This window comes from Acomys russatus, chromosome 26, assembly GCF_903995435.1.
Source record: "Acomys russatus chromosome 26, mAcoRus1.1, whole genome shotgun sequence".
Classification (NCBI taxonomy): domain Eukaryota; kingdom Metazoa; phylum Chordata; class Mammalia; order Rodentia; family Muridae; genus Acomys; species Acomys russatus.
In genome coordinates, this window is record NC_067162.1 from 47,749,800 (window position 1) to 47,890,024 (window position 140,225).

Genomic DNA, 140,225 nt, shown 5'->3' on the forward strand with positions numbered 1-140,225 from the left:
ATTAGGGCCAGAGTGGAGCAAAGACTGACCAAAGTTTTCCAAGAGTCAGATTTATCGGTCTCCATGGCATGAACGTGGTATGGTTGTGCTGGTAGCCAAAGAGCCACTTTACATATCAAAGAGAACATTAAACTCTGAAGACTATAAAACTGAAGAGAACCAATTCAGAAAAACAAAAACAAAACATTTCTTTCTTTTACCCCTCTCCCCACTCTGTGTAGCCTTGGCTGTTCTGGACTCCAGGCTGGCCTCGAACTCTCAGGGATCCCATCCACCTGCCTCTGCCTCTTGAGTGCTGGGATTAAAGGCGTGCACCACCATGTCTGGCAACAACAAAAACATTTCAGCAATACCTCATCACAATGGATGGCCCAGCCTCCTTGTAGTTTAAGATCAAATGGGTTGACTGTCTGGGAGCTACTGCCTCTAGTATCACTAGTGCCCCCGGTTCTTCTAGAAAACCTCCTGACATCAAAAGATTTGGCTGTACTTCCAACATTGCCCACAAGGTGGACTCTGCCAACACAAATCCACCCTACAAGGTCCGCCCACATTCTGCTTGTGGCATCTTCACAGGAAAGTGCAGTCTTGTATTTCAGCACAAAAGAGCCATTTTCCTCCATTATGAAAAAAAATGATCTGCTTGACCAGTCTACAGGTACAAAAAAGTACAAAAGCCAGGTGTGGTGGCGCGCACTTTTAATCCCAGCACTTGGGAGGCAGAGGCAAGTGGATCACTGTGAGTTCGAGGCCAGCTTGGTCTACAAAGCGAGTCCCGGACAGCCAAGGCTACACAGAGAAACCATGTCTAAACAAACAAACAAACAAAAAAACCCAAAAGGACAAAAAAGTAATAGCTTCTGCAACAGACAAACACCACTAATATTTATTGTGTGTTTTCAACCTTTGTTGCAAATATTTTTCTTTTAATTGCTGCTTTATAATCAGCATTTTCAACAAGTACAGTGGCCGAAGCTAGGGATCCCAACTGCTCTGGAAACTAAGGCAAGAGCATCATTTTCACCGAGGAGCTTGAGGCAGCCTAAGCAACACTGGAAGACCCCCTGTCCCAAAAACTGAGCTAGAGAGCCGCTGAGGTGGAAACTGACTGAGGAAGACACCCAGTGTTGGTTGACCTCTGAACTCCACACACATGTGCACACACATGTTCACACATACATAAACAAGAAATAAGTAACACACGTGTTTTATCCACAGGCATAAATGTTTTCTAAGTTATGAATGTAGCACCCCCCACATCCATCTCTTGCACCTCTACGATGATTCCCACAGGATTTAGCAGCCCTGTTGCTGAGTCCGTAGCTCCTCTTTTATTTTCTCTGAGATTTTTGTGTTGTCTTAGAAGACTCCTTTCTATTTGTGTGGCTGTGTTTGTGTGGATGTGTGCGACATATGTGGGTGCCTGCAGAGACCAGAACAGGGCACTGGATCCTTTGAAACTGGAGTTACAGGGAGGTAGGTGCCAGCCACCAGACCCGAGGAACCGCTGAGTCATCGCTCCAGCCCTGTGGTTTGTTTAGTTTTTTGAGGAGAGACCCTCTCTCTATCTGAAGATGAGCTTGAACTTCTGCTCCCCCTGCCTCACAAGAATCTTGGGTTTGGGGTGGCTTTTTGTTTGTTTGGTTTGGTTTTTCAAGACAGGGTCTCTCTGTGTAGCCTTGGCTGTCCTGGATTCGCTTTGTAGACCAGGCTGGCCTCGAACTCACAGGGATCCACCTGCTTCTGCCTCCCAAGGGACTAAAGGCGTGCGCCACCACTGCCTGGTGTACTTCACAAGAATCTTGGAAACAGTCATTGCCAATGGAAATCGGGCGCATCCTGGGAGGTTCAAGTGTCAGGAGATAGAAGGTGACACAGAAGAGACAAAGACACAAACATGAAGATAGATTCAAGCCGAGATGTAGATCATACCTGTCATCTCAGCAATTGGGAAGCTGAGGCAGGAGGATTGCTGTGAGTTCCAGGCCAGCATGGATGACAATATGAGACCATCTACAAGAACAAAGAGAGAGTTGGAGAAAAGGAGCCGACATTGACACGAGGAGGTCTCCTGGTCCCTCCAGCCCACATACACTTTGGCTTCTGGCCACCCGGAACTCTAAGAATGGGTTTCTGGCTAAGGGATGATGGTGCACACCTCTAGTCCCAGAGGCAGAAGCTTCTGCTGGAGAATTGGATCTCTGCGAGTTTGCGATCAGCCTGTTATACACAGTGAGGTCCAGGCCAGCCAGGGCTACTACGAGTGAAACCCTATCTCAAAAAACAAAGACTAAAAAGGAATGAGCTTCTGTGGTCTGAGCCCCCAAATCCTTGGGTTTTGTTGTTGTTGGTGGTGGTGGTGGTGGTTTGGTTTGGTTTGGTTTTCTGAGACAGGGTTTCTCTGTGTTATCTTGGCTGTCCTGAACTGGCTTTGTAGACCAGGCTGGCCTCGAACTCACAGTGATTTGCTTGCCTCTGCCCCCCAGGTGCTGAGATTAAAGGCATGTGCCACCACACCCAACTGGATTGTTTGTTTTGACAGCTACAGGAAACTTCTACACCCACCACTGCTCCTGTGTCATCAGAATAGTGCAAAGTTGCCCGGTAGTGCCAGTATGGGGAGTTTACTTGCCTGTAGGACCCTGAAGGGTCCCAGAAACCTCTGAGTACAGGTCACAGAAGGAAGCCAGCTGCCCCAACAGAGAAAGAACTCCAGTGTAAAGGGCCAGAGAGCAAATATGTCGGCCTAGTGGGTCACATAGTGTTTATCACAGCTACCCAACTTGCTATCGTAGCCTAGAACAGCCACAAGTATGTCACAAATCGATGTAGTCGTGTGCTAACAAAACCTGACTTACAAAACAGGGAGTGGGCTAAAATGTGACAGAGTTTTCCAATCTCTGGTCTCTCCCTGTGCCAAGGATGAGGGAAACACTGGGTATGATGACTTGTACTTAGGATGCTGAGCGAAAAAGATTGTATGATCCAGGCCAGCCTCAACTACAGTGTAAAACCCTGTCTCAAGAAAGAAAAAAAGGCCGGGCGTGGTGGCGCACACCTTTAATCCCAGCACTCGGGAGGCAGAGGCAGGCGGATCACTGTGAGTTCGAGGCCAGCCTGGTCTACAAAGTGAGTCCAGGATGGCCAAGGCTACACAGAGAAACCCTGTCTCGAAAAACAAAAACAAAAACAAAACAAAACAAAACAAAAAAAAAAACAAAACAAAAGAAAAAAAAAGAAAAAAAAGAAAGAAAAAAAGAAAAAAGAGGAAATCTAGATTGTATTCTAGCCTTGACATATGGCATGGGAGCTCACAGACAGACAATAACACTGCGTTGTTTTTCTTTTCTGTTTTTTTTTTGGGGGGGGGGCGGGGTGAGTTCCAAGACAGGGTTTCTCTGTGTTGCCTTGCCTGTCCTGGACACACTCTGTAGACCAGGCTGGCCTCAAACTCACGGAGATCCGCCTGCCTCTGCCTCCCAAGTGCTGGGATTAAAGGCGTGTGCCACCACCACCCAGCTACATTTTGTTTTTTACTCTTTCAAATAAAGATCATATTATGTTGTGCCTGTCTTGCACGGATATGATAAGACTAAAATGAAATATTATTGGTGAAGTTAATTTGACTATTTTACCAGTGTTAGGAAAATGGTGAGAGCTGTGTGTAGACAGGTACCCCTTGGCATGTTTGGTTTGACTCCTTTTAAATACCACACACCATTCTAGGCTGCAGACAATGCTGTAAAAATCACCACAAACTAGGCAAAAATAAAAAACAAAAAAAAAACCCTGCTTTTGAGGGTTATATGGTCTAGAGAGCAGAGACAGATAATAACATATTGGATGTTATATGGTGCCATTAGAGATTTACTTATTTTATTTTATTTATTTTATTGTTTTTCTGAGACAGGGTCTCTCTGTGTTAGCCTTGGCTGTCCTGGACTTGCTTTGTAGACCGGGCTGGCCTCGAACTCACAGCGATCTGCTTGCTTCTTCCTCCCGAGTGCTGAGATTAAAGGTGTGCACCATCACGCCCGGTCGCCATGAGATATTTAAAGAACTGAAAATTAGGGGTGGTGTGTGGCTCAATGGAGCCTCTGCCTAGCAGGCAAGAAGGTTAGGTCCCAGCCACAGTACTACAAACAAGCAAGCAAAAGTTACTAATCCGTGCAGTGGGGAGGCAGGAAGAAGGGAAGCACAGGGGCCACCAAGGGCTTTGTAAGTTTTGTGAAAATCTTGGCTGTCGTTCTAGGGAACCTCGAAGGGGACACTGAGCTGGGCTGCTGAGGGTGCTGGGGACAGACGCAGAGCAAGTCGATGCTTCCAATTATCAGAATCAGTTCGTATTTGAAAGTTGATCTTCTAGGTAAGAATAACCATAGTTTTGGCCGTCAGCTATGGGGATGCCAGGAGGGAGAGGAGGGCTGGTAGATCTGAACAGGAAGAGCAGAAATGATGACAACCAATATTGGACGTTGTTCTCTTCTGGCCCCTAGGGGGTGCACTTTTCCTGTCAAAACACACACACACACACACACACACACACACACACACACACACACACACACACATTTTTTAAAAATTTTAAAAGCCAGGCTTAGTGATGCACATATTTGATCCTAGTACTCGGGAGGCAAGTAGATCTCCGTGAGTTCAAGGCGAGCCTGGTCTACAAAGTGAGTTCGAGGCCAGCTAGGGATACATAGAGAGACCCTATCACACACAAAAGAATAATAGTAACATATAAATTTGAAAAAGAAAAAAACTATTAAAACAATAATAAAACAAAAACACATTAAGCCATTTTATATTTATCAAAGATTCACGAGGATTTGAATTTTTATTTATTATTATTATTAGTGTGTGTGAGAGAGGAAGGGAGAGAGAGAGAGAGAGACACTGGGTCTGGGAGTACTCAGTGCCACGGTGCATACACAGGGGATAGAGCACAACTTCCAGGAGTGGTTCTCTCCTTCAGTCCCTGGTTTTGTTATGGTTTTGTGTGCCTCCCGCCCCGAGTGCTGGGATTAAAGGCAGGTGCCACCACGCTTAGCCTGACCTAGAACTTTTTATGCAGGGTGGGCTGGCCTTGAATTCTCAGAGATCCACTTGCCTCCGTCGTCAGTGCTGAGATGAAAGGGGTGTACCGTCACAACCAGCCCGATTTGCTTGTGAGACAAGGTCTGTGAAGTTCGCATTAGCATAAAGCCTCCCTGTCCTCCCATTCTGTCCGCTGAGTGCTGGGTTACAGGCGTGAGCTACCATATCTGGCAGATCCAAAAGTCTAATCCTGCTCGCTTGTCGGGATACCTTCAACATTACAGATGTGTACATAAATGGAGGCAGCCTCCTTGGAAGGGGATTTGCTGACACTTGTTTTATGTTCCTACACTGAGGCAGAGAGGTGGTCAAAGGTAGATTACTGGCTAAACGAGCCACTGGGTTTATAGTTTCTAGCAATGCAAGAAAAATTTAAATTTATATGCCTTTTTATGCAAATTTTTAAAAATTAGATTTATTTATTTGTTTTTATTTTATGTGTATAAATATTTTGCCTGCTTGTATTATGTGCCCTATGTACAAACCTGAATGACAGAAGAAGGCACTGGATCTCCTGGACCCGGAGTTATGGATGGCTGGGAGCCACCATGTGGGTGTTAGAAACTGAATCCTGCTCCTCTGGAAGAACAACTGCTTCCACAAGTGTAGTGGCGCACGCCTTTAATCCCAGCATTCCCGAGGCAGAGGCAGGCGGATCGCTGTGAGATCGAGGCCAGCCTGGTCTACAAAGTGAATCCAGGACAGCCAAGGCTACACATAGAAACCCTGTCTCGAAAACCAAAAAACAGAAACAAACAAACAAAAAAAGAACAAATGCTCTTATGCGGAGCCATCTCTCCAGCCTGCAGGGATTAACACCCAATCCTTGTCCCTCAATGAAAACTGTTGAGAACTTCACACCAACGCACGCAGCAAGAAAGCCTTCCTTTGTAAATTTGGATCTTTGTAAACTTTGCACCTCTGGACAGCAACACGTCAGGACTCCAGAGCAGCTGAGGCGAAATCTCCACAGCGCTGGGACCTGTGAGCAGATGCCTGGAGAAACTGGGAAGCTGAAGCCTCAGAGAGGGCAGGGGCACCTGAAGCCTCAGTTCCTGCTGCTGGGGCTGCTGCTGCTGCTGGGGCTGCTGACAGAGAACCTTGGGAGGGAGGCGTGTCCAACTGGATGTAGTCTGTGAGCTCTGGAGCATCTCTGTGGCAACAATGTATAAATTGGCCATTCTCTGGAAGCACCGGGCTTACATGGTCTGGCAATGTTTTTGTTGTTTTGTTTGTTTGTTTGGTTTGATTTTTGGCTTTTCCAGACAGGGTTTCTCTGTGTAGCCTTGGCTGTCCTGGACTCACTTTGTAGACCAGGCTGGCCTCGAATTCACAAAGATCCACCTGCCTCTGCCTCCCAAGTGCTGGGATTAAAGGCGTGTGCCACCATGCCTGGCTCATGGTCTGGTAATGTTAACCAGGACCAGCAATCTGGCCCCTCAGTAAAACTTCACAGTTTAGTTGTCATACTTTTTCTTTTAAGATTTATTTATTTATTTTATATATAAGTGCTCTACCTGCATGTGCACCTGCAGGCCAGAAGAGGGCGCCATATCACATAGATGGCTGTGAGCCACCATGTGGTTGCAGGAAATTGAACTCAGGACCTCTGGAAGAGCAGATAGTGCTCTTAACTGCTGAGCCATCTCTCCGGCCCTGAAAGTTGTTTTAATTAGTTCAGAGTTCAAGTCTGTGTAAACACATTGCAGCATGAGCCAATAGGCCCCTCCCCCACACTGCTCTAACCATCAGAATGTCATTTCCAGCCTCTGCAACTGTCACAAAGGCCATCTCCAACCCCTGAGTAGGACCTTGCCCTGATTATACTGATCTAGGTGAAAAATCTGAACAAGAAGTGGAGCAGGGCTGAGGCTCCTGAACTCCCGTGCTCTGCTGGGGATGCCCTCTCCTGGGAGCTGCAAGGCCTTTGCTGAGGAGGCCTCCTCTCAGAGCTGTGTGGTTCCCGGGCTCCCAAGTCCCAGGATGCCTTCCCATCTGAGCCGGGAGGCCAACAAGAGCTGGAAAGCAGATCCAAGCTTACCCACGAAGAGATCTGCAGTTCTGTAGGATGCAGAAACACTTGCCCAGTGGTACAAAGCATCTCAGGTGCAGAGCAGGGTGGTGACATACCTCTCAGTATAAGTAGATGGGCCAATTTTGGGATATTTTGGGAAGGAAAACAAAAGCCCATTTGTCTTATTTAGGATTACTGTTGCCTTGATGAACCATCATGACCAAAAACAAAATGGGGGAGAAAGGGTTTATTTGGTTTACAAGTATTTATTTATTTATGGTTTTTCTTTTCTTTTTCTTTTTTTCTTTTTTGGTTTTTCGAGACAGGGTTTCTCTGTGTAGCCTTGGCTGTCCTAGACTCACTTTGTAGACCAGCGTGGCCTCAAACATTTATTTACTTATTTATGGTTTTTCCTTTTTTCTTTCTTTTTTTTCGAGACAGGGTTTCTCTGTGTAGCCTTGGCTGTCCTGGATTCACTTTGTAGACCAGCTTGGCCTCAAACTCACAGAGACACACCTGCCTCTGTCTCCTGGAGTGCTGGGATGAAAGGCATGCACCACCTCCACCCAGCTGGTTCATACTTTCATAGTCCATCACTGAAATAAGTCAGGACAGGACCTGAAGCAGGGCAGGGACCTGGAGGCAGGAGCTGGGGAAGAGGCATGGAGGGTGCTGCTCACTGGCTTGCTTTCTTAGAGATCCTAGTACCTCTAGCCCAGGGTGGCCCCACTCACAGTGGGCTCAGCCCTCATCCATTGACCACTAATGAAAAAAAAAAAAATGCCTCACTGCCAGGTCCTATGGAGGCATTTTCTCAATCGATGTCCCCTTCTCTTAGATGACTCTAAACTGTGTCAAGCTGACATAAAAGTAGCCAGCGCTCCGTTGTACTAATCAGCTCTGAGAAGAATGTGAGAGGCGGAGGCCAAGGTAGGATGTAAGTTTCCGGTGGGTACCATTTTTGCATATTTGAACATCACACTAGGTCAAACTCAATTTGAATGGTACATATCACAACCATGTCTTCAGTCTTAGGCCCCTGGGAAAGAAGCGGACACTCGTATCAACATCCAAGACTGGATGTCAGCACGGAGGAGCAGTCACAGCAACAGCAAGCTAAGTGACACACAGGGAAAGCGTTCCATTCAGTCGCGGTCACTGGATTTTTCTGAAACAGTTTCAAAATTTGCAGACGATTTCGACTCTTCTCAATGGGCAACAAACAGGACGCTCAGATACTTTTACCCGTGACCTTGAGATTAGGTGCCCTTCTTACATCTCCAGTCTCCCCGACCTTCTGTGTGTCCTGAAGCATCACATATCCCAAAGGATCCTCACTGCTCTCTGCAGTCTGGAGTTTAGGTTCCCTGTCTTCGTCTTCACTCCACTCTGGATTTCCCCCTTGTGCCCTGTGGGCAATATGTGGTCCTATTCTCAGGATCCTTTCTCACTGTCCCTTTATCTCTAATCACTAGCCCAGAAACCTTGTGACACCCATTCCCAGAGTCCCTCCCTCCTGTCCTGAGTTCTTTCATTGACGGAGCACAGCCTGCCTCTATCTGTTATCCCTGGGGATTCATAGCCTTTATCATTATCCCAAAAATAAACCCAAACACAAAACCGGACTCTCACATTTCAGCTTTTCCTCTTGGGCCCTTGACCATCTGGCTCTGCCTGGCTGCAGAGAGTGTGACAAAGAGCGCGTTGAGGAGCCTCTGGATTCAGGTAACACAAAGCCAGGCTGCTCGCTGCAAACAGTATGCATGGAGTCTCTGAGGAGAAGCCGACCTGAATCTGTAGCAGACTTGGGTTTGGATGGCAAAGGGCCCCAGCACTTTACTTTTGGCAGGTGGATCGGTTCTGCCTGTGTCAGGTGGGTGGATGAGACCTTTGCCCTGAAATTGGCTATGTGCCTGGCTCCCTTCAGTCTTGGTGCCAGGCACACTTCACCTGTACTGCCAAATCATCAGAGGCTCTAGAGTCCTGCACCTCTAAAATGCATACCATGGAATGGCCTCTCAATGGCAGCCGCAGACTAGCTGAGGACCCAGCTCTCCCTTACCCAGTCCATCCCTTACCCAGTCCATCTACAGAAAGCTAAAATTGAGACTTACTAGCATCTGTGCCTTTGTTTTTTGTTTATTTGTTTGGTTTTGTTTTTTTTTTTTTTTTTGAGACAGGGTTTCTCTGTGTTAGCCTTGGCTGTCCTGGACTCACTCTGTAGACCAGGCTGGCCTCGAACTCACAGTGATGCACCAGCCTCTGCCTCCCGAGTGCTGGGATTAAAGGCGTGCGCCACCATGCCTGACCCCAGTCTTTAATCCTGATGATTAGCTGCAAGTCGCTCTGGGCTCCAGGCTACAAGGCAGAACTCCTCGCTGCTGTGGCATCCATCAAGAGGTTTGGGGCTAATGTCTCGTCTGAGATCCATTTCTAAGTTCCTCTGGCTCTTTGGGAGATCTATAACTAAATGACCTGAGAGGGGAGAAAGCAACACTTTCTACAAGTGACTACAGACTGACTAAGGCTTCTGTTTCCTCCTGTTGGCCATCGCTAGGCAGAGTTAGCCTTCAGATAAGAGAAGATAGCAGAACCTACCTGTACACGTATAAGTAATAGGGCCGGGACCCAGTTCAGCTTTACAGTGGTTACCTCATATACACAAGGCCTTGGGTTCAATCCCCAGCATCATAAAAAGATATGTGTGTGTGTGTGTGTGTGTGTGTGTGTGTGTGTGTGTGTGTGTATTTGAGCATACTTGTGAGTGTGCATGTGTGAGACATTGCTCTATTTATTTTTTAAATTTATTTTATCTTATTTTTTTTTTTTTCTTCTGACCCATTGTTCTAAATTACAGTTGATATCTTAGAAGTACTTAGGGATTTTCCCAACAGTAATTTCAGGTGAAAAAACCAGCAGCTGTTAGGGGTTGACACTTACTATATATTAAGAACCTGAGCACTTGTAGCCGACAACAACAAACCTCAAAGCTTTAATAGAAAGAGGGCAGGCGCGGTAGATAGTTTGTTGCTGTGACACAATTAAAACAACAGTGAGCTGGGCATAGTGGCACACACCTTTAGTGCCTCCATTTGGGAGGCAGAGGCAGGTGGATCCCTGTGAGTTCAAGGCCAGCCTGGTCTACAAAGCGAGTCCAGGACAGCCAAAGGTACACAGAGAAACTCTGTCTCGAAAAACCAACCAACCAACCAACAACAACAACAACAAAACCAAGCTGGGCGTGGTGGCACATGCCTTTAATCCCAGCACTAAGGAGGCAGAGGCAGGTGGATCGCTGTGAGTTTGAGGACAGCCTGGTCTACAAAGTGAGCATAGGACATCCAAGGCTACACAGAGAAAGCTTGTCTCGAAAAGCCAAAAAACAAACAAATAAAAACAAAAACAAACAAACAAAAAACTCAACCAAACAACAACTAAATGAGAGAGAATTTATTTTGGCTTAGTTTCCAAGATTCCGGTCTATTATGCCCCCCCACCCCCCTTGTGCCTGCTTCCTGCTTGGTCTCTTGCTACCCTCTGGATCAGGGCCCCCCCAAACACTGGGACTCCCTGTCTTTGCTCCTCCTGTCCACCTGAGAGAGTCTCCCCCACTGTGGTATCCCCAGCTGTGGTCCATCGCTCCTGGGAAAACAAAGCATGTAGGTGGCTCGCTCCTTGCCTGAGTCACCACTCCAGTTTCTGATGAGCTGGTGCTTCCTAGTAGGTCAGATTCCCACCAAGCCGAAATGTAGAAACCACTCCATGAGCCGGCCAACAAGAACCAGCCTGGGCTCATCAGTGGGCCCTGTCACCGCACAACACACTTGGCATTGTGTGAGTCAGGCTTTCCTTAAACTACTTGCATACACACTTTCGTTCCTGACATAAACAAGAGTCTTCGTGGGAGGTTTCTACTGTTCCCTTCTGAGGTGGTTGCCGGTGGAGTTTCTCAGGGTCAGGGAAAAGGAGCCAGAGTTCCAGGCTGTCTGCATAACACGTCAGAGGAAAGGAAACTTTCTCTTTCATTTCCTCTTTCCCCATGTCCTTTGGCCCTGCTAAATCCAATGTGTCTCATAAGCTTATGAACTGGGAGAGGGGTGTGAAACTTGCTCAGCTATTGATTTAAGTAACTTTAGGAAAAATTATTTGTATCAAATTTCTTTCCAATTGAAGATTAAAAGTCCAGATGAGACCATCAGCCACCTCCTACCCAAGTCCCCCTGAAATGATGTCAACCTTTTTTTTTCCCCCGAGACAGGGTTTCTCTGTGTAGCCTTGGCTGTTCTGGACTCGTTTTGTAGACTAGGCTGGCCTTGAACTCACAGAGATCTGCTTGCCTCTGCCTCCCAAGTGCTGGAATGAAAGGTGTGCGCCACCATGCCCAGTGACGTGAAATTATTTTAAGACTGTGGTTCCATCCTTAGTGTCCAGAACTTCAGGGCATCCTACAGTACAGAGTTTCACTCCAGATCTGGTCAGACCCACCCAGGCTTGTGCTTCCTATGCGATTCTAGCCAGTAGTGGAGCCTGAGACCAATTGCTTTGTCTATTTCCCAGTTGCATTGCTCCGTTGTTCTCAAGAGTTATAAATATGGCCAAGACCACTCTGAACAAAGCTGTGTGTTGTGCTTAGCCGCTACCATTATCTGCTGTGCTCTGAAGTAGCTGGCCTGAAATGAAGGCGACACACCCTGGAAAGGAGGTGTTGCATTAGGACGGCCACATTGTTTGTCACTAAGACACTAAAGAGTTTAAAGCTGGTCCTTCCTAGCAGAAAAAAAGACCGCTTATAAAGTACTTCATCCCTAGAGGCTTGTGTCATCTTTGTTCCAATTACACTAGAGCAATCTTCTAAGTCGCTTTGCCATCCAGGCCTTCCAGAAAGACCACCATAGGCACTGTCTCACCGTCTGCTTTAAAGAGCCAGAACCAAGGGAGTGTACTTGTGCCTGCTGTGTGTGTGCTCAACAACACCGCCCCTTCAGCTTCCCTCCTCTTGCGCCCCCCCCCTCTGCCCTTGTGCACCCTCCCTCTCCAGCTGGCCCCCACCCACTCCCTGGCTCGCCCCTCCCTAGCCGGTCTTCCCTTCCCACCCCACCCGGCCCCGCCTCTTCGACCGGCGGCCTGCGCCCTCCTTCTCCAGCAGCCCCCGCCCTCACCTGCATCTGCTCGCGAGGGGCGGGGCCGGCATGACAAAGCACACACGGGCGGCGCGGGACCCGCCCCCTCGCTCGGCGGTGCGTCGCCCCGCTGTTATGGAGACCCGCCGCGCGCGCGGGCGGCGATGATGGGCGGCCATGGCCCGGGCGGGCGGCGGCGGCGCAGCAGCTCCCGAACGCGCGGGGGGCGCGACGCGGCCGGAGCCGTGGGAGCTGTCCCTAGAGGAAGTGCTGAAGGTGTACGAGCAGCCCATCAACGAGGAGCAGGCCTGGGCGGTGTGCTTCCAGGGCTGCCGCGGGCTGCGGGGCGAGCCGGGCGGCGTGCGGCGCATCCGGGACACGGCAGACATCCTCCTGCGTAGGGACGGCTCGGTTGGCGCGCGGCTGGAGCCCGGTGAGGCGCGGTGGGGAGGGAGAGGGTGGGGGTGTGGCCGGCGCGGCGGGCGGGAGGCCATTGAGGGTACCGGGGTGCCAGGAGCCGGGCCCTAGACCTTTCTCTCATCAGCGCGGAGATAGCGCTCTGCGGGACGCGGAAGGCCCCACCCTGCCCTTTGGATGTGGGGAGCTCCTTGTCTTTTCTTTCCACCTAAGAGAACCCCACTATCTCTCTCTCTCTCTCTCTCTCTCTCTCTCTCTCTCTCTCTCTCTCTCTCTCTCTCTCTCTCTCTCTCTCTCACACACACACACACACACACACACACACACACACACACACAGAGTCTGGGGTAACCCTACCACTAGCAGCCCATCCTCTCCTGATGTGCAAGGCCAGGGGCCGGCCGGTTGGCTGCCGGTTGGAACGCTTTTCCCGGGGGAGAAGGGCTTTGGCTAGAAGCCCGAGTGTCTTTAACCTTTAAGTCCCTGAACACGGCATCTCAGCATCCCGGGAACCTCTCCTGTAGCCAGTTCTCTCCTAGGTGGGTTGGGGGAGTCTGCAGCCCTCCGGCCTCGCCTCCCTGTAGGGCCTGTGGGTGAGTCCTTTCTGCTGGCACTCTACGCTGGCTGGCGCCACTGTAGACCTTAAGGTTACTTAGAGATGCCGGTCTTTTTCCGGGTGTGTGTGTATGGGGGGGGGGGTTGCCTCCCTCTGAGTCTGTACTGAGTTGATACTAATTTTCTAAGTTTAATTGTAAGTCCAAGAAGAGTGTATAATTTGTGATTAACAAAACAGACAACAGTTAAACATCAATAAGAACCAACGTTAAGCTTTGAGAGAGTCTTGAATTCTGTTTATTCGGAGTGGTGAGTTCATGCAGCTATGTACTGTTTCCCTTCATTTCACCCTCTGGAGAATTGTAGTTCTAGTGTAGCGCATACAGTGAGTGATTTTGCCCTAAAAGTTGATACCCTGTTGGGAGCACAAAGGCAGGCTGTGTGTTTGCTGAGTGAAGGCTGGCCTCTCTCCAACCCTGAGAGCTGTGGGCTTGCAGAAATTCTCCCCAGCAGGCATCTGCGTGGGACTCAGAATGACAAGCAAAGCCAAACAGAAGCAAGGGGCAGCGGCGGCCCGGCGGCCCGGCCGTGTCTCTAACAGGGAGGGCCCATTGTGCGCACACAGGCGCTACCACTGTTTTCCCAGGCCTTCTCAGCCTGGGCCCCTTTCTTCCTCCCTCCGCCCCCCTGCCCGACACTTGCATGTTGTTGCACTTTGCACAAAAGCACTGATACATTTCACAGGGAAATTATATGCACAGCACCCAGGTAAGGCTGCGGTTTAACCTTGGCCAATTTGCTCAGAAAGCGGCATGATTTGCTTCCACTGTATGGCTCCACCTTCCCAAGGCTGGCCTGAAGAGAAAGGTGCACAGCCATCAACTGCTCTCACCTGGTGACCCTGCAGCCTGCTGGTTCATGGAGCTTTACTTCTGAGGCTCTGGCCACCTCACAAGACTATTTCTTATTCCTGGGCCCACTCCATTGCTTACCATAGAGACTCTAACCTAGAATCTGGCTCCCAGCACTGCAGAGCAAGCCAGGACTGCAGGGAGCCTTTGAGGTCTGCCTAGGAAACTGAGGATTAGGGTTGTAAGTGGCTTGCCACTGTCAGGGTGGTGGGCTGCCCTGTGAACAAACCAAGCTGCGCTCCCTGTTGGGTTTCTCCTGACCATCAGAAGGTACCGTCATAGCCTGGCTTTCCATCCCCCAGGCTTACTGTTCTCAGACCAGTAGCACTTCCTGTGGGTCAAAACTCAGAGAAAGCACTCTGTGTTGACCTTTGGAGAGAGGAACTTGTCTGTGGCACCAATGGGGTCCAACTTCACTTTTTATTTTATTTTATTTTTTATTTATTTATTTTTGAGACAGGGTTTCTCTGTGTAGCCTTGACTATCCTGGACTCGCTTTGTAGAGCAGGCTGGCCTCGAACTCACAGCGATCCGCTTGCCTCTGTCTCCCAAGTGCTGGGATTAAAGGCGTGTGCTACCATGGCCTGGTCCAACTTCACTTTCTACCCAGCACATCTTTGGTGTCTGTGGTGTGTGTGTGTGTGTGTGTGTGTGTATGTGTGTGTGCGCGCGCGTGTGTGCTTGCATGTGTGTTTTAGCACAGGATCTTGCTATATTGCTCAGGCTGGTATTAAACCCTTGAGTCAAATGATCCTCTCATCCAGGCCCCTGATGCTGGCTCTTTTTTTTTTTTTTTTTTTTTTTTTTAATATATTTTATTTAACTTTAATCTATGTACATTGGTGTGAGGGTGTCAGATCTTGGAGTTACAAACAGTTGTGAGTTGCCATGTGGGTGCTGGGAATTGAACCCGGGTCCTTCGGAAGAGCAGGCAGTGCTCTTAACCACTGAGCCATCTCTCCAGGCCCCTGATGCTGGCTCTTTAAGGATTAAAAGTGTGTTTACCACAACAGTCTCTAAGCTTCATAAATCAGCTGAAATTGTAAGGTAGCCACCCCCTCCCCCGCACCCCCTTCTCCCCCACCTCCCACCGCCACCCCACCAAGTGTCTAGCCCAGCGTTTCTCTGGTGAGCAACTAGTGAATTCCCCAGAGGATCCCTTAAGTGGTGGTCAGAAACCATCGTCAGCACTTCAGCTGGAAGCCAGCAGACTTTCTTAATCTGCTCTACTGGATGTTGGGTCCATTGGATCTTGTCACCCAGTTAGGTCAGTCTCTGAGCCGTGGCAGGTCTTATTCTCCACCTTGCATTTGAGACAGAGCCTCTCACTAAACCCGGAGCTCACCCTTTGGACCAGCCTGGCTGCTGCCCGCCTGGTATAGTGAGCGCTATCTCCCACTCTCTCCCTGCACAGCCCCTGGCCCAGGGCTTCTCCGCCCTGCTGCCAAGCTCGACATTAACATGGGGTCTGCAGCCCCAAATTCAGTTCCTCACGCCTGTGCAGCAAGTGCCTTACCCACCAAGCCAGTTCCCCAGCCTCCTTATTGTGTTTCTTTGACACGGCTTCTCATGTAGCCCAGGCTGGCCTTGAATTTGCTATGTAGCTCAGGATGGCCTCAAACTCATGGAGGTCCTTCCACCTCAGTGTCCTCAATATTAAAATTTCAGATATGAGCTACCTTGCCTGGCAATCTCCTGTTAATCTTACATTAGAAGGCTTCTTCATAGTCACCCTAGGAGTGTGTGTGTGTGTGTGTGTGTGTGTCTGTGGTGGGGCTCTTGGAACTGAAGAACCTCCTGCCTCAGCCTCTCAAGTGCTAAAATTGAAACTATAACTTACCCTTTTACTTTTGTTAAATTAATACATTTTTATAAGTTTTAATTGTGTATATGTGTGTGTATGTATATATATATGTGTGTGTGTGTGTGTGTGTGTGTGTGTGTGTACATATATATATCAGCTGAGATGTGTGTGTTTTTCAAGACTGGGTTTCTCTATAGCCCTGGCTGTCCTGAAACTCACTCTGTAGACCAGACTGGTCTTGAACTCAGAGATCTGCCTGCCTCTGCCTCTCAAGTGCTGGGATTAAATGGGTGCACCGTCACCGCCTTGCTACATTTTCACTCTTATTGTCCAAGAATGCTGAAGAGTAGGCATTCTCACGTCCCGTGGCGTGGCCACCTCTCCCGGCCCCAGGAAGCACAAGCCAAGGTTCTTTCCCTCCCCCTCACTTGTGTGCCACTTGTTACTGCAGCTGCAGCTCTAAATTGGCCATATTTTTCAACTAAGGGCTTAATTTTTATTAATTTATTTTTTATTTTTTTACTCTTGTCTCTCTCAGCCCAGTGCCCCCTCTTTGAACTAAAGTAGATCTTTGGCTTCTAAGACATGTCCGTGAACCCCTGGAGTTAAGAACTCACAACGTGGCTCTTGGCTGTTGGCGCCCTTGAGCTGCACCAGTGGCCAGGGCTTCCTTCATTAGTGGTTCAGCTGCCTTCATTAGTGTTGTGCGTGGCCCTGACCAAGAACAGTGCTCTCCGTCACCCTGAGGGGACCCAAAAATGATAAGGAAGGGGACATTCCACCGCAGAGGAGGGAATTAGTCCCTTCCGAGTCTCCTGGATGCCAGAACATTTGTGATCGAACGTGCTTATTGAGCCAAGTCCTTCTCACGTGGCCCCTGCTCTTGCTTCCTCAGTCCCTGTCACAGTTGTGTCGCCCACCTCACTACCACCGGGCACCTGTGAAGTCCTGTGCCCTGTGAAGGTCACTTAGCTAAGTCATGGTGGGCTAACCGGGCTGCCATGCATGGGTGATTGGAGCACTGTTCAGAGGTGCTCATAGGGCGGGTATACAACAGTGCTGGGCTTCCTGTTCCTGCCAGAGCATCTTGTTGCGATCCCTGCTCTGTACCTGGAGAAACTCAAGGTCACAGAGGAGAAGCAGCTGACCCAGGTCAGTTGAGTGAGCGTGACATGGCTCCTGCCTCAGAGCTAGTGTCTGTGTTGCTGTGGCCTTGGAGCACACCACCAAAGGGAAGCTCTGGCCTGTGGCACAGCAGCAGGTGTCCGTGGGCCACACCCCTGTGTACCTTGGCCAGATTCGCCTTGGGATACAGTATCCAGGGTCCATGCAAATGAACCCTTGACACAAATGCCCGCTGTAGCTTGAGGAATGAAGTTCTGCAAAGGGCTCCCTGTGTACTTCCCCAGGGCCCTAACCCTGGGCCCTCCTATTCAGAAAAGCAGAAGTAAGGTCTTTTTTTTTTTTCTTTTTAGTTTGTTGGGACTAGGTTTCTCTGTGTAGCCTTTGCTGTCCTGGACTTGCTTTGTAGACCAGTCTGGCCTCGAACTCACAGTGATCCACCTGCCTCTGCCTCCCAAGTGCGACACCACACCTGGCTTAGACCTTGATTTTTTTTTTTTCTTCAAGCATATTTTTCCTCTGCAACACACCTGTACCCAAGGCGGGCAGTCTCGGAAGACCAAGATACCTGAAGTCAGGATTCTGGTCCCTAGCCCACCCATTTGCTCACATGCTTGGAAATGTACTTCTGCAAGGAAAAAGTCTTAGGCAGCCTGTTAGCATACTTTTAAACAACTATTTTTTATTTTGGGTTCCTTCAATCTCTTTCTCCATACTCCACCCCAGTCCGTTCCAACACCCCAAAGCCAGGTAGGGGAGAAAGAAGGCTAGTGGGGAGAAGGGGCGTAGTTTTCCTTAGCTGCTTCCTGCTGTTCAGGGTCGTCGGGTTCCTTGGGGCGAGTCCAACCCTCATTTCAGGATCTCTCAGACTCTTTCTCCGCTCACTGCATCAGCAGCACCAGGAGCCCCAGGGGGAAGCACCAGCAGCCTTCTTCCTTCTCAGAGCCCCCAGTCTCTCTTTGGGTCTGGCTTTTATCCCCACTGACAAAGACCACACTCTTGCACAAGGTAGTTCCCAGCTGACAAACACCACTCGCCCTCTCAGGAGGCAGTTATCAGCTGTGGACAAACTGGAGCAGCCTCCATATCCCATGCCTGAGAGTAAAACAAAAGCATGTTGACCTCTAAGCTGAGCCTTCCACAACAGCAGCCTCTGTCTGTGTCCCTCTGTAACTTGCATGGTGCAGCCCCAGCCTTGCCGCCTTGTTCAAGACCCTGGGCCTTCTCCACACCCATCTGTGGCCAACTCAGTGTCCACAAAGAATCGTTTCAGTGTGCAACATAGCACAGGTGTGGTAAAAGTGTGGGCACAGCTAAAGTCCTCTGTGCCTTCCATTGTGGGAATTCTGGACCAGAGTGTAGAGCCCTGAAGCAGCTCTGGTCACTAACTGATCCCTCAGAGGCGGTGGCCTGGTAAGACATGGGGATGGCCTTGCTCCCCGGAAATGGCACCCTGCTGGTTTGGCAGAGCAGCCTAAGGACCAGAGCACCTGGAGGGTGCGTTCAGCCACTGCTTTCTCTGTCCGGTGACTCCTGCTTTATTCCAGGACAGTGGCTTTGTGGTCCTTTCTCCAGGAAAGCAAGAGGAAAGGGTGGCAGAACTTAAGAGAACAAATGAGGTTCCTATGGCTTTGTAATACACTCTTTTTTTTTTCCCCCCCAAGACAGGGTTTCTCTGTGTAGCCTTGGCTGTCCTGGACTCACTCCAGGACTTTGTAGACCAGGCTGGCCTGGAACTCACAGTGATCCACCTGCCTCTGCCTCCCCAGTGCTGGGATTAAAGGCGTATGCCACTATGCCCAGCTTGTAATACACTCTTAAACTGCTGGCTTAAAGCAATGCAAGTATATTCTCTTCCAGTTTAAGATGCCATAAATCAAGAACAGTCTCTGCCTTCAGGCTAGCTATTCACCCACCACATAGCATAGCATATCCACAGGTCCTGAGGGTTAGAACATGGCGGCCTTGGGGTTACTGTTCTGCTGATCACAGAGAGGAAAGTAGGAGCACTTCTGCTTAACTCCCCTTTAAGAAGAAGTTTTTTGTTTTTTGCTTTTTTCTTTTCTTTTTATTTATTTATTCTTGTTACATCTCAATGGTTATGTTTTTTTCTATTGTGAGTTTCTCTGTGTAGCCTTGGCTGCCCAAGACTCACTTTGTAGACCAGGCTGGCCTTGAACTCACAGTGATCTGCCTGCCTCAGCCTCCCGAGTGCTGGGATTAAAGGTGTGTGCCACCACGCCCGGCTAAGAAGAAGTTTTAAATGATCACATATTTAGTCATACATACAATGGAATTCATTATGACATTTTAAATAATTTATCTTCATTTTATATGCATTGATTTACCTGCACATATGTCTGTGAGAGAGTGTCAGATCCTCGAACAAACTGGAGTTACATACAGTTGTGAGCCTTCATGTGGGTGCTGGGAACTGAACCCCAGTCTTCTAGAAGAGCAGCCAGTTAAGCCATCTCTCCAGCCCCTCACTGTACATAGTGTATTTCCATCAAGGTCTCTCAGTCTCTCATTTATTTTTAATGCATTTCAAGGAATTTGTTGACATTCTCCCTAAATAGTTCAGCATGGATGTTATTTGCGAGAATTTACTGTTTGCTTAGAGCTCACGTGCAAGCTTGGGATGGAACGCAAGGCCTTTCATATGCTGCGTAAGCACTCTACCAGTGAGCTGTAAGTGTAAAAATAAGATTGCATGCATCTGGGCATGGTGGTGCATGCTTGTAATTCAAGTTCTTAGGAGGGAAAGGCAGGAAAATCAGGAGTTTAAGGTCATTTTCCACTACGGACATGAATTTAAGTCTAGCCTTAGCTGTATCAGATCCTGTCTCAAAAAATAAAGCAAAATAGAAAAGAAACAAAGTTAAAGTTGCATCTAATGAAACATAAGTATTATGTGTCTTTTGGCAGCTCTGTGCCAAGTGTCTGCTGTGGAGGCTTTACCACACTGTGAAAGATCTCCCACCCTGACCCCTCTCTCAGTTTCCAGATCTGGTCATATTTGCATGGCCCAGAAATCTGTATTCCACACCTGCCCAGAGCTCAGTTCCAGAATTGTAGTTTTATCAACTGGCTTTGTGTTGGTCACTGGTGGGCATATTATACCAGGCTCTGCATTCCTACCACAGTGTGCTCACTAGTTTCATGTCAACTTGACATATGCCAACCTGGCACAAGCTAAAGTCACCTGAGAAGGAAACTACGGTTAAGAAAATGTCTCAAGGGGGCTAGAGAGATGGCTCAGTGGTTAAGAGCACTTACTGCTCTTCCAGAGGACCCGGGTTCAAGCCCCAGCACCCACATGGCGGCTCACAACCCTCTGCAGCTGTCTATAATTCCAGTTCTAAAGGATCCAGCATCCTTTCTGACCTCCTCAAGCAAGAAAAAGAAAAAATCCAGGCGTGGTAGAACCTTTAATCCCAGCACTTGGGAGGCAGAGGCAGGCAGATTTCAGTCCAGCCTGATCTACAGAGTGAATTCCAGGGCAGCCAAGGCTACACAGAGAAACCCTGTCTTGAAATAAACAAACAAACCAATTATGCACCAGGCATAGTGGTGCACACCTTTAATCTCAGCACTCAGGAGGTTGAGACAAGTAGGTCTCTGTGAGTTTGAGGCCAGCCTGGTCTACAGAGTGATTTCAGGACAGCCAAGGCTACCTAGAGATTCCTTATCTCAGGGGGGAAAAAAAAAAACACACAAACAAACAAAATTTTTAAAAAGGGAAGAAAGGAAAAATAAAGACAAGAAAAGGGAGCTGAGGCTGGAGAGATAGCTCATGAGCTGAAAGAACTTGCTGCTCTTGTAGAGGACTGAGGTTCTGTTCCCAGCACCACAGAACAGCTCACAGCTATAACCAGTTCCAGAGGGTCTGATGCCCTCTTCTGGCCTCTGTGGGCACTGCATGCATGGAGGAGCTTACATAGATGCAGGTAAAACACTCATAACATTTCAGGGCTGGGGAGATGGCTCAGTGGGAGATGGCTCAGTGGTTAGGAGCACTGTCTGCTCTTCCAAAGGACCTTCACATGGCAGCTCAAAACTGTAACTTGAGTTCCAGGGATTCTGGCATCGCCATACCAGTACATATAGAATAAAATTAAATAAGTTATTAAAAAATTTTTTTTTAATTTTAAAATTTATTTATGCGTGTGTGTCTCACACAAGGCGTGTTACACGCCTGTGAGTATGAGCAGGCACATGCGGTGACAATGAGGACACATTTCCACTGTGTTTTTGGGCTGGAACTCTAGTCTTTAAGCTTGTAGAACAAGCACTCTTACCTGCTGAGCCATCTTGCTGGATCTAATTTTGTCTGCTGTGTGCACTGTCTCCCTGCTGGGACTAGTCCTGGGGTCCCGATGATGTCTCCAGATGTGTTGCCAGAGGTTGGGTGTGGAAGCGCAGCAGGAGCACGGAAGCCAGGCCTGTCCGACGTTTTGTTTTGTTGTTTTAGTCCCATCCTGCCTCAGTCCCCAAGGTTTGCCTATTGTTAGAGCATCGTGAGTGCCCAAGGCTTGGGGTGCAAGGCTTCCTGCTGCTTCTTGGGACACTTCCTGGGAGCGGTGTGTGGGGTGTGTGTGTGTGTGTGTGTGTGTGTGCGCGCGCGCGCGCGTGCCTGCCGCTCTTACTCCTGCCAGGATCAGCCACCACCCAGCTGTGGACGAGGAAGAAGGACACACCTGTATCCCTTTGCCCCATAGAACTGTTAGTTAAACAAGCACGGGACTGACGCCATGCCTTCCTGTGGGTGGGTCTCTCTTAGTTTTCCCTCGTGATGCTAGACCTGGGTCGCAGCTCAGTTTTACAGTTCAGTTCCTGACAGTGGAAGCCACCCACCTGCATGTGTGGCTTACTTACTGCCAGTCACTGGGCGTGTTTTCATTCAATCCTGACATGCCCTTTGTGGTAAGTGATATCACTTTTGTGACAGGAAACTGCCACTGCTCAGTCACATGACCTTTGACTCCATAGTCTCTTAGCTAGGAGACACTACCCTGGACTCACTCTGTAGACCAGGCTGGCCTTGAACTCAAAGACCCACCTGCCTCTGTCTCCTGAGTGCTAGGATTAAAGGCATGTGCCACCAGGCCCGGCTTTTAAATTTTATTCTATATGTACTAGTGTTTTCCCTGAATGTATGTATGTATGTATGTATGTATACCGTGTGTGTGCTGGATGACCATGGAGGCAGAAGAGGCCATTGAATCCCCTGGAATCAGAGTTACAGATGGCTGTGAGCTGCTCTGTGGGTGCCGGGAATGGAATGGGAGTCCACGATAAGAGCGGCGAGCGGTCAAGCTGAGAAAGCTTGAGGGAAGACCCCGAAGGAGCCCTGGTGCCACTGTGCCTGGATGCCCATCCTCCCTTCGCACAGGCTGCCAAGAATGTGAGGCTTTCCTGCACACAGCAGCACTCAGGCATGTGTACTTCCTCCTAAATTCAGGTGTCGCCTTCTGGTTTTTTTCCCTGAGTCAGGGCCTTGGGTCAGCGCAGCATACAAAGGCATCTCATTGGCTTGCTCGTATAAAACAGGGTCTTTCTGTTGTACCCATGTTGGCCTGAACCTTGGAATGTTAGTACCAGATCTGGTTTCAAGTAAATTTTTTCCCTTTTTTTTTTTTTTTAAAGACAAGATTTCTCTGTGTAGTCTTGGCTGTCCTGGACCCCCTTTGTAGACCAGGCTAACCTCGAACTCACAGCAATCTGCCTGCCTCTGCCTCCCGAGCACTGGGATTAAAGGCATGTGCCACCACACCTGGCTTCAAGTAAATTTCTTTTTTTTTTTTTTTTTAATTATTTTTTAAAAGATTTATTTATTTATCTATTTATTATGTATACAGTGTTTTGCCTGCATGCACTCCTTCATGCCAGAAGAGGGCACCACACTCATTATAGATGGTTGTGAGCCACCATGTGGTTGCTGGGAATTGAACTCAGGAAGAATGTGAAGTCAATTGAACCTTTGGAAGAGCAGTCAGTGCTCTTAACCCCTGAGCCATCTCTCCAGCCCTCAAATAAATTTCTTAATCTGCCATGTTACCTGGCCCCCTTGTTCTTTTTAATGACATCCAATGTCCTGGCTGTAGATACCCTGTGTGTCTGTCTTTAGTGGGCACTATAGGTTTTTGGTGTGGCCTAGATGCAACACTGAGTGACACTGTAGGCATTGTGCTGTGGGGTGTACCTTCTAGAAGCTGACCTGCTCAGTCAGAAGGAGGTTTATATAACTTTGAGAGACTTGGCAGGTTGCCTTCTAAGGGTTGTGGCCAGTTCCCTTGCCCACCAGAAACTGTATGCCACATCTTCATGACACGCCCCTCAGCTGTGTGTTTTGGCCATACAGGTACTTTGGTGCCCTGTGCCCTGTGCCTGGGATGCAAGACTGGAAGTCTTTTGGGCTTGAAAAGGCCCTGCTCCTTCCAGCCGCCACTCACTGTCAGAATACTCCCAGGAGCCCAGGCTTGGGGTGGGGAATGTCCTGGGTAGCAAGAGGTCTTCCCAAGGTGTATAAAGTCCCCTTTAGCAGAGTATGTGTGGGGGTTGCATCATGTAGAGTGCATAGCTAACCCTGACCCTAAGCCCACAGAGGAGTCAAAGCCAGGAAGTCCTACCATCCCACTGCACCACTGCATCCGGCACTCCACATCCACCCACTGTCACACCTTAGGAAGCATCTCTGCAGCTGTTACCTCACTTCTTCCTTGAGGTGATACCGTGAGTTAGGCAGGAAGGTGCCATTTCCGTCTCCTGGGTGACGAAGTGATGTCAGACAGATACTCCATAACCGTGGACTGGTCAGAACCTGACTTCAGTCTCTTGGAGGACAGCCTGGCTCCCCGGAGGCAGATGTTGGCTCCAGCTGCCAAGCTCCTCCCCCGCTGCTGGGGCAGATGCACCTTCCCTGGAAGCTCCCTCTGCCTAGAGGAGCGGCTGGGGCTGCAGCTGGGGCTGCGGAAACCACAGACAGTTCTCCAAGTGCAGGCCTACCTCTTACTTCCATGACACAGGATCATTTCCAGGGAACCTCCCTAGCCTCTTGATTTCTCCCCACTTGCTGTTTTAACAAGAGAATCTGGAGAGCGGGTTGTGGTGGCGCACGCCTGTAATCCCAGCACTTGGGAGGCAGAGGCAAGCTGATCTCTCTGAGTTCGAAGCCAGCGTGGTCTACAAAGCAAGTCCAGGACAGCCAAAGCTACACAGAGAAAACCTACCTCCACAAACAAGCATAAAACCCCAAGAGAATGTGAACGGCTGTCCTCTCTTCAGGGTGAGGGTACCCTTCTTGGAGAAATGAGCGCTAAGCGGAGTCTGAATCCTCAGCAGAAATGACGCTGGTGGGAACTTAGCGTCCTGCTTCCAGCTCCCACCTTGACGGGGCATTTCAGACATAATGGGAACTTGTTGGCCCAGCTCCGTCATTTATCATCTGTATGGTTTTAAGTCTCTCAGTGTGCCCGAGCTCCAGTTTCCTCATGAGTAGAGAAGAAACCGTGGACGCCTGCTGTGATGCGCACACACACACACACACACACACACACACACACACACACACCTCACGCTCTGCCGAGGAGATGCTAACATTTGTGGGCCTGGCCTCTGGCTGTGTGTGTGGTCACTGTGACCCCTGAAACACACAAAGCCTGCTCATTAAAACCCAAGACTAACCTGGCCTAGTGGCATGTCCCTGGAATCCCAGCACTCAAGAAACCAAGGCAGGAGGATTGCAATGACTTTGAGCCAAACAATAGTAGTCTGTCCCAAAACACCAATAATCAAATTTCCCAGATATTTGCAACTTGAAGCATAATTAGATCCATGAACAAATTGGCACATCATTTGTTAACACACTATTGTTCTATGTCAACTTGACACAAGCTAGAGTCACCAGAGAGAAAGGTGCCTCAGTTGAGGAAACGCCTCCATGAGATCCAGCTGTGAGGCATTTTCTCAATTAGTCATCAGTGCCAGAGTGCCCAGCCCATTTCAAGTGGTGCCATTCTGGGCTGGTGGTCCTGGGTTCTATAAGGCATCAGGCTGAGCAAACTAGTGAGTAGCACCCTCCATGGCCTCTGCATCAGCTCCTGCCTCCAACATCCTGCCCTGTTTGAGTTCCTGCCCTGGTGTCCTTTGTGATGAACAGCACCGTGGAAGCATAAACTGAATAAACCTTCTCTCCCCAACTTGGTTTTTGGTCGTGGTGTTTCACCACAGCACCGGAAACCCTGACTAAGACAACTATGTAAGCAGTAGAGACATTCTGCTCGTGGGCTAGGATCAGAGCTCAGTCGGGAGAGTGCTTACGTAGCGTGCACAGGGAGGCCCTGGGGTCGGTGTCCTCCACAGGGAGGCCCTGGGGTCAGTCTCCTCCACATAACCTGGGTGTATCTGCACACAAAAGAAATCCAGTATGGGAGAGGTGGAAGCAAGGGGGTCAGAAACTCAAGGTTCTCCCAGCTAAGTGGTGAGTTTCAAGGCCAGCCTGGGGTACGTGAGACATTGTCTTTTTAACAATTCTGACCAGAAAGCTGGTCTGGGCTGAAGACCAGGATGGGCTATGTGCTCAGAACCAGCTACTGTCCACCAGCCTGCCCTGCCTTCTTGACCCCCAGAGGGACACAGCGCGTGACCTTTTCCCAGGAAGCACCTTTATTCTTGCCCAGTTTTCTTTCATCGTTCCAGTGTCTTAATCCAGTCCCAGCTACAGAGTTTGGTTGAACATCCAGCCTGGGCTGGGGACAGAGTCCCTGGAATTGCAGACCCTCCGACAGTTTCTTCTTTGAGCTCTTCCTATCTTGCCTCACTGATAGCGGAGAATGGTTGTTTTCCATTATTTTAGTGGATCTCGAAGTCTCTGTCTTTGGCAATCTTCCTGGCTCTTGATACAATTTGAATTTATTTGTGGAGTTAGCAGGTTTACTTAGCAGACAGTTTCATGTTATTTTTTTTAATGCTAACTTTATTGTAGAACTTAAGGAAGCTGTAGTTCATATCCTTTCATGGTTCTGCCATTATGTGCTATAAAGACAGATTAAGGACACCTGGGGACAGTTGGAAGCGGGGTAATTGGGGAGTTGCTGGTGGCCAGGTTCTAAGGTCTCCGGCCTGCCTCCTTGGCCACCACCAGCTGTGGTATCCAATAGCCGAGGCCTTCAGCTCCTCATCTGTGAAATGGGTGTTGGAGCCATCTGCCTCCTGCGCTGCGGCCTAGCCCCACGGGTAAGCCCTTGAACATCCCGAGTCAAGTCTTGGCGGCGTTCCCAGATGCGTTTAGTAAACACATTGCGGATCCAGCTCCCACCTGCCGTTCAACACAGGCCTCGTTCTTTGGAAGGCGTCATTTGAGAAACCTCAAACCAAGGGCCCGCCATCAGAAGTAGATTTATTTACCTAGGGTCAGGGTTTCTTATCTCCCTGTCGTGTCCTGGCTCACGGGACCTCTGTCCTAGGGAAGTGGGCTGTCCACTTCAGACCACTGGTCTTCCCTGCAGTGACAACCGAGCAGCCCCCCTTCTTCAGAAGCTGGACAAACTCACACACAGTCCCGCCGACTGTCCTTACCCTGACTGTCTCCCCTGAGCTGTTGCTACGGACCAGGGCGTGGACAGCTGTCTGAGAGCAGGTCCAGCTCACTTGCGCTCTGTTGCCTGAGTCCTGCCCACAGCTGGCCAAGTATCTCAGCCCGTTGTGAGCTTTCTGGCGTTCCTTTGGGGATGTGCTGTGCATCTTAGGGAAGATGGAGTGGAGGGAGAAGAGATGAGCAGCTTTGTGTGCCGGGGTCTTGGGGCTTCCAACATAATCTTGGCTGTTTTCTCTTGCAGAGCCTACAACCATGGTGGTGCGGCCAGCCAGCTCAGAAGCCCAGGTATTGGAAAGCAACTTTAGATTACTTCATAGGTGATAACATTTATCTGTCGTGCTGGTTAATTTTTTTTTTTTGTCAATCTGAGTCCTCTGAGAGGAGGGAACAGCAATTGAGAAACTGCCTCCATAAGGTCAGCCTGTAGGCAAGCTTATGGGATATTTTCGAGGTTCCTGATTGATGTGGGGTGGGGACGAGGCAGCCCGTTGTGGACAGTGCCACCCCTAGGTGTTGACCCTGGGTGGTGTAAGAAATCAGGCTGAGCAAGCCATGAGGAGCAAGCCACCCCGTAAACAGTCCCCTCCCTCCATGGCCTCTGCTTCTGTCCTTTCTTCCAGCTCCCTGCCTGGAGTTCCTTCCCTCAGCGACGAGAGTTACAACTTGAGGGCTGTAAGATGAAATAAATCTTTTCTTTAGTTGCTTTTGGTCATGGTGGTGTTTTTGTTTTACTTTGGTTTTTGCTTTCTTGAGACAAGGTTTCTCTGCGTAGCCTTGGCTGTCCTAGAATCGCTGTGTAGACCAGGCTGGCCTCGAACTCACAGTGATCTGCCTGCCTCTGCCTCTCGAGTGCTGGGATTACAGGTGTGTGCCACCATGCCTGGCTGGTCATGGTGTTTTATCACACTAGAAACCTAATTATACACCTGTGTTGTAGAGTGTAAATTATAAAGTATATACAAAGTTACACAGTCCTTTAGGCGAGACAAGACACAGATAAAACACATGAAGGCCTTAGCTGAGAGGTTGGTGAAGAAACCATTCACAGGGGACAGGCAGGCTGAGGAGCCTAGTGTGGTCAGAGCCCGAGGTATTGCTGACCCCACTCTCTGGGCCACCAGCGAGCGAGGTGGTCTACAGGGTAGGCTTCTCAGCGTGGCATTCAGGGCAGATGAGAAACTAGCTAGTGATCAATGACTGACCTCTGCTTGCATTTCCGTCCACCCTTTGTCTAGAGCTAATGCTTTGAATCTGGTGTTTATTTTTGTTGTTGTTTTTACATGGTTTTGAAGCAGTGTAACCAGCGCTGGCCTCAACTTACCCTGTAGCTGAGGCCAGGTGAAGCTTTGACCTCCCACTTCCCAGTGTCCCAAGTAACGCAGGGATTACAGGCCTGCACTGCCTCTCTTGGCTTGCTGCTGCCTTTTGCTTGCTTTCTTTCTTTTTTAAATTATTTATTATGTATACAGTGCTCTGCCTGTATGTGAGCCAGCAGGCCAGAAGAGGGCACCAGATCTCATTATAGATGGTTGTGAGCCACCATGCGGTTGCTGGGAATTGAACTCAGGACCTTCGGAAGAGCAGCCAGTGCTCTTAACCTCTGAGCCATCTCTCCAGCCCTGCTTTATTTCTTCCATGTTTTTTTTCCCCAATGAGTGGGATTTCATCTTATTTTTTCTACTTGTTTCTCGAAAGGCGATTAAGAGTGGAGACCACTTGTACCCTAGGACGAGAAGGAACCTTTGGGGACTAGAAAGGAGTGGCATCTGAGTGGCAGAGTTAGAAAGTGGGGTTACAGAACATGTTGCCTGCTCTGAAGTTTTCTTCCTTTGAATTATGGCTTTTCACTTGTCTTTCCAAAGCATAATTTTAATATAATAATAATTTACAAGGCTGTATGCAATGGTACAGACCTTTAATTCTGGCTACTTGGAAGACTGAGACTTTGAGAAAAGTAAAGAAGAGATATGAAGGGAGGGAAGGAGGGAGAGAGGGAGGGAGGGGAAAGAAACCTTTGCACTTACATGTTTACCGTGGTAACATTCCAAGGGCGAGGTGAGCACAGACCTAGGGGATCCCATATGTTACATAAAAACAACAATGAGAGTTGGAGAGATGGCTCAGAGTTTAAGAGCACTGGCTGCTCTTCCAAAGGGCTTGAGTTCAATTCCCAGCAACCACATGGTGGCTACAACTCTCTGTGATGAGATCTGGTGCCCTCTTCTGGCGGGCAGTTGTACATGTAGACATACACTGTATAAATAATAAATAAATCTTTAAAAAAACAAACAAACAAACTCAATAATGAGCCAGGTGTGGTGACACAGGCCTTTAATTCCAGCACTCGAGGCAGAAGTAGGAGAATCTTTGTGAGTTTGAGGCCAGCCTGGTCTACAAAGGGAGTCCAGGACAGCCAAGGCTACACAGAGAAACCTTGTCTCAAAAAACCAAAACCAACAACCAACCAACCAGTGAAGCCAGCTCAGAGTCTGTGTGCTGCTGCTGTACGGGCTTTTCCTTTTTTTCTTTTTTTGTACACAAAGGTAAAAATCTGTTTGGGCGTGGATTGAAATTATTTAAAATCAGCAGTCGTGATGCAGCAGTCAAGTGCGGCCTGGTTTGCATGCTGTGCTCCAGGCCACGCTATTCAAAACAGCTGTCCTGGCTTTTTGAGGCAAGGTCTCTCTACCTAACCTTGACTGTCCTGGAACTCACTGTGCAGACCAAGCTGGTCTCAGACTCACAGAGGTCCACCTGCTTCTGCCTCCCAAGTGCTGGGATTAAAAGGCGTGGGCCACCTCACCAGACTGGTGCTACTTCTTACTGCCACGCATAGTTCTTAATGCCAGTGACAAGATACTCCTGCTTCCTTGGAATGCTGTCACCTAAGCAGCACTCAAGCGCTGCTTATGAACTCTGTGAAAATGGTATTTTCTGTATATAGTTAGCTGGAAATTGGGCGGAAGAATCACTATATTTCTAAGGCATCTGCATTGCCATCTGGCTGCCAGTTATTGGCATTCACAGGTGCATTGCCACCCAGATAGCTCACTCCTCTAAGGCCTGGTCTGCTGGCCTGGGAGATCAGCCGGCCCTTGTCCGGAGTTCACAGAGGGGAAACTGCTACCAGACACCTAAAGGACGCCTGCGTTACACTCCTATGAACTTTGAACGAGAGAGTCCCATGCAGAGGTCCTCAAAGACCCCCATGTTAGCCTGAAAGCTCCATCCCCAGGAAATAGAGTGGGGGGGGGCGCTCAGCATTTAAGCTTCATGCTGGCCTCTTGGGTTTTGTGAACTGCCTGGACAGCCCCTTTCATTACAGTCAGATCCCAGGCAAGGCTGGAGTCCTGAGGCTGGCCAGCTGCCCAGGCTCGCCTGCCTAACGGAAAAGCATTCTTTGTGTTTCAGAGAAAGCTTCCAGTGAGTTGGGGCCCATAAAAGCTTTTAGCAAAGCAGCCATCAGATAAGAGGTTTGGCTGCTGTTAACCCTTCCCTTGGCTTGTTGCTAGTGTAAGCCAGCAACCAGGAAAAAGGGACCGGCCTGGGCTGGATTGGGTTACTTCTCTGCAGTGTACTCTGGGGTGGGTAGGAGGGCTTCTGGCTTGATTCTCAGTCTGTCTGACTGCATGGAGCAGTGGAGACCCTAACAGTACCACACAACTGAGCGCCACAGAGCTAGCTGTAAGGCACACCGCCTTGCTCTTACCTGGCATCTACCACTACAACAAATGAATTTACAGTGTGACCTCTCCATCTTTCTGTCCTTGCTAGCCTTTCCTTTCCATTGCCCTAAAATAGTCTCTGGAGTCCCCCAGGACACCCTACCCTGGCTGCTGGCTAACGCCCTGCTGTCGGCCACCTGGTGTGACCTGCCACTAAATGTTAGTGCCATGCCCTCTTAGTCTGCATTCAAGGGTGTGCCTTGGAACCAGTCTCTGACTCTAACCTGCTTAAGGTAGAGATAAAACTAGAGTGAGACAGCCGGGTGGTGGTGGCGCACGCCTTTAATCCCAACACTCGGGAGGCAGAGGCAGGTGGATCTCAGTGAGTTCGAGGCCAGCCTGGTCTGCAAAGCAAGTCCAGGACAGCTAGGGATACACAGAAGAAAAAAAAAAAAAAAAAAAAAGATGAAGAAAAAAGAAAAGAAAAACTAGACTGAGACTAAGAAGCCAAGCAAGGTAGCACACATATGTAGAGGAGGCAGAGTCAGGTGGTCCCTGAGTTCAAGACTAGACTGCTCTACAAAGTGAGTCCAGGACAGCCAGGGCTACACAGAGAAACCCTGTCTCGAAAAACAATAACATACAACAACAACAAAAACCAGAGTGAGCGCAGCCCCAAGGGCAGGCCAGGGTTTTGCTCCACTGTGGCTCAACCCTTGCACCAACCCTCTTGAGTCTCAGATTACCTTCCCCAGGCCCCTTAGGCTCCAGTGTATTCCGAGATGTCCCTATAGGATCCGGATAGCTTATTTATCTATCTCTATTTATTTATTTTGCTTGCATGTATGTCTGTGTACTATGTGTATGCCTGGTGATTGAGGAGGTCAGGAGAGAGGGTGCTGGATCCTCTGGAAATGGAGTTATAGATGGTTGTGAGCAGGTGCTGGGAATTGAACCCAGGTTCTCTGGAAGAGCATCCAGTGCTCTTAACCACCAAACCGTCTCTCCAGACCCAGACGGTCCATTTAAAGAAGGAAAATATGAAAGCCATTTACTCAGTAGTACTAGAAATTGATCCTCAGGTCTCGCTCACATGTGCTAGGCAAGATATCCAGCCTCAGTTTATCTTTTTGTTAAGAGATGGGATTTCATTCCATTGTCCAGACTGGCTGCCCTCAGACCAGCTCTGTAGTCCAGACAGGTCCTGAACTTGTAATCTTCCTGCCTCTGCCACCTGAGTAGCCGGGGGATTAACAAGCTGTGTCACCAAGGCCAGCCTGTAAGCCTAAATATAGTATTTATTTGTTTTGAGACATGTTTTCATTATAGAGCCCAGGCTGGCCTCAAGGCCAGGATTTTCTTGCCTTAGTCTCCCAAATGCTGGGATCACAAGTCTTTGCCACCTCACCCAGATTTATGAAAGCCTTTTGAAACATAAAAGCAAGTGCTATGCAAATTAGGGGTGCTGTTAGTTCCCCCTATGAATTCAGCTGTGCTGGCAGCCCATTGCAGTGTTCCCCTCTCTGATTAAACCTAACTGGTGGAGGAGGGACGGTCCCATGGGCACAGAGAATCAAGGTGCAGGCAGCATCTGGAGGGCGAACAGGAAACAGCATCCTCCAGCGCTCTCCACAGAGCCCCAGGTCACTGATGGCAGCTGTGAAGGTGGGTTTCCTTGCCAAGTGCAAGGGAGAAATGCTGAGGCAAGAGGACTCAACAGAAAGACCTCAAAGATGCTTACTGTGCTTTTGAGAAAAAGAATTACTGAGGCTGGAGAGATGGCTCATCAGTTAAGAGCACTAGCTGCTCTTCCAGGGATCTGGGTTCGATTCCCAGCAGCCATGTGGCAGCTCACACTGTCTGGAACTCCAGGCCCAAGGGACCGGGCACCGTGTGCATGTGGTGCACTGCACAGACACATGCAGGCAAAGCACCCATACAACATAAAATAAGAATAAAGAGAAAGCATTTGAAAAGAGATATTGTCAGGCATGGTGGCACATGCTGATAGTCTTTGGGGAAGCTAAGAAAAGGAGGCTTAAAACCTTGAGGCTAGCCAGGGCTACATAGCAAGATCTTGTCTCAAAGAAAGTATGGAGAATTTCAGGGAGCGCAGTCACGTAAAGCACCAAGAGCAGTGAGCTGCACAGTCCCCGGGTTCTGACCCTGTGCCCTCCGTGCCTTCTTGCTCCATCACATGCCCTCAGGTGTGGTTGTTGCTTATCGTGCTTTCTCCCCGCTTCCGTCAGTTACACGTATATACACAGAGCACTTACATTCCTTTAAAAAGACGTGAGGCTGGGTATGATGTAGAGTGTGCCTGCAACCCCAGCACTCAGGAGGCAGAAGCAGGGGATCATGAGTTTGGGCTCAGCTACAGCTATGCTGCGTAGATAGCCTGTCTCAGTTCCAAACAACTAGCTGGGCATAGGCCTGTAATCCCAGCACCAGGCAAGTGGAGGGAGGGGTGTCAGGAATTCTAGGCTATCCTGAGCTAACCACCTCTAATACAAACAGACAAAGAGTGGGCTGGAGAGAGGGCTTCTGAGCTAGGAGCATCCTCTGTTCTGTCTGTAACCCCAGTTCTAAGGGATCTCACGCCCTCTTCTGGACTCTGGGGCTCCTGCATGCTTGTGGTGCACAGAGATACATGAAGGCAAAGCACCAGTCAGTACATATTAAACAAAGTAAATTAATTGATTTAAAAAAAAAAAAAGGAATAAATGACAAATAGTGCTGGAGAGTTGTCTTAGTGCTTAAGAGCACTTGTCCTTTCATAGGACCTGGGTTCAATTCCTGGTGCACACATGACAGCTCACAGCTGTCTGTAACTCTCTCTTTACTTCAGGGGGCACTAGGGATACACATGGTGCATACATATACATACATTTGGGCAGAACACTCATACCTAAAACAATAAATAAATACATTTAGTCAGGCATGCTGCCACACAGAGGCAAGCAGATCTGTGAGTTCCAGGCAAACTTGGTCTGCATAGTGAGTTCCACCAGCCAGAGCTAGGTGGAAAGACTGTATCAAAAAAACCAAATAAACAAATAATAAAAATATAAGCAAGTATATAGTGTTCTTTTTGAGGCAAGGTCTAACTGCTCCTAAAAACTCCACCAATTCCTGTTGGAAGCAAGCTGGGGACTAAGGCTTTAACACATGGGGGCCATGCAAGAACTAAACTCTAGGGCTGGGCCATGAGATGGTGGTGGAGTCCTCTCATGTCACGTGTGAAGAGCTGGGCTTGATAGCTAGCACTGCAGAATAAAACAAAACCCCTAGCCCTTGAAACCACAGTGGTTAAGCGACCGCAGCAGCCCTCACTGGCTTGCGGGGCGTGGTGGCGCATGCCTTTAATCCCAGCACTCGGGAGGCAGAGGCAGGTGGATTGCTGTGAGTTCAAGGCCAGCCTGGTCTACTAAACGAGTCCAAGACAGCCAAGGCTACACAGAGAAATCCTGTCTCCAGAAACAAAACAACAACAACAACAACAAAAATTAGCTGGCCTTTCTCCTGGGATTTATGCCATACTGTTATGGTACACGAGAGGCTAATGCTTAGCTAGAATTTCTCTTTCCTAATTGTATTTTTTGGTATATATATGCTGTGCAGTCAGCTCCATAGCCAGGCCTTTCACATAAAAGGCCTGCTTTCCTTTCACATAAAAACATCGTGAGCCTTGCCATGTCCACTGGGGCCCTGGCTTAGGGAGCTGCTAATGTTTCTGTTGCTGTGGATGGGCTCAGCCTGCTTGGAGCACGCCGTGTAAAGGCTTTCCATCCGATCCGTGTGGTTTTCTGTGCTTCTGTTTGCTGCTCTATAGGGCCCCGCAATGGGCACATGCCACCTCTCTATGAAGGACACACGGGTAGTGTATGAGCAGATCTTGTGTGCTGTACCTTTCTATTCCTCTGGGTTTAATACCTGGGAGGGGAGGTGCTGAGTCATGTGTTTGATGCACATTGGTAAGAACTTTCCTGTTTTCTACAATGGCAGTGCTGTTTAGGGGAGCAACTTTTTAACCGTGGTCCACGTTTTGTTTGTTCCATGATGACTCCCCTCTGGCAGAGAGGTGGTCCATATAGCCTTGGCTGTCCCAGACTTGCTTTGTAGACCAGCCTGGCCTCGAACTCAGAGATCCTCCTGCCTCTGCCTCCCAAATGCTGGGATTAAAGGCGTTCGCCATCGCACCCGGCCCCGGCTGTATTTCTATATCATAGCACTGTTATAAGCCATGCTGAGATCTGAGATCTTCTCTTCTTCCTGTCTGCCATTCTGAATGGCATCTCTGTTTCTCTTGTGGTGGTGGTGGCTGCTGCTTCTTGTGGGCCCCAGTGCCCTTGTGGTACAGAATGTCGCCTCTGGTGACCATTTGACTCCTGTCCCCTAGATGGTGCAGTCCCTGGGCTTCGCCATCTACCGTGCTCTGGACTGGGGATTAGATGAGAGTGAAGAGCGAGAGCTCAGCCCGCAGCTAGAGAGGCTCATCGACCTCATGGCCAACAGCGACTGCGAGGACAGCAGCTGCGGGGCAGCGGATGAGGGCTACGGGGGTCCGGAAGAGGAGGAGGAGGCGGAGGGCGGCCCCCGAGCCGTGCGCACCTTTGCCCAGGCTATGAGGCTGTGTGCTTCCCGCCTGACTGATCCCCATGGCGCGCAGGCCCACTACCAGGCGGTGTGCCGGGCTCTCTTTGTGGAGACGCTGGAGCTTCGTGCTTTCCTGGCCCGGGTGAGGGAGGCCAAAGAGGTGAGCATGCAGTGAGGGAGATGGATGGGAGGTGGAAGTACAAATCCGGTGGGGATGGGGGTGGAGAGGCGATGGGGCCCGTCCTTGGTCGTCTGAAGGGGTTAAGATCCTTGCCGGGCATGGTGGCGCATGCCTTTAATCCCAGCACTTGGGAGGCAGAGGCAGGCGGATCGCTGTGAGTTCGAGGCCAGCCCGGTCTACAAAGTGAGTCCAGGATGGCCAAGGCTACACAGAGAAACCCTGTCTCGAAAAACCAAAAAAAAAAAAAAAGATCCTTGGTGTACCAGGTAGTGGTGGAACAGGCATCTGGGAGGCAGAGGCAGGTGGATCTCTGTGAGTTCCAGGCCAGCCTGGTCTACAAAGTGAATCCAGGACAACCAAGGCTACCCTGTCTCAAAAAAACCAAAAAACCAAAAACAAAACAACAACAACAAAAAGCAAACAAACAAACAAAAACTCCTTTGTGCCTAACTCCTTTGTACCATCCTAGAATACTCATAACTCCCCTGTGCTGAGCTCTGTCGTAAATCTTCCATACATTTTAAACTTCATGCCTTCTTTTCACGGGTTTTCAGAGAAGGGGATCAGTGAGTGGCTCCCAGCCTGTTTCTGCTGTTGCCTCTAAATTAGCCATTACCCTCCCTAGCCCTACTTTCACCTCCGTTTAGCAGTGGGCCTCGCCAAGCCCCAATTCCTTCAGAAAATGTGGTGCTAAAGACAGCTGCTTTTCCCTTGCAGACCCACACAGGCAGCCTGTGGGCTTGGAGATTTGGGGGCAAGTAGGCGAGAGACCCCCTTCAGTGCATGTACTGTGCTTGCCAAAGCCCTGCTTCATTCTTTGGTGGTCCCCAATCTAACCAGTGGCCAGGTGCCACCTCTGAGAGTTAGGGTCCCTCATCCTAGTGCCGGGGCCTGCCTAGGATATGACCCACGCCTGGGCTGGATGCCCTTTATGCTGTCCTGACTTCCCGACCAGAGTCAGAGCTTTAACGTCTTTTTACTGTATCCATTCTTCCTTGGAGAAGTTGCGACAGCCTTAAGAGGACCATTTTCCTTTTCCTGTGAAGTAGGTTGTCCAGGGCCCCCATCAGCATTTCACTGATGATGGAGGGGGCACTCGGCAGAGGTCATTCAATCCTGCTCAGGTAGCAGAAGCTGTTTTTACATTTGTTGGTGCTGGCCTGTGACTCCACCCTGCCCTTTTCTGCTCTGTATCTCTTTTCCTGTGGCCTAGAAGGGCCACAGCATCCCGGCCCGTGCTTGGGCTTTCAGGGGTGTTGGAGTAATGGAGTCTGGCACCCACCTTGAGCCCACTGGTCCTCACTTGTAACTACCACACACCGATGCTGGGAGGCTCTCCTTTTCCTCCCAGTGTTCAGCTCACCATCTCCTACCTTCCCTTTCAGCTCCTCCCTGGCATCTTAGAGACGCTCTTCTGGCCATGTTCCCTGTGCCTGGCAGGTGGTCCTTGGACTTTTGTCCTTCTGTGAACATGGTCTCTTCTCTTGCTCAAGTCTGTTCCTTGCCCAGACAAAGGAGCTACTGCCTTAGCAGGAGCACACACCTGTCTCCTGCATCCCACTGACCCCAGAGACACTCAGGGAGTGGGTGATGGAGATACAGGCTCCTGGACAGGCACACCTGGCCTAGGCTGCCATTTTGGACAGAAGCATGTGCTCAGGCTAAGGCATAGCTATGTAGGGCAGAGAGCTAGCCTCTATGCCTTTGCCCCAGGAGTCCCACACAATGGTGCGGCTCAAAGCAGTTTGGCAAGTAGCTCAGAGGGAAAGCAAGGGTAAATAACTGATTCTGTCCTCTCTGGGTGGGGCCCACTGAAGGGCAGATGCTTCTCTATACTGAGGAGTCGTGAGAGAGCCAGGCTGCCACCCAGGTCCAGGACCACATGGCAGTGAGTCACCATTTCCCCCCCAAATTCTCGGTCACCTCAGTCCCTGGCATCTTTCCTGGCCATCACCATGATGAGGTACTTTATATCTGGGGCTACCTCCTAGCACCTGCTGCTGGTAGCTCACCCTGTCATGTAGCTGCCACCGATTCCACCACTATCTGAAGACTAACACTTGCAGCACTGTGCTGGACTCGAGCCTTAGAACAGCAGCTGAGGGAGCATACACAACTTCTGAGAGGCTGCTCCTTGGTGACCTCTGGTGCCGGCCATGTATAAGGAAGCAGCCTCGAACACGCCAAGAGGACAGTGGGCTCCTGGCTTGGCTAGGGTGTCCTGAGGTGCTGGGTGAACCGAGGTCTGGAGGGAGGCAGGGAGTGCTTCCTTGTCTCCATCAAGTGCCTCTCTGTGGGTCAGACGGGAGCCAGGGCCAGTGGACACCAGGCTCTCACCAGGCCTGCTTAAGAGAAGCAACTGGAAAGTGCCCTGTGTCACCCAAAGCCATGGTATAGTTTCCCCAGCTCTTTCCCAGAGCGTGTTTTCAGCTGCCTGGGTGATAGATCACTGGTAGTGAGGTGCCTCCTGCCGGGTGGGATTTGTCCTGCTGTGTCCACTATTCGGCCACTCACGTGCTAACTACACATGTGGTCCCAGATGCTGCAGAAGCTGGGAGAGGATGAGCCGCGGGTAGAGAAGCCACTGGCCGAGCTTGACCACCTGGGACACACGGACTGGGTAAGATGCGGGTCCCTCCACCCGGCCGGGTTTCTGCTGGGAGGGCTGCGCGTGCTGGAGCTGATGCCGTTTGTTTGCTGGGTCAGGCCCGGCTGTGGGTGCAGCTCATGCGGGAGCTCCGTCATGGGGTGAAGCTGAAGAAGGTACAGGAGCAGGAGTTCAACCCGCTGCCCACCGAGTTCCAGCTCACCCCCTTCGAGATGCTGATGCAGGACATCCGTGCCAGGAACTATAAGCTGCGCAAGGTCATGGTAAGCCCTGCTCCCTGTCGCCTCCTACAGGTTCCTGCTGCCCCGCCCTCTGCTCCCTGCCGGCAGCCCCTGCCCTGGTCCTGGTGCTTGGTCAGCCTGCAGATGTGACTAACGCAGATGTGGCTGGTCTTCCACAGTGCTTGCTTGTATTGGGGCACAGTATGATTAGGGCAAGGAGGGGCTCTTGACATCAGGAGGGGCCCTAAGAGCCATCTACGCTTCTCCAGGGAACACACATTTGCATAGCCTCATCTGCACTGGTATTGCTCTTCAAATTTTATACAGAGAAGCTCACTTCATTCTCTGGGTCCCACAGCCCCATTTCCTGAAGAATCTTTAGCTCCGGTAGTTCTGGTAGCTGACTCTGGGGCTCATTAGGAGGCCTTGAATGGTGTAGTCGCTGCTGAGTGTGGCCCATGGATTTGCTGTGCACCTGCTAGAGAAGCAGCTGGGTCCCAGGGAACAGAAGCCATAGGATGAAAGTTGGCTGTGAAGACTAGGCAGCAGTCAGGGCTGTATGAGCCTCTCCTGGTCACTGTAACGTCAGCGGTGGCTCCTGTGAGCTCAGGGCATCTCTGCTCCTCCTGGCAGGTTGATGGGGACATCCCTCCCAGAGTGAAGAAAGATGCACATGAACTTATCCTGGACTTCATCCGCTCTCGGCCTCCACTGAAGCAGGTACCAGCTCTACACCTCCTCCTCCGGATATTCCGGGGCCTGCCGCAATCCTAGGACCAACCCAGGAGGTGTCTTCGGAGGGAGGCCGTTGAGGGCTTAAAAAAAAATACACACACGTTTTATTTATTATGTATACAGTATTCTGCCTGCATGCCAGAAGAGGGCACCAGATCTCATTATAGATGGTTGTGAGTCACCATGTGGTTGCTGAGAATTGAACTCAGGACCTTTAGAAGAACAGTCAATGCTCTTAACCTCTGAGCCATTCCTCTAGCCCCACAGAGGGCTCTTTTGCCTGTTGGCTGGAAGGCTGGGTTCGATCCCTAGGGTGGAGCTTGTAAGTTTGTGTCTTCTTCCTCTTGGAGAGAACTTTTGGCCACTTACACCTCACGCCCACGGTGCCCAAAGCCTCCTTAGGTAGTGCTTCCTTGGGGTTGCCGAGAGTGAGCACCCAGTGCTGTGTCTCCTGGACTACGGCAGCATTTCCCCAGCGTGGGCCCCTGTCACCACCCACCTCCCCTTCCTGCTTAGCGTGTCCTGTCGGCGGCAGGTCTCAGAGAGGCGGCTTCGCCCTGTACCACAGAAGCAAAGAACACTGCACGAGAAGATCCTGGAGGAAATCAAGCAGGAGCGGCGGCTTCGTCCGGTGGGGGTCCAGCACCTGGGTGCCCGCGGTGAGCAAGGGTGCATGATGGGACAGGAGACACCCCCAGTAGATCCAGCTGGGCTACAGATCAAAGCGTGGGACTATTACTAGTCCTGGGACATCTGTTGTTGTTGTTGTTGTTTTGAGACAGGGTTTCTCTGTGTAGCCCTGGCTGTCCTGAACTCACTTTGGAGACCAGGCTGGCCTCAAACTCACAGTGATCCTCCAGGGACCTGGGACATCTTAATTGAATTTAATTAATTTTAAACTTAGGGGAGTTATAGTGGCCTTGTGAAGTCTTAACCAGAGGTCTGTAAAGGTGAAGTGATCTTGAGCTCTAGACTTCGATCTGATTTTGCCTTTATGTGTTGTTATAACGGATGACAAATTTCAGTATTTGAGAGGAGAAAGAAATAAAAGCAAGTTTCTAAGTGATTGGAAGCCAGGCTTGTGTTCACGTATTTGAGGCCTGGTCGTCCTTGCAAAGTAAGGATGGTGACCTTCAAGCCTGCTTCTGCTAGGCCGTTGGGAAGCCAGGCGGTCCTCTTTAGCCTACAGTTACTCACTGTTAACTGGCTGACCAGCCTTCCATTTCCCTTCTCGGTGGAGCTTTAAACCAAGCCGTGTTCATGAAGTGCTTCACCCGTGTTGGCTTCTTCTCCTCCTACTCAGTGTCCACTCCTGCGCTGGCCTCCTCACCGCTCCTGCCCTGCCTAGTCAGCATCTATTCTTTTTTTCTTTTCTGTCTTGAGAGAGGGTCTCACTGTGTAGCCCTGGCCTGGAATGCTATGTACACCAGGCTGGCCTTGAACTCACAGAGCCACCTGGGATTAAAGGCATGTGCCCCATGACTCCCTGTTCAGCATCTCTTCCTGCCCTGGCCTCCTTGTCCTCCCCACTTGCTGTCCACTCCTGTACTGGCCTCCTCATCTTCCCTGTTTGCTGTCCACCCCTACACTGGCCTCCTTGTCCGTCCTGTTCACCGCCGTTCTCACACTGGCCTCATCTTTCCCGGCCACTGTGCACGTCTGCACTGGCCTGCTTGTCTTTCTTGCTCACTGACCTCTCCTTCACTGACCTCCGCATCTTCCTTGTTCATTGTCCATTCCTGCCCTGGCTTTCTTGTCCTCTCTGATCACTGTCCACTTCTTCCTGACCTCCTCATGCCTGTGTGTTGTCCATTCCTGCTCTGACTCCTTGCTTCTCTTGTGGACCATCCATTCTGCCTATGTGCTCCTGCCTCCCTGACCCACACCTAACCCTGCCCTGGTCTGCTTGCCTTCACTGCTCAGTGTTTACCCCATGCTGACTCCCTCTCCCCACCACTCACCTTCCACCATGTCTTGTTTTTTCCTGCCTTCAGGGTTTGGTTCTCTGCCCTGCATCCTCAACGCCTGCTCTGGGGACGTCAAATCCACTTCCTGCATCAACCTGTCTGTCACGGACACTGGGAGTGGAAGCCAGCGTCCTCGGCCCCGCGTCCTGCTTAAAGCCCCCACTTTAGCAGAGATGGAAGAAATGAACACATCTGAGGTCAGAGAATAGGAATTCATCAAAAGGTCATGCTGACAGTCTGGAAAAGGCCCAACAGGACAGGGGTTTGCCAGTTAGCGGAGTAGGTGTCCGCTGCAGCCAGCCACTGCGGGCATGTGGCCTCTTCCATCTTTTCAGCTCAGACGTAGCCTTGGAGCAGTGGGGCAGTGACCTCTGAACACAGCAGCAACAGCAAAAGCTGAAAGGGGAAGTGGTTTTCTTCTCGTGGGCAGACAAGTGGCCCAAGTAGCCTGTAGATGATGTGAAAAGATGGTCCCAGCGAGGATCCCTAGCCCACTAGAATGGTAGAGGACCTCAGTGCCAGCCGTCCCAGGGCTCAGCTTTCTGCAGAGCTAGCTCCAAGATTTTCTGGAAGGCCTCAGGGAATGGTTTGATTATTGAGACGCTTGCCATGAACTGTCCAAAAGACAGAAGGGCTAGCGATACGTAGAGGACAGTCCAGGACCTCGGTGGGCTCAGTTAGCAAGCACCCTGGATTCACTGCCTTGGTCTAAGGATGAACAAGAAGATTCAGAGAAAGTGGTCAGAACTGGAGGCAGTGGTCAGGAGGGGCCCTGGTCATGAAGGGGTGGTGGTCAGGAGGGGCGTGGTCGTCAGGGGTGGACATAGTCAGGGTGGAGCAGTGGTCAGCAGGGGGCATGGTCAGGAAGGGGCTGTGTTTGATATGCATTCAGGAAGAAGAGTCCCCATGTGGAGAGGTGACACTAAAGCGGGATCGCTCTTTTTCGGAACATGACCTGGCTCAGCTTCGGAGTGAGATGGTCTCTGGCCTGCAGTCAGTCTCTCAGCCCCCAGGAGGCTCGGAGCCACCTCGGGCCAGAGCAGGCAGCATGCACTCCTGGAGGCCCATCCCCCGAGAGCAGGGTACGTATTGCCTTTACCAGCATCTGCTCTGCCCACATCCATCCCATGGCCTTTGTGTAGCAGCTGTAGTCTCACGTGTTCCCTGAGCAGGCAAGTATCCCAGGTTGTAGCTTGAGGCATCCTGTGTTCCCGTTGAGAATTTTATCAACTACCCAGCCTGTGCTCATTGCCAAACATTTTCTAAAGAGCCTGAATCCCGGGGGCTGGAGAGATGGCTTTGTGGTTAAGAGCACTTGCTGCTCCTGCAGAGAAAGGGGGTTCGGTTCCCACAACCCACATGGTGACCTCCAATGAGTTTCCATTTCCAAAGGAAGGCTGTGTCTCTGAGTGGTCAGAGCTCAGCCTCATGTTCTTACATGACTGGCTAAAGCGACAGTTGATCAGCAGAACACAACTTCCGCATGGAGCAAAACCCTGAGCAGATATTTTGATATCAGGAAGTAAAAACTGTGGAGGAGCCTGGTGTGGTGGCGCACGCCTTTAATCCCAGCATTTGGGAGGCAGAGGCAGGCGGATCTCCGTGAGTTCAAGGCCAGCCTGGTTTACAAAGTAAGTCCAGGATGGCTAAGGCTACACAGACAAACCCTGTCTCGAAAAACAAAAACAAACAAACAAACAAAAAACTGTGGAGGAATGTGAGTTTCTGTCGTGCAGCTTTCCTTAAAAAAAATTTTTTTGAGACAAGGTCTCTCTGTGTAGCCTTGGCCATCCTGGACTCACTTTGTAAACCAGGCTGGCCTCGAACTCACAGCGATCCGCCTGCTTCTGCCTCTCGAGTGCTGGGATTAAAGGCGTGTGCCACCATCCCTGGCTTCCTTATAATTTTTTTAACATTTATTTTTAATTTAATTTTGCTTTTGTTTTTCAAGACGGGGTTTCTCAGCGGGGCAGTGATAACGCACGCCTTTAATCCCAGCATTTGGGAGGCAGAGGCAGGCGGATCTCCGTGAGTTCAAGGCCAGCCTGGTCTACAAAGACAGTCCAGGACAGTCAAGGCTACACAGAGAAACCCTGTCTCGAAAAAACAAAAAAAAAAACAAACAAAACAAAAAAAGACAGGGTTTCTCTGTCTAGCCCAGGAACTCATTCTGTAGACCAGGCTGGCCTCAAACTCAAGAAATCTGCCTGCCTCTGCCTCCCAGAGTGCTGGGATTAAAGACCTACATCACCACTGCCCAACTTAATTTACTTTTTATCTTATGTGTATGGGTGTTTTGCACATATGTATGCCCCATGTGCTTTATGTATGTGTATGTCTGGTGTACCTGCTGAGGTCAGAGGAGGGTGCTGGGTCCCCCAGAACTGGGGTTACAGATGGTTGTGATCCACCATGTGGGAATTGGGATTGAACCCAAGTCCTTTGCAAGAACTGCTGAGCCAACTCTGCAGCTCTCCATTGGACTTTTAGCTTGTTCCCCATGCCCACTGGCACACACAGTGTCCCCACTGTCCACTCGGCACAGCTCTCCTGCCAGGTAGTCTTTATGGCTTGTGTTCTCCCTCCAGTTCCCTGTCCTGTGAGTGGCCAGTCCCAGCCTTACCCCAGCTCCGCCTTGCCCAGCAGCTTGAGCTCAGTGGATAAAACAACGGAGGCTTCCGCACCAGATACCAGACACCTGTGGCTGGTGAGTGACAGGGCAGGCTGCCTGTATGGCCTCTCTGGCATCAACTTCATCCTTTCCCAGGACAAGACACTCTCCATACATGGGGTGGGGGTGGGGGGTGGGCCCCGCACTGTCCAGTGTCTGTGTCTGTTGAAGTTGTTCTTTGCTGCCACTTGCTGGGAGAAGTTGGTACTGCGAGTTTTGTGGTGTTTGTATGAAGAGCTGATAGTTCCTACTGCTTTGGAGCCTGGACTTGGGCAATGAATTGCACTGTGCAAATGTATCAAATGAGGTAACAGGTAAAAGCTGATGGTGGACTACAAAGCATCCTACAGGTGTGTGAGGGAAGGAAAACCGTGCTTGACACCGTCATCTCACTGAGGCTTGGATTAAGACAGCTGTTAAAATGCTTTGGAAATTATAAGTTGTATGTAAGTTTAAGGCAGCCTTATTAACTTTACAGGTTTACTTATTTATGTGTGTATATGAGTGTTTTACACATGAATGCCTGGTGCCTGCTGAGGTCAGAGGCATCAGGTCTCCTGGAACTCGGGTTGTAGATCTTAGTGAGTCAATCTGTGGGTGCTGGGAACTGAACCCCAGTCCCTCTAAGAGCAAGAAGTGCCGTCAACCACTGACCCATCGCGCCAGCCCATATGTGGAATGGAGAATGGCTTCCACGGGTATACACGCATACACATACACATAAGATAAATACATGTTAAACTGTTTTTAAAAAGTGACTTCTCACTTTTTCATCTTAAAATAATAAACATTACCTCACAGTTTCTGAGCCTTAAAAATCCAGAAGCAGGGGCTGGAGAGATGGCTCAGAAGTTAAGATCACTGTCTGTTCTTCCAAAGGTCCTGAGTTCAATTCCCAGCAACCACATGGTGGCTCACAACCATCTATAATATGATCTGGTGGCCTCTTCTGGGATACGGGCAGAATACTGTATAAATAATAAGTAAATAAATCTCTTTTTAAAAGGAGGCCAGCCTGGTCTACAAAGAGAGTTCCAGGATATCCAGGGATACACAGAAAAGCCCTGTCTCAAAAACAAAAGAAATCTTTTTAAAAAACAAGCCAAACCCAGAAGCAGAACCAGGTGTGATGGCGCACACCTGTAATCCCAGCACTAGGGAGGCAGAGGCAGGTGGATCTCTGTGAGCTCAAAGCAAGCCCAGGACAGCCAAAGCTACACAGAGAACTCCAGTCTCAAAAATTAAACAACCCAAAATTATTTGTTTGTTTGTTTGTTTACTTGTCTTATTTATGGGTGTTCTGTCTGCATGTAAGTCTGTGCACCACATGGATGCAGTGTCTATGAGGCCAGAAGAGGGGTTGGATTCTCTGGGACTGATGTTACAGGTGGTTTTGATGCTCTGTGTGGGTCCTGGGAATCAAACCTGGGTCCTCTGAAAGAGTAGCCACTGCTTTTATCTGTTGAGCTATCTCTCCAGCCCCTTTATTTTTATTTTTGAGACAAGAGTCTCATGTCGTACCCCAGGCTGGCCTACAGTAAATTGTGTGGCCCAGGTTGGCCTCAAACTTGCAATTTAACTAGGGGGCTTGGCTGCTGTCTCCCTGAGGTTCCAGGTAGACTGTAATAAACAGGGGCTGCAAGCTTCATGGAGGACACATGACCTGCAGAGTCCTTATGCCATGGCATCTGAAAAACACAGCATGTTTTGTGACCAAGTATCAGTAATGACACACGGTCACTACTAACTACAGTGTTATCAAGTCTTGCCATTTATAGTCCTAGTGCCATGGCAGCAGAAAGCCTGTAATGTAAGTCTGTGTACCACATATTTTATGACCGTCAACAATGATACACTCTCACTATGAAGTGTTACCATTTCTTTTTTGCTCGTTTGATTGGGGTTTTGCTTGTTTGTTTGTTTGTTTGTTGTTGTTGTGTTGTTGAGACAGCCTTGTCTGTCCTGGACTCGCTTTGTAGACCAGGCTGGCCTTGAACTCACAGAGATCCGCCTGCCTCTGCCTCCCAAGCTGAGATTGAAGGAATGTGCCACCATGCCTGGCCTGGGAGGGGCATGTTTTAACCAGAGTCCCACAGTGGCCTGTCAGTTTCTGAAAGTACTTTCTGAAAGGTAGGTTATCAAAATCAGAGAACCTGGTGGCCTTTGGTCCTGCCCGAGTCCCTGAGAGGTGGCTGCTAATCTCCCTGCATGTGACATGGGAACTGCTGAGCACACATAGCTAAGAATGGAAAGAGCTGAAAGCTCTGGTTCTTCAGGCCCTGGTGCTCCCTGCACTGCACTCCCCACTGCACACTTGAGAAGAAAAAATACCCAGTTTCCATCCTTGTGGCACCACGTTGCTGGCTCTTATCCTACCTCCACAAATAACAGCATCATTTTGAGTTCTGTGTGCCTGGCACCATGCTAAGAACTGTATGTCAAGCTGGGCGTGGTGGCACACGCCTGTAATCCCAGCGCTCGGGAGGCAGAGGCAGGCGGATCTCTGTGAGTTCTAGGCCAGCCTGGTCTACAAAGCGAGTCCAAGACAGTCAAGGCTACACAGAGAAACCCTGTCTTGAAACAAAACAAAACAAAAAACAAACAAACAAAAAATCTGTATGCCATATTGCCTCAAGGGAACTGAAACAACCCCATTTTACAGAGAAAAGTAGGCTTAGAAGGTCTAGTGTGGAGTTTTATGCCACGCACTGGTAAGGTCAAACCAGGACCGCTCATCATAATGCCAGTGAGGGTAGATGGCCTGCTGCGTCCAGAAGAGCAGAAGGCAGGCAGAGGATCCCCAGGGGCACAGCAGGGTGAGAAGATTCTGTGGTGACGCTTCTAGGGAGAAGGAAGGTTGGAGCCATGGTATGTATTTACAAGCAGGAGATGGAGTTTGCTGGCATAGAAGGCATCATTGTGGACAAAGATGAGGTCCTGGGGCCATGGGACTGGGGGACCTTGCTAGAACAGCAGGGCCTCCTTGAAGCAGGTCCAGCCCCCAGGAGTGACTGAGCTGGTACCCACACTTTACTAAGTTGTCTGGGTTGTTTAGACTGAGCCCGGGTAACTGTGGGGTCCCCAGGGTGTTGAGCAAGCAGGACCCTACCTCTCGCCCCCAGGAGTTCAGCCACCCTGTGGAGAGCCTGGCTCTGACTGTGGAGGAGGTGGTGGATGTGCGCCGAGTTCTGGTGAAGGCTGAGATGGAGAGGTTTCTGCAGGACAAGGAGCTCTTCAGCAGCCTTAAGAGGGGGAAAGTAAGGCTTGGGTGCCCTGGGGGGCAGGGGGGGGAGCTGTTGTGAGCAACAGAGTGCGGGACTCTGGGGTTGGGTGGAAGGCCTGAGGCAGGCACCTGTTGGGACTGGGCTTGGACTCTGGTGGCTGCACACAGCCATGTCTAACCTGGCCTCTCCCTGCAGATTTGCTGCTGCTGCCGAACTAAGTTTCCCTTATTTTCCTGGCCACCTACCTGTCTCTTCTGCAAGAGGTGAGCCTCTGTCAACAGACAGGCTGACAAGGGGTGTGTGTGTGTGTGTGTGTGTGTGTGTGTGTGTGTGTGTGTGTGTGTGTGTGTGTGTTCTCCTCTCTCCTCTCCTCTCCCCTCCCTCCCTCCCTCCCTCCCCCCCCCCCCCCCCGCCCTCTGTCTTACTTATATCCCAAACTGGCCTCAAACTCATGATCTGCCTGCCTCAGTTTCTTGAGGATCAGGGACTATAGGTTAGTGACACCATACCTTGTTTAGATTAAAAATATTTTTTTTTCAAGACAGGGTTTCTCTGTGTAGCCTTGGCTATCTTGGACTCACTTAGTAGAGCAGGCTGGCTTTGAACTCACAGAGATCTGCCTGCCTCTGCCTCCCCGAGTGCTGGGATTACAGGCGAGCGCCATCTTTGTTTTGTTTTGAGACAGCATCTCACTATGTAGCCTTGGCTGGCCTGGAACTATGTACAGGAGGGTAGAACACATACATCTTGGATTAAAGGCATGTGCCACCACACCTGGCTTAGGTTAAATTTAAGTAGTGAAGGGACACCCATGTTTAGCCAAGATAGGGCAACAGCCACTTCGTAGTGAAATAGCCCCAATCAAACAAAGGATATAAAACAAAGCCTTTAAGACACTGGGATTCAGGAAACTGTGGGAAGCAAATGAGGGAGCTTGTGCTGGCCTGAGGAAGTTTCTCTTCAGGTGGAGCTGGAGCAGGAGACTGGGGTAGGGGCAGATCTGAGAAGCGCCGTAGGAGAGGAGAGAGCAGCACAGACAGGCCTGGAGATCTGCCTCAGAGATGTTCTTGAGCATGGAACAGTCACCTGCAAGCAATCCCAGCACTCAGGAGGCAGAGGCAGGTGGATCTCTGTGAATTTGAGGGCCAGCCTGGTCTACAAAGTGGGTCCAGGACAGTCAAGGCTACACAGGATGTCTCTGGGGGCGGGGGAAGCAAGACCTGGAGCGAGGTATACAGGCTTATAACTGTAATTCTGGAACTCCGTAATTTGTGGCAGGAGGATTGGCATCAGTTTGAGACCAACGTCTGTCTCCAAAAAATAAAAGCAATGAATAAAGTAGATTTTAGACCCAAGACCAGCCATAGAAGCAGGTATCCATAAGAAAGAGAATCACAATCTTTTTTGGCTTTTGTTTATTTTTGGTTTTTGGTTTTTTGAGACAGGGTCTCTCTGTGGAGCCTTGACTGTCTTGGACTTGCTTTGTAGACCAGGCTGGCCTTGAACTCACAGTGATCCGCCTGCCTCTGCCTCCCAAGTGCTGGGATTAAAGGCACACGCCACCACTGCCCAGCCTTTTTTTTTTTATATGATTTATTTATTTATCATGTGCACAGTATTCTGCCCTCATGTGTGCCTGCACGCCAGAGGAGGGCACCAGATCTCACCATAGATGGTTATGAGCCACCATGTAGTTGCTGGGAATTGAACTCAGGACCTCTGGCTCTTAACCTTTGAGCCATCTCTCCAACCCCAAGAATCATCATCTTTATCATTAACAATAATGGCAGATTCCAAGTACAAGCAGCAAAAATGGTATGACTGCAAGAGGAACTGAGTGCACATTCATAATTAGTGACCTTAGCGCTTTTCATACAGTAATCAATAAAGCCATTAAGGGCACCTAAGGACATGGGAGATTGGCACAGCATGCGCTTGAAACATTCCACCCAGAAGCAGCTGAATGTGCATCTTTGGAGCTCTACATGGGACACTTACCAAGGTTCTTACCTTGGACCACAGAATGGGTCTCAATGTTTAGTTCAAGCTGAGCATGGCCACTCGTTACCTTAGCACTTGGATGGTAGAGGAAGGAGGATCAGGAACTCACGGTCATTCTTGGCTATACACTGAGTTTGAGGCCTCTAAGCACTGCTTGAGATGCTGTCTTTAAAAGGGTAATTGGGGAAGGGGCTGGAGAGATGGCTCAGTGGGTAAGAGCACTGGCTCTTCTCCCAGGGGACCCAGGTTCCGAACCCAGCACCCACATGGTGGCTCACAAGCATCTGTAACAACAGTTCCAGGGGATCTGTGAGGACACCAGCTTGCAAGTGGCATACAGACATACATCCATACACATTAAAATAAAGGAATAATTTTTTAAAATGGTAAATGGTAGGGGGGTGCTGGAGAGATGGCTGAGTGTTAGGAGTGCTCACTGCTCTTAGAGGACCCTGGTTTGGATTCCCACACCCACATGGTGGCTCACGACAGTTCATAACTCCAGTTCCAGGGGGTCTGGTGCCTTCTTCTGACCTCCACAGACCAAGGCATACATGTGGTACACAGATACACATGTGGGCAAAACACTCATACAGCTGAGCCCGGTGGCGCACTTCTTTAACCCCAGCACTTGGGAGGCAGAAGCAGCCTCCTGAGTTCAATCTCTGATCTCTTGAATTTGAGGCCAGCCTGATGTACAAAGTGAGTTCAGCCGGAGCTACAAAGAAAGTGTTGAAAAACATACATATACATACATAGATATGTACATATGTACGTACGTACAAATGAAAGAAAGAATGAATTATAGCTGGGCAATGGTAGCACATGCCTTAAATCCCAGCTCTCAGAAGGCAGAGGCAGTTGGATCTTGGAGTTCAAGGCCAGCCTGGTCTACAGAGTGAGTTCCAGGACAGCCAGGGCTACACAAAGAAACCTGCCTCAAAAAAAAAAAAAAAAAAAATCAAAAGATGGGCAGGAGAGATGGCTCAGAGATTAAGAGCGCTGTCTGCTCTTCCAGAGGTCCTGAGTTCAATTCCCAGCAACCACATGGTGGCTCACAACCATCTATAATGTGATCTGGTGCCCTCTTCTTGCCTGCAGACAGAACACTGTACACATAATAGGCTCAATTTTTTTTTTTTAAAGAAAGCTTTATTTCGTATACAGCGTTCTGCCTGCATGTACGCCTACACACCAGAAGAGGGCACCAGATTTTATTATAGATGGTTGTGAGCCACCTTGTGGTTGCTGGGAATTGAACTCAGGACCTTTGGAAGACCAGCCAATGCTCTTAACCTCTAAGCCATCTCTCCAGCCCCCTAGGCTCAATTTTTTTTAACAATTATATTTTATTATGAGCTCACTAACAGAGCATACCTCACTTACAACCCAACTAACCGAAACAATAGGAAAAGGAGATTATCAGTTCCAAGGAACGAGTCTCCTGGCGTAGTCAGCAGGATCTCAGCAAACCTGCAGTTTAACCAAAGCTGCTGCTGGAAGCTGGAACAGCAGCCAAGGCCCAGAGCCTCAGCCGGAGCCCAAAGCCTTGAAGCCTTCCCTAGAGTAGTTCTTTCTGGGAGTGTCTCTCGAAGTGTTGATGAACAGCCAAAACAATCCCAAGTCTTCTCTCTCAAGCCTCTTGTTTTGGGCTTTTTTATACACATACACACACACACACACACACACACACATATATATCCTCTCAGAGTCTCTCAGAGTCTCTACTAGGATATTTTCAGCTGGCAACATCCAAGCTCGCCCACCAAGTGGTTCCACTTCTAAATGGAAAAACATCCTGCTCTTTCACAAGTCTGTTCCCCATCCCATACTTGGGATCAACACAGAAACATGATTATCTCTCCTACACATAAGAAAATAAATAAATCTTTTTTTTCTTTTTTCTTTTTTCTTTTTTTTTTTTTTGAGACAGGCTGTCCTGGAACTCACTCTGTAGACTGCTGGCCTCAAACTCACAGAGATGCGCTTGCCTCTGCCTCCCAAGTGCTGGGATTAAAGGCTTGTGCCATGACCGCCTGGTTTAAATCTTTTTTTTTTTAACTGAAAAAAATTATTAAAAAAAAACCCAAAATACGGTAATATCCAATTAATACAAAATGTGTTCCCACCCGGGCGTGGTGGCGCATGCCTTTAATCCCAGCACTCGGGAGGCAGAGGCAGGCGGATCGCTGTGAGTTCGAGGCCAGCCTGGTCTACAAAGAGGTCCAGGACAGCCAAGGCTACACAGAGAAACACTGTCTCAAAAAACCAAAAAAAAAAAAAAAAAAAAAATGTGTTCCCTAACTATAATGAAATAAAATTAGGTTAACCAATGGTTTTCCCTCCCCCACCTTCACTCTGGATATTTAGTTTAGGGCTGGGCTTTGTGCATGGCAGACAACACTCTGCTACTGAGCGACTCCCATTCCCAACCCAGCGATTTATTGATGGGAAACTAATTATAGGATGGATATCCTGCCCAGGGAACACGGTCCACGGTCTTAGTAAAGGAATTTTGACAACCTTCATAATATGGAGAAGAGCCCCTGGTACATCTATGGAATAGTTTGCCAGGCATCTCATTGTAACGATCATGTATGTTTTATTAGTATGTGCCCAGGACAGTCTGAAAGCTGGATCTCTACAGAATGGCTATCTAAATTTAGGGCTAAAGTTTAACAAGGTTGTTGTTGTTGTTTTTAATGAGACAAGGCCTACTATATATAGCTCAGGCTAGCCTTACAAAATACCCCAGGCTAGCCCCAGTCTCATAATCCTCTGTCCTGAGTGCTGGAATCATAGGTCAGTGTCACCACACCTGGCAAGCATTTACTTCTGAAATTGGATATGGGAAATTTTTTTAGAACTAATTGCTGCATAAAATTGGAAGTCTTACTTGAAGCCTTCCTACCTAGATGGTGCCTCTATTGTGAAAGGCACCAGAAATACTCCAGGCCAGATATCCCCGAGAGAGACAAAGAGACTGAGTGACCAGGGATGAAGGCTGACTCACGTGGGGCAGACACAGAAGCCAGGAAGAGGATGTATTCCCTCCCTAGGCTTCCTTACCGCTGATGTTGTCTTCTTTCTGTCCCTTCCAGAGCTGTGTGCACCTCCTGCAGTGTGAAGGTGAGGATCTGGGGAGCCTTCCAGATCTTGGTGAGGTGGGCTAGGGGCACTGTTGTTACCAATCGGATGCGTTGGACAGTCGCCCCCTTATGAGGCACCTCATCCACTCCCTTCTAGGAAGAATCTGTCCCCACACGTCCCAAGATGCAATTAGTGTGTTTGCTTGTTTCGATTGTAAGACAGTGTATCATACAGTCTACGCTGATTTGAAACTCTGAGGATGACTTTGAACTCCACTTCCTCCTGTCTCTGCCTCCCAAGTCCTGGGATTACAGGCAGGAACCACTCACTGACCTAAGACTGTAGGGGTGTGTGTGTGTATGTTTTATTTCTTTTAGGCAGGGTGCCACTATGGATCCCTGTCTGAGCTGGAACTCACTATGCCTGGCCAAGACTACAATTTCTTAAAACTCTTATAGGTCGCATTTTATTTTATTGAGACAAGGTCTTGCTGTGTATAACACTGGCTGGCCTGGAACTGGCTACATAGACCAAGCTGGCTTTGAACTCATATATGTGCCTGCCTCTGCTTCTTGAGTACTGGGATTACAGGTGTACAACACCTTGCCCAGCTCTCATATGTAGTCTTAAAATTCATTTTTAAGGTGCTAGAGAGATGGCTCAGAGGTTAAAAAGCACTTGTTGCTGTTACAAAAGACCTGGGTTTTGTTCCCAGAACTTACATGACAGCTAACAAGTTTGTAACTCCAGTTCCAGAAGATCAAAACACCCTCTCCTGTCTTCCAGGGGCACTGCATGCACACAGTGCATGGACATAAATACAGGCAGAGCACCCATACACATCAAGTAAAATAAATAACATTTTAGCCATTCCATGTGAGGCGGCTGGAGGCACGCAGCTTTCCTCTCCCCTACTAGAAGCTGTCCTTCAGCTTGCATTTGGATAACAAGCTTCTGCTCAGAGGTAATGGACAGAAACCCTGGAGGTGTGCTAACCACCGTGTCTCAGCTCAGAAAGAGGAACCTGCTTTTCTCAATTTCTGTATTATCTGTCCCTGGACCACAGGAACACCTCATGCTTGTCAGTGTGAAACACTGGTCGTGTGCAAAACCTAAAATCACACCCTTTGTGGTATAAAAAGACACAGTTCCTGACCCCTAAGATACAGTTCAGAAGAGCAGGAAATGTAGTCGGGAGGCACTCATGCTGGGTCCTCAGACGAAGGTGTAGGGGCGCCCCTTTCAGTCTCTAGTCCCCAGAGGGGTGCAGAGGCTGGAGCGTGCCTGGACGGTTGCTGAGGAGCATTGTCCACCCCCTTCCTTGTGTGCAGATGAAGATGCCTTCCAAGAAGTGTGCACACATCCCTGTGTACACACTTGGTTTTGAGAGTCTTCAGAGGGTGCCAACTACCAAAGCCACACCAACACCGAGGAGAGAGGCCTTCCAGTAAGTGTTCTTTTGCCTTGTTACTGGTGTCCTGTGGTGGGAAACTGGGGTAGCAGGTTCCCATGGCACCGTGAAGGTTTCCCCAAGGAACATGCCAAGGGCTCAGGAAGGGCCTTTGCAGGGATGCATGTTGCCAGTGTGCTCAGGGAGACCCCTGTGGAGGAGGAAGGAGGCAGTTTGGAGGGTGACTGTGGACATGAAAAGCAAGATTTGGGATTCTGAAGTGGCAAGAAAAGGCCTCTGGGAGGGTCTGTCCTAACAGGGTTCTCCCTCTCACTGCTCTATCCTGGCCTCTCTCTCTAGATCCCTGCAGGGACCAAAGTGGGCGGAGTGTGGAGGAGGAGTTTCCCCACATCTACGCCCATGGCTGTGTCCTAAAGGATGTCTGCAGTGACTGCACAAGCTTCGTGGCTGATGTAGTGTGCTCCAGCCGCAAGAGTGTGGACGTCCTCAATGCCACGCCACAACGCAGCCGCAGCCGCCAGACCCAGTCCCTCTATATCCCCAACACCAGGACTCTCAGTTTCCAGTGACTTGTGATGGCCACCCTGCGCCCCATCCTGGAACACAGCTGCCGTCAGCCCCCCTGCGCATGTACATATATACATATATAGATACATTTATAATATATATATGGCCTATATATTTATATATACATACATTGTCTCTTTGCCCTACAGTTCATTCAGGGCCAAGCTTTCTCCAGAACCTTCCCTGTTCCTTTCCTCTCAGGAATCCTTGGAAAGGCTGGGAGGGACTGGGGAATGGAGGAAGGGCCGAGGACTTTGATCTTAGAACTCTGGCACAGCTTATACCATGGTTCTCTTTGGCGGCCTTTCTTCCCTGGGTGGACAGGGCAGCTTGGTTCGAGGGTGAACCTGAGTACCAGGTCTGCCTCTGCCGCACTTTTGGGGCCAAAACAGCAGAGGCACCTGGGACACCTCTAAAAGTGGACTGCGAATTTTCCTGAGGCGATCGATACAAACAAGCCTCTGTTCGCCCCAGATAACAGTGACAGACCAAGGAAAGGACTCCACTTCAGCTGGACGAACCAACTAGTTTACTGAGTAACGTACCAAGGGGTGGCTTACAGGACCGGAAGTGACCCTCAGATACTTGTGTCACCTCAAAGCCCCATCCCAGCATAGGTGACAACTCACTGTAATTCACACCCCAGCTAATTTCCTACTTCCCATGGTGCAGCTGAGGAGGAGGTGGGGTGGGGTGGGGTGGGGTGGCTGGTACCTGCTGTGAAGGCCTGATGACCTGTTTCCTACCCTATAACCATTACCACAGGCCTACTATCACACTGTGCTACTTATTTCACTGCCTTGGTTGCAGGCGGTGTTTTCTGTTTGCTACAGCCGCTCTGGCACATCAGAGCCACATGACAACGATGGTTCATTAAGCCCTGAGGCAACACCTACCTGGGACTCAGGGAGGGCCTATGCTAAGCACCCTACCTGCCACGTGCACCAGGAGGCGGGTTCTGTTGTCACCCCACCTTACAGAAACAAAGGCTCAGTAAGGTAAAGGATTTTACTGCTTATATGAGAATAGCTGGGGGGGGGGGGGCACCTCTCCTGAATCACCCTGCTGACTGAGGCCTCTTGGGAGACTCCAGGCTCTGACACCCTGCTCAGGACAAGAAGAGGCACCAAAGGCACAGGAATGCAACAAGTGGCTTTGTGGGAAAGAGCTGACCTTCAAATTAGAACAGCCAATAAAAGCAGCTAGCTCCCAGCTCTAGTTTGAGCACCTCAGACTGCCTCTGTATCTTATTTGTTTTTTAAATTTTTATTTTATTTTTTGGTTTTTCGAGACTGGGTTTCTCTGTGTAGTCTTAGCTGGCCTGGCGTCACTTCGTAGACCTGGCTGGCCTTGATACGCCTGCCTCTGCCTCCTGGCTGCTGGGATTAAAGGCGTTCAACACTATACCTGGCTGTCTTTTTATATTTTAAATGATATTCTTACGTTACACGCTGGCTTGCATTGGTTTATGTGCACTCCACAGCCCATGGGTGCTATTGAACTGGAGCTGCAGGAAGTTGTGAATCACATGTGGGTGCTGCGAACTGAACTCGGGTCCTTTGCTTGAGCAGCAGGCACTCTTGACCACTGATCCATCTCTCCGGCCCTTTGAAACAAAACAAGCGGGCGTGGTGGCGCACACCTTTAACCCCAGCACTCCGGAGGCAGAGGCGGGTGGATCGCTGTGAGTTCGAGGCCAGCCTGGTGTACAGTGAGTCCAGGACAGCTAAGGCTGCACAGAGAAACCCTATCTGGAAAAACAAACAAAAAACCCCAAGAGAATCTGAATGGCCTGGTCCTACTTTGAGATTCTTGCCCAGTATGGGCAGAGCAGCTCGGTCATTCAGGCTGAGCACCCAAACTAGAGAGGAACCAAGTTCCCTGAGGACAGCTGGAACTAAGGGCGCTGACTGGCCCGCCCTCTCTGTCCTTGCCAACTGCCTGCCTTGTTTGGAATTTGGGAGTCACATGAATCCAAAACTAGGTTCTCTCTGGGCTACTTACCCATTAAGTCAGTTTCTTCACATGTGAAAGGAGAGCTATCTCCTGTAATGAGGTAGGACTTCAGAACAGCGAAGGCGGCCCCGCCATTCTTCCCCTTACCTCTCCCCTGCTCTCAAGGTGGGGAGGGGTCCAACCCAATACCAGCTCGTTTTACACTCTTAATTTGGAGGTACTCAATTGTGGCTTATCTAGGAACGTTTTCCCAAAGTATAAAAAACTGGGCCTGGAGCTGGCCATGGTGGCACACGCCTTTAGTCCCAGCATTCAGGAGGCAGAGGCAGGTGGATCGCAGCGAGTTCCAGGCCAGCCTGGTCTACAAAACGAGTCCAAGACAACCAAGGCTACACAGAGAAACCTTGTCTCGAAAAACCAACCAACCAACCAACCAGACAAACAAAACTGGGCTTGGACATGGAGCAGCTTTGTAATTCCAGCAAGTTCAAGGTCAGCCAGAGCTACACAGCAAGATCTTGTTTTATTTGTTTTTAGAGACCTGATCATGGGGTTTTGGGTTTTGTTTAAAAAAAAAAAAAAAAAAGGCTGGGCATGGTGTCGCAGGTGGATGATGATCTCTGTGAGTTCGAGGCCAGCCTGATCTACAAAGTGAGTCCAGGACAGCCAAGGCTACACAGAGAAACCGTTTTTGAAAAATGAAAAAACAGTCCAGGGCAGTCAAGGCTACACAGACCCTGTTTCGGAAAAATAAAAATAAAAATGCAAAAACAAAAACCAGCCTGATCTGTCCAGAGACTCCCTAAACCTTTGTTGTGAAAACGTTCCTGGATTAGAATACACAAAGGGCTGGCCATCTCGACTTCAGATCATCGATCCACGCTAACACCCCCGTAACACGAGCATTCCCTATGGCGTTCGTGACAATAAAAAGGAACTTGTATCGCCTAACACGGCTCCGTGCATCTCACGGAGAGGAGATACCCAGTGCTTACGTTAGACTGTTTCTGTTAAGGCAGACACTGTCCCTTTGCAGTCTAGTGGCAATGCGGAGGCGAGGAACACCGGAGGTTCGGGAATCCGTCCTTGCATTCGCCGTTCTGTCTGTCGTATCAGAACAGTCTCGGCACGCGAGCACCGCAGCGTGCGTTCGTGCTCACCCCCTCCTCACCTGGCCCCACCTAGGAGTCCTCCCGCCCCGCCCGCCAACCCCGGGAATCACGTCGGTGGCGCGCTGCGTTCTGAGCCTGCGCGTCCATGTCCTTGTCCCAGCCGGTTTTCTGCAACCCATACAACCTCGAAAAAGCTGAAGAAATACCGCACTAGAGCCCGGGCGACGCCGCCGCTGGGACCCAACTCTCGCGAGATCTCTCTGGTCCACCCTCGCACCTTCTCGGGCTCCACGGGTTAATTGGGAGGAAGTTCCGGAGAGCCGCGGCGCGCAAACGCGACACGCCAGCCTTGCGCCAGCGCGCCGCCAGTGCGCAGGCGTCGCCACTCTGCTGCTCTTCCTCGTCCCTGTGCCTCCATCAGGCTGTCGGGTCCTATGTCGCGCCGGGCCCTCCGGAGGCTGAGGGGGGAACAGCGCGGCCAGGAACCCCTAGGGCCCGACGCCTTGCAGTTTGACCTCCTCGATGACGATGACGCAGAGGAAGAAGGACCAAAACAGGGGCTGGGTGGCCGGTGCCCCGGAGGCGCAGGGAAGGAAGGAGTCCGTGTCAACAACCGGTTCGAGCTGGTGAGGAGCTGGACAACCGGAGGAGACTGGGGTGGGGTGGGGGCATGACGTCATACGAAGGGGGAATTAAAAAGTTGGGTCTGGACTGCAGTCGAGTGGGCGGAGGGAAGGGGCTGCGCTGCATCGGGGAAGGCGGGCCTTCTGTAGGGGGGGTGGGGTGATGAGCCAGTGCCGAATTGCGAGTCCGGGTGGTGTTGATTTGGGGCGACGTTCCCCACCCTAGATAGATTGGAAGGTGGGATAAGATGCGGAGCGAGGGGGCTGCTAAAGGTCTAGCGCGGGGCTGTGGAGGGGCTGAGGGATGGGAATTCGCTGCAGTACAGGGCGTGTCCCAGGGCAGTGTCGAGAGGCGTGGTGTGACGTAGGGCAGCTCAGGACCGTGACGTCAGAGTGGGCGTGGCGCGACGGGTCGGGGACAGCTAAGGGGGAGGGCCAGCAGGCATGGAGTTCAGTTGGGTTGAGGCGTCGGTAAAGGGGTAAGGTTGTGCTGTAGTGGGGCGCGCATGGTTTCATATCTGCGCCTTGAGAGAGGTCTCTCAATCTCTTTACAAACATTCCTGTTTATTTGTCACGGCAGTTCTATCTGTCCCTGCAAAGTGTACCTAGCTCATGCCACGCAGCAGGTGTCTGACGCACACACACAAATGTGTAGTACTCTTGAGTCCCATGTTTTCCCTTATGACTGACTGATCTGTGTCTGCAGCTTCATATGTGAAACTCTGACTGCGTGTGTCGGCAGATAATATGTTTGTTTTACTCGTTTTGTATCTCCAGTGTGCACATATGGTAAGGCTTCAGTGGCCATTTTTGAGTGAGTGAAAATTTGTAATGAGTCTGAAAACCCTTTGTAATACAGTCTTGCAATCCCCAGCTTGGTGGTACATGCCTTTAATCCCAGCACTCGGGAGGCAGAGGCAGGCGGATCGCTGTGAGTTTGAGGCCAGCCTGCTCTACAGAGTTTGAGTCTAGGACAGGCAGAGATACACAGAGAAACCCTGTCTCAAAAAACAAAAGAAACAAAAGACAAACCGACCAAATATATTGAGGAGTGTGGGAAATGTCCTAGACATTTTGGAAGTTTTGCTCAGAGATTGGTAACAACCTCCCCAGTAGGAATGACAGGGCACATCCTGTAGTTTGTGGTGGTGGAACAGGCTTCTCCTTGGCACTGCCAGAAATCTGCTACCGCTTCTGATTTTCAACCTGAAAGTACCTCCCTTTCCTACTCTGTTTCTTATCCTTTTATTTTAACTTTTTAAACTTTATTAGGTTTAACTTATTGTTGTTGTTATTTTGGGTTTGTTTGTTTGTTTTTAAGACAGGGGTTCTCTGTGTAGCCTTCACTGTCCTGGACTCGCTTTGTAGACCAGGCTGGCCTCGAACTCACAGTGATCCGCCTGCCTCTGCCTCCCAAGTGCTGGGATTAAAGGCGTGTGCCACCAAGCCGGACTAGTTTGTATCACTTTTTACCATCGCAAGCCTTGGCTTTGATTTGTAGGTGATCCCCTGGAAAAGCAGCAAGGGCTCTTTTTGTTTTTGTTTTGTTTTTTGGTTTTTTGAGACAAGGTTTCTCTGTGTAGCCTTGGCTGTCCTGGACTCGCTTTGTAGACCAGGCTGGCCTCGAACTCACAGTGATCCACCTGCCTCTGCCTCCCAAGTGCTGGGATTAAAGGCGTGCGCCACCACTGCCCGGCGCAGCAAGGGCTCTTAACCAGAGTTGCTCCTCCGGCCCCTTTTTCTTGCCCATTCAGTAGTGTGAGCTAAGCTGGTCAACAACGCCCAGGCCCCGCCGGGCGTGGTGGCGCATGCCTTTAATCCCAGCACTCGGGAGGCAGAGGCAGGCGGATCACTGTGAGTTCGAGGCCAGCCTGGTCTACAAAGTGAGTCCAGGATGGCCAAGGCTACACAGAGAAACCCTGTCTCGAAAACCAAAAAAAAAAAAAAAAAAAAAAAAAAAACAACGCCCAGGCCCCAAAAGTGGCAAGACAGCCAGCTACTTGACCCCTTAAAAAAGAAGGCAGCTGAGCAGTTTGAGAGTTGCCGGGAAGGAAGAAAGGGCTGGCAGAAGCAGAGGACTGAGGGCTGAGGTAAAAGGCAGAAAGCTGTAAAGAGTCAGCCTTGATCTGTGCTCAGTGGAGGAAGGGCTCCCAAGAGCCGTACAATCTTTATGGTGGATGGTCCAGGTACCTAAGGTCTGAGAGCTAACAGCAGCTGCTGTCAAGGGAGGAATCCAATACCGAAGAAGCCTTACGCCCGGGTGAATGATGTGCTGCCTACCACCTGCTTTGAAATCCCTCTTGGAGAGAAGGGAGTGAAGTATTATTAAAGACACGTAGACTGACTGGATGCCAGTAACTGGGAGCTGGGCCATGGGCACGTATGGATTATCTGTATTTCCCTATTTTTCGTGTGTTTAAAATTAAATCTAGCTAGGAGGTGGTGGCTCATACCCTTGATGTCAGCATTCTGGAGGCAGAAGCAATTGAATTTTTGAGTTTGAAACTAGCCTGGTCTGCAGATTGAGTTCCAGGACAACTAGGATGACACACAGAAAGCCTGTCTTGGAAAAACAAAACAAGGCCCGGTGCGGTGGTGCATGCCTGTAATCCCAGCACTCAGGAGGCAGAGGCAGGTGGATCGCTGTGAGTTCGAGGCCAGCCTGGTCTACAAAGTGAGTCCAGGACAGCCAAGGCTACACAGAGGAAGCCTGTCTCAAAAAACCAAATAAAATAAAAGGTAGACTGGCTTACTATTGCCAGACAGCTATCTTCCTGAAAGCGGCCAGGGAATTGCCAGTTAGAGAATCAAAGTGCCTCACCTCCCCCCCAAAGTTTTTGCTTAGTTACAGGAAAATTAACATCAGAATTCGGAGAAGTCATTCACATTCAGAATGATTCCAGCTGACTTTAGCAGTGTCTAACATCTGTACAGTGCCTGGAGCGCAGTGCGACCCCTTTATCTGTACCAGCCCCCGGTGCACAGGGAGCCTTCGTCATTGTTTGCTCCTCTGCCTTCTGTCCTGGACACGTAGCTGATGGCGCTCCCCTCCCAGCAGTTGGCAGGAGCCTGCCAAGACAGTTCTCCCTGGCCTCAGCTTTCGCTAGTCTTTTGTTTTTGTTTTGCTTTTTGAGACAGGGTTTCTCTGTGTAGCCTTGGCTGTCCTGGACTCGCTTGGTAGACTCAGACTGGCCTCAAACTCACAGCGATCCACCTGCCTCTGCCTCCTGAGTGCTGGGATTAAAGCCATGTGCCACCATGGCCCGGGGCTTTCTCTAGTCTTGCTCCCTGTGTTTCAGCCGTGCTGACCTCCCCTAGCCACGCTTGGGTGCTGTCCTGCTACCCGCCCACTCTTACCATCTAACTAGAGTCACCACCATGTGCAGTCCTGTTTCCTTGCTGTGCCTGCTGTTGGTCCTGGAAACAGACTTTGTGGCTCACTGATGTGTCGTCACCACTCAGGACAGGGTCTGGCACTCAGAATGCATGTCTGTCAGTGCTGATTTTATTTATTTATTTATTTATTTATTATTATTTTTTTTCCAGTGCTGATTTTAATAAGACAAATTACTAGCCAGTCGATGGTGGCTCACCCCTTTAATCCCAGCACTAGGGAGGCAGAGACAGGTGGGTCTCTGAGTTCAGGGTCAGCCTGGTCTGCAGAGTGAGTTCCAAGACAGCCAAGGCTACACAGAGAAACCCTGTCTCGAAACCCAACAAACAAACTGAATTTCCTTAGGTATGCATGCAAAGCTGTGGAGTCAGAGGCACCTAAATCTGTATCCTACCTAGCTGTCCATCTGCGCAGCTGAGAGAACTTGTGCTGCACACTGAGTGCTCTTGCTAACCCCTCAGGTTGCCATGAAGACGTGAACTCATGGGTGCGGTTTGTAGCATATGCTGGGCATGTGATGAGCATCCAGCAAATGTAGGTGTGTGTTGTTGTCGATGGAGGGGACACATGACTGTGAATGCCGCTCTTGATATATTCTTAGGGGCAGAGGATGTCCTTCTAGGGGACTGAGGCAGGGTAAAGACTGCCTGGGGCCTCTCCTGACTAGAAGTCATTACTGCTCCATCAGAAGAGTGGTTACTGATCAGCTTGTTGCTGGGTGCTCAGTACAGACTTTGAATCCCTGCTCACTTGTGACTGGTCCCCGCTCAGAATATATGTGCAGGATTATTCAGTCTTGATATTTATCTCTTGTTCTTCCTTTCTGCTGAGTGGGAAATGGTGTGTCCTGGTTGTTCTGCAGGGATGGGGGTTGAACCCAGGGTCTTGTGCATGCTTTACATTCCTTTTTATTTATTTATTTTTTAAGTTTACATATTTATTTGTTTTTTTGGTTTTTCGAAACAGGGTTTCTCTGTGTAGCCCTGGCTGACCTAGATTCGCTTTGTAGACCAGACTGACATCAGACTCACAGAGATCTGCCTGCTTCTACCTCCCAAGTGCTGGGATTATAGGCTGAAGAGATGGCTCAGAGGTTAAGAGCACTATCTGCTCTTCCAAAGGTCCTGAGTTCAATTCCCAGCAACAACATGGTGGCTCACAATCATCTATAATGAGATCTGGTGCCTGAACACTATATAAATAGTAAATAAATATTTTTTTGTTGTTTTTTGTTTTTTCAAGACAGGGTTTCTCTGTTGTAGCCTTGGCTGTCTTGCACTCACTCTGTATACCACCAGGCTGTCCTTAAACTCACAGCAGTTGACCTGCCTCTGCCTCCCAAGTGCTGGGATTATAGGTGTGTGCCACCACTCCTGGCTTAATAAATAAATCTTTTTTTTTTTTTTTGGTTTTTCGAGGAGACAGGGTCTCTCTGTGTAGCCTTGGCTGCCCTGGACTCGCTTTGTAGTCCAGGCTGGCCTCGAACTCACAGTGATCCGCCTGCCTCTGCCTCCCGAGTGCTGGGATTAAAGGCGTGCGCCACCACGCCCGGCTATAAATAAATCTTTTAAAAAGTTGGATGGTCTGGAGAGATGACTCAGAGGTTAAGAGCACTGGCTGCTCTTCCAGAGGACCAATTTCAGTGCTCACAATAATTGCCTGTAACGTAGGTTCCAGAGGACCTAGCACCCTTGCACAGACATGCATGCAGAACACCTATTTTATTACTAAAAATAAATAAATCTTTTTAAAAAGAGGTCCAGGCTGGGTGTGGTAATGGCCGATAGTGCACACCTCTAATCCCAGCAGAGGCAGAAGCAGGTGGATCCCTGAGTTCGAGGCCAGCCTGGTCCACAGAGGGAGTTCTAGGACAGCCAGGGCTACACAGAGAAACCCTCTCTCAACAACAAAAACAAACAAACAAAAAAGTTAACTGCCATTTTGTGCACGTCACAGCGATTATTTTATTACATTAGAAAACTGTGTAAACAGTCACTAACCTCATATAGACGTTCCCACATGCGCCTGATTTCCCCACAGCTGCAGAGTAGGAGAGAAACAGTTCCCACGACTGCCCTCCTGACACCAGCTCCAACTGTAGGGTTCTCAGGGCCACCTCCCAAGGTCGGTAACTGTGAAACTACAGAACAGTGACAGATCTGCGGGGCAGTCGCACAGAGTGGCATTTCAGAGGCAGTGCTTGCACTGCTGTGCCCAGGCAGACCCGTGGTGCTCTCACGTCCTTGGCAGTGGACACCGAGCAGCCTGAGCTTCCGTGGTCAGGTTTCTTGTTTTGATTTTAGCATCGAGGGTTACAGGATGAGCGGCTTGCATGGTGTATCGATGGAGTTGACGTGAAGGGGCTCCTGTACCACTCACGTGGCTGACCTGGGTCTGCTGTACTTCAGGAAGTTTGAGTTCCTGACTTACATACCCACTGTAGATCATGTTGCTACCATCTGACTTGGCCTCAGGGCCCCTATAAATCGTCTGGTCAGTGTGGATTGAAGCCACAATACTGTGAAAAAGTACCAGAGGCTTAGATGGTAACTACCCAGAAGCCAGGGCAAAGGCCAGGCCTTTATTTGGATGGGATGAAATTTATTATTATGTATCTAGAACATGGAAATGAATTCTTGTGTCGAAGCCATGCATTCAGCTGTGAGGATTGTGCTGGGCATGCTCTTCTTTTAAGACATTATTTTCATGTGTATGGATGTGTTTTCCCTTGCATGCATGACTGTATACCACACGTGTGCCTGCTGCCCACAGCTAGAGCAGGGCACTGGGTCCCCTGGACCTGGAGCATGGAGGGTTGTGGGCAGATCGGTGAGGCCTGGGAGCAAGCCCAGGTCTTCTGGAAGAACAACCAGTGCTCTTACCTGCTGAACTGTCCCTCCAGCCCATGTCTGCTGTTTTTTGTCCTCCACCCCGGTGAGGTTATCCTCCGCAAGGTTGGCATAGTGAGGACTGCTGTGAGGAGAGAAAGAATGTGCTAGTATTCTATTTCTTAGAGTTTTCAACAATGAAAGAGAAAACGTCATGATATTTCTAGATGTCTGCTCATTTCTGCCTATATACAGGCAGCTGCCGTTCCTGATTTCCAGGTGCACCGTCTCTCCTCACAGTGAGGGCAGAAAGTCACTTCTCCTTTAGCAGCCCCTCACAGGGATTGAGGTACCTTGTCTGGTGAGTCTAACAGTTAAAAGTAGTTTATTGAAGCTGGAAATGGTTCAGTGGTCAAGAGCATTGGCCGCTCTTTCAGAGAGCCCAGGTTTGATTCCATCACACACATGGTTTGTCCAGTGCCAAGGGATGTGATACCCACCTCTGATCTCCATGGCCACCAGACCTACCTGTGCGCATATGCACGCATATAGGCAAAATATCCATACACATATGAAGAGGAAAAAATCAAAGTTTGCGTGGTCAGTAAATGCAGTCATTGCGGTCTGGGGTTCTGAATGTCATACCTACAGATGCTGGTGCGGGGCCCTGACTCACAAGCTCAGAACGTGCTGGTGCCATGTGGATCAGATACTCCTCCCCTCCCGCCACCTCACCCCGAGCCCAGTCACAGTCCTTTCCCTATGTGGTGTCTCCATGAACTCTGGCCTGTGGTGCTCAGGTGCTTTCTTTCCTTCTGTCTTTCCAGATAAACATCGCAGATGTTGAGGATGACCTTGCAGTAAACGGAGAGAGGTCTGACTGCACCCTGCCAGAGTCTGTGTCATCGGGGAACAAAGGAAGAGCTCAGCGTGGAAACCCAGAGACCAAGCAAGATGGGGACGTGGCCAAGGCAGGGTTCCAGGAACAGGTATTAGGGGGTCACGTGGCGATGGGGTTCCTGAGCACATCAGAGGCAAGCGCCAAGGCGTTAGCCTCATGTACCCTGAGCTACCAGTTTCTTAAATTCTTTTGAATTTGAAGTCTTCAATTGTTTGGTTGCCCTGAGGAACCTGGATGGCATTTCTGTGGAAATCTGAAGGCCTATGGTCGCCTGGTGGGTACCGTACAGTGTTTACTTGCCTCTTTTGGGAGTGTTGATCATAACATGCATTCTGGTGAAGGCAGATTTCTCACAGAAGGGCTTGGCTACAGTAGGCATTTCAGGACAGTAGCGGTAGGGCTCCCTAAGAGTCGCCCTGACCCGCTGAGTCCCCATCCTCAGGGTAACTGGCATACAGCAGGGAATGGTTGACAAAATGAAGAGAGAGAATGCCAGTGTTCGTGTGCTGGGTGGTCCTGTGCGCTGTCTCAGCTGTAGGTCATGGGAAGGGCAGGGGTGCGAGAAGCCACAGATGGCTTTGGGAGGACCGTGGTCGGTGTTCTCTTGTTGCTGAAAAGCAAATGAATTGGAAGGACTCGAGGCTATAGGAGGAATGGGGCTGCTACATTGGACATTGAACTTGTTGCATAAATATGTGGTGGTGTTTGTTTTGTTTTTTGGTTTGGTGGGAGGTAGTTTTGGTTTTGTTTTTTTTGCCAGTATGCCCGGGTGAAACAGGATTTCTGTGTGTAGCTTTGGCTGTTGTGGAACTTGCTCTCTAGACCAGGCTGCCTGCTTATACCTACCAAGTGCTGGGATTAAAGGCATGTGCCACTACCACCCAGTTTACATTTTTATATTTTATTTTATTGTTTTTTTAAAGATTTATTTATTTATTATGTATACAACGTTCTGCCTATATATATCCTTGCACAACAGAAGAAGGCCCCAGATGTCAATATAGATGGCTGTGAGCCACCATGTGGTTGCTGGGACCTGAACTCAGGACCTTTGGAAGAGCAGCCAGTGCTCTTAACCTCTAAGTCATCTCTCCAGCCCCAAATAGAATTTTTTGGGGGGGTTGTTTTTGGTTTTTGGTTTGTTTGTTTGTTTGCAAGGTTTTTCTTTATAGCCTTGGCTGTCCTGGACTCGCTTTGTAGACTATTTTATTGTTTTTAATTCAGGGTTACACCATGTAACCCTCACTACCCGTAAGATCTTTTTCCGATACAGAGTGCTTTGTGTAGCCTTCTCTGTCCTGGACAGAGCCTGGCCTTTCACAGTGATCACCTGCCTCTGCTTCCCTAAGTGCTGGGATTACAGGCGAGTGCCTTCATGCCTGGCTTCCAGAGATCTCTGTGTAGACCAGGCTGCCCTCAGATTCATAGAGCTCTGCCTCTGTCTGCCTCCTAAGTGCTGGGATTAAAGGCATGTGCCACCAGACCTGGCTGTTGTGTAGTTCTTAATGTTTATGATTTTATTTCTTTCCATTGACTAAAATGTTTCCTTCCATTAGTCTAATGCAAGTGGCAAACTCCGAAAGAAGAAAAAGAAGCAGAAAAACAAGAAAAGCTGCACAGGAGAACCCTCGGTATGTTGTCAAGCTGGCTGACTGCTGTGCCTGAGCCCACTGCTCCCTGCTGGGTCCTCAGGTTGCCCCTGGAGGACGCGTGGTTTTATTGAGTGCTTTGATAGCTTCCCACTGAAGTGTCGCTGAGGGGTCAGCAGAGCAAAGAGGAGACACAGACCTGCTTGTCAGACCCACTCTTGGGTTCTGTGTTTTGATGAGTGTTCCCTGCTCAACTTACTGGTGTCTTGTCCTGATGCCTTCTATTGGTAGTGAGTGTAGAGGCCACTGTGACCTGTCATCATCAGATGGCACAGTCCCGTGGCTGCCTCATGCCCATGTCTTACGGTTCGTTCTGGGAAAGTCATAGCTTTGTTCCTGCCAGTGAGGAGTCTTGACTCAGCTTACCCAGGGAAGTATGCTCCTCTAGAAGATGCAGTGTGGTATTTTCGCCTGTGATTTCCAGGGCCCTCTGAGTCTGTGATCTAGCCCTTCTGGCTTTCTCTGGTGAGACATGTCTCCTTTCTGAATGTATATACAGCGCATGATAATAGCTTTTAGGAATTAAGTCAATATAACCATTCTTTTTAAAAATAAGTCATTCTGTCATTGGTGGTTATGACATTGAAAGTAAAGTCGGAGCCAGGTACAGTGGTACAAGCCTAGAATCCTAGCAGCGGACGTCAATGTAATGCTCAACAGGTTCTTCTGGCTTTTAGGAAAACGGGCTCGAAGATATTGATCGCATCTTAGAAAGGATTGAAGACAGCAGTGGCTCCAGCCACCCAGGCCCCCCCCCACTGAGCTCCAGGAAGCACGTCCTGTACGTGGAGCACAGGTACAGCCGCCCTCACGGTGCTGGGAAAGAGAAGCAGAAGAACGTTTACTGTCTCTTTTTCAGTCAGGTCTGGTGGCAAACACCTGTCATCCCAGTCGCAGCGCGTGGGCAGTGGAGGCAGGAGACTTGGGAGTCCAGGCCTAGCTGGGCTGCTTAAGATGAATTTGAAAAAGAAAAAAGTGTTGAAAGTGGCATGTGGGAAGCCCTGCGTTCCGTCCCCGTACCACAGCTTCACATTCAGTTCCTTCAAAAAAGTGAAATGGGGCGGGTGGTGCTGGGCATGGTGCTTCATGCCTGTAGAGCCAGCACTTACGAGGTCAAGGCAGAAAAACTGCCACCAAGGGCAGCCTGAGCTACAGAATGACACCTCCCCTCAGAAACACATAAGTTAAAAAAGAATAAGAAAGAAGAAGCAGTCATCCATATTTCAAAAGTCTTGTAGCTTTATATATCTTGAATTTTGAACTGTGTAGAGCACCATTTCACGTTTGCACAAGTAGCCAATTGGTCTTACAGACACTGAGTGAAGCATAGTTGCGACTCAGAGGTTGCTGCCAGCTTTTTGAGAGTGGGCTTCGCAGTGTGCTCAGAGCTGGCCGGGACTCCTGCTCCTCCTGCCTCAGCCTTCTAGGGACTGAGATTGCAGGCATGCGCCACCGTGCCCAGCTCCCCACGACTTCTTCTCTGACTTTATAAAAATGTAGAGGTATTGTAGAACATAATTTTTTTTTCTAACCTTTTTTTCCTCAGACACTTGAATCCAGATACAGAACTGAAAAGGTACTTTGGTGCTCGAGCCGTCCTGGGAGAACAAAGGTGAGGCTCCAGTCTGTCTGCTTCGTGCGCTGTCATCCCTTCTCACACTCTAGAGGGAGGAGTATGTTGGGGGAAACTGAGGCAGAAAGATTGTTGTGAGTTCTTCATAGGAGGAAAGTATCTACATCCAGAGTGAACAAGTAGAACTCTTAGCATTGGGTCTGAAATGACTCAAAAGAAAAAGTTTGTGATACCCTCAGGGCTCCGGTGGAGCTGGCTCTGTCCCTCACACGTGATACCCTCAAGGCTCCAGTGGAGCTGGCTCTGTCCCTCACATGTCATATCCTCAAGGCTCTGTGGAGCTGGCTCTGTCCCTCACACATCATATCCTCAAGGCTCCGATGGAGCTGGCTCTGTCCCTCACATGTCATATCTTCAAGGCTCCCGTGGAGCTGGCTCTGTCCCTCACACGTCATATCCTCAAAGCTCTGGGGAGCTGGCTCTGTCCCTCATGCCTTCTTCTCTGGCATGTACATCATATTTTTACAAACATGCTAAGGGCCTTGTGGATGCGAAGTCCCATTTTTGTTTTCCAATCAGCAGCTAATATGAACCAAAGCTGAGGTGACATGAGATGCTGTGTCTGTGCTGACTTATAGTTCCTAGTCTTGGGCAACATGTCACAGGGTGAGGTGCAAGGCCAGCCAACATGCCACGGGGTGCGGTGCAGGGCAGGCCAACATGCCACGGGATGCGGTGCAAGGCAGGCCAACATGCCACGGGATGCAGTGCGAGGCCGGCCAACATGCCACAGGGTGCGGTGTGAGGCAGGCCAACATGTCACAGGGTGCGGTGCAAGGCACGCCATGAGTCCCTAAAGGAGAAGGGTGCAAGGCTCCAGCTCCAGGGATTTTGTTGGGAAGCTGTGTGTGCTCTCTCTGCTTCTCCATCAGAGCGTCTGGAAAGCTTTATGCTTGCTGTGGTAGGGCCTCCTCCGTGGCCCGGGACCTGCATTTCCAATGGGGTTTGTCTTTTGTGACTGTGAAGTCCTAGGTGTAGACCTGGAACTGACTATGTACGCCAGGCTAGCCCGGCGCTCAGAGCCATCCCATCCACCTGCCGCTGTTCCCTAAGTGCTGGGATCAAAGCTGTGTGCCACCATGTCTGCCTTACTTACTTATTTCTTGCTTTATTTATTTATTTTGGTTTTTTGAGACAGGGTTTTTCTGTGTACTCTTGGCTGTCCTGGAATTCACTCTGTAGACACTCATAAAGATCTGCCAGTCTCTGCTTTCCTGAGTGCTGGGATTAAAGACGTGCGCTGCTGCCACCTAGCTGCTTGCTATATATTTTCAGTGTTAAATTTTTCTGACTTATGTCATCTTTTGGGAACATTGATGAAAAATGTTCATACTTCAAATGTTCCCTTTTGGGGCTGGGACTCTAGGCTTGTTTAGTAGAGTGCTTGCCTAGCATGCCTGAAGTCCTGGGTTTGGTCCTCGGCACCACATAACCTACTCATGATAGCACACAACTGTGAGACCAGGAGTTCAAAGCCATTCTCAGCTGCATAGTGACTTTGAAGCTAGCCTGGATTACCTGAACCCCTGTCAATCAATCAATCAATCACCAGCCAGTCAATCAGTTATTCTGTCTTTTCAGGTTTTGTTTTCTTGAATTAGTTACTTTTCTTGTTGCTGTGGCGAAATACTTGACGAACTTAAGGATGTCTATTTTGGCTCACAGTTTGAGGGCATACAGTTCATCATGGTGGGAAAGGGAGGGTGGCAGGGGCATGAGGCAGCAGGTCACACTGTCCACAGTCAGGAAACAGAGAGACATGAATTTTAGTACCCAGGGGCTTTCCTTTTCGTTCTTTATTAAGTCCAATATCCCAGCCCATAGGATTGTGCTGTTCACACTCAGGATAAGTCTTCCTGTAAGTGAGCACAGAATACCCAGAGATATGTCAAACTGGTAGTGAGGGTTAGCCCTCTTCTGCAACCCTGCTTTGTCTGTCTGCCAGTGAGCTATAGTTGTTACTAGTATTAATTAAGAATTCCATGTAAGGGCTGGAGAGATGGCTCAGAGGTTAAGAGCACCAGCTGCTCTTCCAGAGGTCCTGAGTTCAATTCCCAGCAACCATATCGTGGCTCACAGCCATCTAGAATGTGATCTGGCGCCCTCTTCTGGTGTACATGCAGGTAGAACATTGTATACATAATAAATAAATAAATCTTTAAAAAAAAAAGAATTCCATGTAAGTCGGGTGGTGGTGGCGCACGCCTTTAATCTCAGCACTCAGGAGGCAGAGGCAGGCGATCGCTGTGAGTTCGAGGCCAGCCTGGTCTACAGAGTGAGTCCAGGACAGCCAAGGCTATGCAGAGAAACCCTGTCTTAAAAAAAGAAAGAAAAGAATTCCATGTATTTCATTCTGTGTAGTGTGAGAGGTAGACCCACAGTCTTATACATGCTAAGGACACGTTGAGCATCTTTCAGTCCTGGTCTTGAACTCATGCGCTCGTGACTCAATCCTGGTCTTGAACTACTGAATAGCTTGGACTACAGGCCGGCACCACCATGACCCCAGTTCACCTACTACTTTCATAGTGTTATACTTTGAATTATATTTGTTTCTTTAAAACTAAGTTGGGCTAGAGAGGTGGCTCAGTGAGTAAAGTTGCCCACTGCCAAGTTCAGCCCTAGAAACTGACATGACGGATGGAGAAATCAGCTCCCCCAACTTGCTCTCTAACCCTCACACTGGGACCATGCACATACAGTGTGTGCATGAGTGTGAGCACACATACAGGGATCAATTTTAAAATGTAAAACCCAGGCTAGAGAACCGACTCAGCAGTTGAGATCACTTGCTGCTCTTGCAGAAGACCTGGTTCTCTTCCCAGCATCCCCATGGTGGCTCACAGCCATCCATAACGGGGATCTAACACCCTTTTCTGGCCTCCATGGGTGCCAGGCACGCTCCCAGTACACACACATCCATGCATACAAAATACTCATACACATAAGGCAAATCTAAAAAAGAAAGTACCTCTTAAAAATGAAAAAAAAAAAAGTCCTTGCCTGGACATGGTGGGGTGTGCCTGTAATTCCTGTGCTTAGGAAGCTGAGGCCAGGGAATCTCAAGTTCAAGGCCATCCTGGCTACATAAAGAGACCCTGGGTCACTGGGCATGGTGGAACATGCCTTTAATCCCAGTTTGTTTTCTTTTTCTCCTGGTTTTTCTGTGTAGTCTCTGTGTAGCCCTGGCTGTCCTGGACTCACTTTATAGGCCAGGCTAGCCTCAAACTCACAGCGATCCACAACCTCTGCCTTCCAAGTTCTGGGATTAAAGGCGTGCACCACCATTCCCAGCTTTTGTGTCTTTTTGAGAGAAAAAAAATAAACTTTTCTAAATCTTGTTTCTGAAAGTACAGCTTGTTATTCGTTATTCTTGAAGTAGCTCAATTTATCAAATAGGCACAGAGAATAGCACACACCCACTTGTCACTCACGCTGGTCCACCCAGCTCCTCCCCTGCCCACTGTGCTGCTCTGTTGGGCACCGTCTGACCAGGGCGCGGACGGTGGGCAGGCTTGGCCCTGGTGATCCACACACAACAGGACATGGGAAGCTGGGGCAGGTCTGGTGAGCCTGATGTGTGTGAGGCGCTTGGCCTTCCTCTCCCTGTACACCTTAGGTGCCGTTCTGTGTTCTTCATCGTGGTCTTCACTTCTTTTCCAAATGTTCCTGTGTTAGTGGATCAGCCAGCTAGTCACCTCGCCCTCAGCTATAGCCATTGTTTGCTTTTTGCCCAGCCTGGTGCACTAGGGGAGCCAGCTCATAGCTCACCTGTGACGACAGAATACCAGCTGGCCTAGCTTATTCTTGTCATTTTATTTTAGGTTTTCATTTTTTGGTTACCTTATTAATGCTCCTTCCTTTTTTGGTTGAAGACAGGGCCTCACTGTGTATGCTTGGCTGTCTGGAGCTCCTTATGTAAGCCAGGCTAGCCTCAGACTCACAGAGATGCCCCTGCATCTGCCATGTGAGGACTGGGATTACAGCTGTGTGCACCCACCTGGCGCCTCTGTCTTTACTGGACTGTTTGAACTTTGCTGAAGATGAACCTGGGGCCTCATGTGTGCTAGGCAGATGTACAGAACTTCACCTACAGCTGCCATTGTCTTTCTGCATCTCTGGTTATGTGGTGGTGGCTCCATGTGCCATCGGTGCTGTGCTCGTCCCCCCTGCCTGCCAGGCACTCTACTCATTCCTCTGCTGTGTCCCTTCCCTGCCTGCAGTTTCACTCATGGTTCCTGTGGGCATTAGGTAGACCAACCTGGACCCTGTCCACCATGCAAAGTAAAACTGTGCTGTGTTTTGTGTTTTCCAGGCCTCGACAGAGACAGCGTGTGTATCCCAAGTGTGCATGGCTGACAACCCCTAAGACCACTTGGCCCCGATACAGCAAACCAGGTGAGGCCTGCTGGGCCGGGGTAGTGGCGTAGATTCACTACTACTCTTAATTCCCCCCAGGCAGTCAGATTTATTTTAATTATTATGGTTTTACATTTTATAGCAAGCTACCAAGTATGTGTAATTTGAAGAAAGAGGGCAGCAGAACAGAGAGGTAAGAGGGCATGAAGTAAATGTCCTCTTTAGGTGCTGGCCCGTGTGGCATGGAAGGGGATCCAGCTCCCTTCTCCATCACCTTTATTGACAGGCATGCGAGCCCCTCAGAGCGTGAGGGCAGTAGTGTAGTGGGCCTGGCCCTTCCCAACAGTCCTGGCTTTCTATGCCTGTGGAGACTTATGTAGGAGCTATGGGCCTGTGCACTGATGCGGGCTCATTGACCATGTGGTCCTGCCAGGCACTGGCCTTAGGGAGAGCTACCCTAAGAGTGGCACTTAGAGGACTGAGCATTATTGCCCAGATTCTTAAGAATTTACCAGAGGAAGTGTCCATGTACTCGCAGCCTTGCATATGAGGAACAGAGAGAGTCTAGTCCTAAGTCACCTGCGGGCCCTAGTGCAGTGCTCACTGCAGAGCCACTCTGGGTATTCAGTGCAAGTACCTGCACATAGGACTCCATGGGCAGGCATGACACCTGGGCTGTGTGGTCTCTATGTTGCTCCTAACAAGCTGGGGCCTGCCACGTTGCCCTTCTGTGTGTACTCTGGGTAGACCTGAGGAGTAAAACAGATAGGACTCTGGGTCTGTGAGCAGGCCTCCACCCTCTTCCAGAGCTCTTGGCAGATGCCAGTCAGTAGTGTAGCCCCAGAACTGGACAGCCTGCACCAGACACTCGAGTTGAGTTGTGTTTATGTGACATATTTGTGCCAGGAACAACAGAAGGATTGTGACTGCCTAGAGCTGTGGAGTCCTATAAGGTGCCACAGCCTGGTCCCTGCACACTCTCACCAGCAATTTTTTTTTTACAGGTCTATCAATGCGGCTGCTGGAATCCAAGAAAGGCCTTTCTTTCTTTGCCTTTGAGCACAGTGAGGAGTACCAGCAGGCTCAGCACAAGTTCCTGGTGGCTGTGGAGTCCATGGAGCCCAATAACATTGTGGTGTGTGAGGCTGCGGCTCCTGATGGGCTTAGTGTGTGTGTGTGTCAGTGCATTGTGTGTTGCCTAAGGCTACAGCTCCCAATGGGCTGAGTGGGTGTGTGAAACAGTGTGCTGTGCCTTGCCTAAGGCTGGGACTCCTGATGGGTAGGCGGCATCAGACAGTGCACTGTGCCTGAGCAATGATTTGGGGAGGCATGTCTGAGGGATATGCCTGTGTTCAGAGGAAGTGTGCTGGGACTAACAGTGTAGCCTGTCCTCAAAGGAGGGCCACACTGCTCTCCGGTCCCTTCTGGGAACTGTGTGCAGGGCATTGTGGGGTCTTTTCCCAGATGCCTTTGCTTTTAGCTTAGGTGATACAGTACGGGGAGTGCTTGGTTCCCATCTTCCGGGCACCTGTCCCTTCCGTGTGCTCCAGAGTCCTGAGTGCCATGCCAGCCCTGTGCTTGGGCCACAGTTGAGTTTTAGTCACTGAGGACAAAATGAAGCTTTGTGCCTTTGTGTACCTGACCCCTGAATGATGTCACATTGCTTCGGAGAGAAGAAAAATGCTGGTTTCCGTTGCTTTCAATTGGGGCATAGAGAACTAATTAGGTCAGTTTCTCAGTTCCTAGAACTAGAACCTTGAACTGGATCAGTGGTTCACCTGAGCCACGGCACCATACCTTGAGTTAAAAATGAACTGTGGAGCTGGGCGTGGTGGTGCACTCCTTTAATCCCAGCACTCAGGAAGCAGAGGCAGGCTGATGGCTGTGTTTGAGGTCAGCTTGGTCTACAAAGCAAGTCCAGGACAGCCAGGGCTACAGAGAAACTCTGCCTTAAAAAAAAAAACGAAAGAAAAGAAAAAAGAAAAAGTGAACTGTGAGGAGCTAGAGAGATGCGTAAATGGGTTTTTTTGTTTTGTTTTTCTTTTTTAGGCACCAGGCATGGTGGTGCACACCTATAATCCCAGCCTTTGGGAAGCAGAGGCAGATGAATCTCTGAGTTAGAGGCCAGCCTGGTCTATATAGTGAATTCTAGGCCAGCCAGGGCTACATAGTGAGACCTATGTCTCAAAAAACTCAAAAGTAAAAGCACCAATTACAAACAGCTGGGCATTGTGGTGCAGGCCTTTAATCCCAGCTCTTGGGAGGCAGAGGCAGGTAGATCGCTGTGAGTTCGAGGCCAGCCTGGTCTACAAAGTGAGTCCAGGACAGCCAAGGCTACACAGAGAAACCCTGTCTCGAAAAAACAGAAAAAAAAAAAAAAAAAAAAAAAAGACTTTTTCTCTGATGGTCATTATTCCCAGCGTGGGTCCTGGCCTGGTGGTCTCGGGCCCATGTCCCTAGGCTGCTCCCTGTGGCCTTTCTCTAGGGCTGCCTTTCTTTCTGGCAGGTTCTGCTCCAGTCCAACCCCTATCATGTAGACTCCCTTCTGCAGCTCAGCGACGCCTGCCGATTCCAGGAGGATCAAGAAATGGCCCGAGACCTCATAGGTAAGCCCGCCCACCGGCACCTACCACAGTGCCGCTGCGGCTCACAGGCAGATGCTGCTCCCTTAGGTCACAATGACGCTTCACGGAGATGGAGTTCTTGCGTAGTGCGTCCAGTTCATGGTTCTTAGCATATGACAGTTTTGCAGTCATCTCCACAACTGGCCTCAGTTGGTTTAGAGCAGTCTAATTGTGGGACACTGCCGTGCTGTGTCTGCAGCTGTGCTTGTGGTTCATGCAAATGTAGTCTTTGCTCCCCTTCTTTCACGTAACACCTCTGTTATCTCACACTTGCACCCTGTTTGTTGCTATATAATACTCTATTTCTGTGTAGACCGAAATGTCTGTATCTGTCACCAGTTGATGGAAATTTGGGTTGTTTTCTGGCTATTGGAAATGGTGTTGCTGTGAGTATGCATGTGCACGGTTTGTGAGGATGCGTGTTGGTGAGCACGTGTGGGTACCTGGTGTTAGCAGATCAAGCGCCGGTTGCATCTCTTTGCATATGAAGCAGTTCCCTCCGGCACTTAGAGATGTATGTTGCAGTAAGCTTAGAGTCATAAGGAGCACCTGGGACGTCCTGTGTAGCCCTCTCTTGTTACATGACCCCCTCCTTCCAGGACTCTGCTTGTTGTGAGTTGCTGGTGGAGTCACAGCCATCGTGTCTGTGACACTCTCCTCTCATATTTGTGGCCCACAGAGAGAGCACTTTACAGCATGGAGTGTGCGTTCCACCCCTTGTTCAGCCTCACCAGTGGGACTTGCAGGCTGGATTACCGCAGACCTGAGAACAGGTGAGTTTGGTCCATGCTAGAGGGAGTAACGGGCTCCCCTCAGGTCACGTGAGCGACTGTTGTCAGTTTAGTGGGAACAGGTGACATGAGACTGTCCTGTCCCTGAGGGTAGAGGGGAGGCTTCGGTGTGTTCACAGCTGAACTGCAGAGACCTGGCTCAAGACAGTGGCGTCTGAAGTCTGTTTCCCGTGCTGTGGCAGAAAGAGCCGTCCCCATGAGGTTAAACTACTGTGGCGTGCTTTGTATTGCGTCTCCTGATCTTACGTCGGACCTGCATGGTCATGCACACAGTGCTCTCCCTTCTGCGTTTCTCTGAGCCCTGCCCGTCCTCTGCTTTTAGCCCATGTGTGGCTCCCTTCCACCTCACAGCTAGTGCTCTGCTTCTCTGGCTATCCCTGGTCTGCTGCAGCCGCCAGTCCCCACCTTAGCCACAGCCATTTGAGCGTTGGGTCTGCATCTTCTCTGGATTCCTGTGTATTGTTTTTTGTCTCTTTTCGTTAACCTCTTACTTCTTTGAAAAAGATTCTAAAATTAAGTCACCACGGTAACTAAAGCCACCCAGCTTTATGCACGTGTAGTGCTATGACAACTGTTAAAGTTTGAGCGTAAGTTACGATGATAGTTACATAGATTTTAATCATCTTCCTTTAAATGGTAATCAGTAAACAGCTAACAAGAAGACAGGCTTTGTCAGGTGTGGTGGCACTGCCTGTAGTCACAGCCAGGTTTGTCAGGTGTGGTGGCACTGCCTGTAGTCACAGCCAGGTTTGTGAGGTGTGGTGGCACTGCCTGTAGTCACAGCCAGGTTTGTCAGGTGTGGTGGCACTGCTTGTAGTCACAGACAGGTTTTGTGAGGTGTGGTGGCACTGCCTGTAGTCACAGCCAGGTTTGTCAGGTGTGGTGGCACTGCCTGTAGTCACAGCCAGGTTTGTGAGGTGTGGTGGCACTGCCTGTAGTCACAGCCAGGTTTGTCAGGTGTGGTGGCACTGCCTGTAGTCACAGCCAGGTTTGTGAGGTGTGGTGGCACTGCCTGTAGTCACAGACAGGTTTGTCAGGTGTGGTGGCACTGCCTGTAGTCACAGACAGGTTTGTCAGGTGTGGTGGCACTGCCTGTAGTCATAGACAGGTTTTGTGAGGTATGGCGGCACTGCCTGTAGTCACAGACAGGTTTTGTGAGGTATGGTGGCACTGCCTGTAGTCACAGACAGGTTTTGTGAGGTATGGTGGCACTGCCTGTAGTCACAGCACTCAGCGGTAGGAATCAGCTGAGCTCATCCCTGATTACATAGTAATTTTGGCGCCAGCCTGGGCTGCATGAGATCTCCTCTTAAGACCTCTTCTTAACCAAAGAAGAGAAGACAGGGCTGCGCATACACTGGAGTGCAGCCTGCATAGAGGCGCCGGTGTGTAGGCTTGGCATTCTGAAACAGAAGACTCTTGAGCCAAGGAGTTCAAGGTCGGACTTGGCAACACAGTCAGACCCTGTCTAAAACCAGAGGAGCTTGATTTCCATGTGTATGTACATTTATAGCTAGATAACGTGGAGCGTATATTTCCAGACGCACGGGGAATGTTTGCAAACGCTGTATTTGGCCACTTAGGAAGTGCTGTCTCAGCCCAGAGGGTGGGCAGTGCTGGGCCTCTCACTTGCTGTGCTCTATGCTTTTGTGTCACTAAATCTCGGCAAACTGGTTTTGGTCTAGGAGCTTCTACCTGGCCCTCTACAAGCAGATGAGTTTCCTGGAGAAGCGAGGATGCCCACGTACTGCGCTGGAGTACTGCAAGCTCATCCTGAGGTGAGTCTTCACTGTGACTGCATGGCCACCTGTCCCCCACACTGTGACCCCAGATCTGTGGGGACTCCAGCCATGATATCACTTCCTCTGTCTCCCTCTTTTTCCACTCACTGTGCTGCCCTGGAAGCCTGGAGCCGGATGAGGACCCGCTGTGCATGCTGCTGCTTATCGACCACCTGGCCTTACGGGCCCGGAGCTACGAGTACCTGACCCGCCTCTTCCAGGAGTGGGAGGTATGTGGAAGCTGTGTCTCCTCACCTCTGTGATCTGCGCCATATGTGTTTAGGGACAGTGATAGGATGGTGAGAGCATGCCTCAGGCAGATCCCAAGGGCCTCCTGCTTCTGGTTTTCTTGTTACTTCCGCTGAACAAGATCAGTCTTCCTAGAGGTGTCCTAGCAGCCTTGTGAGGACCACAGTTCACAGGCCTGCACCAACTATGTGTGCACAAACAGTGGTGCAGATAGTGATGAAAAGTTGGGAAGACCCCAGAACTCACTGTGGTCCACACAAGAGTCATGCAGCAGAGTGCCATTTGGGGTTGACACGGGGCCCACAGCACACAGACCCACATTCTGCAGAAGTCCTGGGCAGACAGACAGACAGACAGACAGACATACATATAATCGTAACCAGTCACTTGTGCCTTGGCAGATTTGCATGTAAATAAAAGTGGAAGATGGCCTAGCACCACAGCTGCTGTGAGCGCTAAGTCCACCTTGGGTACTGTGCAGTACCAGGAAAGAACATAGACTGTCTTGCCTGTGACTGTGGACATGTGTGGAGGGGACAGGTTCCGCTTACTAGGTTAGCCACCATGCCTTAAGAGCAGTCCTGCCGTTCTCTATTGCAACGGCTAGACAGGTTAAAGGAGAACCCTGTGGGTCGCCTCGTCGGGCTTGTGCTTCCAGCAGAGCCTAGTAAAGGGACAGGGGCAAGCCTTTGTTTTGTTCCTGCTCCTGAGTTTTTCACAGTCCATATATATATATATATATATATTTTTTTTTTAATTTATTATTTTTTTTCCTTACATTAATCAAAAAGGTCATTTAAAGTCACACACTGCAGCCGGGCGTGGTGGCGCCCACCTTTAATCCCAGCACTCGGGAGGCAGAGGCAGGCAGATCACTGTGAGTTCGAGGCCAGCCTGGTCTACAAAGTGAGTCCGGGACAGCCAAGGCTACACAGAGAAACCCTGTCTCGAAAAACCAAAAAAATAAAGTCACACACTGCTTAGTGTGGTTGGCCGGAACATTTAAAGTTACGTACTGCTTAGTGTGGTTGGCCGGAACATTCTCTTGAGATCTGGCTTCTAGAATCCCGGGAGCTCATGAAAGCATGGCGACAGGAGATGCAAGGAGGGCTGCAGCTGACCAGGCATTATGGCTTCTGTGGCTGTAGAATTCTGTGAAGATAACAGTTCCCAGGAAAGAAGGGATGAGGAAAACAGCTCTGGCAGTGAAGCACCCACTGTACAGGAATGAGGGCACGAGTTTGGGTCTCCAGGACCCCCATAAAAAGCAGAGTATCGTGACATGTGATGTAAGCAGTTGTTGTAGGAGACAGGGTGGGGCAGGTGCGCTGGCTGGCTGGTGTAGACAAATTGATGGGCTTCAGGAATGCCGAGAGGCCTTGTCTCAGAGCCAGAGACGTAGCTTGACAGGCAAAGCACTTGACACCACATCTGATGACCTGTTTGACCCTTAGACCCACATATGGAAGGAAAGAACTGACTTGTGCATGCTGTCCTCTACACGTGTGCCATGGTATGCGTGTGCACATACGCATACATGCTAAATACATAATGAAATAATTTGGAGAACAATTGTGGAAAGACACCCAATATTACCTTCAGCCTTTGCACTCATGTACATGTATGTGCTCCACATATACACAGTAAAGGAGACACAGAACAAGTCACTCCACACTCAAGTACATGTATGTGTGCTGCGTACACACACACAATAATGGAGACACAGAGCAAGTCACTTGTCTTCTCACAAACACAGAGAAAGAAAGGAAAGTACTGGAAAATCCCTCTTGGTTAGGTGGAGTCAGAGCCCGCTCCTGGTGAGTTGACTGTGAGCTAAGAAGGCTGAGAGCCTGGGCAGGGCCATCTGAGAGGCTCTGAGCTTCCGCCTGCTGCGGTAGCATCAGTCTGGGCTGACTGCTGCCTTTGTGTCCTTTTGTCTGTTCTGCATGTAGAAAATGGGTTTCCTATCCTGAGTTAAGGTGAGAGGCCCAGGAGGAAGCGCCTGTGGGGCTTACCTGGTATCCGCCACATGTCTGTAAACCACACGTTTTGTCTTCACAAGCCTGAGGCCCAGACTTCATTTCTTCATTCCTTACAGGCTCATCGGAACCTGTCCCAGCTCCCTAATTTTGCCTTCTCAGTTCCATTGGCGTATTTCCTTCTGAGTCAGCAAGCAGACTTGCCCGAGCACGAGCTCACCTCTGCCAGGCAGCAGGCTTCCCTCCTGATACAGCAGGCGCTCACCATGTTCCCTGGAGGTGAGTGCCGCATCTCGTCTTCCTGGGGACTGAGTTGAGGTCACAGCCCTTCCCATACTTAATGGAAAGAGTATAAGCTCAGTGTGAGGTGAGAGGGGCAGCTGTCTCCTGGGGTTATCTCAGCATGGGAGAGTGGGGCGTTTCCAGCACACACGTGGTCCACGGCCTTCGGTACTAGAGGCAACACAGGAGTAGCTGCTGAGAAGCCCTGAGGCAGCGTGACGGCACTGGCTGTGAGTGGCTAGGAGGGAGGCGGCCCTGCCACACTGCCCAGGCGTTCTCACAGGCATATGGCCAGGAGAGCAAAGTGATCGATGACTTGGTAGATATTTCTTAAGAGTATACACAAAGTGACATTGTCACAAGAGTCCTGTGGGCCAGCTGCTTTTCTGTTACAAAGTCCCAGAATTGGTACCACATTGTAGTTCCGAGTTCCTTGATCCTTGGCCAGAACTCTGCCTGCCAGTGAGACCTGGCAGCATCAGGCAGAAATAGTACAGTTAGCTCAATCATTTAGAAGCAGCCTTCTGTGGCCTGATGGAGCTAGTTCACCTTTTCTGTTGTGGCCAGCCAATGAGGTATAGACTGGCAGCCCACGTGCTGCACTGCAGTAAGCCCCTGCACGAGCATGCCCCCAGGAAGTCCCTGGAAGGACTTGTTTCTCATCAGTACCAAGACACAAGCTGTTTAGAGAAGCTGGCACTTAGGTAAACAGCACTACATAGGCTCTGTGTTGGCCACCGACCTGATCCTGGTCCCTACAGAGTTAGCTCTTGCAGGGCAGTCAGCCGAGTACTCTCTCTAGTCTGCCTTTCAGCCCGACCTTCGTGTGATTAAAGCATATAGCCACCCTTAGAGGTGATAGGGAGGTCTTCTTGGATGCAGATGGGAGAAAAGTCAACCAGATGGGCTGGAGAGGTGGCTCAGAGGTTAAGAGTCTGCTCTTCCAGAGGTCCTGAGTTCAATTCCCAGCAACCACATGGTGGCTCACAACCATCTATAATATGATCTGATGCCCTCTTCTGGCCTGTTAACTCACATGCTGTATAAGTAATAAATTCTTTAGAGAGAGAGAGAGAAAGCGCGTGCGTGTGTGTACACCAGACATGCGTCCGCTTCCCCCCCGGGTTCAGAGGCACCTTGGAGCCTAGCGTGAGAGACTCAGCTTAGAACAGATTTGTAATGGTCCTCAGAAATGACCCTGTGGCTGTGCAGCCCCCTTTACCTTAAGAACACTTGGTGGTATACATGACAGGGAGCTCCCAGTGTCTTTTGTCTTCGCCATGAGGCTGGGAGCCAGGACAAGGGTTACAGAGTGCATGGAGTCTGTCCTTGTCCTTGCAGTTCTTATGCCGTTGCTGGAGTGCTGCAGTGTGCGGCCTGATGCAGCAGTCTCAAACCACCGCTTCTTTGGGCCAGACGCTGAGATAAGGTAGGGATTGCCACAGATGCGAGACTGTAGGCACTGTTCCCCTCACCCTGTCCTGGGGGGCCACTGCCCACCAAGAGTAGTAGGGGAAGGCCCTGGAGCCCACACCCATGTGCAGCACATCGCACACCCATGTGCAGCACATGCCACCTCTGTGAGGCAGGTGAGCAGCCTCTCTAGTCTAAGGAGTGAGATCCACAGGTTCTTAGAACAGCTGAGGGCAGGGCATGACGCCAGGAGGCATAACCCATGTAAGGGAGGAGTAGGAAGGTGGAGGCAAGGAGCTTTACTGTCGTTAATTTCTCCCAGAGTTCTATATTGTCGTATTTCTCATAAAAAAGAAAAAACACACAGAAAAGACGATGACTGTATCATGCCATGGCCCCACCCTTCTCCAAGTCAATAGCTGTGGGCCATCCTTTAGTGCTGTTCCACACAGGAAACATGCTCGTTAGCATGGGTTTTTTCCCACATTTCTGTCATGTGATTTGTATTACTAAACTCAAGCCAAAAGAAGTGTTCCCAACCCCTTGGGAGCTGGGATGTCCCTGATAGCAGCCGAGGGGCAACATTGCTCCAGTGCAGTTTACTTTCCCTGGATAGCTCTTCCCACCACTGTGCTCTGACAAAAGTCTACTTCTACCCTTGCTCTTCCACAGCCAGCCCCCTGCCCTGAGCCAGCTGATCAGTCTGTACCTGGGGAGGTCACACTTTCTTTGGAAAGAACCTGCCACTATGAGCTGGCTGGAGGAAAATGTTCGTGCAGTTCTGCAAGCAGTGGACGCTGGGGACCCTGCTGTGGAGGCCTGTGAGAATAGGTGAGCTGAGCTTGACAGCCCTGTGAGCAGCTAGTTCAGGGAGAGCGCCCTGCTGGCAGGAGCCCTTTCTGTGTCTCCTCCTGGGTCTTATCACAGACATGGGGCCTCTGATGTTGGCTTGCCTTTAAAGGAGCCACCAGGGAGTCCTGGGCATGGTTGCTGCTGTCCACACAGGTATGGGAAGAGGTGTGGCTGTGACGCACCCTCGTGTTCTGTCTCCATATTTCTATGGTTATTGCTTTGCTGCATGTGGGGTTTCCCGTAACCTCCAGGCGACTGCTGCAGTTGAGAAGCAACCCTGTGCCCCTCTGCAGTTTTGTTCTTGGTCCTCATCAGCATCCTGGCTCTGGGGACAGCTATAGCCAGGCTGGCTGGTTCTGAGGGTTCTGTTTCATCCTGGCGATATCGTCGCCCTGAGCCAAGGAAAAGAGGATTATGGGACTAAATTCTAGACTGTCTGGGGAAGCAGGAAGAGGAAGTATGATGGCTTCCAGCCCTCTCAGTCTTATGAGTACTGTCTGGACTAGATTCTTCTCCCTGCTCGGCTTCTCAGCTCCATGCCCGGCAGGAGGCAGTGAGGGCCAGCACACCCAGGGTTCCATGGTGGACACTTACTTATTAGTGTCTCAGCAGACTACCCACGGCTCTCCCCACTCTGGTTTCATGGAGGAAGGAACCAGCTAGCAGGCCAGGCGAGAGTTTGTGTTCAGAGTCCACTCTGGGCAGAGCTCTGGCCTGGCAGCACAGTGTCCGCCCTCTCTCTGCTATTGTCTCCTCTGATGACCTCAGGCGGAAAGTGTTGTACCAGCGTGCACCCAGAAACATCCACCGCCATGTGATACTCTCTGAGATCAAGGAGGCTGTCGCGGCCCTTCCCTCGGTAAGAGGGGGATATTGAAAGTGGGGGCTTTGTTTGCAAGTCACAGAATAGCTACCCACAAATCAGCCTGGGTGCCAGGTGGAACTGGAACAGAGGGCTCTTCCCCTTGGCCAGTTTCTCTGGACCTTCCATCTGTATTACTGCCTTAATGAGCTGCCAGGAATGCTCCTTAACCTCTGTTTTGTGTCCCCTCCTAAAGGATGTGACCACACAGTCTGTGATGGGTTTTGACCCTCTGCCCCCGCTGGACACCATCTACTCATACGTCAGACCAGAAAGGTACCTTCCTTGCTTTGTCCCTTCAGGAGGAAGGAAACAGTGTAACGTGGAGCTGCCTCTGGATCTACCAGAGGTCTGCCCACTTCCCTGCAGGCTTTGTAGCAGGCCAAGAAGTGCAGCAAGCTGCAAAGTAAAGGAGCCACCTGTGATCCGGTGCACTGCGCATAGTTATCAAACCTAGAACCTAGAGATGAGCATTGGCTCAAATCTGCACAAGAGCCTGTGGGAGAAATGATTGAGAAGGACATGCCACATGGGAAGGGACAGTTGCCCCCAACCTGACAGGGTGGCAACTGGTACTCTGTCATGTGCAAAACTCTCTTCCAAGAACAGAGTGCAGGGTCCAGTGAGTGCCTGAGCAAAGAGAGTGGGGGGATGGGCCCAGCGCTAATATGGAGCATGTCTGAGTCACAGGCTGCCGTGTGCGTGTGGGCAGTTGTTGGAGTCTGGGTCATGAAAGAGCTCGTGCCCTTCGCCCCTAGCCTTCACAGTGCCTTGCCTGTGTCTGTTGCTCCTCAGTCCATGTTAGGCAAGGAGCACAGGCCTCCTGGTGAGAGCACAGTGAGCAGGGCGCTCTGTTAGTTAGACTTTTCAGGCTGGAGAGATGGCTCAGAGGTTAAGAGCACTATCTGCTCTTCCAAAGGTCCTGAGTTCAATTCCCAGCAACCACATGGTGGCTCACAACCATCTATAATGAGATCTGGTACCCTGCTGGCTCATATACAGGCAGAACACTATATACATAATAAATAAATTTTTCTTTTTTTTTTTTTTTCTTTAATAAATAAATTTTTCAAAAAGGATTTCTCAATGGGCCTACAAGCATCCTGCAGGTTGTCATGGCCTAGCCTTCCTAGTATTCTGTCTGCTTGTGCAGTCCCCAGATATAAATGTGACACTGTGCTGCCTCCCCTGCAGGGAGCTCCCCTGTGATGCCCTGGCCTTTCTGCCTGCCTTTCTGTGACCAACTGCCTGCTCCTTCCCCAGCCTTCACATGCTGCAGGCAGTCACCTCGTCTTCTTTCCATGTGCGGGCTAGGTCCCTCAAGAGCCCGCACTCTGGAACACATTACCCCTCCTTCTCTCACTGCCCTTGGGTGGCCACAGCTCCACCCCAGGCTGGGTAGTAGTAATTGTCACTGCCTACCCAGGTCCACTCAGAGGCTGCCTGTCCCCAGCGGTTGGGAGGTGGCTAGGTAGGGTCAGCTGACAGTGTCTGTTGACCTTCATTTTTCTGACCCTTTTTTTAAATCTTCAGGCTGAGTCCAGTGAGCCACGGAAACACAATTGCCCTCTTCTTCCGGTCATTACTGCCAAACTACACCACAGAGGTATGTTGGCTGAGCACATTGGTCTTCCCTCCCAAGCTGATATGGGCAAGTCCTGTGCAGGGTAGAGGCAGGAACGGTGAACCTGCGCCTGCCTGAGGTGCCATGCTTAGGAAGTGGGGGTGTGGCCTTCTGCAGCCGCAGTAGCCATTCCAAGGTGAGTGGTTTGAGGCTGAGAGACGCTTCAGATCACGGTAGGTTGGCTTTGGTTAAACACATCCGTCTGGCTTTTTAGAGCTTCATCTTCTGGGCAGAGACCTTGGGAGGGGACAGGCCCAGTCCTGGGATTGAGCCACCTCAGACTGCTGAACCCAGGATGTCAAGTCTGTACAGTCAGCCCCCACTTAGATATGTCTCATTGTTCAGGGGGAGAGGCTGCAGGAAGGAGTGGCCAGGGCTCCGAACCACAATCAAGGCTTGAACAGGCTGATGTTGGCCGTCCGTGACATGATGGCCAACTTCCACTTCAACGACCTGGAGGTGCCTCGGGAGGACAATCCTGAGGGCGAGGGAGACTGGGACTGAGCTGTCCAGACGCTGTGCCCAGAGCTGTGCAATTATGTTCCTGATTTCTTTCCTGGTTGGAATTAACCAGTTCCCTGAGTAGAAATGCTGCCCGTGACATCTGCCCGTGTCTTGTTTTCCCTCCAGTGGGAGTGGGTTGTGCTTGGCTGTGAGTGAGCTTTCCTCAAGTGCCTCAGAGATAGTCCCAGGAGCAGTGAGCCCACACCACACTCACCCTACTGTGTGCCTCACACACAGTGCATAGAAGGGGCCGCCCCAGATTCTTCAGTGTGAGGACCCTACATGCTCCTTGCTAGAGGGCACAGAACCGTCCACACGTGTACACCCATATGTTTGCAGTGGTGGGGATCAAGCCCAGGGCCTGGCACCTGATCTGACTGACACTCCCAGCCTAGCAACTTCATTAGAACACTCAGAGGGCTGAGACTGCTTGCTTAGCGTGCACACTGGTCCACACAGGCCAGGCTGGTAGTGTTCCTCTGTAAACTCAAGAAGCAGAGAGACTGTCCAGAGCCAGCCTTGCTTCCAAGAGACTTCCACGGCGTGAGGGTCCTAGAGCGGAAAGAGAAGCCAAAGAAACAAGTTGGAGGCAGAAAGTTGTCCCAGGCAACATAGGGCTACTTCACAGAGATGAAAGGGTGTCTGATCTAGGGATGAGTGGGCAGCCCTGACCAAGGGCCCCAGTCCAGTGCAGTTACAGAGGCCACAGGCAGGCAAGGACAAAGGTCCATGTCCCCTAAACTGTCTGACTGCAAAGATCCAGGGTACTGAGATTTTATAAGCTTTGTCAGGGATCTCCTGGGCAGCCCTGACCAGCTGTGCCCTCCAGTGTTTAGAGAGCAGGATCTTGGCTGAAAGATGACCAGTGATGTCCACCTAAGTCTTGGTTGACTGATTGCTTCCTGGGAGTTGAGGTGTTGTTTCAGACATCACTGGATGTACCCTGTATGGACTTGGTACAAATAAAGCTTCAGAAATGTCCTGAGGGCTATCAGAACAGTTCAGTGAGGAAAGGTACTCGCTGCCAAGCCTGTTGACCTGAGTTCAAGCCCCAGGACCCATATGGTGGATGGAGAGAGCTAACTACTGTAGGTTGACCTCTGACCTCCAAATAATGGAGGTCACCAAATAAATGGAAAAGGGGCAGCTTTGGGTTAAAAACTCTCACTGTGCTTAGTGCTCTTGCAGAGGACTGGGGTTTAATTTAAGCTCACAACTACCCGTAATTCCAGCTGCAGCATACAATCCTACACATAGAAGTGGAAAATGTCTTTGAAAGGAGGTCCTAATAAGACCCCTGGGGCAAGGGGCTCTGGAAGTAACTGAGCAGGAGCCTCGGGCATTGTCCCCTCAACAGGACATTGAGGATTGACCTGTACCCACCTATAGTCAGCCTAAAGGTCACAGCTCATTTCTAAGTTGGCCATTAGCAGGGGAGCTCTGCATTCAACATACGTGCCTGTAAGAGTCACGTGTCACGTGAGTTGGTGCTGCATCTGTGTTTCCACATGAATTGGCAAGGCCATGAGATCTGGGTACAGCAGGTCCCGGGGAGGGCAGGCCTGAGGGGCAGAGCCCCTACCAGTTGCCTCATGTACTCCTGGGCGTGGCGGGGGATCTACACCCAGGCCGGGGAGGGGTACTGCTGAGACGGTTCTAATTCAGGGTCTAAATTCCAGTTTCCAGGTTGGAGTGGCGTGTGGTGAGTTTGAGCTGAGGGGAGGGGGGTTTGGCTAGGAATGGGTGTGTGTGCTGGAAATGACAAGCAAGCACAGAAAACCTGGCATCCTGCCTCTTCCTTTCAGCAGCTGTAAGTCCATCCAGATGGGGATGTGATATCTGGAGCTGCAGCAGCTATTCTACAACCACAAGGCAATGAACTCCAAAGTGAAGAGCCAGTGTGCTAAGAACAGTGAAGCAGAGAGGATGCGCTAGGCCTTCGGGAAACTTCCCACCTCCGGGCCTGTTTGCTGAGAGGCCGTCAAACAATTGGCTTTGGAAGTGTTGCTCAGACTTAAGTAATTTTCAACTGAATCCATTTCTAATGGTGAAAATAAAAACCAGTCACTCACATCATCTGTGGATCATCGAGAAAAGTAACTTTTTGAGACAGAGTCTCAATGTGTACCCCTAGATGGCCTAGAGCTTGCTGTGTAGACCAGGACGGCCAGAGATCGATCCACCTGCCTCTGCCTCCCGAGTGTTAGGATTAAACTTGTGTGCCACCACGCCTAATCTGCATGTCATCTAAACAGCTTTCAAGTCTGGCCTGACACCCAGGTCGGGGTGATAGTGTGTCCCACTCCTCCCTGGGCCCTCCTAGTCAGCAGGAGGTGCCCACCTGTGTCCCCTGTGCAGAATCTGGGTGATAGTGTGTCCCATTCCTCCTTGGGCCCTCCTGAGTCAGGAGGTGCCCGCCTGTGTCCCCTGTGCAGAACCTGGGTGACAGTGTGTCCCATTCCTCCCTGGGCCCTCCTGAGTCAGCAGGGGGTGCCCACCTGTGTCCCCTGTTGCTTATTGTGCATTCTCATGTAGTCGGGGAGAAAGCCTGTGTGCTGCCTCCCGGAGAAAGTTCAGAGGAAATGAATGACTTCAAACAGATACCGTGACATGGCCTTTCTAACTTCCATTTTGTTGTGTGTATGGGTGTTTTGCCTGAATGTGTGTCTGCACCATGTACATGCAGTTCACAAAAAGGGATGCAGGGTCCCTTGGAACTGGAATCACAAACAATTGTAATTGTTTATTTTGTAATTTTGTTTTTCGAGACAGGACTTCGCTGTGTGCCCCTGGCTGTCATAGAGCTCTCTCTGTAGACCAGGTGCACTTGAAACTCCCAGCATGCGCCACCACCGCCCAGCTATCACAGATTTCTCAGTCAGCATGTGGGTGCTGGAAATTAATCATGGGTCCTTTGAAAAAGCAGCCAGTACTCTACCACCAAGCTGTCTTTTCATATCCTTGTCCTGTGTGACCAGAGCCAGAAGGGACGAGTTGAGTTGATGCTGCCCCGGTTGGGGGTGGAGGAGACTTTGCAGACCTCCTAAGGGGAGCTCTAAGCCTCTCCCTAGTGACTGCCTGTTGGAATGCAGGCTGCTCTTTGTTTCATGAAGCACCCCCTCCCTCGTCTTAGCCAATCTGCAGGCTGTGCCCCTACTAAGGAGATAGTCTCTGCTGTGTGCCATTTGTCATGTATTTTTCCAAGGCAACTGAGAAATCAAACTTGAAGTACAATCAGGCCCCACTACAGCGTCTCGCAAGCTGGCTTTCACAGCTCTGCTTCACTAGTCCTTTCTCTGAGGGTTCTAGCATTTGTGACTTTGCAATCCACATTAGTCTCAAGGCATGGTCACCCTACTGTCAGCACTCATCTGCAGGGGCTTGCCAAGGAGGGTGTGGCTGCCGCTGCCAGGGCCTGTGGTTCTCCCACCCTTTGATGTCAGATTGTCCAGAGGGTAAACTCTGGTTGTCTCAAAGACTTCATTCTGAAGCCAGTAAAATCAGCATCTCTGAAGTGTGAGAGCACAGGAAGTTTGGGCAGGGAGTACTTGCTCTTTCATGTCCCAGAAATGAAAAGTAGCCTGCAGTTACAGAGTGCCTGTGCATCATGTGGTCCGCCATGCAGAGACCCTCATGCCTCCACAGCCAAGGCTCTGCCCACTCCATCTGACCTGGGACCCTTCCCCAGAAGCAGAATACGGCCCATGTGTAGGTGTCAGACAGCTAGAATGAATGTGGCAGAGTGAGTTCCTTCATCTATAAAGGCTTTGGGGAGGCATGGGACACTTAGGACACCCAGAGTCACTCTCCTCTCTATACCTGTACCAGGACACCTGAGGGTGTGCACACAGTTTATGAAACAGGTCCACCGGTTTGCAAGTGGTTTGGCTAGATCTACTAAGGCTGAAGACACAGCTTATGCCTGAAATGTTCCGTTGGTAGGTGTCATTCAGCATCATCAACACATGCCTGCAGCTGCTGGATGATGCGCAGCAAGAACTACCAGCAGCACTGACTATGATACGGCTAGCCACGAGCCGCGATGGTCCACATGTCCATGGACACTAGGCTGGCCACGAGCCGCGATGGTCCACATGTCCATGGACACTAGGCTGGCCACGAGCCGTGATGGTCCACATGTCCATGGACACTAGGCTGGCCACGAGCCGCGATGGTCCACATGTCCATGGACACTAGGCTGGCCATGAGCCGCGATGGTCCACATGTCCATGGACACTAGGCTGGCCACGAGCCGCGATGGTCCCACATGTCTATGGACACTAGGCTGGCCACGAGCCGCGATGGTCCACATGTCCATGGACACTAGGCTGGCCACGAGCCGCGATGGTCCACATGTCCATGGACACTAGGCTGGCCACGAGCCGCGATGGTCCACATGTCCATGGACACTAGGCTGGCCACGAGCCGCGATGGTCCACATGTCTATGGACACTAGGCTGGCCACGAGCTGCGAAAGTCCACATGTCTACAGACACTAGGCTGGCCACGAGCTGCGAAGGTCCACGTGTACGTGGACACTAGGCTGGCCATGAGCTGCGAAGGTCCACATGTCCACAGACACTACACAACAGGAATGTTTCAATTACCCAAATAACCAGGTGGTTCTTGCTGTAAACAAAGTATAAACTGGAAGGTTCTGGTTTATATGATGTTGCAAAGTAGGACAGTGCAGAGGACCAACATAACTCTGGTGTAATTATATTTTATTGATCTGGGAAAGTAGTCCTGAACAGAAATGAGCATGTCACTTTTTCTATTTGTCATTCACTGCAGAGTTGTTAAGTGAAAACAAAAAGGTAAGTGCAAAAATGCAGATGTAAGAAGTGACTAGCATCAAGTCTGGGACAGCCAGAGCTGCACAGAGAAACCCTGTCTTGAAAAACAAAACAAGGTGACATTTGCTAGTGGATGCTCACATGGCACCATGTGCTTTCACAGTCACTGTGCCGTAGGGGTGTTTGTGACCAGAGGTTGCCGGAGTTGGCAAGAGAAAGAACGGGCTTTTAGCCGGGCACGGTGGTGCACACCTTCAATCGCCCGCATTCTGGCAGCAGAGGTAGGCAGGCCTGTTTCAGGCCAACCTGTTCTACCAAGTGAGTTCCAGGCCAGGCGGGGTTATAAAGTGAGACCCTGTCTCAAAAAGGAACAAGAATGAACATTTAACATGAGTGTCACAAACACTGAAAGTTCTTTCCAGCTAATTCCTGCCTCTTAACTCCACTCCTGCCTTTCTTATCTTAGGACCTGTATGTGGAAGGGCACATCTTGTGCTGAGAAGGCACTGGGGACCGTGGAGAGCCCAGCAGTGGCCAGGGGTGGGCTGATACCACCCCTGTGTGCTGCCCTGACCATGGTCAAGTCACATGCCCAGCTGCTGGCCGACAGAGGTCGGAGACAGAGAGCTGCCCTGGTTTGGTTCCTGGCTCCAGGGCTGGCATGTGCTCCGCAGCGGAAATGAGACTCCTCAAGGGAAGGCTTGTGGCCTGGGGAGGGGGCTGTCCACGGAAGTCAGAAGACATGACGTGACTGGAGAATGCTGGTAGACCGCCTCAGGATCCCCTCTAGCCAGTCAGCTCCCAGGAAGTGACAAGCTTCCTGCCACACCCAGAAGTCTATCTGTGTAGGGACTTCAGGGACATGAAGTGGCTTTAGCCTTGGCTGAGCTGAGCCCATTGGTATAGCTGTCTACCTTAGCCCTTCCTTTTGTTCCTGTGGTTGCTGCTAATTCTGAATGTTCTCCTTGGCCCAGCCCCTAAAGCTACCGTGAAGTCAGCAGCTGAGTTGCTGCTATATAAGAAGAGCCTCAGCTTCGGGTGGAAATGCCATGCTTCTAATGTTGAGTGGTGGTGAGGGTGGGAGACAGGGGTGCCTAGTTCACAACCTGTGACTGCTGGAGGACTGAGCCGCAGGGGAGACCAGGGGAAGGTTGCGGACAACCCAGGAAAGTGACTTTGACATGGGTTTGGCGGTTTAGGTAGGGCTACACAGGGCAGGCGCCTGAAAGGGACTTGGCAGGTCTCCAGGGGCTTGGGTCACAAAGGGAGATGTGGTGCCCTGTGCTGCAGCCGGAAGCTAGGTTTTCTAGTTCCTTGGTGTCGCTTATGCCCGCTGGAGGCGGTCAAGGGTGCTGCGGCCTCAAACCCCTCCACCCCAGGCACATGCCCCTCATGTGGCCACCCTCCAGAGGAGGGGCTCGCAGACAAGTTAAAAGCTCCATTCTTTCCCCAGACCTCAGCCTTGCCTGGCTTCAGGAGGCAGGGAACCAGACAGATATAAGAGGCAAGTGCCTGAGAAGTCGGGAGGTGTCAAGTTCAGAACTGAGTCAGGGAGGATAGCAGCAGGCTAGGCTCCTTCACTCGGCGGTGAGATTCCATAGCAGAGCTCTGGGTACTAGCCAGGAAGTGTCTAGACTCTGCCTGTGTTGTGGCTGGCCTGGCCTGGCCTGGCCCACCAGAAAGTGCCCAGCTGGAAAGAGGCAGGTGTAAGGGACATGGGCACCCTTGATGACACCATGAGCCGAGTATGATGCTGGGGAGCTGATACCACTTGGAGCCAGAGCCTCCGCTGAGTGCTTCCTGCTTCCTGGACAAGACAATGTCCACTCAGTGGCCCCAGAGGGGGCTTCTGGGTTCCTTCAACTCTACCTCCACAGGCACCACTCATCCTGAGCTGGCCACCAACCAGACGGGGCCTTGGTGCCTGCACGTGTCTATCCCGGAAGGCCTCTTCCTCATCCTGGGGCTGGTGAGTGTGGTGGAGAACGTGCTGGTCATGACAGCCATTGTGAAAAATCGCAACCTGCACTCACCCATGTATTACTTCATCTGCTGCCTGGCCCTGTCTGACCTCATGGTAAGTATAAGCACCATGCTGGAGACTGCTATCATCCTGCTACTGCAGGCGGATGCCCTGGTGGCCCCTGTTGCTGTAATGCGACAACTGGACAATGTCATTGACGTGCTCATCTGCAGCTCCATGGTGTCCAGTCTTTGCTTCCTTGGTGTCATTGCCACAGACCGCTACATTTCTATCTTCTATGCACTGCGTTACCACAGCATTGTGACACTGTCCCGGACACGATGGGCCATCGTGGGCATCTGGGTGGCCAGCATTTTCTCCAGCAGCCTCTTTATCACCTACTACAAGCACACAGGTGTCCTCATCTGCCTTGTCACTTTGTTCCTAGCCATGCTGGCACTCATGGTGAGTCTGTATGTCCACATGCTCACTCGAGCATACCAACACGCTCAGAGAATTGCCCAGCTCCACAAGAGGCAGCACTCCATGTGCCAAGGCTTCTGCCTTAAAGGCGCCATCACCCTTACTATCCTTCTGGGAATTTTCTTCCTGTGCTGGGGCCCCTTCTTCCTGCATCTCTTGCTCATCGTCCTCTGCCCGAAGCACCCCACCTGCGGCTGCATCTTTAAGAACTTCAACCTCTATCTCATCCTCATCATCTTCAGCTCCATCGTTGACCCCCTCATCTATGCTTTCTGCAGCCAGGAGCTCCGCATGACACTCAAGGAGATGCTGCTGTGCTCCTGGTGAGCAGGGAGGGGCCTTGTTAGTGTCATGGCCAGGGTGGGCAGAGGGTGAAAGTAACACCCAGTGGCCTGCCTCCTGTGAGACCACAGGTACCTGTCCCTTCCCCAATCTCCATTTGTCCAAGCGTGGACTAGATGAACTTTAAAATAGAAACGCAAACTGCCTAGGACTAGGAAAAAGAGTAAATGTGACTGCAGGGGTCACCCAGGGCAGCCATGGGAAATGGCGGAAGCTGGGAGTGGGGATTCCAGCCCTGGGCAAGGGTCAGAGCACAGCTCCTGGAGTTTCACCTCTACCCACTGACGAGGCAACCCCACCCAGCTCCTCATGTCACTCAGGCCGAGGGCCCACTGCTGCTGCTGCTGCGATGGACAGGAAGTTTCTCGATTGAAAGAAGGACAGGAGCTGCGGAGGAGCACGGCTCCTGGAGAGGGCAGCTGACAGGGAGACTTGTGACCAGGAAAATCCAGCCATAGCCATACAGTAGGCTGCTCAGGGAAGTGAGGCCCTTCCTCAGTGAAGGGACCAGAGTTGCAGAACATCCTGCACGAGGAGGGGTCTATGCATTTGCACGAGGGATCTCTGCCTTTGCATTTGCACAGGGGGTGTGGGACTAACCTGAAGACCCCTTGAATAGCTCATGGGAATTCCAAGAGGTGGGAACCCAACTGCTCACACCCAACAGGCTACTCCAGCAAGTGCCTCCTCCCGCCACAGTAGAGGCGGTTGCCGATCAGTGACCACAGCCTGTGGCTCTGGGCCAGGAAGCAGTCGGAGAGCTAAGCCCAGATGGATCTTCATCACCACCTTCCCTAGTCCGTCCAGAAGTTACTCGAAGTGTTCGTGGGAGAAGGGCAGGGACAACAGTCATGTTGAGAAGTCACAGCTGTCTGCCTGAGTTAGGAACCACAGTCCCAAAGGGAACCAAGTACCCCAGTCAGGCCCTCTTGGCTTCCTCTATGACTCAACACTCTAGAACAGAGCAAGGGGGCCGCAGGTTCAAGAGCCTCCACTTGCCTCTGTGGTGACAAGACTCATTTCAGGTTCCTTCCGGCTCCACGGTACACTGCAGTAGGACCACAGTCTCTGATGTGAACCATCTGTAACATTAGCCAGAGCCTGTCCCTTTCCTGCCCCCATTTGTGTAGCAGCTCATCCTACTCCTAGGAGCCTGCAGGTGGTGATGCCCTGAGACACCTGTAGGGTGGACCAGGGGCTGGGATCTATTTACACAAAACACTGCCCTAATTTGGGGGGGCGGAGGGGGAGAGGGGCGAAGCCGTGTCAGTGCTCAGCTATGATGTCAGTGCTCAGCCAGCCTTGGGAAGTATTTAGACAAGGCCTCTGAGGATAGAGGAGGGTGCCTCTGAACTCAGGGGTATCTGACCGCAGGGGAGTGGCACCTGGGGTGAACTGCGCAGCTCGCTGCCATGGAGTGCCACATCCCTGAGCCGTTCTCCTGCTACAACCTGGGATCCCTGCTGCAGAGTCTATCTTGGGTCCCCCACAGATACTGAGTATTACATCGTCCTCCTCCTTGGGGATGGCCTCAGTCTGGGCAGAGATACCTACTTGCAGGTAGAGCCCTGTATTACTTGCAAAAAGCAGGACAACACTGAAGATGAAACAGGAAGCCTGGGTGATTTAAGCCCAAAAAAACATGTTTCTGGCACCTCGAGCAAGGTGCCTCAACTGATCTTTCCTTGAAAATTTATACATGTACTACCATGCCTCTACTAATGATTTCAAAAGTTTGCTTACTTTCAGAGAAAAAACAGGACAATAATGAAGAGCGAACTTCTGCCTCTGGCGCTACTGCTTCCTCCAGAAATTGCATGTATATTAACAATAAAACGGCCAGCCAAAAGGATCGATCTAAAAAAAAATTGACAGCTAGCTTTACCAGTGCTTGGCCAATATATTATTTTTCTAAGGGTACCCAAAAATATGTTTCCCCCAAACAACATAAAGTAATTTTGAGAGAATGACACCCTCATTCCCAATAGGTGGGGTAGTGGTTTTTGGTGGGTTACCAATGCTCATTTTTGCCTAAGGGGGTTAGTTACAATTAATAAAAGTTTCATTTGGGGATTTCTTTCTTCTTTCTTTCTCTCTTATCTTTCTATCCCATCTAATATTAAGGAAAAAGGGGGGAAGGAAGGGAGGATATAGGTTTATAGAATAAAAAGTAGATTATTGAATTTACTAGCTTCAAATAATTTGCATTGGTATTGAAATATTTCACATTGGTATTGTAGATTGATGGAAATTTACGATTGTTTGCCTTTTTCAACTTTTGCTTTATCTATTATATATGTTATGTTAATGAAAACTTAAATTGTATATTGTATGTTGGTATAAACAAAAGATCATTTTGTTTGACATTTATTTGATGTATTATACGTGTTCAACTTATTTGAAAAGGTGAAAAATAGCTGTTATAACTTGTTCAGGATGGTTAGAAATAGAAATTGGTAGTTGGTCACTTATAAATCTTACTAGGTACTAAATTACTTAATTCTAGAATAAGCTTTATTTAGATTTTTGTATATGTTTCCCAAGAAATAGGTAGATGATAGATAGATAGACGGTCTTCAAACACTTCAGAGATCTACAGAAAATGGCATTTAGTGATAAAGGGCTTTTATGACAGAGGGATATCTGTTCCTGGCAGTGACTCCAGTCTAATTATGTGGGCATCAAGAAACGATAGTGGCAGATATCCACTGGACTGAGGAACTTTGCTTATCTCTACGGCTGATGAGAGAATGACTGTCTGATATGATCAAGCCTGATACTGAGAAATTGGCTGCCCAGCCTGGCAGAGACCAGGTGGGCTAGTCCTTCAGCATTCCTGCTTCAGAGCAGTCTCTGGGATGCTTTGAACTGGCTGGCTGAAGGTGGGATGCACCTACAATGGAGAGAAACTTGTGACAGTCCAGAAACAGTCTGTCAGATGCCTTGGGCTGGCTGCCTGAAGACTGGATGCCCCAACAATGGAGAAGGAACTTATCACTGTCCAGACAATCAGCTCTCTGTCCTGTCAATACTTCTGGAAGTCACTTGCCTGCACTTCCTTCATATTAGACAGTTTTTCCTTCTGGGGTCTCTGATGGGGTTGAAGACTAGATAGCCACAGTATTATTATAGGTTTAGTTAAAAGAATCAGTAGTATAGGATAGTGGAATAATTTCTTAAAAATTGTTAACTACAAATGTTGACTTAATGGGTAATTCTTAGTTTGTTGTATATAGCTTATTTTATTAAATAGAAAGGGGGAGGTGAAGGAGAGAACCCTGTTCTTTAGGATCCCAAGTGTGGGAGCGAACAGTCTAGTAAGAGAACAGGTGATGTTAATTCACTAGCAGGGCAACCACCTCATGCAGGAGCTTAACTGCTACCAGATGAAAAAGATCCTGTGAACAGACTCTGGGAGGAGCTATATAAATGAGCCCAGAATTGGCAGAGGGTGCAGATTGGAGACTTGGGATAGATTTGGCTGTTCATCGCTGCCCTTCAAGACGCTCCTAGAGAAATCCGCTTGAGGGAAGGCTTCAGAGCTCCGGCTCCTGCTAAGGCTCTGGGGTCTTATTACCCCCTGTTCCAGTGGAAGAAATCCTACGGCTCCCAGTTGGAGAATCGTTCCTCGGGACTGATATCCTTAAGGTTTTGTTGTTGTGTCAATTAATCTTCATTTCCTACTGTTTTGTTTAATCTGGGTATAATTGACATAGGCTCAGTCAATAAGTTGTTAATAAAATATTTTGGTTAAAAAAATTGAGTCTACCCCTACCCTCAACCACCTTCAAGTCAGGAAGTGGCACCAGGCCAGGCACCAGGCACCCGCACACTATCAGCTGCGGCCCTGCTGGACTGAGATTGGAAGTTGGTTCCCAGCAGGGCCAGCCTTTGCTGGAACACAGGACCATGAGTCAGCCCTTATCCTGGCACCACAGCTCTCTGGAGACATGGGGAGCTCTTGCCTGTCCTGATGTCATCTGAGAGGGAGGCAGCCCAGGCCTCTGGATGATTCCAAGCATCTTTCCTGTCCAGACAAGGAGACAGAGCCAGATGCTCACCCAGTACTTCTTGAACCAGGCCAGCTGGAAAGCAACCGGAGAAAGCCACTTCATGGACACGGTGTGGGGGGATGGGCATCTCCTGAGAACAAAAGACCCATTTCTAAACTCAGCTAACTTGGAAGCTTATCATAGAGAAACTTGTACGCCAGCACATGCCGGTGCAAACTGGACAAAGGAATCTGCAGGTTGTTGTCAGTTGCTCTTGTGAGATGAGTGAATGAATGTGGACCATCCATGTGTGGCAGCATTGTCCCAGATTCCGCCAGAAGAATTTCTATCGTTGAAATATCAAAAAGTTCTCATATGGTGTCACTCTAAGATGAATTTTAAATCAGTATTGTATGAACATATGATACATCCTTTTCTGACCATTTGGCTCTGCCTCCCAGTGGGCCCACCCTGCGCACTCAGTCTCCTTACCTAGGCAGCTCCAGTTCACTCCACGCCCCCTCTTCTGCCTCTCTTGTACCAAAAGGGCAAACGGTGCCAATGACATCAGGGGTGGTTCAGATAGAAAACACTGCCCAATATCCTCCACTGACTGGCTTGTATGTCCTTACGTGAGTTTCCCACGCAGATATTCACGGAGCAGGACTACCTGCCAGGCACTGTGCAGTCTCACACCCCAGGTACACGTGCACCCTCGCGGCAGCCCCTTGTGGAGCCATGGGCTGGTAGCCCTCTCTCTTCCAGAAACCGGTGACTTCAGAGTTGGAGCTACAATCCGCCCCCCTCCTGACGTGCGTACTCAGGTCTGCACAGAGGTCACAGGGCGGCTCCAGCTTTTCCTGCCTCGCCCACCCCAAGGGACCCAGCAAATTTAAAGAACACGGGTCTTGATTCTTAAGCACATGAGAGGAAAAAAGACCCTCTTCACAAAACTGCAGGGTGGGGTTGGAGCAGGGACGAAACGGGGAGGGCAGCTACTGGGGTGGGGCACTAAGGGGCCTGGGTTCTATTGTCCCCAGAGCGGATCGCCCTCCCGCGGCCCCTCCTTCGAAGGCGCGGCCAGACTTGCTCTGCATTGTGCGGGCGGATCTTGATGCGCGGTGCTGATGCTGCAGAGCCTGCCGCATTCTGCGGCGCCCGGGCATTGGCCCACAGCGCTGACATCAGCCAGCGAGGGCGGGGCAGCCTCTTATAAGAGGGCGCGGCGGAGGCCACGGATCCTCCGCAGCCCGCTGTCCGCCTTCCTCTCGTCTCTAGCCGTTTGAAATCAGCATGAGGGAGATCGTGCACATCCAGGCCGGCCAGTGCGGCAACCAGATAGGGGCCAAGGTGAGCTGTCCCGCGTTGGGCGTCCCCACGAGCGCCAGCCCCAGGGAGGGAGGGAGAGAGAAGCTGCTGCGCTCCGGGAGCCGGCTGCGGAACAAAGGGAAGAGCCCCAGCCCCTTGCTGGGCTCTTGGGACCCCCGGAATCCTCAGTCGACTCCCCTCACTCGCGTCACTCTGCTCTGCGCCCAGGTTGTAGCGGACCGCTGGAGGCAACCCTTCTGACTCTCACTTTCATTTTGTGCACCCCACACACACACGGTACCAGCAGGTACAGGGAATTTGGTTGGGGGGCGCCTGCTGGGCGTGGCTTTCTTTGAGGCTGCCATTTAAGCCTTGAGTAAGATGGGTGTGTCGGGCAACTTTGGGTGGGGCTCTCCCCTAAAACCATAATGACTGTACATGCCCGAACCCCCACTGGAGAACTGGACGATCCTCAAGGAGTAGGGTGGCCCTCACGCTCCCCAGTCTTCACCCTCCGTTTCCTTACCCCACCCTGTTCCTTTGTTGGAGGAGTGGGGCCTGGACGCCAATGACCTTGGTCCAGAACTGGACTTTCCCTATCTGTACAAACCTCCCTTACCCAACAGTCTCCTCCCAGGGCCTTCAAGTCGGGGTTGAGCACAGAACAAAGCCGACTGCAAGGATTGCCTCTGTTTCTCCTCAGTTGTTAGCCCACCACCTCCAGGTGTTGGGGCTGAGGAAAAAAAAAAAAAAAAAAAAAAGCGTTGGTGCAGTGACTCTGCACTCTTCCTATGATTAGTAAGGTTGCTGTCCTGTTTCCAAGTCCTAGGAGGCTGTTCCTTACCAAGGTCACAGCAAGTGGAAGAAAGAACCACTTGATTCCCGCAAAAGCTCAGCCTCGGGTTGGGCTGGGTCTGAGTGGGTGGGGTCAGCTACTGAAGTCTTCTCCTTTCTGAACAATAAGATACGAAGCTTTGTCCAGATGGATGCTTTGTCAGGGACGGTGTGTAGCTAATTCCCAAAGGAGGAGGTGGGGTAGACAGGTCCTATGAAGGGAGGGGAGGGAGCAAAGAGAGTACCTCTGGAGGCTGTTGCCATAGAAACCGGCAAGGAACAAAAAAGCTAATTACCATGGGCTGGGGCAGTCACGTGGCTGACATGTAAATTACAAGTTTGGCTCTAGGGTGGAGGTTCCTCTGGTTAAGGGGGGGCTGTGGTGGGGGGAGCAGCACCAGGGAGACTCCCTAATCACAGAGGAGACAGCTGTTCCTATTCTACAAGGGAAACGTGGTGGGGGAGGGGGCAGACGGGGGAAGCCTAAGGCTGGAGCCTCAGATCAAATCAGGACTCCTGGGGCAATCGCTGACAGCTGTCATGGCCTGAAGGGCGGGTTAAGGCTCATTAATGTGGTCACAGGTGCCAGGCTCCAGGAAAGGCCAGGGGTGAGTGGGGGAGGGGAGGCGTTTGGTGACCCTGTTGGAGTTGTACTGTACTATGCTCCTACAGGGTCTCCTGTGCAGCAAGGATTTAAAAATCAGGCTCCATCTGAGGCGCTGTGGGCTGCAGAACAGGCCTGAGTACTGCACTCAGTTGATGAGTGTTCTGCCCCTCAGCACTGTGGCCCATGGGTTTTGCCCATTTTTTTTTTATTCTTTTGCTTTTCTTTTTAAAATTTACAAGTGAAGGGCTGGAAAGATGGCTCAGTGGTTAAAAGTGCCGCCTGCTCTTCCAGAGGTCTTGAGTTCAATTCCCAGCAACCACATGGTGGCTCACAACCATCTATAATGCAATCTGATACCGTCTTCTGCAGATAAAGCACTCGTATGCAATAAATAAAATAAATAAATCTTTTTAAAAAATAAATAAAAATTACAAGTGAATACCTAGCCTGGCACGCTGGCGAACACGTGTAATTTAACACCCGATTCTTTTTAAACAATGGAGAATAATGAGTGCATTTTCTGGGGAGGAGCATCTTCCTTTTTCCCCACCTCCCTAACCCTAACCTCCCTTCACAGTAATCAGTACAAGGCATTTAGCAGTTTCCATCCAGCCCTCTGCCCTGGAACATCTCCAGAGAGCCAGCCTGAAGGCACAGGCCCTGTGGGGAATTATCTGCTTAGTGTCTGCCTCAGGCAATATGAACCTTCTTTGGCCAGATTTACTTCCTATATTTGTAGCGGGCTTTAGGGTCCCTGGTGTGAGCATGGAAAGCCTTTCCTGACACTGACAGCAACAGAGGAGTGGGCACAGAGGGCTGCTTTTTTTCTTTTTCTTTTTCTTTTTTTTTTTTTTTTTCTTGTTGGTCCTTGGGTGGTGCCTCTGTGAGCACAAAGGGCCACTGGCTTTGGAGAGGTGACTGGGTGGAGACAGGAAGAAAAGTGTGAGGCCATGAGACAGCACTGCAGGAGTGCATTAGCAATTCATAAGCTTACCGCCACTGGTGGCTGTGTGGAAGCAGCGAGCCTGGTGAAATGTTAACGCCTTGTGAAGTGCATGGTGTGGGTGTCACCCTCCCTTAAGGCTGAGGAAGATGAAGGCCCTGGAGGTTGACTCATTTGCCTTGGATCACACCATGGATTTGGGCAAGAAAGGCATTTTAGAATAGGTGTGTGTAGATGTGGGTGATGACGTGTGCCCACACCGACAGGAGCGCATGTGACTGGGCCACCCTTTGTTGCTCCCTTTGTTAGGGCCTAATACCCTAGACACATTCTCCTATTAAGGGTCCCCTTAGAAAGTGTCTTTACAGTGTCTTTGTCTATGCCTCTGGTCCGTGTCGCACCAGCTGCCAGAATACCCGCCCCCTCCCCAGTGGGAGCCTTAAAGGATGTGACCCACCAGAGAGCCAATGGCCCTAGTGATGAGGATACTCAAGAGTTTTAGGGGAATTGAACATCTTAGGGGGCTCTTGGTCCTGTCTACTGGAACCTCCTATCCCAACTGTTCTTCCGTTCCTTTTCCACTACCCTGCAGCCATCAGAGACGTACGCCCCAGGAGGGTCAGCACCGTGGACAGCAGCACCGCAGTGCTACTGGCTGATCTAGGATGGGCTTTCTTCCCGCCCCCCCCCCCCCCCCAAGACAGGGTTTCTCTGTGTAGCCTTGGCTGTCCTGGACTAACTCTGTAGACCAGCCTGGCCTTGAACTCACAGCAATCTGCCTGCCTCTGCCTCCTGAGTGCTGGGATTAAAGGCGTGCGCCGCCGCCGCCACGCCCGGCCAGGATGGGCTTTGATTGGAGGGGCTGCTTAATTTAAATATTCCTATCATTTACATATTAAATGTTCTATATAGTAATATTTTCTTATAAGGTTTTCTTATTTGTGTTATCTTGTGTTAGGATCTCAACTGTAGCTCAGATTAGCCTTTTTTCTTTTTGGCTTTGGTTGTTGGTTTTTTCAGCGACAGGATTTCTCTGTGTAGCCCTGACTGTCTGTCCTGGACTTGCTTTGTAGACCAGGCTGGCCTTGAACTCACAGAGGTCCACCTGCTGCTTCCAAGTGCTGGGATTAAAGGTGTGCGCCACCACACCTGGCTTCAGACTGGCCTTCTAAATACCAAGTATACCACTGCACTGGGGAAGATTTTATTATTTTTATTTTTTTGTTTTTGTTCTTTTTTGTTTGGTTTTTCGAGACAGGGTCTCTCTGTTTTAGTCTTGGTTATCCTGGACCTGCTTTGTAGACCAGGCTGGCCTCAAATTCACAGTGATCTGCCTGCCTGAGTGCTGGGATTAAAGGCATGTGCCACCACAGCGCAGCCGTATGTTTTTCTTTCTAAAAAGTAATAATAAAATAAAGGAAACACTGCAGATAAGGTAACCTATAGTACAGTATAGCTTTATTTATAATTATGTATTTATTATTTATATAGCATTCTACCAGCATGTGTACCTGCACTGCAGAAGAAGGCACCAGATCTCATTATAGATGGCTGTGAGCCACCATATGGTTGCTGGGAATTGAACTCAGGACCTCTGGAAGAGCAGTCAGTGCTTTTAATCTCTGATCCATCTCTCCAGCCCCCCAGTGGATATTTTTAATTTATAAATTGTGTGTGTGGGTGGGTGGGCCCACACGCACACACTCTCATGTTTGCACTTGCACTCACACCTGATGCAAAAAGAGGTCAGAAGAGGGTATCAGGCCTCTGAAACTGGAGTTACACACAGTAGTGAGCCACCATGTGGGTGGTGCTTAGAACTGAACTTGAGTCTTTTATAAGAACAGCCGTATCTCCAGCCCCATTTTAAAAAAAGATTTATTTAATTTATTATGTATACAGTGTTCTGCCTGCATGTATCCCTGCTCTCCAGAAGAAGGCACCAGATGTCATTATAGATGGTTGTGAGCCACCTTGTTGCTGGGAATTGAACTCTGGACCTTTGGAAGAGCAGTCAGTGCTCTCAACCTCTGAGCCATCTCTCCAGCCCCCCTTTTCTTTCTTTCTCTCTTTTTTTTTCTTTTCTTTCTTTTTTCTTTTTCTTTCTTTCTTTTTTTTTTCTTTTTCTTTCTTTCTTTTTTTTTTTTTGAGACAGGGTTTCTCTGTGTAGCTTTAGCTGTCCCGAACTTGCTTTGTAGACCAGGCTGGCCTCAAACTCACAGCGATCTGCGATCCACTTTCCTTTGCCTCCTGAGAGCTGGGATTAAAGGCATGTGCCATCACGCCTGGCTTGCCCCCCCCCCCATTTTTTAAATACAAATACAAACACTCAGACATAAACACACTCACTCACTCATACATACAGAATTGAAAATAAAAATGTAAAGATACACAAAAGAGAAAATGAAGCCGGGCTCCTTTGATGGAATATGGCCTCCAAGATGAACCCCTCAGAATGAGTTGTCAGACCCCTGTATGGTCCATAATAATGATCTGTTTGGACTGGTTTTGGCCTTTAAAGAATTTCTTTTGAAAGATTAAAAAAATGTTTTCTGAGGATGGGTGGTTTGCCTATATGTGTGTTCGTGCACCATGTGTGCACAGTGCCTGCAAAGGCCAGAATGAGTGTTGGGTCACCTGACACCAGAGTTACAGATGGTTGTTACCTGCGAGGGATGAGAACCAGTCCTCCGTCCTCTGCAAAGGAACAAGTGTTCTTAATTGCTGAGTCATGCCACCAGGCCACGTGATAACACTGGGGTCTGATGCCCTCTTCTGACTCAGATAGAGCACTCATATACATAAAATAAATAAACCTAAAAAAGAATTTTTTTTCCCCGAGACAGGGTTTCTCTGTGTATGTACCCTTGGCTGTCCTGGACTTGATTTGTAGACTCACAGCGATCCGCCTCCTGAGTACAGGGATTAAAGGCATGCTTCCCCATGCCTGGCGCATTTTTACTCTTTTCTTTTTTTTATTTTTTTGGTTTTTTTGAGACAGGGTTTCTCTGTGTAGCCTTGGCTCCTAGACTCACTTTGTAAACCAGGCTGGCCTCGAACTCACAGCGATCCACCTGCCTCTGCCTCCCAAGTGCTGGGATTAAAGGCATACGCTACCGTGCCCGGCTTTTACTCTTTTCTAAAGACTTATGTTGGGCCTAATAAAGTCCCAAAGTTTTGCACTGAGAGCTTTTAGACTTCAGAAGGGCCCGGCTGTCTGCTGAACTCTTTTCTTCTCTCCTCATATAGTTCTGGGAGGTTATCAGCGATGAACACGGCATAGACCCCAGTGGCAACTACGTGGGGGACTCAGACCTGCAGCTGGAGCGTATCAGCGTGTACTACAATGAAGCTTCCTGTGAGTGCCGCTCGCTTCCATCCTGACCCCCGCCAAGGCGGCTCCTGCATAATCAGACTCCTGGCACCCTCGTCCCTACCTCCCCTATTGACCCAGAGGCTAGCAGGTGTGGCTGGGAACGAGGCAGCTGGACTCAGAGTGAAGAGCGGCTACCATGGAGGAAGATGCAAATGTATTTAATGGTGCAGATGGCCTTGTGCCGTCCAGGGACAGGCAGGAGGCTAAATGATGCACCCAGAGCGGGCGTCACTGGGTTGAGGCCACGTGACAACTGTTACAGTATTAGGCAATAAGTAGAACATATGACTTGATGCCACGTGTGTTGGGTGCTGGTCACTACACCCACGGTCAGGCCAGAGCTTGCCGTGGCTCTGTGCCTATGCCCTTAGGGTAAGAGCTGGAGACTGGCAGGTTGGGGACAGGATCCAGAGGGAAATAGATCCTCAACTCAGTTGGTTTGGTTTGGTTTGGTTTGGGTTTTTTTGAGACAGGCTTTCTCTGTGTAGCCTTGGCTGTCCTGGACTCACTTTGTAGACCAGGCTGGCCTTGAACTCACAGCGATCCGCCTGCCCCTGCCTCCCGAGTGCTGGGATTAATGGCATCTGCCACCAGGCCTGGTAGTGCCTTCACTCTTTAACTCACATCACTGAATCCCCTCTCCCCTCAGCTCACAAGTACGTACCCAGGGCTATTCTGGTGGATCTGGAACCTGGCACCATGGACAGCGTTCGGTCTGGGGCCTTCGGGCATCTCTTCCGGCCAGACAACTTTATCTTTGGTGAGTTCCCCTAGCTCCTGGCTCCCTTGTAGACAGGCAGAGGCAGATCCAGCAGATTGTCTGGAAGGGGCAGAGTCTGTTTTTCACTGGAACCCTTCAGGGCGAAAATGACCTTTCATTTTACAACAGGCACTGGAGGTCCAGAGAGAGGAATCTGTGCAGGAAATAATCTCTCTCACACATGTTACAAAGAATGAGATATAAAACACAGATGTTTGTTACAGAGTTGTGAGGACAAAAGTAGGGTCTCTTGGTGGACTTGAGTTTATGAGCATGAATTAAGAGGTCAGGGTGGTGAGCTGGAGAGATGGCTCAGAGGTTAAGAGCACTGACTGCTCTTCCAAAGGTCCTGAGTTCAATTCCCAGCAACCACATGGTGACTCACAACCATCTATAATGTGATCGATGGCCTCATATGGCCTGCAGGCGTACACACAGCACACAGAACACTGTATACATAATAATACATAAAAAAGAGGTCAGAGTGTCCTTGAGTCAGGTCCTCAGTGCTCACACAGACACAAGAAGACAGTCTGACTTCACTTCTTGTAAAAGACCTTAGCGTTAGACTGGTAGGTGCCAGTTCTTAGCAGTCTTTGGCTACAATAGGTGCTCGGGGTTCCTCTGAGTAGGAGAATAGGCTAGGTGGCTACAGCTCTCATCTCCCTTCAAGGTCTCAGCAGACGGTGGGAGGAAAGGTGAGCTAGCCCAGGAAGGCTGACTGACTTTACCCAGGACATCCATGACCTAGCAAGGGCTTATCCCAGATTTTCCACCCCCTGTTCAAAGCATCTTTAGCTGGGGTCCACAGCACTCAACAGTGATGCCTAGGGTGGAACAAGAAGGGGAGTACATTGTTATAGAATACAAGGGAGCCAACTTCCTTCTGGGTTGTTCATTTGGCAGGTCCTAGAGGTCTCCAGTGTAGGCCTTGCCTATTACCTGCCTCTTATCTCTCTGTAGGTCAGAGCGGCGCTGGCAACAACTGGGCCAAAGGGCACTATACTGAGGGTGCAGAGCTGGTAGACTCGGTCCTGGATGTCGTGCGGAAGGAATGTGAGAACTGTGATTGCCTGCAGGGCTTCCAGCTGACGCACTCACTGGGCGGGGGCACGGGCTCAGGCATGGGCACGCTGCTTATCAGCAAGGTGCGTGAGGAGTACCCCGACCGCATCATGAACACCTTCAGCGTGGTGCCCTCGCCCAAAGTGTCGGACACTGTGGTGGAGCCCTACAACGCCACCCTGTCCATCCACCAGCTGGTGGAGAACACCGACGAGACCTACTGCATCGACAACGAAGCCCTCTACGACATCTGCTTCCGCACCCTCAAGCTGGCCACGCCCACCTACGGGGACCTCAACCACCTCGTGTCTGCTACCATGAGCGGAGTCACCACCTCCCTCCGTTTCCCTGGCCAACTCAACGCTGACCTCCGCAAGCTAGCTGTCAACATGGTGCCCTTCCCCCGCCTACACTTCTTCATGCCCGGGTTTGCCCCCCTCACAGCCCGGGGCAGCCAGCAGTACCGTGCCCTGACGGTGCCCGAGCTTACCCAGCAGATGTTTGACGCCAAGAACATGATGGCTGCCTGTGACCCCCGCCACGGCCGCTACCTGACGGTAGCCACCGTCTTCCGTGGGCGCATGTCTATGAAGGAGGTGGACGAGCAGATGCTGGCCATCCAGAGTAAGAACAGCAGCTACTTCGTGGAGTGGATCCCCAACAACGTCAAGGTGGCCGTGTGTGACATCCCGCCACGCGGCCTCAAGATGTCTTCCACTTTCATTGGCAACAGCACGGCCATCCAGGAGCTGTTCAAGCGCATCTCGGAGCAGTTCACCGCCATGTTCCGGCGCAAGGCGTTTCTTCACTGGTACACGGGCGAGGGCATGGATGAGATGGAGTTCACCGAGGCTGAGAGCAACATGAACGACCTGGTGTCCGAGTACCAGCAGTACCAGGATGCCACTGCTGAGGAGGAAGGTGAAATGTACGAAGACGATGATGAGGAATCAGAAGCCCAGGGACCCAAGTGAAGATGCTCTCGGCTGGGGTGCGGGGCCAAGTGGCAGCCAGGGCCAAGTGGCAGCATCTGTCCCCCAAAGCCATGTAGCTACTGACACTGCCCCCAGCTTTGCTTCCTGCTGGCTCATTAGGGCATCTTAGGGCTCCCAGGTTAAAGTCCTTCAGTATTTATGGCCGTCCCCACCCCATGAGTCCACTTGGCTATGTCCTCCCCATTAGGCCACCTCCTTATTTGTGTTGCTCATTTGTCTGTTTTATTATTGGCTCTGGGCCTGATGTTTATGGTATGTTTTGTTTTTTTACTGGGTTGTGTTTATATTGGGGGGGTATACTTAATAAACTACTGCTGTCTGTCAGACACCCCTGCCTGGTGTTGGAGATTTCTTTTTCTTTGTCCTTTTCTGCATCTGTCTCTCTTTTAAAGACAAAGACTAGATTTAAGCATGTTTGGTTATAAATAAGGTTTATTTTTGTTTTGGGAAAGAGTAATTTAGGTCTGGAAGGGAGGAGAACAAGTAGGGGCAGCCCTTATCTCCAAGGCTGGTGGCTAAGATTCGCACTGAAAGGTCTCAGGTTGCATCCCAGGGAGTCAGGGAGGGGGACTAGAGAAGGCAGCTTTTCTTGGATTAAATCCCATCACAGCACCTTCTGCACATCATGTCAGCCCACCCTGGCCTTGGTCTCTCACAGCGTGATTCATATTCAGCTTTCTTCCTTCAGCCTACACAGAAAGTCAAGTATAAGAAGCCATGTAAGGAAGCTGAAGCCGGAGATTTCAACTGGAGAGATGGGGCGGGGGAGGGGGAGAAAGAGAGAGAGAGAGACAGAGAGAGAGAGGGAGAGAGAGAGAGAGAGAGAGAGAGAGAGAGAGAGAGAGAGAGAGAGAGAGAGAGAGAGAGAGAGAGAGCTAGAGTCTGGGAAGGCTGGGACTTCTTTAAGAAACGTTAACTGGCACCAGAGAAATATGAATACAGGCTCCGACTGTGTCCTGGCTCCTTACGCCCCCTGGTGGTGGTTTCCCATAGCTTCAGAACACCCAGTATCCAGAAAGCTCGATATAGTCAAAGATCCTTGCCCAGCTGCCTCTCTCCTCCTCAGGGAGAAGACGGAAGGCCAGAAAGGCCAGCTGCTCAGAGGTCCACGTAAGTGTGCACAGCTGGGCAAAGGCAGAACTTTTAAACTCAGACCCTCTGCTGCCCATTTCCTTATGGCCAAGGGGATCGTCAAAGCGTAAGCCCTAACAGTCTGCTTGGTGGCACAGGAAAGAATTTGTTGTACAAAGCACGTTCTCACATCCTCTCTCCATGTGGCCATAGGTGCTAAGGAAGATAGTCTGAGGCGCTGCTAGCCTAGAGCTGCCACGCCTAAGAGGACATCTGATGTAGACTGGGCTCTGAGTTCAACATGGGTACATAAACACAAAAGGCACTACTGTGTTGTCTCAGCCGTGGCTGTGAAACTTAGTGAGCGACCTGAAATCTAAAATAGCAATTTGTCCTGGGTTATAAAAGCTTTTCCTGTTTTGTTTTGTTTTTGAGACACAGTCTCTTTCTGTATCAACCTGCCTGTCCTGGAATTGACTATGTAGACCAGGCTGACCTCAAACTCACAGAGATCCTCCTGCCTCTGCCTCCCGAGTGCTGGGATTAAAGGCTGACAGCTAAGTGATTTACTTCCTGTAGTGTTGGTTGGTATAACTGCAAAGTCCAACACGTCACTTGTGACCCTTCTTCAACTAAACCTGTCAGTCTCTCCTCTCTGGAGGTCTGCACATGGCTACCCAGCCTCTCCAAGTGTGGTGGTGTCTCCTTCTCGCCCTTTTGTCCTGATCATGACCGCTTTGTCTCCTTTGCACTCCCTGCCATGATGGGGGCAGAGGAGAGGGGCGCAAAAGGCAGCAGGGCCAGAAGCGCACCAGATGCAGCCTCCAGAACTGAGCAAAAGAAGCAATTGGTTTATTTGGATTACACCTCAGTTGTTATCCCCTCACTTGTATCCTCCTGTTCCTCCCTCCCTCAGAAGCTGTTCCTCTTTATCAGTTAGAGTAACAATGTGCTCTTCTAAGTTACAAAGAAGTGATGCCTTTGATAGATTTTCAGCCAAAAAGAAAGAAACTGGCAGCCGGGCGTGGTGGCGCACGCCTTTAATCTCAGCACTCGGGAGGCAGAGGCAGGTGGATCGCTGTGAGTTCGAGGCCAGCCTGGTCTACAAAGTGAGTCCAGGATGGCCAAGGCTACACAGAGAGACCCTGTCTCGAAAAACCAAAAAAAAAAAAAAAAAAAAGAAAGAAAGAAACTGGCTTGGTAGTGGTGGCTACGGCGGCCCACTCGTACAGAGGCAGGAGGATATCTGTGAGTTCGAGGCCAGCCTGGTCTACAGAGTGAGTTCTGGGACAGTTTCAGGGCTACAAAGAGAAACAGTGTCTCAAGAAAACAAAAAATAATAAATAGACAAAGAAAGAAAGAAAGAAAAATAAAGAACTGAACCTACTTACTGGCAGGCAGTTTGCCTGGGCGGGTAGATCGCTGTGAGTTCGAGGCCAGCCTGGTCTACAAAGTGAGTCCAGGACAGCTAATGCCACACAGAGAGACCCTCTCTCGAAAAACAAAACAAAACAAAACAAATTGCTTTTGTGTCTGACAGTGGTGACACTTGCCTTTAATCCCAGCACTGTGGAGGCAGAGGCCAGCCTGGTCTACAGAGGTAGTTCTAGGGTAGCCAGGGCTACACAAAGAAACCCTATCTGGAAAAACCAAAAAAATGTTTTTAAATTTTAAAAATTAAAAAAAAATTTTTTTTGAATCAGCCTTTAGTGCAGGGACTCCAGATTTGAGCCACTAGAGGAGGAAGAAAGTTTACTTACTTATTTGAGATAATGTCTGATCATGTAGTCCTGGCTAGCCTGGAATTTTACACAAATCTGCTGGCTTCTGGCTTCTCAGTGCTGGGATCAAAGGCATGTGCCTCCACACCTGGGCAAGGAATTCCTTCCTTCCTTCCTTTTTTTTTTTTTTTTTTTTAAGATTAGTTAATATGTATATAACACTCTGCCTGCATGTACACCTGCAACCAGAAGAGGGCGCCAGATCTCACTATAGATGGCTGTGAGCCACATTGTGGTTGCTGGGAATTGAACTCAAGACCTTTGGAAGGGCAGCCAGTGCCCTTAACCTCTGAGTACTCAGGCCTGGCATAGTGGAGTGTGCAGCCCAGTTACATGTACCCTCATGCCTCCCACTGTGTCCTTGACTGTGGCATAGGGAAATAGGACCCCACTCAGGGGAAACTTCACTAACAGTGGGTGGTTTTAGTGAGAGATGGGTGGGGGAGAGCTAGCAGACTCAGAAGAGGAAAGAGATTGAAGAGGAGTAGGAACGGAGGGTGGGGGCTCCTGAGAAGGTGGGAGGAATCAGAGCCATGGATCTGGAACCACTTGGCTCCTGGAGAGCGGATTTCAATCACTATGAAACCTCTTCCTAGGTGGTCCTCATCCACCCCCACACAACACCAGAGGGCTTCTTTGACAACAAAATCATAGTCAGACATGGTGTTTCACATGTGTGATTTCCATATTTGGGAAGCTGAGACCGTGAGTTTCAGGCTAGCCTGGGCTGTAGAGTGAGTCCCTATATTAAAAGCCAAACCAACCCAAAATTTACCTCCCTGCAAAGATGTTACTTCTCTGCTCAAAAGACAAAGACACAAGCTGGGCGGTGGTGGCGCATGCCTTTAATCCCAGCACTTGGGAGGCAGAGGCAGGCGGATCGCTGTGAGTTCGAGGCCAGCCTGGTCTACAAAGTGAGTCCAGGATGGCCAAGGCTACACAGAGAAACCCTGTCTCAAAAAACCAGAAAAAAAAAAAAAAAGACAAAGACACACCAAGTGAAGCCGACACTGAGAGATCATTGAATGCTAAAACTCTGTGTGGTGGTTTGAACGAGAAAGCCCCCCCACAGCCTCACATATTAACTGTTTAGTCCCAGTTAGTGGAACAGTTCAGAAAGGATTAGGAGGTGTGGCCTTGTTGGAGGAGGTGTGGCCTAGTTGGAGGAGGTGTGGCCTAGTTTGAGGAGGCGTGGCCTTGCTGGAGGAGGTGTGTCACTGGGAGTGGGCTTTGAGATTTCACTCTGTGGTTTCACAGAGTCTCGCTCTGTGCCAGCAGCTTGTGGATCAGATGTGAGAGCTCTCAGCTACGGCTCCAGTGCCATACCTGCCTGCCTGCCACTGTTCTACCCACCATGGTGGTCATGGACTCGCCCTCTGAAACTGTCAGGCAAACCCCTTAATTAAATGCTGCCTTGGTCATGGGGTTTCATCACAGCAATAGACGCCCTGCCGTAAGAACATGAACTGGCACAACACCATTTGAAAACAGTTTTTTGCGGCTGTCCACCATGTCAGCTTACAGTACCCACTACTGTTCTGCTGAGCATTTGTCTGGAGAAGTAAAAGCATGTCTCCACACAAATACTTGCAGATCTATCTGTAATGGCAGACACTGGATGAGTTTCAGTTTTGTGGTGTGAAAGAAGGTAGGAAAAAAAAAATGAGTGTATACTACTTGAATTCATTCCTATAGCATTATAGAAAACCTCACCCAATGAGGAGGATTTCCTGGAGGCAGAAGGAAAGATGAGGGAGGGGAGCTGAGAAATGTCATGAAGAAGCATTGGAGGATGATGGGTATTTTTCTTATTGTTTTCTCATTCCTACATATATGTCAGCCTTTACCAAGCTGTGTACTTCAAATACAATTTTTGTATGTCTGTTGTATTCCAACAAAAGGTGTGAAGGAAGAGGAAATTTCTCATCTTGCAGTATCAGAGCCAGCACAGGTACAGCGGGACCACAGCTCTCTACTTTCCCATTTGTTTTTATGTCATCTTGGACCACACTTTTAATTCTGTGGCTAGAACTCCTTGAGGACTCTGTGTAACGTAGCTTCTTTCCTTCTTTTTATTTTTGTCTTAGTCAGCGTTCAACTGCTGTGAAGAGACACTGTGGTGGTCTGAGTGAAAATGGTCCCCAGAGACACATAGGGAAGCCGGGCGTGGTGGTGCACGCCTTTAATCCCAGCACTCGGGAGGCAGAGGCGGGCGGATCGCTGTGAGTTCGAGGCCAGCCTGGTCTACAAAGTGAGTCTAGGACAGCCAAGGCTACACAGAGAAACCTTGTCTCGAAAAACCAAAACAAAGAAGAAAAAAAAAAGACTCATAGGGAATGACTTTATTGGAGATGTGGCTTTGTTGGAGTAGGTGTGGCCTTGTTGGAGTGGGTGTGGCCTTGTTGGAAGAGGTGTGGTCTTGTTGGAGTGCGTGTGGCCTTGTGGAGTGGGTGTGGTCTTGTTGGAGTGGGGTGTGTCCTTGTGGCGTGGGTGTGGTCTTGGAGGGGTGTGGCCTCATTGGAGGTGTGGTCTTATTGGTGGAAGTGTGTCACTTGTGGGTGAGCTTTGAGGTTTCAGATGCTCAAGCCAGGCCCAGATCCCTTTTCCTGAGATCTTTGCATCTGGATGTAGAACTCTCATCTGTATCTCCAGCACCGCAACTGCCTGCACGCTGCCATGCTTCCCGTCAGCATGACAATGGACTAAGCCTCTGAGCTATAAGCCAGCCTGTGGTGGTTTGAATAGGCGCAGCCACCATAGATTCATGTGTTTGAATGCTTGGTCCACAGGGAGTAACACTATGAGGAGCATGGCCTTGTGGATCTCTGTGAGTTCAAGGCCAGCCTGGACTACAAAGTGAGTCCAGGACATCCAAACATACAAGGCTACACAGAGAAACACTATCTTGAAACACACACACACACACACACACACACACACACAAAGCACAGCCTTGTTGGAGGAAATGTGTCGCTGTGGGGGACAGGCTTTGAAGTCTCCTATGCTCAAGCTACACCCCGTGTGGCACACAGTCTCCTTCTGCTGCCTTTGGGTCAAGATGTAGAACTCTGAGCTCCTTCTCCAGCACCGTGTCAGCCTGCACGCTGCCATACTCCCTGCCGTGACAATAATGGATTGAACCTCTGAAACTGTACGCCAAAACCAATTAAATGTTTTCCTTTCTAAGAGTTGCTGTGGGCGGGGGGGGGGGGGGGCTGGAGAAATGGCTCAGTGGTTAGGAGCACTGCCTGTTCTTCCAAACGTCCTGAGTTCAATTCCCGGCAACCACATGGTGGCTCACAACCATCTATAATGAGATCTGGTGCCCTCTTCTGGCATGCAGATAAAACACTGTATAATTAATTAAAAAAAAAAAAGTTGCTGTGGTTGCCGGGTATGGTGGAAAAACTCCCCCGAATGCCTCACCTGGCACCAAGACCCAGCCCAGACTATGGACAAGCAGGGCACTGGAGAGGTGATTGCCCCACTTTGCCTGACAAAGTAAGATCAGCGCCCCAAGTTTCTCTTCCATGGAATGCCTCTCAGATCTTCTGGGCCTGGGGGAAGGAGACTGATGCTGCCCTGGGACCTCTGTCCTCATCAAAGTCATTGGCACCACAGGAGCCTGATGCGGTGAGCATCTATGGTGGGCAAGTGTCAGTCATTTGAACAGACGCATAGGCTTATACTTCCTGTTATAACTCACCCTTCTCAGATCTCTGATAGCATTGATTCTAGGCTAACTCTGTCAGCTTGGCTGCAGGTTTGCCTTGCTAACAGGCTCCATGTGAAAGGACAAACAGGTGTCAGTGTAACTTTCTCACTGACCCTTTGTTTTGCTTTGGGCCGGCCAGCCTTTAATCCCAGCACTAGGGAGGCAGAGATAGGTGGATCTCTGTGAGTTCTAGGCTAGCCTGGTCTACAAGCCAGTCCAGGACAGCCAAGGCTACACAGAGAAACCCTGTCTCAAACAAAACCAACAACCAAAATAAATAAATAAATAACTTGCTTTCGACTCTTCTCAGGAATAGGTACTGGCATTGCTGACAAATGGTTAGGTAAAAAGAAAAGGGTTTAAAATCTACACAAGTTCTGAGAGTCTAAGATGTTCTAAAGTGTATAAAGGTCTGAGGATATGAAAGTTTAAAAGTTTAGAGGGTCTAAGAAAATGATTTAAAATATGTAAGTGTAAATTGTAAAAAGTATAAGAAAATGATTTGACGCATATGAAAAATGGGAAATGTTTCAACCCCCCCTTTCTATGCTATTGTTACACTAAGACTTCAAAAGTTGAGAGTTTTAACATTGATTGATGGAGAACTGATAAGCGGGAGAGCACTGACTGCTTCCTGTTCAGTCACAAGCTCAAGATTTTAAATTTCCTTTGATTGTCTTCTAAGTATGGACTGAGATTACAGGCGTGCACCATCTTGCCCAACTTTCTGAGACAGCCTCTTTTTTTTTTTTTTCTTAAAACTTTTGTGGCGCACGCCTTTAATCCCAGCACTCGGGAGGCAGAGGCAGGCGGATCGCCATGAGTTCGAGGCCAGCCTGGTCTACAAAGTGAGTCCAGGATGGCCAAGGCTACACAGAGAAACCCTGTCTCGAAAAACCAAAAAAAAAAAAAGAAAACAACAACAACAAAACTTGTATATGAGCCAGGCGTGGTGACACAGACTTTAATCCCAGCACTCAGGGAGGCAGAGGCAGGTGGATCGCTGTGAGTTCAAGGCCAGCCTGGTCTACAAAGTGAGTCTAGGACAGTCAAGGCTACACGAAGAAACCCTGTCTCGAAAAACAACAACAAATATTGTATATGAGTGCTTTATCTACAGAGGAGGGCACCAGATCACATTATAGATGGTTGTGAGCCACCATGTGGCTGCTGGGAATTGAACTCAGGACCTCTGGAAGAGCAGTCAGTGCTCTTAACCTTTGAGCCATCTCTCCAGCCCTAAGTTCTTTGTTTTTTGGGTTTTGTTTGTTTGTTTTTGTTTTTGTTCTTGTTTTTGTTTTGAGACAGGGGTTTCTCTGTGTAGCACCCCTGACTGTCCTGGACTTGCTTTGTAGACCAGGCTGGCCTGGAACCCACATAGATCCACCTGCCTCTGCCTCCCAAGTGCTGGGATTAAAGGCGTGCACCACCACCTGGAGGCACCTTCTGAGTCTTTTTGTTTGTTTGTTTTTTGTTTTTCGAGACAGAGTTTCTCTGTGTAGCCTTGGCTGTCCTGGAACTCTCTTAGTAGACCAGACTGGCCTTGAACTCCCAGAGATCTGCCTGCCTCTGCCTCCCGAGTGCTGGGATTAAAGGCGTGCGCCACCACACCCGGCTTGGTTTGCCTTTTTTCCTTGTCTGTCTGGTCCTTGGGTGCTGCACCTTCATCAGATCTTCTCTATATTGTTTTCTGGTGTTTTGCTAGAGCCTGGCACATAGTTGGCGCTCAATAAAAGTGCTGTTGATGGATGGAGAAATAGTCAAGACCCATGGAGATGGAGAAAGAGGTGGACCTGGGCCCCTCCTTGGCTCTGTTTGAAGGAGAGGGACCGTCCCACTGCTAGTATAGACACTGGGTCATATCACAATAAGTGTTACTAACTGTAACACTCATACTGTCCTTATCTGGGGATTCAATTGTTCCTCAGCCTGTGTGACTAACACCGTTGGGCCCAAGCACTGGTCTAGGCCTTCCAGCACTGACAAAAGAATACAAAACACTCACCTTTAGCCCTTAGTTTTGGGGATGAAGAGCAGATAGTAAATACAAATGTAAGAAAGGGATATCAGACACTGATGAGTATGTGAGGCAAAGGCCATGCCTCTCTCAGAGCGCTCTGCTGACAGCTGAGGATGAAGGCATTAGGAGAGATGTTTGGCTACCCTCGGGAAAGAATGTTCCATAGCGGTTGAGCAGGACTTGAGGCTCCCAGGGAGGCTGAGCATAGGGAAGCTGTCATGGCTGAGGTGTCACCACGGAGTAGAGAAGAAGGGCTGGTCCTGGGCACAGCTGGGAAGTCATGTGGCAGAGGGCTTCTGGGAAATGTGATCAGGTGTGCGAGAGAGAGAGAGAGAGAGAGAGAGAGAGAGAGAGAGAGAGAGAGAGAGAGAGAGAGAGAGAGAGAGAAGAGAGAGAGAGAAGAGTTGATAGTTGTTGATGTTGTCTCAGATAGGACTTTTGGAGCTTGAGATGCACCTTAGATGTCACCATGGTGGTGTCCTGAGGACAACTGAATGTCAGTGTTAGAGTTGTGGGGACGTTGAGGTGCCATTCTTTTGAACGCAATTACTAGGTTGGGGGGGGGGCGGAAACAACCCTCAAGAGTAAGAAAAGGTAACACACCCAGCGCGTGTCTCTGAGGCAGGAGACTTGGAGGCACTCTAGTGAGCCACAAGGGCAACTGGTGTCGTGAACCTCCTGGCCGGAGGCGGCAGCAGCGGGCGGCGGAGTGTGTACAGTGTGGCAGCGGCGGCGGAGTACGGTGTAGCCAGCCGGTCCGATACAATGTAGCGGCAGCCAGGTAAGTGGCGGAGCGGTCTCCGCAGGCGTCTGGTGGGTCTGGTGCGGAAGCAGGCGAGGGGAGGGTACAGATCTCGGCAAGCGATTACCTCTGGCGCACTCCGGGATCCGGTGTCTGCGCGCACCCGGGGCGCAGAACTGTCAAGAGGCCTCAGCGAGACGTCCAGCTCCCGGCTGCCGCCTGCTGGCTCTCTGCTGTGCGTAAGGCCTCGGTGACCTCATTGGTCCCCGCATTACGTGAGGCAGAGCTTAGCATCCACAGATGGGGACCCCCTCCCCCAACCACCGGGTGCCTGCCTGTCAGAAGCTATGTTTGGGACTCCTGGCCCAAGGACCCTCGGGGCTGTCCGCCCCCTACGATGTTGAGTTTCTCTGAGCCTCGGGTTTCACAACTATGAAATGGGAGGAAGGTCGTGGAGACCTGAGTGAGGACGGGAGGCAGCCTCAGAACGAGTTCACGCTGTAGTGGGTAGAGTGTGAGCTGCGCTTTGCTGCACCTGTTTGGGTAGTTGAGTAGGATTAACCCTGGCCCTGCTTGGCCCGGATTGCCGGTCCATCCTTATTACCGGTGTGAGCAGACAGAATGTACCTTGTCCCTTTCCAGAGCCTGCTGTGGCCCTTGGACTAGCACATTTTGGTGGCTGGACCCACAATAACACGTGGGAGGCGGGCTGTTGTTATCAGTAAGGGGTCCTGAACTTCCACCCAGTGCCTCTGATCCTCCTCAGACGCTTGGGCTTTTATTCTGAGGCTTTCAGTTGTCAAGTTGTGATTGTTATCCGCTTTGGGAGAGGCCTCTGTAGGGGCTTGATGGAACCGGAGTTTTGTTTTGTTTTCCCCCTTTTTTGAGTCTCTCTCTTTCCAAAGGTTAACCATGAATTCTGGGTGGGGAAACAGGAGATGGCGTCATACTCAAAGCCAGCTGTTGCTTCTTGTCCTCAGCTGAAAGGAGAGTACCGTTCTCCAGACAGGTTCCAGACGAACTAGGCAGACAGGTCAAATGGCTTCTAGTGCTTGATTCATGCCCTGCTTTTGTTTCAGGTCAGGTGGTGGCAGTGCCAATTAGGAAAGGCATAAGGGAACTATTTTCCTGGGAAAGGCAGCCCAAGTAGAGTTGTTGTCAAGTATCCTTGCCAAGGTCTTTGTGCCCTTCTGACTATATTCTAAAACCTCAGGAGGTTTCCAGGGCTTCTGGGAGTGGCTCCTTTAGATGGGGCCAGTCACCACAAGAAGTTGGTGACTGTCTGCTCAGCAGCCACTCCAGCTGCTGGTGTTACTAAATGACACAGTCATCCTCCTTCTCAACGTTGGGCTTCTCCCTGACTCTGGCCAAGAGAAGAGGGCAATGCATCCATTCATTATTATTATTACTATTATTATTATTATTTGAGACAGGGTTTCTCTGTGTAGCCTTGGCTGTCCTGAACTCACTTTGTAGACCAAGCTGGCCTTGATTTTTATTTTTTTTATTTTTTTGGTTTTTTGAGACAGGGTTTCTCTGTGTAGCCTTGGCTGTCCTGGACTCACTTTGTAGACCAGGCTGGCCTTGAACTCACAGCGATCCGCCTGCCTCTGCCTCCCGAGTGCTGTGATTAAAGGCATGTAGCACCATGCCCGGCAAGAATATAATTTTTAAAGAAATGTCTTTCTTATGGCTGAAGGGCATTTCCCCATGTAAGATGGAGACCAGTGGCCAGTTTGTCCCTGGAGACCTCCTGTCACCCTGTCCCTGGTGGCGACTGGAGTGGTCTACTAGGATCTATTTTGGCTGCAAGAGACAGCACTCTCCCTTCTGAGAGCAGTGGTATAAACAAGTTTGCTCCTCTGGTGGAATCGCTTCAGATCTCGTTACTTGGCAGACTTCATTCGTGGCTCTGTCACAGCTCAGGGTGGTTGTGCCAGCTTCACCCGTCACACCTGCCTTCCAGACAGAGGAGGAAGGGCGGAAGAGCAGCTCTGAAAAGCCCTGAGTGATCTTTCTGCTCATGTTCTATTGATCAGCGCCTGGTCATGTTACCACGCCTAGGTGCAGGGAAACCTGAGAAATCGTGCGACAAACAAACAATGACGGGTCCTCACTCAGGATGAAAGGGTGAGTGGACGTTGGGACAGTTCAATCTCGCCTGCACTCTGCCTGTTCCTTAGGATACTTGGGAGGTGCTGGGCATCAGCTGGTACCTCACACCCTGTGTGCCTTACCCAACATCATCAGGTTAGCCCAGGCTGCCTGCATCCCCTTAGCCCTTCTATAGGCAGCTGGTAGTTCTTAACAGATTAGAGCTATGGGCTCCTCTCTGAACAGAGGGAGGGCCAATAGGATACAGCCTACCTGGCTCTGCAGAGTGCTGAGGGGGGCCTTCAGTACAGGTTGCCACCCCACATGGTGAGAACTAAGTAGGGCCAGCCACTCTGGACTTAGTGTTCTTATTTCTTTTTCTTTTTTTCTTTTTTTCAAGACAGGGTTTCTCTGTGTAGCTTTGACTGTCCTGGACTTTCTTTGTAGACCAGGCTGTCCTCGAACTCACAGAGATCTGCCTACCTCTGCCTCCAAAATGCTGGGATTAAAGGTGTGCACCACTACTGCCTAGCCTTATTTTTCTTTCAAGAGCAGGGAAGGAGCTGGGTGCACACCTTTGATTCCAGCAGAGGCAGGCAGATCTCTGTGAGTTCAAGGACAGCCAGGGCTACACAGAGAGACCCTGTCTTGAACCTCCCCCCCCCAAAAAAAAAGAGCAGGAGTTACAGTTAATCTGACTATCTAGGTGTGGAGAAAGCAACACTAGTACCAGGCATCTAGGACACAGCTCTAAACTTGCCTTCTGACTTCCTATCACAATAGCAAACCTTGTATAGACGGCTTTTGTTTTTGTTTTTGTTTTTTGAGACAGGGTTTCTCTGTGTAATAGCCCTGGATACCCTCAACACTCTTTGTAGACCAGGCTGACCTCAAACTCACAGCGATCTGCCTGCCTCTGCCTCCCTAGTGCTGGGATTAAAGGCATGTGCCACCACTGCTCGGCATTGTTTTGTTTTTGTTTTTAATTTTTATTTAAGTAATTTATTCAGATTACATCTCATTTGCTATCCCCTCACTTGTATCTTCCCATTCCCCCTCCCTCCTTCTTTCATCCTATTCCCCTCCCCTAGGTCTGTGACAGAAGGGAATTTTCCACCACTATAAGGTCTATCAGGTCTCTTCCTGGTAGCCTACTTACTCTTCCTCTGAGTGTCACCAGGTCTCCCCACCAAGGGGAAGTGGTCAAATAGGGGACACCAGAGTTCGTGTCTGAGTCAGTCCCTGTTCTCCACACAGTTGTGGAGAATGTGTTGTCTATTGGCTAGATCTGGATAGGGGTTGTAGGTTTACTGCATGCATTGCTACAGTAGTTTGAGCCGACCTGCCTGGGTCCAGATCCGCCAGCCTTAATGGTGTTTTTGTTTTTCAAGACAGGGTTTCTCTGTGTAGCCTTAGTGTGCTGGAACTCTCTTGTAGATCAGGCTGGCCTGGAACTCAGAGATCCCTCCTGCCTCTGCCTCCCGAGTGCTGGGATTAAAGGCGCGCATTGCCACTGCCTGGCTTGTATGGAGTTTAATTTGTACTCAGGGTTTAAGAACTAATTTCACGCACCATGACCCATGTCTGGATGAGGAAACAGAGGCAGAGAAAAGCTGTGGAATGTGGCCTAACCAGATAAGTGCAGACCTACATTCCAACCGCTTCTGTTTTATTCAGACCCAGCTCCTCCCTTTCTGCCAGGAGACACCTGCATTGTGATCCCAATGTGGGCTGTGCTCTACAGAGGGAGAGAGTGCCTGGTGAGCTTCGCTCCTGACAAATGGGAACCTAAACAATTCCTGCTTCATGGGCTCCCACAGCAGGGAGCTATAGGAATAACTTCTGAAGAAGACAGGAACGCAGGCCTAAGAGGTACAATCCTAGGTGCCTAGGTGCACTGCTGGGGCCAGAGAAGGTGCCTAGCCCACCCTGCCAGTAGCAGGACAAGGATGGCCGTTGGATTTGATTCCAGAGAACTTTCTGGTGGACACTCTAACAAGGGTGGTAGTTTTTGGGTGCTCTGCTTTGTACGGAACACCCCAAGTAAGGGGGCACGAAGGAAGATCCAGTTCTAACAGATGTGTGCATCTCATAGGAGTAGGCTAGCAGCAAGGGCCTGAGTGGACCAAAGCCAAGTGAGAAATTTGCCATTGAGGCCTAGCAAAGAGTAGGCTAGAACCCTCGAGCATCTGGGGCCAAGGGAGCCCCTGCACAGGAGCAGGACACCTGGGATAAGCCTGCACCCCTGGGCTAGCCCTTACCAACTGGGGCTTCTTCTGAGAGAACAGCGCTAGGGCGGCATGGTTGGAGGTAGCTGAGATGGCTTGGGGGGGCGAGGATAAGGATTGAGGCTGTTCTGTGGGGTTGCCCTACACTCCCTCTACCCCGCCCCCTGCCCCCACCCCAGCCTCTGGGAAGAGTATAAGAGACAGGGCACTGGGGAAAAAGGATGAGCTGCGATGAGCCTGGCACCCAGTCGAACACTGATCTCAGCCCTTCTGGGCCCTGCAGGTGGGATGCTATGGAACACGACGAGAAGCTGGCTCGGTTCCGGCAGGCCCACCTCAACCCCTTCAACAAGCAGCTTGGCCCAAGGCATCATGAGCAGGAACCCAACGAGAAGGCCCAAGAGATCTCTTCCGACGGTGAGCGCTGGTCCAGGGTGAGGGCTGTGTAGACCGTCTGACACCTTATACCAGCCCTATCACTCTTCCTGCCTGTGGCCCCGTCCCATGGACCAGGCACAGTTATGTTCCACCTGCTCTGAGGGTTTTTCTTTTGCCTTCCTTGCCAGGATGGCTGCTCAAGAGCAGTGGTTCTCAACCTGTGGGTCGCGACCCCTTGGGGTTCCCTAAGCCTAAGCCTATCAGGAAATACAAATATTTACACTATAGTTTATAACAGTAGCGAAGTAGCAATGAAAATGATTTCATGGTTGGGGGAGGAGGTCACCACAACATGAAGATCTGTATTAAAGGGTCACCAGCACTAGGAAGGTTGAGAAGCCCTGCTGTAGAGGGCAGGGACCTGGGACTGGAGAATCACCGTTGAGCCCCAGGGTGTCACTCAGTAGGTGGTTGGTGAACTCTTGGAGCAAACTCAGAGCGGAGATCTATGGAGGAGAGTCTAATGGGTGCGGTGTCTGTGGGTAGATCAGAAAGGCAGGAGGAAAGGGATTCTGGGTAGGGTAGTAAGGGAGGGCTTAGGACCAGGATGGTTGTTAGGGTGACTTGAACGCCACGAAGAACTTAATGAACGTGTGATGCAGCAGTCAGCAGCCTTTCCTCAGTCTAGCTATTCACACAGGAAGATCTGCCTTAGAAGTTGGGATTCTTTATTTATTTACTTATTTATTCTGAGACTGGGTCCATCTGTGTAGCCAAGGCTGGCCTGAAACTGGTGGTTCTGTCTTATCCTCCAGCAGCTGGGATTGCTGGCCTGTGTGGCCACGCCTGGATTGGGGTGCTTCATGGACCGCTCTGAGCACTATCCTGTAGTGGTTGATAAGTCTTTTTTTTTTTTTTTTTTTTTTTGGGTCAGGGGTGGGGTGGGGTGGGGGAGAGCACACAAGTCAGACTTTCTACAAGGGGATCAGAAAAGGGAGCCCCCCACTGGTAATTTTGATTAGTGCTTCATAGTGAGGCAGAGTCCTTTACAAATCCCAACCAGACAGAGGCAGACAGCTGAGCAACACCTAGCTTTCCCCAGCTCCCCAACATCCCTGGGTCAATTCTATCCACCCCAGCTGCCTCCCTAGGTGAGGAGGAGAAGGGGGCAGCAAGTGGACCTTTCCACCCTTCACACCTGTCTCTTACTGCAGAGACCGTGCCTGAGCTGCCCGCCGGAGAGCCTGAGTTCCACTTCTCTGAGCGCGTGATGGACCTTGGCCTGTCTGAAGACCACTTTTCCCGGCCTGTGGTAAGGTTTGGAGTCTGGACCTCATGAGTCAGTGGAGCTATAGTGTCTTTCCTAGCTAGCCGCTACCACTGGGCTCAGAGGTCCCCAAGTCAGCCAAGTCACCTGGGTTTCGAATCTGAAACATCCGTGGCACCTGATCTGCTTCTTCAAAATCTGAAAGCCTAAAGACAGCCTGGGTTTGGGGAAGGGAGGTGGGCCTCTTCTTTTCTCCTAAGTTTTAGGTTCTTTGTTTTGTTTTTCTTTCTTTTCTTTTTCCTTTTTTTTTGGCTTTTTTTTTTTTTTTTTTTTTTTTTTTTTTTTTTTTTTTGTTTTTTTTTTCGAGACAGGGTTTCTCTGTGTAGCCTTGGCCATCCTAGACTCACTTTGTAGACCAGGCTGGCCTCGAACTCACAGCGATCCGCCTGCTTCTGCCTCCCCGAGTGCTGGGATTAAAGGCGTGCGCCACCACGCCGCCTTTTTTTTTTTTTTTTTTTTGGCTTTTTGAAACAGGGTTTCTCTGTGTAGCCTTGGCTGTCCTGGACTAACCAACTTTGTAGACTAGGCTGGCCTCGAACTCATGGCGATCACGCCTGCCTCTGCCTCTCGAGTGCTGGGATTAAAGGCGTGCGCCACCACTGCCCAGCTTGTTTTGTTTTTCAAGACAGTTTCTTTGTGTAGTCCTGGTTGTCTTAGATTTGCCTTGTAGACCAAGCTAGCCTCGAACTCACAGAGATCCACCTGCTTCTGCATCCCCAGTACTGGGGTTACAGGCGTGCCCCACCATTGCCTGGCTACTTTTCAGGTTCTTAAGAAGTGAGGGTGCCGGGCATGGTGGCACATGCCTTTAATCCCAGCACTCGGGAAGCAGAGGCAGGTGGATCGCTGTGAGTTCGAGGCCAGCCTGGTCTACAAAGAGAGTCCAGACCAACCAAGGCTACACAGAGAAACCCTGTCTCACAAAACCAAAACCAAGAAGTGATGAAGCTGGGCCAACCTGGTCTACAAAGTCCAGGATAGTCAAGGCTCAAAAAAACTGGAAAAAAAAAAAAAAAAAAAAACAGAAAAACAAGAAGTGAGGATGAAGCCGGGCATGGTGATGCAAGCCTTTAATCTTTCATCATGTGGAAGTAGGAGGGTATCTCCTAAGGACTGGGTCAGCTGACCTTCCCTGCCCTGAGCCTGTCTCCCCCACCCCACCCCACGCCGTTAGGCGGCTTTGCTGTCTTCTTAGCCTGTAAGCCAGAGGCCTCTTCCTCATTTTCTCAACTTTTCTTTTTAGAGATGAAACAGCATTGCTAAAAAAAAAGCTTTTGGATTTGGATTTCCAAACAGGAAGTGTGTACTTAATGCATGTAATGTTGGGGGCCTCTGACATGTTAGATAAGCACGCTACCACTGAGTAATGTTCCCAGCTTTTGGAAGTCACTCCTCGCCCCCCCCCCCCCCCCCAGCAAGACAGGGTTTCTCTATGTAGCTCTAGCTGTCCTAGAACTTGCTCTGTAGAGCTGTCTGGCCTTAAACTCAGTGCTGGAATTAAAGATGTGGGCTGTTAGGCCCAGCATTTAAAAAAAATTTTAATTTTCTTAATTGTGTGTCTGGTATATGTGTCTGTACATGATCTCATGTGCATATGACGCATACGTGTAGAAGTCAGGTCAGCTGTCAATGTCTTCCTCTGTTGCTATCAACTGTATCTATCTATATAGCTATTTTTGTTGTTGTTGCTTGTAGGTGTTTGTTTTAGTTTTTGAGACAGGGTTTCTCTGGGTAGTCCTGGCTGTCCTGGACTCACTTTGTAGACCGGGCTGGCCTCAAACTCACAGCGATCTTCCTGCTTCTGCCTCCGGAGTGCTGGGATTAAAGGGGTGCGCCACCATCGCTCAGCTTGTTTGTGTTTTCAAGACAGAGTTTCTCTTGGCTTGGTTTGCCTTGGCTGTCCTAGAACTAGCTCTGTAGACCAGGCTGACCCTGAACTTGAATCTGCCTCCCAAGTGCTGGATTAAAGGTGTATTGCCCGGCTTATCTATCTATTTGAGTTAGGGTTTCACTATGTAGCCCAGGCTGACCTGGACCTCCAAGGGTCATCCTGTGTCCATTTCCCCAGGACTAGCATTATAGACAAGTTCAGTGTTTCATCGGTGTGCTGGGATCCCAACTAGATCCCTATGCTGGCATTGGCAAGCACTTTACTGGCTGAGGCATCCCCCCAGTCCCTTGTGTTGTCTCAAGTAGCTCAGGCCTTTATCTCTTTTCTCCTCCTCGTTTTTGAGACAGGTCTCTAGCCCAGTCTATCCTCCAATTTGTTGTTTAATCCCTAACTTCCTGCCCCTGCCTCCCAGTGCTTGGATTATAGACCTGTATGATCAAGTGAGATTTATTTGGTGCTGGAGACTGAACCCAGGACACCGTGTATGCTAGGCTAAGCCACATGCCCAGCTACAGGAGTTGTCTCTTCAAAAGTGCCCTGAATTAAGTGTTCAGAGGCCTGTGGGGCCATCAATCCAGCTAGGGAACATCAATGGATTCTTATTATTTGTTTATTTATTTATATTGTATACAGTGTTCTGCCTGCATGTACACCTGTAGGCCAGAAGAGGGCATTGGATCACATTATAGATGGTTGTGAGCCACCATGTGGTTGCTGGGAATTGAACTCAGGACCTCTAGAAGAGCAGTCAGTGCTCTGAGCCATCTCTCCAGCCCTGTTTGTTTTTTATTTTTACTTATTTATTTTTTTTACTTATTTTTTTTTTTTTTCCGAGACAGGATCTCTCTGTGTTAGCCTTGGCTGCCCTGGACTAGCTTTGTAGACCAGGCTGGCCTTGATCTCAAATCGATCTGCCTGTCTCTGCCTCCCGAGTGCTGCGATTAAAGGCATGTGCCCCCATGCCAGGCAGTGTGTGGGTTCTTGTGTGTTGCTAACTCTCCTGGGCCTTGAGCTTGTTGTCATGTGGGTGAGGGAGCTGAGGTCACCATGGGGAGAAACTCCTAGGTGGCAATCTGACTGCTGCCTTCCAACCCGCGCAGGGCCTCTTCCTGGCCTCTGATGTTCAGCAGCTGCAGCAGGCAATCGAAGAATGCAAGCAGGCCATCCTGGAGCTGCCCGAGCAGTCAGAGAAGCAGAAAGACGCCGTGGTGAGGCTCATCCACCTCCGGCTGAAGCTACAGGAGCTGAAGGTGGGTGCTGACCCGCTCTGCCACAGGTGCCTGGAGCTGGGACTGCGGGGCGGGGGGGGGGGGGGGGGGGGGGGCAGGAGGACACGGAACCTTCCACTCCTTCCGGTGTGGCTGTTCTCTGGGAGGCTGAGGTAGGGATAGAAAAGCAGGGTCAAAGTGTAGTTATAGTACACCCCGCCGGGTTGTGAGGGACAGTCCTAGAGCACTTAAAACAAAAGGAAGAAAGAATTGTTTTGTTAACCGCTTGGCGGGAGGGGAGCTTCTAAGTGTCAGGAACCCAGTACTCTTGTTCTGCCTTCAGGCAGGCGCTCCGAGGCGGCAGAGATGACCTCAGCAGTGGATGCCTGTCTTTCCACACGTTTACCTTTCTCAGTATGGGCAAGTCAGTCATGACCGATTGGCCAGGCCTGGGTCACAATTGTAGGGAACGCTCACAGTGGTTGGCTAGAAATCGGTGCTTATTTCTGAAACCAGCACAGCCATGGGTTAGTTTCGTGGCCACCCACTGAAACAAGTATGTTGATACAATTCCTCCCTGAGCTGTAGGACCCAGAAGGGGTGATCACCTGAGTGTGTCAATGGGCGGAGATGGTGTATCGTGGAATCCAATCCCTGGAGAAGTTCAGGATGTAGTTCTAGTGTGTGGTATCTGCCTTGGCTGCGATAGCCTCGCATTGTAGACCGGGCTGGCCTCGAACTCACAGCGATCCACCTGCCTCTGCCTCCCGAGTGCTGGGATTAAAGGTGTGCGCCACCACGCCGAGCTTTCCATGTGCATTCTTAAGGGTGGGTACCTAGCTATGACTCTGTTGCTAAGGAGAGAAGGAGAGCATGCATGGGGCTGAAACTCAAAAATCTCCGCTGCAGGCAGTTCCCGGAAGGCAGATGTCGAGCATCCTGAGTGACAGGAAGGAGCCTCAGCCTGACTCACCTCTGACTCGCCCGTTGCTTTCCCTACAGGATCCCAACGAGGAGGAGCCCAACACCCGGCTTCTCCTGGAGCATCGCTTCTACAAGGAGAAAAGCAAGAGCGTCAAACAGACCTGTGACAAGTGCAATACCATTATCTGGGGCCTCATTCAGACCTGGTACACCTGCACAGGTGGGCCACGCCCGAGACCTGCTCCTGTGCAGGCTTTGCTCCCACGCGTGGGTCACTACTGGAATGTACGGATGACCAAGCCTGCCGTGCACGGGACACCAGCATGCCTGCCTTTACTGGCCTTGCAACTAGTCTGTGTGCCGCCAAAGCGAGCACCCGGCCTTGCAGCTAGATCCGAGCTGCTTTGTAGAGTGGCGGGGAATCACGGAAGGTTTTTGAAATTTAAGCCCACCTGAGTTGGATATGCAGTTTAGTTGTATTATCTACAAGTACTCAGTAGCCACAGGAGGCTGGTGGCTGCCATGCTATGGCTAGCGCGAAGAGAGTTACTGCAGAATGGTAGCCCTGTAACGGAAAACAGATTAGGAAATGACACGGCATGTCAGCTAGTGCCAGGAAAGCAAAGTGGAAAGGGAAGAAGGTCTACTGGGGTACAGTGGGTGCTGTTTCCGGTAGGAGGGAGGATGTGAGATGGAGGAGTCTTATGTGCAAAGGCCTGTGCTTGGTGTGTGCATTGCCTTGGAGGAGAAGCACCATGGCTAAGGGAGGGAGTACCAGAGGTCCACTCAGGGGTGACCGAGGGCATTTCTGGATGTGCAGTGAGGTCCATGGGATGCTGGGTACTTAGGCTCTGGTTGCTAGGTTAAGCAGAAAGGAAAAGAGGATGGTCTCTCACGAGGATTGAGTTTTGGGTTAGAAGTGGTTGACGTCAGTGCCGGCTGTGGAAATAAGGGAGGCGTCAGGGTGACTTACGCTGTAGTGTCAACCCCGGAAGGATAGAGTCACTGGAGCCCGAGATGGGAAATGGGAGAAAAGAGTTGAGGTGTGAGGGAGGAAACCTCACTGGGTAGATTGGCTTTGATGCATGCTAATGGAAAGTCAGCTCTAAATGTGTGAGTCATGAATTAGCACAAAGCTTGGGGTCCAGAGACATGAGCTGCTGAGGTGCTCAGTAGTGCTAGGAGAAAGCCTTGGTATGAACACGAGGGAACCGATGGGGGTTGTGTGTCTTCCTAGGCTGTGGCGGTCCACATGGCTTTTGAGACATCCGGTGTTTTCCTACCGCAGGGTGTTATTACCGCTGTCACAGCAAGTGCCTGAACCTCATCTCCAAACCGTGTGTCAGCTCCAAGGTCAGTCACCAGGCTGAGTACGAGCTAAACATCTGCCCCGAGGCTGGGCTGGACAGCCAGGACTACCGCTGTGCAGAGTGCCGCACTCCCATCTCTCTGCGTGAGTGGAGCATGGGGTCCTGGTCCCCAGGGAAAGAACAGTGCAGGGCTGGCCCGGGAGGGACGCCTGGTTGTTGTGTGTAAAGGCTGTACTGCAGCCCCTGAGCAAAGGCCTGGGGCCAGCATGGCCCATGCGCCTTGTATTTGGGACGGGAGAAAGGGAAGTGACTGGCGTTCCTGTTCCTTCAGTACCCATGGGAAAGGGCAGTCTCTGGCTGTCCCTGGTTTGTCTGGGTCTCTCCAGGGCTGGTGTCTGATCTCTGACTACAGTGCCTTTAGTTATCACCTCCAAGGAGAGCCCACAAAGAGAAGAGTAGGGGGGAACAAGCAAAGAAACAGTACAGCCCTGAGGATACGCTTTGGTGGACAACTATAAGGCTGTCACAAAGCTGTAGATGAAAAGGAACATGTCACACAATGCTCACATTCCAGAGATGGGAATATTAGTGACTATTACGTTATGGGTCCCTTCAGGGGTTCTTTCTGTCTTACTATCCGGTTGTCTCATTCTGCTGAAGAGTAGGCAGGGTGCTAAGGCACTGGGGGTGTCCTAGGCCTTTTGGAGAGAATGGGTAAGTCAAGTCTGGAAGGCCAGCAGGACCCCCACATCAGCTTAACCTCTATGGTAGCCTTGGTGAGGCGCGATGGAACACTTGGTGTGAGTCCTTGGGCGGGGAAGACAGGCCTTAACTCTTGATGGCTTCCATGACCTCTTACCAAGCCGGCCCTCACAGGAGGTGTGCCTAGTGAGGCCCGGCAGTGTGACTACACCGGCCAGTACTACTGCAGCCACTGCCACTGGAACGACCTGGCTGTCATCCCTGCGCGAGTGGTGCACAACTGGGACTTTGAGCCACGCAAGGTTGGGTTTGGAGAGCAGTGCTTGTGAGGGTGGAGAGGGAGGGCAGGGAGAAGGTGGGCATGTCCGGCCCCAGCAGTCCTGGCTTGGCCAGGTGGTCACTCAGCTGGAGAGCCGTGCTTGTGAGGGTGGAGAGGGAGGGCAGGGAGAAGGTGGGCGTGTCCAGCCCCAGCAGTCCTGGCCAGGTGGTCACTTAGCTGCCCCGCAGGTGTCCCGCTGCAGCATGCGCTACTTGGCACTGATGGTGTCTCGGCCAGTGCTCCGGCTCCGGGAGATTAACCCTCTGCTATTTAACTACGTGGAAGAGCTGGTGGAGATCCGGGTGAGCCTGGGGCCCTGGTTAGGGTCAGGATGGACTTGTCTTCCTATGAGAAGTTTTGAGGTTTTTGTTTGTTTGTTTGTTTTGTTTCGAGACAGAGTTTCTCTGTGTAGCCCTGACTGCCCTGGAACTCACTTTGTAGACCAGGCTGGCCTCGAACTCACGTCGATCCACCTGCCTCTGCCTCCCGAGTGCTGGCATTACAGTCGTGGGCCACCACGCCCGGCTCCTATGGGAAGTTTCTTGCAGAGGAGGTATGCTGCTTTCACAGGCTCCTTGACTGTCTGTTGCATCAAAAGTGTTACAACCTTAGACACAATGTTAAATTCTCTAATAATCTGGATTGAAAAAGTAGGGTGGTGGCTCATCCTTGTGATGTTTTAACATTAGGGAGCTGGGGCAGGATTACCAGTGTCAGGTCAGCCTGAGCTATATAGTTAGAACCTGTCAGGAAGTGTGTGTGTGTGTGTGTGGGGGGGGGAGAATTCTATCAATCAGTCTATCTATCTATCTATCTATCTATCTATCTATCTATCTATCTACCTATCTATCTGCCTAACCGAGAATATAGCTCAGTTGTTATAATCCTAGTTTAGATGCAGGAAGCAGTGGGTTCAATTCCCTGCATTGCATAAGTCTGGCATGGGAGCACATGCAGCTTGAATTTGATATATAGCTGAGGTTGGTCTTGAGCTCCTGATCCTCTGGTCTCTACTTTCCAAGTGTGGGATTACAGCAGGCGTGTGCTTCTACACTCACCTAACAGTATGTAGGCGCTGTAGTTAAGTCAGGAGTTGAAGACATCGTGAGCAAGGTAGTAGAAAGGTCTTAGGTTCCATGTTTTAGGGAAGGAGTCTGAGGCAGGGCAGGGTGAATGGTCAAGGATGAGGATATGGATTCTGCCTAGGATTTTGGAAGTTGGATGTGGCTTTTAGAGCCATCCTGGGGCAGTCGGATGGGCTAAGTAACACGAATGGGAGATCTTAAGAGCAATAGGCAAGGAACCTCCGGTTCCTGTGTGGCCCAGAGACTGTGATGTGCACTTGAGACCGGATAGACCAGTCAAGTGTGGGGCCCTCTGCTGGAATCTGGGGGCACCATGCCCTGTCCCCACTGGCCTTGCTGTCACGTGGCCCCTCTGGAGCCAGTGCAGAACCAGCCCCTTACCCTTGCAGTCACAGCTGGGGTGCCACAGCGCATGTGCTCACCTGTTGTCTGTGCCCACAGAAGCTGCGCCAGGACATCCTGCTCATGAAGCCATACTTCATCACCTGCAAAGAGGCCATGGAGGCACGGCTGCTGCTTCAGGTCAGATTGCTGGAGGGACAGGTGTCACATAGCCAGGGAGACGGACGGAGGACTTCATGCCTGGCTCTTCAGCTCACGCGGTAGCCCGATACGCTATAGTCCTAGCAGCCTCCCAAGTGCTCTATTCTGGGAATGTCCATCTATAGTAAACTGTCAGGCATTCTGCACACAACTCTCTGATGATGTCAGTTTGGGGACTAAGATAAACAATTTTTATGTTTAGCCTTCATGGAGGTGGTCTTGACCTTAGCTAGGTTATTTGTTTGGTTTGGTTTGGTTTGGTTTTTCTGAGACAGGGTCTCTCTGTGTTCACTTTGGCTGTCCTGGATTCACTTTGTAGACCAGGCTGGCCTTGGAACTCACAACAATCTGCCTGCCTCTGCCTCCCAAGTGCTGGGATCACAGGTGTGTACCACCACGCCCCGCCTGTTTGTTTGTTTTTGAGACAGGGTTTCTTTGTGTAGCCCTGGCTGTCCTGGAACTCACTCTGTAGACCAGACTGGCCTGAAACTCACTGCAATCCACCTGCCTTTGCCTCCCGAGTGCTGGCATGAAAGGTGTGTGCCACTACTTCCAGCCAAAATACAAATTTGAAAACTTACTCACTGCTTTGCTTAATAAGTAATCTCAGACACTGGTCCAAATTATGGGAAAAGAGTGGCCAGTGGGTCAAAAAGGCAAGGGAAATAGGTAGCATGTCAGGGTGTGAGCCCTGGGCACAGACATGGGAAGAACTGGAAGGTGTTAAACAGAGACCGTGGCCAGGAGGAGGCATAGACGGCAGGGGAATGTTATGGTGAGAGATGGGGAGCACCCAGCAGCCACGGTGGCTGGAGGGACATCATAGGCGTGTCAACGAGGGGCTCGTCTCGATCAGGAAATGTTGCTCTGGCCCTATGCCTTCCCTCTGGCTTCCCTAGCTTCTTGAGGGGCCTAAACATGTACCCTATGAAAGCTGCTGTTTCCACACGAGCCCTGGGGCTGTGCCATCCGGAGTGGGTGTGGGTGGCAAGTGGGAGACTTTGCCCTTGCACTTGTGGTAACACCTGCTGGGTCTCGGCAGCTCCAAGACCGACAGCATTTTGTGGAGAATGATGAGATGTACTCCATCCAGGACCTCTTGGAGGTGCACATGGGCCGCCTCAGCTGCTCGCTCACGGAGATCCACACGCTCTTTGCCAAGCACATCAAGCTGGACTGTGAGGTGGGTCCCCCCCATCCCTGCTGTGGTCATGGCCTGATCTAGAGGAGACACTAAGCTGTCCTGTCCTCCAGTCCTGGGGCCCCGGGATTGGCCAGTGCAACTATTCTCCATCTGAGCTAGCACTTACCTGCTGGTCATTCCACCGACTCCCTTTTCAACAGCGGTGCCAGGCCAAGGGGTTCGTCTGTGAGCTCTGCAAAGAAGGCGACGTGCTGTTCCCGTTTGACAGCCATACGTCTGTGTGCACCGACTGCTCAGCCGTCTTCCACAGGTGGGTGTGTGGCCTGAAGCTCACTCCCAGGCCAGGTGCTGAGGCTCCTTCCTGCTTTCTAAACAAGAATGCCTCCCCTTGACCTTGGCTGCCACTGGTCCTGGGGAGCCTGGCACTATAGCCTGTGAGAGAGGAGACAGATATTTTAGCTTTTTTTTTTTAATTAATTAATTCAGATTACAACTCAATTGTTATTCTATCACTTGTATCCTCCCGTTCCTCCCTCCCTCCCTCTTTCACCCTATTCCCCTCCCCTAGGTCTATGACCCATTTCTTATTTCATGCGCACTGGTATTTTGCCTGCATGTATGTTTGTGTGATGGTATCAGATCCCCTAGAACCGGAGTTACAGACAGTTGGGAGCCACCATGTGGTTGCTGGGAATTGAACTCAGGACCTCTGGAAGAGCAGCCAGTGCTCTTAACCACTGAGCCATCTCTCCAGTCCCTTGAATAGAAAATTTTCAAAAATCAAAATAACAAAGTAGTATTGGAACTATTTTTTTTTTTTTTTTTTTTTTTTGGTTTTTCGAGACAGGGTTTCTCTGGGTAGCCTTGGCCATCATGGACTCACTTTGTAGACCAGGCTGGCCTCGAACTCACAGCGATCCGCCTGCCTCTGCCTCCCGAGTGCTGGGATTAAAGGCGTGCGCCACCACGCCCGGCTTGGAACTATTTTTTATTATCCATTAATGGGGTTTCTTATATTTCTGCCTCCCTTCCACCAGCCTCCGCCCCATAACACTAGGTAGGAGAGAAAGATGGTTAGTGGGGAGATGGAGCAGGGTTCTCTCTTTAGTTGCTTCTGGCTGGTTAGGGGCATCTGATTCTTTGGGGTAATAGCAGTCTCAGTCATCAGGCTGTCCAGCAGTCCAGCAACAGCAAACGAACCAGGAGCCTTCTTCCTCTTCTGACTGTCTCCTCAAAGTGTCCTCCCGCCACCCCCGCCCTCTCTCTCTCAATCTCTCTCTCTGGGTTCTTGTATTTATACCCTCTCTGAGTCCTCAGAATTCCACTAACTGCATCTAGCAAAGACCACACTCTCCTCTCCAAGCCTCATGAGGCAATCATCAGCTGTGGACAAACTAAAAGTAGCACATCTCACACTTGGGTTTAAAACAAAAGCCTGTTTACATAACATAACTGAGTTTTAAAAGAAACCAAAACTTCTACTGCAAAGTAGTCTGCTGAGTCATGTTATACTTTGACACACAGTTTGGAAAACATGAGTAGATGCCTCATAGTGTTAATTTGTGATGGTAATGGCTGAATAATTAGAGCTCAGAGGGCTGACAAGATGGCTCAGTAGGTAAAGGAGCATACTGCTAAGCCTAGTTACTTGAGTTTGATCCTGCAACCGACATGGTGGAAAAAGAACCACCTCCTGCAAGTTGTTCCTGGTTTTATTTATTGAGTTTTGTTTTGGATTTATTTATTTATTATGTATACAGTAGTCTGCCTGCAAACCAGAAGAGAGCACCAGATCTCATTACAGATGATTATGAGCCACTGTGTGCTTGCTAGGAATGGAATTCCTGACCTTTGAAAGAGCAGTCAATGCTCTTAACCTCTTAGCCATCTCTCCAGCCCCTCACTATGTTATCTTGGCTGTTCTGGACTCACTTTGTAGACCAGGCTGTCCTCGAACTCAATGATCCACTGGAGGCCTGACTTTTATTTATTTTTATTTTTTTAAAGGTTTATTTATAGCCGGGCGTGGTGGTGCACGCCTTTAATCTCAGCATTCGGGAGGCAGAGGCAGGCGGATCGCTGTGAGTTCAAGGCCAGCCTGGACTACAAAGTGAGTCCAGGACAGTCAAGGCTACACAGAGAAACCCTGTCTCGAAAAACCAAAAAAAAAAAAAAAAATTTATTTATTTATTTATTTATTATAAATACAATGTTTTACCTACATGTATGCCTGTGTGCCAGAAGAGGGCACCAGATGGCTGTGAGTTACCTTGTGGTTGCTTGGAATTGAACTCAGGACCTTTGGAAGAGCAGCCAATGCTCTTAACCTCTGAGCCATCTCCCTAGCCCTGGCCCGACTCCTTAGTAGAGGCTAGCAGCTACACACCAGGCATTGTGGTAAATCATACTTGGATGCCTATTCTGCTTCTGCCCTATTGGTTGTGAGCAACTCCAAGCTTGACTGCCTATTTGCAGAAAGATAGTAAGAGCTAGCCTAGGAAGTGAAACGTTCTGGGCAGAACCCAGCCTGTCTTTCTAACCTCAGGGACTGCTATTACGACAACTCGACCACATGCCCCAAGTGTGCCCGGCTCAACTTGAGGAAGCAGTCGCTATTCCAGGAACCTGGTCTAGAGATGGATGCTTAGAACACTGGAGGAGACGCCGGGCACCGTATCTGGCCCTCTGGCTGCTACCCTGCTGGCATTGCCAACCAGGTGTTCTTCCTACCCTGGAGACCTCTGAGTGCATTCTCCAGACCTCTTCGGCTCTTTTGGGTCCAAAGGAAGTGACTGGTGGCCACCAGGACTCTCATTCTCCAGGTGCTTGCTGAGACTTGGAGTGTCTATACCTGGCTGTTTATTGGGTTTGCTGCTATAAAGGGTCAAAATGCTGCCTCTGCCCCACTGGAGGACTCCGTAGGCAGGGGAGCCTGGGTATGACTCCCCAGGAGAGTGGAGAAGTCACTCTCCAATGGCACAGAGCCCTCCAGGCCTTTACAACTATGTCTTCTGCGCCATAGAGATGACCCTGCTCCTGTCCAGACCGCCCTAGAGGCTGGGTTGGAACTTCAGAGGCCAGTGAGACAGAAGGCGCCTCCTGACTGAGTTTCATCTCTGCTGTGGGTGACCAGGGTTCTTCTTTGAGGCTCCCGACCCTCTGAGCACCTTGTTTCCTCAGGGGCTTCAGGTTTTCTCTGACTGGGGCTGTTCCCAACAGTGTCCCACGGTCCTTCCCCAGCCCCCTGGGGGTCACCCTCATCCTTAGTCTGTCACTCCTGCGTGTTTCCTTTGCCCTTCTTGTGCAGTGGGGAGGGGACGGGGTCTGTGGAGCAGTTCTTGGCAGATGCACCTGTTTCTGCCATAGCCTCGTCCACGTCATCCTGGTGCTCTGAGCCTGGCAGCTGGGGACCCATCCTAAGGAAGGTATCTCAGCCTCCGGTTCCATAGGTGGGACTGTGTCCTGGGAAGAGGTCCAAGGTCAGTTGAGCCTGTAGTTATCGTTGGCCTGTGTGGCACTCGGGGGACCAGATTTTCCCACAGAGGTCTGCTCTATTGCTGCCATGCTCCTTGAGGATGGTCTGTTTCTGAGTTTTGACTTAGGAGCTGATTCCAAGGGCTAGGAACATTCGCTCAAGGAAGGCCCAAGGCATATGCAGGAAGGTCCAGGCTTTAAAGGTGGGCAGGCCTGACAGTTTTCCACCTCCGTACACATACCCCATAAATCCTATGGTTGAAGATGTACGGGGTGCAGGTGACCTCAAAACATGGCTTCTGCCGTTCTCCCCTGGGAAGCAGGAGCTGGTTGCACCTTTCAATTGTACTTCCTTGCCTGAGGATTGCTGTTGACATGCACAGGTGGTGGGGACAGAGGCCAGGGGGTGTCACAACTTGGATTTCCCTCAGCTTTAATGGGGGACAGGAAGGGACACCTCAACTAGCCAGTTGAGGCTTAGCTGGCCCGTGTGAGGGATGGATGGACCGATAGATGGACAGACAGACAACCACCTCCTCCGTGCTCCTGTTTACCATCAGGTGGCTATACTCTTGACTCTCTTTTCTGTTTCAATTTTCGCATCAGGAAAATGGGGAAAGCGGAGGTGACATGCCTCAGGGACGGAGAGTCAGGAGCCCTTTGAGTGTGATGTGGGTCACCAGCAGGCCCCTGCCCTGCTTCCTCTTTGGTGTTGAAGAGGGTCTTAAAACCAAATGTCACTTTCCCCTCACCCCACACCTGTGTGTTTCTTACCATTGTATCACATTTCTGTCCTGTGGCTATCCGCCCTTCCTGAGCTGCCTGTGTCATCAGCATCACGTGTTCCCAACTATAAATCACAGTGTCTAAAGAACACATTTCTAGTCTGGCATCTGTTGAACAAAGCGTTGGGCCCCCTCCAAGCCCTCTCCCTCAATACCTCTTTTCTACCATTGCATTCAGGGTGATGAAGACTTTGGTAGAAGCATTTGGAGGTCGTCAGGCAGCAGTGGTGCACGTCTTTAATCCCAGCACTTGGGAGTCAGAGGCAGATGGATCACTATGAGTTCGAGGCTAGCCTGGTCTACAAAGGGAATCCAGGGCAGCCAAGATAACACAGAGAAACCCTGTCTCAAACAAACAAAAAATAATCATTTGGAGGTCTTTCTTTGAGTCTGCACTTGGTAAGGAGAGTCTGGCCAGCATCAAAAGTCCATTTACATGGCTAACACTATGAAGAGTACACACAACAGTGTCCACCATAGAACCAGGCTGGCCCAACAGGGAGGCCTAGTCACAGCAATGCCACTGTTGTCTTGGTCTCATTAATTATGGGGTTTCTAGACAGGTGTACATGAATTTGGGAAAAAGCAGACTTAAATGACACACGGGTCAATGACAAGTAGGAAAATATCCTAGCCTTCCATTTTTCTTTTCTTTTCTTTTTTTTTTCTTTTTTTTTGAGACAGGGTTTCTCTGTGTAGCCTTGGCCATCCTGGACGCCCTTTGTAGACCAGGCTGGCCTCAAACTCACAGTGATCCACCTGCCTCTGCCTCCCGAGTGCTGGGATTAAAGGCGTGCGCCACCACGCCTGGCTTAGCCTTCCATTTTTCTTGGCCTTGGGTATGATATTTGGGTGAAATAATATTTAGGGGTTCATTGGAAGACATATTTATGTTGGCATCAGGCGAGGCTTTAGCCTGTTCTGTAGAGAAATTTCCCGATGTTTCTTGGTCTGCATTTTGGTGAGACGGGATGCCCACACATGCACCCTTGGGGTTTAGGATCTGGGACTATCCCAAATATTTCACCGCGTCACATGTGCTTGTCATATAGGGCATGCTCTGTGATAGGAGCTGTGTCCTCAGTTGTCTTAGTTACTTAAGTGTGAGACCATCTGATTATGTAACCACGGCAGACCCAGCAAGAGTCCTACTCTCACTCCTGGGGCAGCATTGGTCTTCACAAACCAGCTTCGGGAAGGGTATTGTTTTAAAATTATATGTGTTACCTGTATTATCAGTATTACCTGTAGGCCCGGCTAGCAATCAATTAAGACACAGACACGTATTATATTTTAAAATAGCCTTAGTTAACCTGGGGCAGGGCAGCTATCAATCCTCTAAACTACCTCCCATAGTGGGGCAGGCATGGGATCCCTGCCTCAGTCCCATGCCATCTGCTTCCAATAACTTCTATCAAGTTACCTCCCATCCATAATCCTAAATACTTGCTAATGTTCTTCATCTGGGCTGTATTCTCTATCCACGCCAGCGGCCATGTGCTTCTCCTAACCCATGGCGGCCTTCCTCTCTTCACTTCAGGTCTCTCCCTTTCTCCTGGCAGTCCTTCTTCTTCCCAGAATTCCTGTCTCTCCTAGCCCCACCTATCGCCTCTGCCCTGCCCAGGTGGTCAGACAGCAAGCAGTAATTAGCATCAAAATGCATCAGACCATCCCCCAGCACCCCTCTAGCTCCTAGGGTAGCATTGGTCTTCACAAACCAGCTTCAAGAAGGGTGGCCTTTGCTGCAAGTTGAGGCCATGACCTTTGCCCTTGAGGAGTGGTTTTCTGTGCACTGGCCTCAGAGGAGCTGTGAATACTCTTTCAGGAGTCCACCCAGGAGTCCCACCACTTGAGAGGCAGAGAAGAAAATATCAGAGGTCAGCTTGGGACACACAGTGAGATATTGTGACACCCTCAAACAATCAATTCCAGTCTTTTTTTTTTTTTTTTTCCCTTCAAGACAGGGTTTTCTGTGTAGACTTGGCTGTCATGGACCTGCTTTGTAGACGGGGTTGCTCTCAAACTCACAGAAATCTTGCCTGCCTCTGCCTCCCAAGTGCTGGGATTATAGGTATGTGTTACCACTCCCAGCTACCAATCCCAATTATGTGTGTGTGTGTGTGTGTGTGTGTGTGTGTGTGTGTGTGTGTGTGTGTGTGATTTATTTAGTTTATGTGCATTCGTGTGATTTGTCAGATCCCTTAGAATTGGGAGTCACAGATAATTGTGAGCTGCCATGTGAGTGCTGGGAATTGAACCCTGGTCCTTTAGAAGAGCAGATGGTGCTCTTAACCACTGAGCCATCTCTCTAGCCCCAACAATTCCAATCTTAAAAAAAAAAAAAAAAGATTTATTAAATATACAGAGTTGGGCTGGAGAGATGGCTCAGTGGTTAAGAGCACTGACTGCGCTTCCAGGGGTCCTGAGTTCAATTCCCAGCAACCACATGGTAGCTCACAGCCATCTATAATGTAATCTGATGCATACTGTATACATAATAAATAAATCTTTAAAAAAAAAAAAAGTATACAGAGTTCTGCCTGCATGTACACCAGCACACCAGAAGAGGGGACCAGATCTTATTATAGATGGGTGTGAGCCACCATGTGGATGCTGGGAATTGAACTCAGGACCTTTGCAAGAGCAGGCAGTGTTCTTAATCTCTGAGCCATCTCTCCAGCCCTGTTTCAATCCTTTTATTTCAATATTGGCAAAACTTCATATTTGCCCATTTTCTGGATTCCTTAAATGGTAACATTTTGCCTCAGTGACTTTTTTTTTTTTTTAATTTATTTTTTGGTTTTTCAAGACAGGATTTCTCTGTGTAGTCTTGGCTGTCCTGTTTATGCCCGGTGTGACATTATTTTTTATCTGGGTTTGTGAGCGCTCGCACGCATGCGTGTGTATAATTGCTATTAAATTTCAGATATTGTTCCTAATAAATTCACATTTATATTCCTTTAGCATATTTCTTTCAGAGACTGGAGAGTTGGCTTATCAGTTAAGAGCACTTGTTGTGGGCCAGGTGTGATGGCGCACGCCTTTATTCCAAGCACTTGGGAGGCAGAGGCAGGTGATCGCTGTGAGTTCGAGGCCAGCCTGGTCTACAAAGTGAGTCCAGGACAGCCAAGGCTAACACAGAGAGACTCTATCTCGAAAAACCAACCAGCCAGCCAACCAACCAAACAAGCACTTGTTGCTTTTGCAGGGGACCTGGACTTAATTCCCAGCACCCACATGGCAGCTCAGAACCATCTTTAAGTCCAGTCTCCTTGGATCTGATGGCCTCTTCTGATTTCTATGGGCACCAGGCATGAATGTGGTGCACACATGGCAGGCAAAATACTCATACACCTAAAATAATAAAATAAATTTAAGCATATTTTTCAGCCATGCATGGTAGTGGACACCATTAGTCCCAGTACTCAGGCCCAGCAATTGGGAGGCAGAGGTAGGCAGATCTCTGAGTCTGAGGCCAGCCTGTCTACAGAGAAAGTTCGAGAACAGTCAGAGCTTGAAAAACCTTGTTTTGAAAAAAACTAAGCCAGGCTTGGTGGGTATGCCTTTAATCCCAGCACTCGGCAGGCAGAGGCAGGCAGATCGCTGTGAGTTCGAGACCAGCCTGGTCTACAAAGTGAGTCTAGGACAGCCAAGGCTACACAGAGAAACCCTGTCTCAAAAAAAAAATGTCTTTTTTTTTTTTTTAAAAGATTTATTTATTATTATATATACAGTGTTGTCTCCTTGTACACCTGCAGGCCAGAAGAGGACATCAGGTTACATTATAGATGGTTGTGAGCCACCATTTGGTTGCTGGGAATTGAACTCAGGACCTTTGGAAGAGCAGGCGGTGCTCTTAACCACTGAGCCATCTCTCCAGCCCCAAAAATATGTCTTTTCATGGCCTTAATTCAACTATTAAAGGAGGCTAACATTGACATTAAGATCTTATTCACAGATCTAGGTGTGGTGGTGCACACACCTTTAATCCCAGCACTTGGGAGGCAGAGGCAGGAGGATCTCTGTGAGTTCAAGGCCAGCCTGCTCTGCATAGTGAGTTCGAGGATAGGCAGGGCTATGTATAGAGACCCTGCATCAAAAAAACAAAACAAAAACCAAACAAGAAGGTCTATTCACACCGGGATGCAGCTCAGCCGGGAAAGGGCTTGTTTGGCATGCATGAGGCCTTCGGTTTGATTTCTAGCATTGCATGACGTGGGCATGGTGGCACACAGCTGTAGTCCAACTCTCCCTGGAGATGGATGCAGTCATGTCAGGAGTCACCTCTGGCTACACAGAGAGTGAGGGCAGCTTAGACAAAGACCAGCCAAAAAAAATACAAACCAAGCTGCCTTTGCTCCTGTAAAGCAGAACACCAACATATTTGAACAGTGGGACAATTTGTGTGTTGTGTGTTTGTGTGTGTGTGTGTGCGCATGCACACACACACACACACATGCATGTGTCTGCATCTGTGTACAGCCTGCACATGTGTGCAAGCATGGACATTCTGTGCAAGGAACCAGGGGATTTGCACAAGCGAAGCAAGGGTTTTACCACTGAGCAACAAACTCATCCCTGTTTTTGGTAATTATATCCAGTTTTGGCTGGCCTTGTGTTATATTCCAGCTTTGGCAAGAATGGCACAACAGTGATGTGTGTTCTCAGTGTGACCTGAAGGTCCAATGGTGGGACATCCCATTGCTGAAGACCTCCAGTGGTGGCTTGAGTGAGAATGGCCCCATGGGCTCAAATATTTGAATGGTTGACAAGTTGATGGAGCTATTTGGGAAGGATTAGGAGGTGTGGCCTTGTTGGGGGAGGTGTGGCCTTGTTGGGGGAAGTGTATCACTGGGAGTGGACTCGGAGGTTTAAAAAGCCCAGGTCAGGTTCCATTTCTCTCTTTCTGCCTGCTGCCTAGGGATCGGAATGTTAAGCTCTCAGCTATTGCCCCAGAGCCATGCCCGCCTCACACTCCCTGCCATGATGATCATGGACTCGAGCCCTGAAACTATAAGCAAACCTC

The 140,225-nt window shown here is 50.1% G+C and overlaps 5 protein-coding genes across 10 annotated transcripts; all 5 read left to right on the forward strand.

The window, feature by feature from the left end:
* The first annotated feature begins 12,411 nt into the window (after positions 1-12,411).
* Spire2 (spire type actin nucleation factor 2) lies at positions 12,412-54,016 on the forward strand. Its single transcript, XM_051169012.1, is given in 16 exon segments — positions 12,412-12,667; positions 26,883-26,926; positions 34,706-35,062; positions 37,623-37,703; positions 37,790-37,954; positions 38,546-38,632; positions 39,183-39,306; positions 40,642-40,811; positions 41,507-41,696; positions 43,203-43,321; positions 46,408-46,542; positions 46,705-46,772; positions 51,612-51,639; positions 52,932-53,047; positions 53,351-53,372; positions 53,374-54,016. Coding segments are annotated over 16 exon segments (2,169 nt in total). The 3' UTR covers positions 53,581-54,016.
* Positions 54,017-56,974: 2,958 nt separating this feature from the next.
* On the forward strand, positions 56,975-87,070 carry Tcf25 (transcription factor 25). Of its 5 annotated transcripts, none has more exons than XM_051168526.1 (19): positions 56,975-57,272; positions 64,319-64,480; positions 65,949-66,023; positions 66,719-66,837; positions 67,588-67,653; positions 71,990-72,072; positions 73,038-73,168; positions 74,540-74,639; positions 75,337-75,430; positions 77,134-77,226; positions 77,354-77,459; positions 79,577-79,736; positions 81,081-81,168; positions 81,825-81,983; positions 82,773-82,863; positions 83,063-83,142; positions 84,400-84,472; positions 84,836-84,949; positions 86,800-87,070. In XM_051168526.1, exons 1-19 carry the CDS (start codon positions 57,081-57,083, stop codon positions 86,806-86,808), a joined length of 1,995 nt encoding a protein of 664 aa, XP_051024483.1. In that variant the 5' UTR covers positions 56,975-57,080; the 3' UTR covers positions 86,809-87,070. The 5 variants fall into 5 exon arrangements, with proteins under 5 accessions (XP_051024483.1, XP_051024484.1, XP_051024482.1 ...); XM_051168527.1 differs by having other exon boundaries at positions 86,803-87,070; XM_051168525.1 differs by lacking the exon at positions 86,800-87,070 and having other exon boundaries at positions 84,836-85,366.
* Positions 87,071-91,609: 4,539 nt separating this feature from the next.
* Mc1r (melanocortin 1 receptor) lies at positions 91,610-92,563 on the forward strand. Its single transcript, XM_051168929.1, has one exon. The coding sequence runs from the start codon at positions 91,610-91,612 to the stop codon at positions 92,561-92,563; it is 954 nt and encodes a 317-aa protein (XP_051024886.1).
* A 5,207-nt stretch (positions 92,564-97,770) lies between these two features.
* Tubb3 (tubulin beta 3 class III) lies at positions 97,771-106,781 on the forward strand. Its single transcript, XM_051168928.1, has 4 exons — positions 97,771-97,920; positions 103,512-103,620; positions 104,288-104,398; positions 105,362-106,781. Exons 1-4 carry the CDS (start codon positions 97,864-97,866, stop codon positions 106,435-106,437), a joined length of 1,353 nt encoding a protein of 450 aa, XP_051024885.1. The 5' UTR covers positions 97,771-97,863; the 3' UTR covers positions 106,438-106,781.
* Positions 106,782-115,661: 8,880 nt separating this feature from the next.
* Def8 (differentially expressed in FDCP 8 homolog) lies at positions 115,662-134,637 on the forward strand. 2 transcript variants are annotated; one of them, XM_051168716.1, is made up of 12 exons: positions 115,662-115,826; positions 120,393-120,526; positions 121,702-121,799; positions 124,806-124,955; positions 125,916-126,057; positions 127,126-127,290; positions 128,024-128,151; positions 128,357-128,470; positions 129,695-129,775; positions 130,839-130,979; positions 131,141-131,250; positions 133,486-134,637. In XM_051168716.1, exons 2-12 carry the CDS (start codon positions 120,403-120,405, stop codon positions 133,586-133,588), a joined length of 1,356 nt encoding a protein of 451 aa, XP_051024673.1. In that variant the 5' UTR covers positions 115,662-115,826; positions 120,393-120,402; the 3' UTR covers positions 133,589-134,637. The 2 variants fall into 2 exon arrangements, with proteins under 2 accessions (XP_051024673.1, XP_051024674.1); XM_051168717.1 differs by having other exon boundaries at positions 129,698-129,775.
* Positions 134,638-140,225: the final 5,588 nt, after the last annotated feature.

Coding starts and splice junctions, on each gene's coding strand:
- Tcf25 (XM_051168525.1), top strand. CDS start 57,081: ATGTCGCGCCGGGCCCTCCGGAGGCTGAGGGGGGAACAGCGCGGCCAG. Junction 75,431..77,133: donor TACCGCAGACCTGAGAACAG/GTGAGTTTGGTC, acceptor GTTTTGGTCTAG/GAGCTTCTACCTGGCCCTCT. Junction 84,473..84,835: donor TGCCAAACTACACCACAGAG/GTATGTTGGCTG, acceptor CTCATTGTTCAG/GGGGAGAGGCTGCAGGAAGG.
- Mc1r (XM_051168929.1), top strand. CDS start 91,610: ATGTCCACTCAGTGGCCCCAGAGGGGGCTTCTGGGTTCCTTCAACTCT.
- Tubb3 (XM_051168928.1), top strand. CDS start 97,864: ATGAGGGAGATCGTGCACATCCAGGCCGGCCAGTGCGGCAACCAGATA. Junction 97,921..103,511: donor GCAACCAGATAGGGGCCAAG/GTGAGCTGTCCC, acceptor CTCCTCATATAG/TTCTGGGAGGTTATCAGCGA. Junction 104,399..105,361: donor GCCAGACAACTTTATCTTTG/GTGAGTTCCCCT, acceptor ATCTCTCTGTAG/GTCAGAGCGGCGCTGGCAAC.
- Def8 (XM_051168716.1), top strand. CDS start 120,403: ATGGAACACGACGAGAAGCTGGCTCGGTTCCGGCAGGCCCACCTCAAC. Junction 127,291..128,023: donor CCGCACTCCCATCTCTCTGC/GTGAGTGGAGCA, acceptor CGGCCCTCACAG/GAGGTGTGCCTAGTGAGGCC. Junction 128,471..129,694: donor AAGAGCTGGTGGAGATCCGG/GTGAGCCTGGGG, acceptor CTGTGCCCACAG/AAGCTGCGCCAGGACATCCT.